Genomic DNA, 114,322 nt, shown 5'->3' with positions numbered 1-114,322 from the left:
TAATGTTAGCATTCTGTCACTGAAGCTACTCCTCTGTCTGGAGATGACACTGTTCAGTGGATGCAGTGGATTCTTCATGATTGACAAGAGTTTGCTTAATGCCTGTCTCTCTGCCACAGATGTTAAACTGTCCAATATTGTGTACTGCAGCAAAAATAAGAATTTAACTTGCACATCCAGGAATGTCAGTAAATATATAGGAAAGACAAGAATTTAACTTCGGTTAATTAAATAATTGCCAGTTTTCCTTTGGCAAAACAAGTAATTAATGAAATAATTTGGAAAGACTCTTACTTTATTTTTCCTGTACAAGGCAGTCTCCGGGCTGTTAGATGTATATCAAGATTACTGAAGCACACTCATACACACAAGGATTTTAGAAATTTAATAACTGCACATGCATATTAACATATAAGACAGAACACAAGACGTATATGAGACAGACAGACATGTCACACAGAAGAGGCTGGATGTTTACTGGCAATTTAGAGTTCTAATTTACCATGGCACAAAAAATAGTTCCACAATACCAAGTATTTAAGGGTGATGTCCGATGTTCTGTGGAGTTGTTTGTTATTGGTCTGATTTCAAGTAGGATTTTTCTTGCATATAGTAAAAGTTCAGTAATTAATTCTATAATGTAGGTTGGCGGAAGGTGAAGCTGGATTTCTGCCTACCTGTTTCATCTGCTGTCTTAACGGGCCTTGGTTGCCACTAAAAGCCTAGCAGAATGGTCAATGCCCACTTTGTCCTTCAGTATGCAAGATTTTAATATATTTTGTATTTGACAAGACTGAAGTACAGAATGTGGAAAAAGAAACAAAATGAATTTTCTACCAGACTATAACATGGTTTTGTTTTTCTCCTGGATTATGTTTTTGTTTTACATTTTTTTTGTAAATAAGTCCTCCTCTAATCAAATTCCAATGTTTAGCTGGCAGATGTTGAAAAGGTGGCAATCCATATATAAATTTGTACTAGTCACTTCAAAATTGTGTAGAGAATTTTTATCCTATTTAAATGTAAATGTGATGCCTTAGGAGTGATGTAGATCTGACCTGATTTGTTTGAAGATAACATTAGTATGCCTGTGAAGAACACTGCATGCACTGATATCTAGCAATGCAGATTGAATGGTAATAAGCAAAGGGATTTTTCAGATGAAAATAAAACTGAAAAATAAAAGTTCTTCAAGGCACCTGAGAAGGTGAATAAGGTTTCTAGCAGAAACTGGCTGTTATAGTATGGTAGGATGACATTGTGCACATACAGTAATTAGATGTATGACTCAGACATGGGACACGTCTCAGTTGACTCAAGTTGGCATGGTCACCTTTCTAAATCTTACTGCAACCTGACAAATTAAAAATGAACAGCCAGAATTTGTAAAATCAAGAAGACACATCCTGAACAGCTGTGGTTGCTATACTGGTGCAGGCTTCTTACTCGTTTTTTTGCAGCCTCAAAGATGACTGGCTTTACATATGAAAAGGAAAACAGTCTTGGAATTTTTAAGATATCAGATATAATTCAAGATAAATTAATAAAAACCTGGACTTTGATTTTAATGGTTCTCTATCAGCACCATTGTTGTTCAGGGCTCCTTAAATGTAGTTGAGGAGCAGCATTGGTAGATACTATTTTGAAATCTTGATAGATGCTGATGCTCTTCTGTATGTCAAGTTTATCTCATAATCTCATGACAAGGTGGACACTGCTGCTGCTTAACTATTTCAGGGACACAAATTAAATCTCAGTCCAGTTATTGTGTCTGTGGGATTTTTTCTACTTTCTTCCTTTTTATATTTTTTTGTACAATGTGTTATACTTTTGGGGAGCATGTTGGCACAGTGAGAGTGCTACTGCCTTGCAGTAAGAAAACCAGATATTCTGCCACAAGTGTGGAGTTTGAGTATTCTCCTGGTGTCTGCATGGGCTTCCTTCAGACGTTCTAGTTTCCTCCCACAGTCAAAAACATGCAGGTTAGGTGAACTGATATTGCTAAATTGTCCCTAATAAGGGCGTCCATGTGTGTGTTTTCCCTATGATCAACTGGTTTTGTTCCTGTCTTATGGTCTATGATTGCTGGAATAAGTTCCGGCTTACCAGCGACACCACCCTAGATAAGGTGAATAAAATAATAAATTAACGTTCTGCTTTTCCTGATCAATTCAGTTTATTTTTGTATAGCACTCTTCACTGAGTGCAGGCTTAGAGAAATCTAACACATTTTCAGATAAAATACAATTATAACTTTACTTATTACATAATGCATATACCTAAAGATACAGATCTGTGCAAACATACAGTCAAACAAAGCAGTTCCTTCCTGGTTAATATAAATCAATCCTACCGATATCTGTACATTAACATTATTATTGAACCATGGCCTGGTGACAATGGATGAGAGGAAAACAAAAACTCCAGTAAGCAGTATACCTGAAGAAAATAAACTCCTAGAGGATCTACAGATGGTTTTAGCCATTTTCTTTTTTTTTTTTGGTGGCTTCCTTTTACACCTCTAGCTTTAAACGTTATACTATCATGTGGATATATATATACCAGCCACAGCATTAAAACCCCTGACATGTGAAGTGAATACCATTGATTATCTCATTACAATGGCACCTGCCAAGGGGTGGGACATATTAGACAGCAAGTGAAGAGCTGGTTCTTGAAGGTGTTGTGTTGGAAACAAGAAAAAATGGACACGCGTAAGGATCTGAGTGACTTTGACTAGGGTCAAATTGTGATGGCTAGATAACTTGGTCAGAGCATCTCCAAAATGGTAGATCTTGGGGAGTGTTCCTTGTATATAGTGGTTAGCACCTACAAAAAGTAGCCCAAGGAAGGACAACCTGTAAACTGACAACAGTTTCATGGACGTCCAAGGCTCATTGATGAGTATGATAAATGAAGGTTACCATATTTGGTGGAATCCCACAGAATAGCTACTAATACAGAAATTGCTAAAAAGCTAATGCTGGCCCATGTGATAAAGGTGTCAAAACACACAATGTGTCGCAGCATGCTGCCAACTGGTCACAGTGCCCATGCTGGGCCCCTGTCCACCACTAAAAGCATCTATAATGGGCATGTGAGCTTCAAAACTGGACCATGGAGCAATGGAAGAAGATGGCCCTGGTCTGATGAATTACATTTTCTTTTAGATCATGAATTTTTTACCAGGGAAACAGATGGCAGCAGGATGCACTATGGGAGGAAGGCAAGCCAGAATAGATAATATGATGCTCTGAGCAATGTTATGCTGGTACACCTGGGGTCACCTTGGGTTAGGAATCATGTGGATATTAATTTGATATGTAACATCTACTAAAAATTGTCGCAGACTACATGCACCCCTTCATGATAAAGGTATTCCCATGATGTCAGTGGCCTCTTTCAGCAGGATGATGCACCCTGCCACAATGTAAATATATATATATTCATGATATATATATATATCATGAACGTGCTCAGCACTGTTCAGATCCTGTTCTTCTGACATTCTTCTGACAATAAATTCTGCAGACTATAACAATCTGTGAAGAAAACACAGGAACACAGTTTAAGGGTTGGGGAATCCATCCCTGTATACTGTAAGTTTCAGTCAGAACTTGGTAGTTCAGTACAACAGTCAGGTTTGCAATAAACAGTTGACAGAGAATGGCAAATACACAGAGCAATTTATGTGATGGGGGAATGGAAGTAAGGATGGAGGAAGGGTGACATGGATAATCTATCAGTGGAGGTGACGTCATCTGTGAGCGACTGAAGGTGAAGTCATCAGGGTGAGTGGGGAATAATGAGAAAGCTCCTCTGATGTCGGGAGGATGTTTTCAGAATGAATTCAAGGTGCCATAGTGTTTTGTTCCATAGCTTTCCTGGCAAAATAAAGAGAAAAGCTTTAATACGCTGCCTTAGTTCCCCGTCTTGTGGTTTCAAGTGTCTCGTCGGTTCCTTTAGCTGCCCCCTAATCGCTTGTGTGTGACAATATATATAGTATTTGTGTATCTTATTACTCCACATCACATGTGATGAAAGCTGAACAGATGAAGCATTGTATTTTAAGTTTCTTTTAATTAAATTGCATTAATTTATGTTCAACCTACTCTTTTGATTCAAAATGGTATGATATGAAGTTTTCCATTCTTGGTTAGTTCTAAAAGTCCATTCACATGGACTGTACAATTAGTTCCATGTTGTTGATTTTTGATCATATTCAGCTATTCACAAAAACTTCCGATTCAGCGATCATCATGGAGACAAAAAATTGTCACTGGAGATGAACCTTGGATCTTCAGAACAACAGAACATGGTTTGCTCTGAAAAGGGAGCACCACCACCATTTGACGATGGCCAGACCATGTCATCAGACATCCACACAAAGAAATGTTTGACTGTTTTCCAAAATTTCAGAAGAGGTCACTCCAAGTGCAAATTGAGCATCTGATTCCTTCACCATGATAACGCTCCTGCACATCAAGCCACTAAGACCATCCTCTTCATTGGTGCCTCTGGGATCAACCTTTTGGACGCCCCACCCTAATCACCTAATCGCTTGTGTTGAATATGCCACAAAACTAGCTGGGTCACCCTATGCTCCACAGGGAACGAGATGGACTCTAGAGAGAGAGGGAGATGCCACAAAGCTAGACTTGAGTGAAATGAAACTGACAATGGAAACGTATCAACGATAAATGATGTTACCAACAATGAAATGTTCTTTTGAGTTAACTATTCGGTTGGAAATAAATGAACTGTATATGTTAGAAAACTGCAGTATTCTTTTCCAATTCAATTGGCTGTGCTTTATTAACCTATCATGTCACATCTGGTCCATGTAAAAAAGAAGGAATTTGAAACAGCAGACATTTAAAAAATGAGAGACAAAGAGAGAAAGATGTATTTGAGAAAAAAAGCTTAGTTTAAAAAGTCAAATGAAAAAATCAACAATAGAAATAAAAAATACATACAGAACAAAGATAACCATAATTAAATAAAAATGGGAAAGGGAAAAATGGGAAAAATGTTTTAAAAAGGTAAAGTTATGAAACAGAAGAGGTAAAAAAAAGACAATGAAGGGAGGGGGAAAAGAGAAAGATAATTTAACAATGCAATGACAGAAAAGCTAGATGGAAAATGAAAAAAGTGCCTGAAACATGAGAAAGTAAAACGATGTAGACAATAAAAAAGAAACACACAGGTAATTGAAAATATAAAAATAGGTAAAGGGAAAAATTGAAAAATGGAAAGATTCATCTGGAGAGTTAAGTTAAAGTACAATAAAGATAGAGAACTACAGTACCAAGGAAAAGCAAAGATTGAAAGTCAGAGTTAGAGAAAGACAAAAGTAGATTAATAAAAATTGGGAGAAGAATTTAAAAATAGGGGAAAGAAAAATGAAGGAAAAGAAACAAAAATTTAAAACAAATTACAATTATTGTTATTACATAAAAGAAAAATCTAAAAAAAAAGCCTGTTGATTAAAAAATGTGAAATAGTATGGAAAAATATAGAATAAATATTTGGATCAAAGGTTTTTCTCTATGATTTGTTCTTTGCAGAATGTAAACGTATGATTTTGTTTTGCTTTCAGGCATGAACTTGCCAATTCCATATATCTCAACTTGCATGTGTAATCTTGCTTCAGTGTGTTGTCTTCTTCTTGTCCACTTCAGTGTATATGAACTTGGTGCATTGTGAGAGAGCAAAGTACTTCTGAGGTTTACATACTTTTTCAGCTTGGAAATCAATATTGAGAACAAACCTGCAAGCAAGAATAAATGAAGGGAGCAAGAGAACGTCATATCAAGGAGAACGTTCTTGTTGCCTTAAATCAGACTTAGGCCAGCTAGTCAAATGTGGTGAGTCCTTCTAGAGGTGATAATAGAACAAAAAATGTATGGTTTAAAGAAGCCATATATATTGATTATTATACAAGATAATATAGGAATGGTGTCATAGCTTTATTTACCCATTTGTTTTCGAAAATGAATTTGTTTAGGACAAGTTTGTAGGTATCTGTATATGGTTGGGCCATCAAGGGTACAAGCAGAGGACCAGACAAGGACAGTGAAGTTGTAGATGCTACTATTATTTCCCAAAAATGCATTCATACACCTGGCATTCCACATTGCATCTTTCAACTCTCAGCCTAGCTACATGTCTGCTACAGCTATTAAAAACTGCTTAGCTTGAATAACATCAGCCTTAACTACAAATTAAAACTCAAGAAACCACAGGGAGACTATCATTGTTTAATCATGCTTAAAAATATTTAAATAGAGCAAGACATATAAATTAAATTATCACTTTTGACCAGTGCCTCAGCAGTGTACCTTATGTGCATCATATTTTTATAGTGTAGCTCAGTCTGTTGCAGACATATTGCCGTGTTTACTACTTCTTCTATTGGTCATTAAAAATCCTGGAAGGTTGGTTAGTCTGTAATATATGGTCTTGTAAATCTATGGCTTGGATTTTTTTCATCATATATTTTAACTTCTTAGCAAACAAAACTTTAAAAAGATAGACTTTCTGTATTCGTATAATGACATGTAGTCCATTAGGTGCCTTACCAATATGATCCTTGTGTCCCCCTAGTGGTCTTTGTAAAATGTACAAATGAACACAATCATTCATTTGCCCCTTAATAGATGAACAGAGTGAGCTGATATGTAAGTCAAAGCAAAACAGACAATTACAGTATATAATCTATATATATAATATTAGAAGAAATTCATCATCTTACCATTACTTGGATTACTGTTATTCTGAATAACTATATATGAAATTTAGATATAATGTTCTTTTAATGCCATCCACAGCTTTCAGCAGTTAAAATTTCTCTGGTCTGTTTTACCGTATTATTAAATAGATTTTTAAAGAATACGTTTTTTTAGTTTCATAAAAAATTAAATTGCAACGTGTTAGTAATGCCCAGATAAAAGTGCCATTGCTAACAAAGTAATTTATTAAGTGTTCTTTACTGTGACATTGTTTTCAATGCATGATGACATAGCAGGTATTGAAAATGCTTAAAGTAACACCTTCACTCTTAAATATGGAAAGGACCAAACCTCCATGACCATGTCCTTCTTGCCTAGTAACTCAGTTTGGTGAAACAGACCACTCTAGGAAGAGCACAGGAGGTTTCCAAACGTCTTCCATTTTACAATAACTACTGTGCTCCTGGGAACACTCAAATCTTTCAATATTCTTTTATACCCTTTCCCTAATCTATATCTCACCACAATTTGATCGAGGAGGTCTACTAAGAGTACCTTGGACTTAGTGGCTTGAATTTTGATCTGATATTCAATATGAATTTTTGGAGCTTTTATACATTTATATTCACATGTGTGTGCCATTCTAAACAATGTCCCATCAATTCACCTTGCCACACGTGGACTCTAAACAAGTTCTCGACACATAAAGGAGAACTAAATCAAATAGGATGTACCTATGGCAAATTTATCCATTTAAAATAAGATCTAAGATATGATAAAGTGTGCAAAAAGTAAAAGGGACTGATAACTTTCTGAATTTATGCACATCAATCAAACAATATTAAAACCATCCATCCATTATGCAACCCGCTATATCCTAACTACAGGGTCTGCTGGAGCCAATCCCAGCCAACACAGGGAGCAAGGCAGAAAACAAACTCTGGGAAGGGCGCCAGCCCAATGCAGGTCGTGCGCACACACACACACACACACACACACACACCCAGACATCAAGCACACACTAGTGACAATTTAGAATCGTCAATGCACCTAACCTGCATGTCTTTAGATTGTAAGAGGAAACCGGAGTACCCGGAGAAAACACATGCAGACACGGGGAGAACTTGCAAGCTCCATGCAGGAAGGACCCGGAAAGCAAACCCTGGTCTCCTAACTGCGAGGGAGCAGCGCTACCCACTGCACCACCATAACGCCCCATATTAAAACCATCCACTTAATATTGTGTAGGTCCCCCTCATGCTGCCAAAACAGAACTGACTCATTGAGGCATGGATTCCACAAGACCTCTGAAAGTGTCCTGTGATATCTGGCAAAAAGATATTAGCTGCAGATGAAGTTGTGAGGTGGGTGCCCCAAGGATCAGACTTGATTGTACAGCACATCCAATAGATGTTTGATAAGATTGAGATCTGGGAAATTTGGAGGCTATGTCAACACCTTGAACTCTTTATCATGCCCCTTAAAAGATTCCTGAATAATCTTTGCATAGTAGTAGGGTGCATTATCCTGCTCAAAGAAGCTACTGCCATCAGGAATAATTCCATTGCCAGTTTTTGGGCTTTACCTGTACGTTGTCTGCAACAATCTTTAAGTAGGTGATACACGTCAAAGTAACTTTCACATGCATTTCTAGGAGCGAAGATTTCCCAGCAGAACATTGTCCAAACCATCACACCACCTCTGCTGACTTGATTTCTTCCCATAGTGCCATCACTTGCCCTGGTGAACAATGCACACTCATCCGGCCATCCACATGATCTAAAAGAAAACATGATTCATCAGACTAGGCCACCTTCTTGCATTGCTCTGTGATCCAATTCTGACTCTCATTTATGCTTTTGGCAGAGGAGAGGGGTCATCATGGGCACTCTGATTGGCCTGCAGCCACACAGCCCCATATGCAGCAAGCTGCAATGCACAGTGTGTTCTGACACCTTTCTCTCATACCAGGATTACGTTTTTCAGCAGTCTGTGATACAGTAGTTCTTCTGTGGGATCAGACCAGACATGCTAGCCTTCACTCCCCATTTACATCGGTTTGCCTTGAGCACACATGACCTTTTTGCTGGTACACCGGTTGTCTTTCCATGGACCATTTTGTGGTAGTAATAACTACTACATACAGTACTGGGAACACCCCACAAACCTGCTGTTTTGGAGATGCTATGACCCAGTCATCTAGCCATCACAATCTGGGTCTAGTCAAAGTCACTCAGATCCTTATGCTTACCCATTTTTCCTGCTTCCAACACATCACCTTCATGAACTGACTGTTCATTTGATGCCTAATATGTCCCAACCCTTGACAGGCGCCATCATAACGAGACAATCAATGTTATTCACTTCACCTGTCAGTGGTTTTAAATGTTGTGGCTGATCATTTTATAAATATGTTGTGGGTAAAGTCAGAAATTGGATAAACCCAGAATTACCTGGGTCAAGCTAACATTATCCAAGAGACCTGGATAAACCTAACATTACCCGGGTAAAGCATGCATTATCCAAAAGGTCTGGAAAAACCCTTAGCATTACCTAGGAAAAGCATGCCTTATCCAAGTAGATTACCCGGGTAAAGTTAGAAACTCATATGTTTTTCTGGCTTTACCCAGGTCTGCTGGATAATGCAAGATTTACCTGGGTAATGCTAAGTTTATCTAGGGCTGTTGGATAATGTGAGTTTTACCTAGGTAATGCTAGGTTATCCAGCTTTTGGGCTTTACCTGTTACATATCTTTATATATATTGGGGACACTAGAGGGTGCTCCAGCTCCCCAAGCCCAACACAACAGACACCAGGCCCAAGTTAAAAGCACAAAAGAACCCTTTTATTGCATGGGAACCTCTTCACATTAGCATTTCCCATCACCACAGCCACAAGTACAAGAATAGTACAGCACACAATGACTCTTCTTTTTTTCTCTGCCAGTCTTTGCCTCCTCCGCTCCTCCCAGCAAGCTTCATCCACCTTCCACTTGACTCTGGCTCATTGGCAAGTCCTCTTATATAGGCCAACCGAAGGGTTTCTGCTCTTCCACCCACATCGTCTGTAAGCACTTCCAGATAAGGTGGAAACCCCATGTCTTACGGCTCCTCAGACTTTGCAGCACCCACTTTACCCAACAAGGCTGAGGCAAAGAACTTCAAGTCCCATGATGCCCTGTGGGAATCCAGGGTGCCACTGCAATCGAGACAATGCTGTAAAGAAGGTGCCTTACTAGCTAGGTTGGGCTTTCCCTTACAGTCTCTCTCTCTCTCTCTATACATATATGTGTGTCTGTCTGTCTGTGTATTTATTGTCACGCATGTGTGTAAGAAGGTCACCCTCCAACTTCTTCCCAGGAATGTAGTTCCACCCTGGGCTTAGAGGGGGCACCACTGCTAACCATGTTGTCTTCCTTATTCCCCCAACCCCTCAGTACCAGTACCAATGAGGAGAACTGACACTGCCCCTTCTGGTGCCTGATCCATAAAAGTATGACCACCTGTAAGGGGGATCAGTTCATAACCAAGCAACCGAATAGACAGAGCTCCTCTATTACCCAGCAACAAAATTACTTTGCCCCCAAGCCGATAGGATGCTATAATCTGTTGTGATTTTGACACAATCATGCACTTGTTTTGTTTGATTTTGTAACATTTATTTTGCCACAACCTGTCAATCACTTGGATGACCAAAATACTGTATTTATATATATATATAGTAGTTGTCAGAGGGATTGACGGGATGCTAGAGGGCAGACAATCTAGCAGATTCCACAGAGCTAGGAGGTGAGGGAACAATCTTTTGGCAGTACTGTACTTTCATGGCAGATATGTGGGGAAGCCAATCTACTGGGTAGGCATGATTTCTATGTCCATTTTGACAGATCCAGAGTGAAATAAATGCACAGTTTTTAAAACATTAGCCTCTGATGCATATTTTCAAAATGTTTTTGGTGGAACAGTAAGCACACACACCTTCCTTCCCCTCTGTTATTATATTATATTATATTATATTATATTATATTATATTATATTATATTATATTATATTATATTAGATAGATAGATAGATAGATAGATAGATAGATAGATAGATAGATAGATAGATAGATAGATAGATAGATAGATAGTCCATTGCAGGGCACTCACACAAACTCTTCCAAACACACATTCACAGTGTCATCTTTGGGAAAATGAAAAAAAGTGCTCCAACAAACAGCCACAGGATTTGGACATAGTATGGTGTATATTAATTGTGGGTCATTAGGCAGAAGAACTGTAAATCATTAAGTTTTTCACTCTCATTTGTACATTTTACATGAGTTACATTTTCTTGAACAGGTATATGGGCATATCCTGTGGTATGTTTGTATTTGTTTATTTAACATAAATCAGTCTCTCTTTCGTGATATGTTTACCTCTGATTCTGCACTGCCTGCCTGTGGGTCTGAAGTTAGCCCTCTGGTATGTACTGAATATATTTATAACTAGGTCAAGCTGTCCATGTTAATGCTGATGGTATTCATGTCTGTTAGTGTTATTATCTCCTGTCTTAGTGAATCTCTGAAATTACAAATGGAATGAGATACAATTTCCTGCAGCTAGGTACTGTTAAGCTGAGTTGAAAAAAAACTAGTTCTCTCCAGTGTTCACTGAAATCTTAGCTGCTGTCTCGATGAATGTGTGCTCTTCTTAATTCTACCATCTTTTAAATTTGTGAAATATTGTTTCCACTCATCCACTTTTTCCATTATCAGTACAATCCACAAATGAATATAGTGACTAAGAACATAGATTCCACCAGTGACATAATTATAGTGCCCTGCTCTGTTCTGCTCTAAATAATCTTTGAAAAATCCAAAATCTGCTTTTTTATCTACTTTTTTGTTCTAACTTAAATCTTCATATTTTAAACTAGCCGGACCTATTACTTATAAAATTTCAGGCTGATTCTGAAGTTTCAGTGATGACTTTGCTTCACTGTGACTATTGACTCTAAATTGGCGTATAGTGAGTGGCCATGGGAATGTGAATGTGCATGACCTTTGATAGACTGATGGCAATCGCAGGGTTGAGTTGGACGTAGACATATTTATGTACAGCAGCTCCAGTGTAGTTCTTCTTTATAAGCTGTAATGAAATAAAAGACAAATAGCACAGATTAAGCCTTTTATGCATACATGGCAGGAAGTGAAAATTAGAACAGGAAATCGAATTGAGTTGTGATGGAAATGACGTAGATGGTGAGGGATGAAGATGACATCATAATCAGAAGCCAGAAATGAGGTAATTGGTAAGGGAGTGAAGTCATCATTCTGAAGTGGAAGTGACATCGATGGAGAGAGACCCAGAAGTGGAGTCATCTAATGGAGCTGGAACGGACGTTCTTTAATCCTCATTTTTTCAGGGAGCTGAGGAAGGGAGAAAGGCATTAGTACTTTGTTCTAATTCCACACCTTTTGTCCTTTCACGCTGAATCAATCCCTTTGGCTGCTCCCTAACTGTGTGTGTTAGACAAAGTTAAAACAGTAAAACATAAGTTATCACATATTATAAAGAAAGCATGTTTATCACTATAGTCATTTGTCCTAAAGTCCATTCTCTGTATTCAAGATGAAAATTTCTTAGTCCTGTTCCTCAAGTCCAATGCATGTAAAAGTTTCATTAGCAGATGACAACAGTTACACAACCATTTGCTTTACATTTTCTTTAAAAACAAAAACATGGCAATACTGTGCAATGCTGCCACAGTCATAATTCACGCAGGTCGCAGAGAGTGTCATTGGCATGGCATTATTTAAATTGACATACTCAATACTCAAACATTTTTGCTACATGTTCTCAGTTGCTTCTCTTTAGGATTTAAGTGTTTAGGATTTGGTTCTTAATGTTCTTCTGAATTGAAACGATTTTGTGATGCCTTTAAATAACAAATTTTGGTTAGTAATTAGATTCTGGAGCACTGTTTAGGTTCATGTATTAGACTCCCTGTTGAAAATATAATATTTCAAATTCTGGTGTTTTCCTAATTCTGTCCATTCACTACCTTTTTGTGCTCTGGAAGAACAGTAAAGCCATTTTAGGTTAGTAGTAATTGTTTGATGTTTAGTTTGATGCTTAGATTCCTGGCAGTAGGCTTTTTTAGGGACTGCACCTGCAAAAGGTTTCATCTAATGTAGTACCTCAAGAATGCTGTTGGTAAGCTGGAGAAGGAGCTAGCTCTCCTTTATTGCAATTGAGATCTAGGGGAATTTTTCCAGATATGACACAGTAGACACCCTAATATGTACATTTCTAGATCACAAATATAGAGGCAGTTTTATCTCTGAAAATACAATACAAGCAAACACAGAATGTGTACAATGATCAGGGACAGGAACCCAGTTAAGGGTCTGCAAGTGTTTTGGTCACCTTGTAGAGTTTTGTAATGGTTTGGATAGAAGACTGAGGAGCCCTTGAGAGTCATGTCAAAAACCTAATGAAAACAATTAAAAGCAATGAGGAAGGCAACAGTGTTTCACTCATTTTTTCTCATTTTAAGAAGAACCAACAAAAGCATAAAAGCATGGTGAAGCATATCTCAACTTTCAAATGATATAGTACAGTAACCTTAGAGAGATTAATGACTAAAAAACAAGACGTAAGAATTCACAAAACAGTACAGATGGGTGCAAGACAGACCTAAAAGCAGAAAACAATGTGTTACAAATGTTTTGAAACTGTTGAAATCAGAAGTGGGGTTAGTTTTGGGGCATTACTGATTTCATTTACGCAAAGTGTAGATTTTGGAACTGGAACCAATATATTTTGATAAAGATGTTATCAACATTACATGACCAACATTCAGACAGTGTAAAGAAACAATTTAAGAGCATCAGAGATTCTTTGTTATGTAAAGTTCTATTGAATGTATAAAGCCAAGAGAGGAAGTGGTTTAAGTTGTATGATTCATTTATGAGTTCATATCTGGGTTACAATATCTCTATGAAACAAAAAGGCTAGGAAAATCCAAGGGAAGAGATATTTCAAGATTGTGGGGTTTGTGCTTACTTATTGTCTCAGAACCGCACAGCTATAGTTCTAGGCAGTCTGTCTAGTAGGTAATTGTCTGTAATGTGTTTTACCTCTGAACACATCATTGTAAAACTGGGCATGATTTTATGCATCTTTCTCCTCTTACAGATGCAGCTGCTTACTAGACTTTCTCACCTCTCAAGAGGTGACCAAACCAATGTGTTCAAAATAATGAATGCAGTAAGTACAGCAGATGAAAGACATTAGTTTAAAATGTATTTTTTAAGATGAACACTCTGTGCAGGGGGATGATGGTTAAGAGTGAAACCTATACAAATTTTAAGAAGTATTTCTTCCCACAGAAGAACAGTAGATAATGTAGAACAAGTTATCAAGAGGGTACTGGAAGGTAGAACCTTGAGGACCTTCAGATCTCACCTCAAAGTTATGTAATTGTAATGGAAGAGGGATTACAATTCTAAGAATGGCTTTTAGTCATCCAAGTGTTTTGATGCTGTGTTCATAATTTTATACTGTACAGCATGATTGTGCTCTACAAAAGTAATCATTTTTCTCTACTTTGACCAAACAGAACCACTTAATCTCAATATTACTCATCACCTTTACTTTGTTTATAAAATAAAGAAGTAACCAATACTGTTATTTTCATTTTCATAAAGCTGTTGTAAATAATACACTTCCTCTCTGAAGCTTCCAAGATAAAGCTAATAAAAAATCACTTCATACTTTGTGATTCAGCAATGAATATCCATAACCACCGATACAGTATAACTGTTTGTGATAAAGAGGAACGCATGCAGATTCAGTTCTTTGTTTTCTTACTCCAGGTTAATAAAAACTGTTGTCTTAAGTTTATGAAACTTTCATTCCGTGTACATCATAAAGAGTGGTTACTTTAGCTTTGGCTTATTTCCTTTCAGTTTATCACTTTGCAATATGAGTTTAGCTATTTATCCATTACATGAGGAAATTACAACAATTTGTATGAGAACAGGCCATTCAGCCCAGCAAGTTTGTCAATCTTATTCATTTAATTTCTCCAGGATGACACCAAGTCGAGTTTTCAAGGTTCCACAAAGTACCAATATCAATCACTTAACTTGGTAACTTTTTCCATGTATCCACTGTTCTCTACATAAAAGGGTAAATAAATGTCAGAAATCTGTTCAGGCATATCAGGAAACGAAATAAGGGTCTATTGAACAACAGATACCAAAATGTAATACACAAAATTAACTGAAGGATGACCCAGAGATCAGCATATATCCTGAAAACAACCACAATGGACATTTGTTACATACACAGAATTTCCAAAGGTGGTGGCTCAACTCATAGAGCATAAGAAGAATAAGAACAGTCTTAAGTTATTTGGGTGTAAGCCAGTGAACCAAGTAGAGTAAATGTATGTGTTGATTGACACTGTTATGTAAATTCAGTTGCTTACAAAATAGACCTACAGCCTTAATATTTGACCATTCTGAAGAAAAGTGCTCCCTACTCAAGTATTAGCTGAAGAGTAATAAATGTTGCAGATGGAAAAGCTTTTTTCCCGCCTGATTACTGACTTTTTTTATCAGATTTGTCCAATTAGAGGATAAGTTTCTTTCCTTAATTAAGATGTTGAATTCTATCACAGTATTTAAATCTAACATCTTTACTTCCTATATTGGTGTAATGCTTTACATTTACTCATACTAAATATATTTGTCACAAATTTGCTCGAGTCTGAAATTCTGTCCAGGTACATGTAATGATTCAACTAATTTTACACTATCTTCCCTTTAACATCATCTGCAAACTTAACCAGGTAAGTTTAGCTATTTACATTTTTATGCTAAGTTAAGTTAAGCTTGTCAAGAACATGAATGCATATTACAGAGAGCAGTGGCCCTAGCAGTGACTCTGATTCCTTCTTATAACCGTTTACTAATTGTGATTAAACTGATTTTGTACCCATTTACACACTTTGTCTTGAATTTCCACCTCTTTGATCTTGTGGGATCTTATGTAAAGCTTTCTGAAAATTAAAAAATATAATATCAAATTCACCTCTCTTATAACATGCTTTTCCTGCTTCCTCATAAAACTTTAGCATATTGGTCAAACACAAACTTCCCCATCTAAAATTAAAGGTCTGTGTGGTCTCAGTGTACAGAAAAGGCATTCCAGTGATCCCAAGGACTTCAGACCAGTTCCTCTTATTTCATATATCATGAAGACCTTTGAGGGGCTGGTCCTAAAACAGCTACAACCCAGTGCTTCAGAACATCTGAATCTTGTGCAGGTTGTCAGACATATAGGTGTGGAGGGTGCTCTCATAATCATAAAACTGGACTGGTCTGACAACACAGTGGCATGGTACAAGAAGGGCCAGAGCAGACTATACTTTCTAGTAAGACTCAAGACTTTTGATGTATGCAGCAAGTTGCTGGAAATGTTCAACCAATACATAGTATCAAGTGTTTTGCTCTACACTGCAGTCTCCTGGGAAAGAAACCTAAGATGAAAAGTACAATCTCTGAATAAGTTTATTAGGAAAGCCTGTTCCATCACAGTCAAACCCTAGACACACTGGAAGCTGGTTGAAATAGGATGGTGGAAAAATCAGATGAAATCAGGGAAAATCTTCTCCATGCTGTCCTATCAGAGCACTTATGGCCACAGGCTCATTCCACCATGGTGTGCTTTAGAAGCTCCGCAGGGAGTCTTTTCTGCCCACTGCTATCAGGTAATTCAGTGCTTCCTCCCAATGTACTTGTTAAGTTCATTTTGAAATATTTGCTCAATATACATGTATTTATTTATTGGCTAATTGAATAATTAATTGATTGATTGATTAACTGGCTATATGATTTGTCCTGTGAGTCTCTATCCTTGTTTTTTTATGTTCCTGCTGTTCTATGCATCTGAGTTTCCCCAAGAGATTAATAAAGTTTATCTAATCTAATCTAAACCCCTGTTGACGGTTTACTAAGAACTGTTTTTGTCATGCATTGCTCAATATGTTCTGTAAAAATAGCTTCCATTCATTTATATGTGATTCTTGAAACTAAACTTACTGGCTTGTCAGTGCCTAAATTAGCTTGATCACCTTTTTATTTAATGAGTCAGTATTTGTAAACCTTCCAACCTAAAGGATTTGTCCTGTATATTGTGATTAATTTACTTTTATATTCACAAGTTTGGTAATACAACAAAACATTTTATAATTTTACTTCACTAGAATAGAAGACACAAATCCATTCATCCATTCTTATTCCAAATGCACAGTTGCATTACAAATTTCTAGAGGCAGGAGCCATCTCCAAGGTCATATCTTACTGCCATAAATACAACACTCAGAGAATCTCTGTGGTTTTCAACAAAAAACAATGACCAAACTACACGTCGTACAAAATCACACACCAAACACTTGTTGTTTAGATTACATTAAATGTCCATCTACTCATCTAAAAATGTCTCAAATCATCCGTTACCAAATGACTTTCTGCATTGATTATTCTGTATAATCCTGCTGACATCTCATAAAGCTGACATTTTCACCACCACCCAAGCTTTCTTTCAACCATATTAATTAACACTCCACCAACCTGGGAGTGCCTACTCCCTGGAACTCTCTGCCTGTGCTGGATTTTGAAGCTCTGTGACATTTAAATCCAAAGAGACGTCTCACCTTTTCTATTTTGAATTCAGAAATTATCATTCTCTTCTGTAATCTTTGACATTTACTCAACTTATTCTGCATAATGTGGTTAGTGTACATAGTACATGGGTGTAACTAAATTGTCTCTTCTGCATTTGTTGTTATCCATAAATTTCCATTTATTGCCTGATCTGCGGAAATATTATTTGTTATATAAACAGTGGCTTGATGCCACTGTCCCCAGCTGTGAAACATATTTGAGATATTTTAGATTGAATTGTAGATATCTGAAAATGATATTCATATATCTTGAGATTAGTGAATGTCTTTATAAAGATTTAATTAAAATGTGTTTGAGATATCTTAAAATAAAATTCAAGATATTTTGAATTTCACTTTTAAATATCTGAGATAGAGACCCATTCTAAGATATCATGAAATGAATCTGAGATATCTGAATTTGCATTTTAGATATATAAAACCATTACCATTTTCAGATATCTTGATTACATTTCTGGGTGTCTTAAAATGACATTTCCACAATCCAGACTATTCTGAGATATTTAAATTGCATTGTATGATATCTCAGATAACCAATATCTTAAAACAGCTTACTGTATGGAAAGCCAAATTAGCATTTAGAGATATCTCAAATATGCATAGCATGGGTTGGAATGCATGCTCGGAGATATCTCTAATTGTTAATTTGGCTAGCCATACTGATATGTAAAAATGTATTTAAGTTATCTTGAAATGCATGTGAGAATAAGATATTTCAAAATGTATTGCAGATATCTGAAAATGTAAAGGAAACAAGTTTCAGATATCTTAAAAAATAAATTGTATTTGTTAATTTGGCTTGCCACAGATATTTTAAAATGCATTTCAGATATCTTGTGTAATGGGTGGCACATGTGTACTGTACTGGCACCCCAACTGGGACTGAGTGAGGATCCTTACCTGGAAGGGAGGCCAATGCAATATAGGGACAGGGGGAGATCAGCACAGCTGAACATTATCTTCTCCAATACACCAGATGGCAGTATTGCTGGGTTGAGATTCCCACACTGTAGTCCTCTGGGGCAGCCCTGTTGGGTTCTGTAGGACCTCCGGGGATTCATAGTCCATACTTTCTGGGACTTCTAGTCTACTCTGAAGTGCTTCCAACAGGTTATGCCCTAGCACCGGGAGTACTCCCAGGTCACAGATATAAGAAGCCATGCAATCTCAGCCATAGGTGGAAGAGGACAAAATTTGCCTGGAGGAGTGGAAGGTGAAGGAAACAATTATTGTAAGAACTGAGAAACCCTTTGTAAGCTATTCAGATGCCAATAAAGTCTGTTATCATATTGGGACTTGCGTCTGTGCAATTATGTTGTGTCTGGGGTTTGGGGTGCTGCAAAGCTCCCTAGTGGTCACACTTGAAGAGAATGTGATTTCACACATCTGTAATTTGCTTTAAGATAATTTAAATGCATTTCCAGATATCTTAAAATGCATTTTGAGATATCTATAAATGTTACAGTAATTTGTCTTGCCACAGTGTCCTGCAATTGATTGCTCTTTCATCTTCAGCTGAATCCTGTTTTGTGCATGCTGTTGCCAGGATTACTGTTGGTTGTGTGTGGATTATAGATGGATAGTTAACCCTAAAAGTGACATGTTGACTGTTACAGTGAAGTTACTAACCCCATGGTAGGTTCACAGGAGACAGTCATTTTGTAGACCACCTTCAAGGACGAGCACCCTACATGGACACTGCCTAGTATTTTAACTGCCTTTTTGACACCTTGCCTTTTTACGTGCTAGCAAATAAACAAGGTTACTCATTTGGAAAACCAAATCTTTGACATTGCCTGCCTCCTAATATTTTAGAAGAGTGACAAGTCAAAAGAATGCTTGATTTTCTTGCCATGGGCAGAGGTTCTGAGAAGAAGAATCTTGAAGAGATGGTGTTCTCTCTGATAGTGTGCAGAAGTGATGAAAAATCTGTTTTGAGTACCTTGGACTGGCAAAGGCAAATGGCATTAAATCCAACAGTAAAGTTCCAATATTACTATGTTTGAAACAAATGATGTCTTTAAAATGCTTATGACACAAGCCCCAGGAAAGAAAAAGAGAAACATTCTGTTGAAAAACAGTGCAAAATGAAATTTCCATATGATATGGTATCCGATATTTAAATATTCCAGTGAGTTAGCAGCAGTGATAAATTCAAACTTCATTGTGGATGCACAGAGGGCTAAAGTAGACTTTAATTGCTGTGTCATTGATCATCTAAGGAAGGAGATTTCTGGTTTTGGGATTGCTGGTTCAACAGTTATTATGTAACACCCAAACACTGAGAAATAATCCATGCTAAGTATGAAGGAGATATCATGAGCTGCTAGCAGGGATACAGTGCCATTTAGGACATCTTCCTCCAACCTTACTTATACCCCAACAAAATACCATCTGTCCTACAGCAAAACTCCCTCTTTTCTCCTGCTTCCAATAAGTTTTATACCCCTTCCTATATATCCTGCTCCCATTTTCATATTTTATATTGGAAGGTGAGTGAAGTAGGGATTTTAGTTGTGCTTGGTGTGGGAAAGGAGAAAGATAAAGATTTTAGTGGAGGGAGGAGGGATGATCAAGTATTGCCTGAGCACAAAATGTCGTTGTCATTTTGTAAGAGGTTTCAAGGAGGAAGGCCAGTGTACAATAAGATGAATGAAGCAGTCCTGACAAAGTCTGAATAACAGAGAATTTTAAAAAGAGAATTGTCTCATATATAAATGTCTACACATGGAAGTGTGTCTGTCTGGCTGTCCAGGGGGGACTGGGCGGTATCATGGTCTGGAATCCCTACAGATTTTATTTTTTCTCCAGCCATCTGGAGTTTTTTTGTTTTTTCTGTCCCCCCTGGCCATTGAACCTTACTCTTATTCGATGTTAATGTTGATTTATTTTTTATAATTATGTCTTTCATTTTTCTATTCTTTAATATGTAAAGCACTTTGAGCTACTGTTTGTATGAAAATGTGCTATATAAATAAATGTTGTTGTTGTTGTTGTTGTCCGGCCCAGAAGTGCGAGGCTACAGCATGAAGCTCAAAAAAAGCGACTCAAAAAAAGCTAAAACACAACTGAGGCGAGCACATTGGCAAAACGAAACCTCAGAGGAGAGAGAAACTTGCTTGGCTGCTGATAGAAAACAGAGGCAAGCACAATCAATGCGATTGATTAATTGAAGTGCCTGAATCCATGGTTTCTTGGAGCCTGGGTTTTTTACACCTTGGGCTTACACAGCTAGTATCCTATAACTGATTAAAGTCAAAATTATAAAAATAATGAATGTCAAGCACCACAGCTCAAAATGCTAACCAGAAAGGTAGTTGAAGGATAGCACTGCTGAAAAGCTTCAAAAGACACTCCGAAACATGGTAAAAAGTATTTCTAATAATACAGAATATTGGGTGAAGCTAGCAAACTAGCCACCTCATCTGACTCCTCTCAATGTGGAGGAGCAGTGGCTCTAATCTGAGCCCCTCCTGGATGACTGAGCTTCTCATCCTATCTTTAAGGGAAAGCCCAGACACCTTGCGGAGGAAACTCATTTCAGCCGCTTGTTCTTTCGGTCACTACCCATTGCTCATGACCATGGGTGAGGGTAGGAACGTAGATCGACTGGTAAATTGAGAGCTTTGCCTTACGGCTCAGCTCCTTTTTCACCACGACAGACCGATGCAAAGCCCGCATCACTGCGGATGCCACACCGATCCGCCTGTCGATCTCACGCTCCATTCTTCCCTCACTCGTGAACAAGACCCCGAGATACTTGAACTCCTCCACTTGGGGCAGGATCTCTCCCCCAACCCTAGGAGGGCACTCCACCCTTTTCCGGCTGAGGACCATAGTCTCTGATTTGGAGGTGCTGATTCTCATCCCAGCCGCTTCACACTCAGCTGCGAACCGATCCAGAGAGAGCTGAAGATCACGGCCTGATGAAGCAAACAGGACAACATCATCTGCAAAAAGCAGTGACCCAATCCTGAGTCCACCAAACCGACCCCTTCAACACCCTGGCTGCGCCTAGAAATTCTGTCCATAAAAGTTATGAACAGAATCGGTGACAAAGGGCAGCCCTGGCGGAGTCCAACTCTCACTGGAAACGGGCTCGACTTACTGCCGGCAATGCGGACCAAGCTCTGACACCGGTTGTACAGGGACCGAACAGCTCTTATCAGGGGTCCGTACCCCATACTCCCGAGCACCCCACAGGATTCCCGAGGGACACGGTCGAATGCCTTTTCCAAGTCCACAAAACACATGTAGACTGGTTGGGCAAACTCCCATGCACCCTCCAGGACTCTGCTAAGGGTGTAGAGCTGGTCCACTGTTCCCGACCAGGACGAAAACCACACTGTTCCTCCTGAATCCGAGGTTCGACTATCCGACGGACCCTCCTCTCCAGAACCCCTGAATAGACTTTTCCAGGGAGGCTGAAGAGTATGATCCCTCTATAGTTGGAACACACCCTCCGTCCCCTTTTAAAGAGGGGACCACCACCCCGTCTGCCAATCCAGAGGCACTGTCCCGATGTCCATGCGATGTTGCAGAGACGTGTCAACCAAGACAGTCCTACAACATCCAGAGCCTTAAGGAACTCCGGTGTATCTCATCCACCCCGGGGCCCTGCCACCAAGGAGTTTTTGACCACCTCGGTGACTTCAGTCCCAGAGATGGGAGAGCCCACCTCAGAGTCCCCAGGCTCTGCTTCCTCATTGGAAGGCATGTTAGTGGGATTGAGGAGGTCTTCGAAGTACTCCCCCCACTGACCCACAACGTCCCGAGTCGAGGTCAGCAGCGCACCATCCCCACCATATACGGTGTTGACACTGCACTGCTTCCCTCCTGAGACGCCGGACAGTGGACCAGAATCTCCTCGAAGCCGTCCAACAGTCGCTCTCCATGGCCTCCAAACTCCTCCCATGCCCGAGTTTTGCCTCAGCAACAACCGAAGCCGCATTCCGCTTGGCCTGCCGGTACCTATCAGCTGCCTCCAGAGACCCACAGGACAAAAAAGTCCTATAGGACTCCTTCTTCAGCTTGACGGCATCCTCACCGCCGGTGTCCACCAACGGGTTGGGGATTGCCGCCACGACAGGCACCGACCACCTTGCGGCCACAGCTCCGTCAGCCGCCTCAACAATAGAGGCACGGAACATGGCCCATTCGACTCAATGTCCCCACCTCCCTCGGACGTGGTTGAAGTTCTGCCGAGGTGGGAGTTGAAGCTACTTCTGACAGGGGACTCTGCCAGCCGCTCCCAGCAGACCCTCACAACACGTTTGGGCCTACCAGGCCTGACCGGCATCTTCCCCCACCATCGAAGCCAACTCACCACCACCCTCTCTCCACCCGAGTGTCCAAGACATGTGGCTGCAAGTCCAATGACACGACCACAAAGTCGATCATCGAACTGAGGCCTAGGGTGTCCTGGTGCCAAGTGCACATATGAACACCCCTATGCTTGAACATGGTGTTCGTTATGGACAATCCGTGATGAGCACAGAAGTCCAATAACAAAACACCGCTCAGGTTCAGATCAGGGGTGCCGTTCCTCCCAATCACCAGGTCTCACTGTCATTGCCCACGTGAGCATTGAAGTCTCCCAGCAAAACGAGGGAATCCCCAGAAGGTATGCCCTCTAGCACCCCCTCCAGAGACTCCAAAAAGGGTGGATACTCCAAACTGCTGTTCGTGCATATGCACAAACAACAGTCAGGACCCTTCCCCACCCGAAGGCGGAGGGAGGCCACCCTCTCGTCCACCGGGGTAAACCCCAATGCATAGGCAATAAGTACGCCCACACCTGCTCGGCGCCTCTCACCGGGGGCAACTCCTGAGTGGTAGAGAGTCCAGCCCCTCTCAAGGAGACTGGTTCCAGAGTCCAAGCTGTGCGTCGAGGTGAGTCCGACTATATCTAGCTGGAACCTCTCAACCTCGCACACTAGCTCAGGCTCCTTCCCCTTCAGAGAGATGACATTCCACGTCTCAAGAGTCAGTTTCTGTAGCCGAGGATCAGACCGCCAAGGTCCCCGCCTTCGGCCACCACCCAATTCACACTGCACCCAACCTCCTTGGTCCCTACCATAGGTGGTGAGCCATCGAGCCCCACCTCCAGGCCTGGCTCCAGAGGGGGGCCCCGGTGACCCGCGTCCGGGCAAGGGAAAACGTTTTTCAAAGTTTTCTTTCGTCATTGGAGGTTTATTGAACCTCTCTTTGTCTCATGCCTCACCTAGGACCAGTTTGCCTTGGGTGGCCCTACCAGGGGCATAAAGCCCCGGACAACATAGCTCCTAGGATCATTGGGATACGCAAACCCCTCTACCATGATAAGGTGACGGTTTAAGGAGGGGAAAAACAACACACTAGGAAAAATCCTGTGTTAATAAAGCAATCTCTAAAACTCTCTAAAAAATAAATGTCTTATTGGACAAGTATTTAGGGAGTAGTAGAGATTTTAAATGGTTTTCCTTTTTCAGCTCAGCAGGAGAACAACCAACAATTAACACTAGAATTACCAGAGCCTACGAAAAAACTCGTAGATCCGTCCCACCTTAAATCGCTTCTCACCTCTCCGTCAGCGTGTTTTGTCCTTTAAATGTATTGATAAGCAGCAAGCAGTCTGCTATCATATCTCCCACCGGCGCACAGTTTTGAGTTGTATAGAGTGAGAAAATCACACATTTTATAAATACTATATCGTTATTTTGAAGACATGCATTTCATGTGTGTTCCATGTCTACAACGATCTAAACACATCGTTATAAAAGAAATAAAAGAATAAAAGCAGCTCACTTCTCAAAACAGACTCATCAGGGATCAAACCCGTGAAGTTCTGATTACCAGTCAACAGTTGATACCGTTGCACCTCCCAAGTAGTTGTAGTAAATGTGTGTCAATGTCACACCCTAAAACGTGTTCTTTTTCTGCAGTTATATTTGTGAATAAAATAGCACTTTTTCTGTAATATTTGTACCTTTTGTGAAAGTGTTTCTTTGATATTTGGACTTCAGGCTTCACACATTATAAACTTCATGTCTACATTTTGTCAATTATTACTAAAACATAAAAAAACGTTTCTTATTTAATGATGTGTTTGCATAGATCGTTGTAGGCATGGAACACACATGAAATGCATGTGTTCCAAATAATGATATAGTATTTATAAAAGGTGTGATTTTGCTTGACTTCTCACTCTATACAACTCTAAGCAACTGACACGCAGGTAAACAGACTTGAACTGAGAAAACTGTGCGCCGATGGGAGATGTGATAGCAGACTGCTTGCTGCTTGCTGCTTATCAACACATTTAAAAGGACAAAAGACGCTAACGGAGAGGTGAGAAGCTTAAGTGGGGACGAATCTGCAAGTTTTTTCGTAAGCTCTGGTAAGTCTAGTGTTAACAGGGACCATTGCACAAAAGTTGTTTTTAGCTGTACAAACATTATTAGGACAAAACCAAACTAAAAGTCAAAAAGAAACTAAATTTAAAGTCAGTATCTCTTTGCCTAATTAGTTTAGTTTTTTCTAATCTTCTGTTGACATAATTTTGCATAGAAAAAGACAATTAAAATCATTTTAAATAAGTACCATTCTTTTTACTTATTCAGTGTTGTAAGTTCATACAGTCTGTATCATCTGCAGCAAGTGCCGGTCATTGTAGCAATTATAGTCACATTGTCACTAGTATACAATACAGTGGATTCAGAAAGTATTCAGACTCCTTCATTTTTACAACAACAACAACATTTATTTATATAGCACATTTTCATACAAAACGTAGCTCAAAGTGCTTTAAATAACGAAGAACAGAAAAATAAAAGACACAGTAAGAAAATAAAATTAGTCGACATTAATTAACATAGAATAAGAGTAAGGTCCAATGGCCAGGTTGGACAGAAAAAACAAAAAAAAAACTCCAGACGGCTGGAGAAAAAAATAAAATCTGTAGGGATTCCAGACCATGAGACTGCCTAGTCCCCTCTGGGCATTCTACCTAACATAAATGAAACAATCCTCTTTGGATTTAGGGTTCTCACGTAAGTACTTGATGATGATGGTCACGTAGACTTCTGGCTTTTAATCCATCCATTATTGTTGGAGCATCATGATGCTTTGAGTAGGTGGTGGTGGCGCGGGCCACCACAACAAAGAAACCGGAAAAAGAAACAGAAGAGAGAGTAGGGGTCAGTATGGATTTTAGAGCCACCATGAATAGTTATTATGATGAATTGAATACAGAGTATCAGGATTAAGTTAAAGTGAAGTTATGAAAAGGCCATGTTAAAGTAATGTGTTTTCAGCAGTGTTTTAAAGTGCTCTACTGTATCAGTCTGGTGAATTCCTATTGGCAGGCTATTCCAGATTTTAGGTGCATAACAGCAGAAGGCCGCCTCACCACTTTTAAGTTTTGTTCTTGGAATTCTAAGGAGACACTCTTTTGAGGATATGAGGTTACGATTTGGAATATAAGGTGTCAGACATTCCGATATATAAGATGGGGCAAGATTATTTAAGGCTTTATAAACCATAAGCAGAATTTTAAAGTCAATCCTGAATGACACAGGTAACCAGTGTAGTGACATCAAAACTGGAGAAATGTGTTCGGATTTTCTTTTCTTAGTTAGGATTCTAGCAGCTGCATTCTGCACTAGCTGTAAACGATTTATGTTTTTTTGGGTAGGCCTGAGAGGAGTGCGTTATAGTAATCTAGTCAAACGCGTGAACTAATTTCTCAGCATCTTTTAGTGATATAAGAGGTCTAACTTTAGCTATGTTTCTTAAGTGAAAAAATGCTGTCCTAGTGATCTGATTAATATGCGATTTAAAATTCAGATTACAGTCAACAGTTACCCCTAAGCTTTTTACCTTCATCTTGATCTTTAATTCTAATGTATCCAGTTTATTTCTAATAGCCTCACTGTATCCATTTTCACTAATATTTCAGTTTTCTCTTTATTTAACTTGAGAAAGTTACTATTCATCCATTCTGAGATACAAGTCAGACATTTATCAGTGAATCAAGAGAATCGGAGTCATCTGGTGATATTAATAAGTACAGCTGTGTGTCATCAGCATAGCTGTGGTAGCTCACGTTGTGCCCTGAGATAATAAAAATTTTAAATATTTTTTATGTTACAGCCTTGCACTAAAATCATTTAAATATATTTTGTTCTCACATCAAACAATACTCAATACCCCAGAATAACAAACAGAAAACAGGATTTAAGATATTTTAGCAAATGTATTAAAAATCAAAAAATGAATTATCATATTAACCCAAGAATTCAGACACTCTACTGTGACATATGAAATATGGCTCAGGTACATCCCATTCTATTGATTATCACTGAGATGTTTCTACATCTTTTTTGGAGTCTTTCTATGACTGAACATAATTAGGAAAGGCATAAACCAATGTATAGAAGCTCCAACAGGAGGCAATGTGTATCAGAGAAAAAACCAAGCCATGCGATTAAAAGAATTGCCTGCAGAGCTTAGACACAGGAATATGTAAAGGGACAGATCTGGTGAAGGCTCCAAAAAATCCTGCAGCATTAAAGATTTCTAAGAACACAGTGACCTTCATAATTTTTAAATGGAAGAAGTCTGGAACAACTATCACTCATCCTAGAGCTGGCATCCTGGTCAAACTGAGCAAATGTTAGGAGGAAGGGCCATGGTAAGAGAGGTGACCAAGAATCCCATGGTCTTTCTAGCAGAGCTCCAGAGAACCTGTGCTGTGATGGGAGAAGCTTCCAGAAGGACTCCACTGATCTGGACTTTATAACAGTGCGGCTAGACAGAAGTCTCTCCTCTGTAAAATACACATGGGAGCTTGCTGCCATCTGCAAAAAGACACCTAAAGGACTCTCAGACTGTGAGAAACAAGATTCTCTGGTTTGATTAAACCATCATTTAATATCATACCTAGAGAAACCAAGTATTACTCATCACTTGTACTATGCCATTCCAAACAGTGAGGCATGATGGGTTAAGGTTAAATTTAGCTTCATGCTATAGGGCTGTTTTTCTGTAGACAGGATTGGAAGACTAGAAAGGGTTTTAGGGAAAGCTGAATGGAGCAAAGTACAGAGATATCCTTAATGAAAACTTGCTCCAGAGGGCTCTGAATCCTGGGTTAAAGGTTTACCTTTCAACAGGACAATGACCCTATGCACAAAGCAAAGGCCAAACAGCAGTGACTTTGTGACCACTCTGGCAATGTCCTTAAATTGCCCAGCTAAAGCCTGGACTTGAACCCATTTGAGCATCGATGAACACACCAGAAAATAGTTGTCCACTAATCATCACCATCCAACCTGACAGAGTTTAGGAGGACCCGCAGAGAAAATCAGCTGACAGTCTTCAAATCTGTGTTTGCAAAGCTTGTCATGTCAAGCCCAAGAAGATTCTAAGCTGGAACTGCTGCCAAAGATGCTTCAACTAAATGCTGAGTAAAGGTTTGAATTCTTGTGTCAATGTGACATTTGTTTGTTTAAAATTGTTAAAAACCTGTTTTCCCTTTGTCGTTCCTGGGAATTGAGTGTTGTTGGGTGTGCATTAAAATTAATTTAAATGATTTTAACACCAGTCTGCAACATGTGAAAAAAGTGAACGGGTCTGAATGTTTTCTGAGTCCACTGTATAATGTAATTCTTACTAGAATGTGCAACCAACACCTAACACCACTCTCTGACTGCATGGTAACAAGAATGTATTACAAATTTAACTCTGCTTCATTGATTAAAACAATGATACACATCAAAAGTCGCAGTAATTAATCAGACAAGTTGTCTGGAATACCCAGAGGAAACCCATGCTAAAATCAAAAACACTTGCATACATATTTGATTTAGTAACCTGAGTGACTGGTTTATTATGATAAACATTTATCATGGAAGGTTGTACCTGCATCAGACACATTCATGCATGATTAGTTATAGCTTGTGTAAACAGCTACTCTCCTGATATGGAGATAGTTAAGGGCTGAGTCAGTGTGCATCTGCAAGGGAAAAAAGCTAAAGGTCATTTCCACACTGAAAAGAAAAGACACAATGTTTGGACTGATAAGAATTTGTTAGGGTATAAAAACTACTGTCTGTTACCTATTCAGATCATATGACATTGCTTGTGGAAGGCACGAAGGTGCAGTGGCAGTGCTGCTGCCTTACAGAAAGGAGACGAGGGTTCATGTCCCAGGTGCTCCCCATGTGAAGGGTTCATGTTCTACCCATGTCTGGGAGAGTTAGCACTGATTTCTCCCCACTGTCCAACAACATGCAGGTTAGGTGAATTGGTGGTACTAACTTGGCCTGTGTGTGTGTATGTATGTGTGTGTGTGTTTGCCCTGAGAGAGGCCCCTGGTTCCTACATATTTACTTAACTTGATTCAGTATTTGCTAGAGACATGTTACATCCATGAGCCTTTTGGGACAAATTCTTTATCAGCTTTGTACATTTGAAAAATAGCAGTTCTTATAAATTATTTGTTGTAAAATTACTCCCGCTAAGTAGGTACTATTTATGAAACAACTCTTGTTTGCAAATGGACTGCGGTACAGACTTTTACTGGATTAGCTCAAAATATTGAATTTTGATGTAAAAGTAAAATAAAAATGATTAGAACAGGTCATACATGTTTACTTTAGAATTACATTTAAGAATTATTGTCAATTTCCGAAAAAAAAATTATAGAAAATTAGATTTTTTTTAATGTTGTGATAGTATAAAATGCTGCTTTCCCATTGCATTTTACATGGTGGATTAGATTTTTATTTAATTTAACCAAAATAAACAATACAAGTATAAGGAATTACTCCAGATATTACTGTTAAGGCATTTTGTCCAGTATTTTTTTAGGTACCCAACTTTTATTGACCCCTTTGTACTTCTTATTTGAATCTTTACTCAGTTTTGTATATATTTGTATTTTTTATTAACATAGTATGGGCAACTTGGTATTGCCTTAGATAGCACTGTTGCCTAATAGCATAGTCTTAGCAATAATGGATACAATGAGGCTATTAGAAATAAACTGGATGCTTTAGGATTAAAAGTCAAGACGGAGGTAAAAAGCTTAGGGGTGATTGTTGACTGTAATCTGAATTTTAAATCGCATATTAATCAGATCACTAGGACAGCATTTTTTCACTTAAGAAACATAAGTAAAGTTAGACCTCTTATATCACTGAAAGATGCAGAGAAATTAGTTCACGCATTTGTTATCAGTCGACTAGATTACTGTGAAGCACTCCTCTCAGGACTACCCAAAAAAGACATAAATCGTTTGCAACTAGTGCAGAATGCAGCTGCTAGAATCCTAACTAGGAAAAGAAAATCAGAACACATCACACCAGTCTTAGCGTCACTACACTGGTTACCTGTGTCATTCAGAATTGACTTTAAAATTCTGCTTATGGTTTATAAAGCCTTAAATAATCTCGCCCCATCTTATATATCGGAATGTCTGACACCTTATATTCCAAGTCGTAACCTTAGATCCTCAAATGAGTGTCTCCTTAGAATTCCAAGAACAAAACTTAAAAGAAGTGGTGAGGCGGCCTTCTGCTGCTATGCACCTAAAATCTGGAATAGCCTGCCAATAGGAATTCGCCAGGCTGATACGGTGGAGCAGTTTAAAACACTGCTGAAAACATATTACTTTAACATGGCCTTTCTGTAACTTCAATTTAATTTAATTTAACTTAATCCTGATACTCTGTACGTTCAATTTCCTTATAATAACTACTCATGTTGGCTCTAAAATCCGTACTGACCCCTACTCTCTTTTCTGTTTCTTTTTCCGGTTTCTTTGTGGTGGTGGCCTGCGCCACCTCCACCTACTCAAAGCTTCATGATGCTCCAACAATGATGGATAGATCAAAAGGCAGAACTCTACGTGACCATCATCATCATCAAGCCCTTCCGTGAGAATCCTAAATCCAAAGAGGACTGTTTCATTTATGTTAGGTAGAATGTCCAGAGGGGACTGGGCAGTCTAATGGTCTGGAATCCCTACAGATTTTATTTTTTCTCCTGCCGTCTGGAGTTTTTTTGTTTTTTCTGTCCCCCCTGGCCATTGGACCTTACTCTTATTCGATGTTAATTAATGTTGATTTATTTTGTTTTCTTATTGTGTCTTTTATTTTTCTATTCTTTATTATGTAAAGCACTTTGAGCTACTGTTTGTATGAAAATGTGCTATATAAATAAACGTTGTTGTTTGTTGTTGTTGTTGTGTTTGTAACCCAAGTGCAGTTTGCTATTTATACCCGTATCTGAGTTTACTTCTTGCATCCCAAAAACTTATATTGTAGATTAAATGACCAATGTAAATTGGTCTTCTTTGAGGGTTGTTTGGTGTATACTATACATAAGCGTGCCCTGTAATGGGCTGGTAACCCATGTCATGTTGAATAGACAGGCTCTGACCATCAGAATCTTGAACTGGATTAAGCTGGTTTGAAAATGAATAACATGCCTGGATGAGTTTTTTTAGGTACCCTGAATTATTTTGATTTCCCAAAGAGATGAACTTTACATTAATTGAAATCTCTGTATTGTCTAGATGTGGCGTTTGGGTGTGGGCAATAAAGCACAGCTTTGGCCATCTAAGTGGAGCTATTGTGATTGTAGGAGAGCAGCTATAGCTGAGTAGTTAATTTTAATTTCACTCCTCATCCTTCCATTATCTTCAATTTATAAGTTAAGGTTATCCTTGAGTACAATATATAATGCACTAATGAGAACAAATCTGGAGTATTGTTCAGTTCAAGTCAGCATACTACAAGAAAAACATAATAGCTCTTGAAGTTGTGCAGAGGCAAGCAGCAAAGAGCCTTTCGAAATTTAATGACATGCCCTTATCTGACAGACACAGAGAATTAAACCCGTTTAGTCTTGAATAAAGTAGAATGGATAGGGACATAATTCAGGTCTTCAAAATTCTCAAATGCACTGATACAGTAAATCCAATAGAATTCTTTCAACCTAATGGTGAATCACATACTTGAGGACATCAGTAGAAACTGAGGGTAAGTACATTCAGGATTGAAGTCAAGAAGCACTTCTTTACATAAAGAGTTGTTAAAATTTCTGCAACAAACTACCGAGCCATGTAGTTGAAGCCAAAACCTTGACAACCTTTAAGGCATGCTTGGATCAGATACTTGGTCAGCTTAGCCATTCGCTAAACAGATGAGTCTGATGGACTGAATGGTCTCCTCTCATTTGTCAAATTCCTTATGTTTTTATGTACTTACGGGGATCAAACTGTGGATGTCAGTGCCTGAAGTGAAGCCTCTGATGTTGCACCATGGTGTCTGGTTCACTTACTTGATAGGGTGAAGATCAGAGTACAGTATAACATTCTTAGTTCTGAATCGCAATCTGATTATTTGGGTTGTTACCTACTGTATATATATAATGGTGGACAACCAGAGCCCTTACCCAGCCAGGACACCTCAATAGTGGAAGTGGGTGGTAAGTGGCAGCCCCCCTGGGTTGCTACAGCACCCTGGATTCCCATAGGGTATGCTGGGACTTGGAGTTGCTGCCAGGGGGTGCTGCAGGAACTGGAAAGCCCTATTTTATCATTACTTCCAGATTATGCTATTGGGCCAACTGGAGTGCTCGCAGGTGGAGCATAAAAGAGATCACCTCACTTCATTCAGAGAGCCAGAGTTGGAAGGTGGAGGATGAAGCTTGCTGGAGGAAGAATGGAGGTGAACACAGAGACAAGGAGAAGAAACTGTGAATTGGTGGGATATGGTTGGAAAGTGTTTCCCACAGCTGAAAAAAAAGGTGTGTGTTGTGCCGAACTTGTGTCCACATTTGTCTGTGTTAGGTTTGGGGAGCTGGAGTGCCCCCTAGTGGCCACTAGATATATATGCAATTTTTTGATTCATCAAATAACTACTTTTTGCTGATATAACAGCCAAACAGTGGTAACCATTTAATTCAGAATACCAGTCACTCTGTGCAAGTCAACAACTCTGCCTCCAGCAAAAGTACCCCAGACCATTACAATTCGTCCTCCATGTTTGACAGTTGGTGTCACACACTGAGAATCCCTCCTTTCACCAACTTGATGGTGTACTCAATGGTAGACTGGTACTGATTTTTAAGAATAAGGGGGCTGTGCAGACCTGTAGTAACTACAGGGAGGAATGAAGGTTAGTAAGAACAAGACAGAATACATGTGTGTGAATGAGAGGGAGATCAGAGGAATGGTAAGGATGCAGGGAGTAGAGTTGGTGAAGGTGGATGAGTTTAAATACTTAGGATCAACAATTCAGAGTAATGGGGATTGTGGAAAAGAAGTGAAAAAGAGAGTGCACGCAGGGTGGAATGGGTGTCAGGAGTGATGTTTGACAGACGGTATCAGCAAGAGGGAAAGGGAAGATCCACAGGACAATAGTGAGACCAGCTATGTTATGGGTTATATGGGTTGGAGACGGTAGCACTGACCAGAAAGCAGGAGACAGAGCTGGAGGTGGCAGAGTTAAAGATATTAAGATTTGCATTGGGTGTGACGAGGATGGACAGGATTAGAAATGAAGACATCAGAGGGTGAGCTCAGGTTGGACGGTTGGGAGAAAAAGTCAGAGAGGCGAGATTGTGTTGGTTTGGACATGTGCAGAGGAGAGATGCTGGGTATATTGAGAACAGGATGTTAACGATAGAGCTGCCAGGCAAGAGGAAAGGAGGAAGACGTAAGAGAAGGTTTATGGATGTGGGGAGAAAAGGACATGCAGGTGATGGGTGTAACACAACAAGATGCAGAGGACAGAAAGATATGGAAGAAGATGATCCGCTGTGGAAACCCCTAACAGGAGCAGCCAAAAGAAGAAGATGGCGCACACCCTGTGTGATGACCTGAAGATTTCAAATTTTGGTTCATCGATCCATAAGATTTTTTTCCAGTCTGCAGTAGAACAAAGCTGGTATTTCAAGGCCCTATTTTGTCCTTTAAGGAGTGGCTTTCTTACTGCCACTAGGCCAGCAGCATAAAATCTCCTCTTCACAGTAGAAAGTGAGACTTGCTTTTGTCAACCAGTGTTAAGCTGTGCTTGTAACTGTTGTGCTGAGAGGTGCCTATCATGCAAGCTGGTGACATTCAGAAACTTTGTCTTCTGATTTGGTTGTGACTTTGGGTCTGACAGTTATTTTCCTATCAGAGTCTCTTCCGGTTTCTAATTGCTTTTGGATTGTGTAGGACACTAATTGAAGCTTTGATTTTTCTTTTGCAATTTCTCTAAATGTAAGGCCTACACTTCTAAGGGCAATACATTTTCTTGCTATTATCACTGGAATTTACAACTTTCTACAGTGTAATATTGTCCACGTAGTACCTCAGAGGGTGTACTGTAGATGCACAGTCTGTTACAACTCTGCTTTAAGACAGGCAGATGGTTTTTAAATAATCAACAGAAGTTGGGGTACCAGTGCAAATTGCTTGCTTTAACTTGCAATGCTTAATTTACTTTTATTGTGCAGAACAAGTGAAGGCGGTAACCTATTAGTTGTTTCCTGAAGAAAGCCCATTTGTAATATTCTGAAATTTCCTTTTTTAGGTTTTTGCCAACCTAGAGTTTACATTTAAATCACCGGCAGTTTACTGTTTACCTTTTCACCATTTCAGGTCATTCATTGTATTTCAACTCATTAAATGTGAAGAAAAACTGGATAAACTGAGGTTTACTAAAACTTTTGACCAGTACTGCATATGTATATACAAGATATGGTAATGACAGCTCAAGATTTGTAGCAATATTCCACAAGACCACTGTGAGCTGTCTTCTTTAGCAGAGTTCTGTTACTCTGGCCAAAATGCGACCCCTTCTTCCAGGATGCCCGGGATGTTATGGCAACAGGACCAGAAGGGGCTGGAAGTATAAAAACCGTTAGGAAACTTCCCGGGTGAATCATAATTCCTAAAAAAACAATTTTAGTAACATACATTAAATTGCACACTGTTGCAGCTAATGACTGACTGGATCTTAGTTTAAAGTCATTAAACTTTTTTTTAATCCTTCATCTATTTTCTTAACAAATCTTTCCATTTTAAAAACATTAGAACTATCTTGATGAAAACAGGCCATTCAGACACCACACTACTTCGTAATGAATTTATGTCCACATTTCTCAATGTGAGGAAGATCGAGATTGAATCCAATGATCTCGCGCCATCACTTTTAATTTATCAATTTTTAAAACCAAACAGCATACATGTGTGAAAAATAATTCAAGGTGAATAACGGTCTTCTCGATGCCGCCTTTCTGCAGCTTCTGGCCAGTATGGTGAAATAATCCATTAAGAGATGCAAGGATCCGAAAGCCGTGGTATCCTGACAGGCCAAAGAAACTGAGGCCTCTGCGCCTCCGTAGCTAAGAACGCCTCTTTTGGTTACCAGGGACTATATAAGCGGACGTGACGTCACGAGGAGCACGAGTGAGGAACATAAAAACATGCAGCCGAACTCCGGCGAGTAAACAAACTAGCGTTGTTAGAGTAGATCTTGGATTCGATGGGTAGTGTGATTACTTGAGGTACATGAGCAAATCAATATATTAATTAACCAGACATATGCTTTAGTTGGAGCGAATTACGATTAACAATTGTATGCCTCTGTTCGATTAATCTTATTTGTCTGTGTTCACGCTTATAGAGAGATGAAGCGGTTTTCCTTTCCCAGCTATTTGATGCTGCAGTTTCTTGCTTGCGGGGGCCTGTTTGTGCTACTTTTTCGGGCGACCTTGTGCTATAAACCTGTGGTCATCATTCACGGTTTGTTCGACAGCCCCAGTGATTTTCAAAACCTTCTCCACTACATCAACGAGGTACGTGACTGAGAAATTTTTGAAGCGATATGGAAATGGGGGGGTCTGCCGGTGGACGTTGGTATTGTCTTCAACAGCTGCTGCTACTGCATTTTTTTTACTACTGTGGCCGAGTGCACAGGAAGGGAGTAATTTTATGAAAGCGTATTGAGATGCTTTATGTGGAAGAATAAAGAAGTCCTCACAAACTTGGCATGTTTTACAAAGAATATAATAACAGTAAGGAGTTGTATGGCAGTCTCAATCTTTCGTTCGTAATTCTAAAGTTTGAATAGTTCTTCGAATTGACATGGGCGCCCCTCCCGCAGTTCAAATACACTGATCTTTGACGTCTGAACTATCTTCATGCATTTAAAAACAGACCGGTCTGTTAAGAGGAAAATTTTGGTCATAATTCTTATGGAGAGCATGTTGTTGTTTTTATGAATGCCACAAAATGTTTTAAGTTATTAATTTTTTTTATCAGTTACTACTTTTTATAAACCGACTAATTGGGCCCACCATATGGTGCTTAACTCTGCAATAGATATTTAATTTGAAATCTCCAGTAAATAATTATAACAAAAATATATTCATATGTCCTGTATGAACTGTTTTATTTTTCAAATTTCATAGAGAACATTGTGATGATGTTATGAAATAAAAGTAATTGGGTAAAGAAACTGATCAACTACATAAAATTGGTCGAAATAGAATAAACTGACATCACCTTTGTGATGGCAGTGAATGTATTAAAGGATAGATAGATACTTTATTAGTCCCAAGGGGAAATTCACAAATTGGATAGCACACTGCATCCATTAAAAAAAATAAAAATACAAATTGGACTTACTGGAACAATATATTTAAAGGAAGATGATATGCTGTCTCTAAATATTATGAGGCTAAATTTATTTCTTGCACCTGTAGTTTTTGGTTAGTATGAAATCATTTTATTAATAATTTTAAAAATCCTATGGATCTAAACTTATCCAAACTGTTTTAGATTTTAGGAAATATTAATCTGCCTTTGCAGGTTCATTTTATTGGTACAGCAAAGTGGAACTTGATAATACATTGACATCAGAATTATGTATGAGAAAGGCTCCTCCAATTTGTTGGGCAAGGAGTGGACCTGGACATTACAAACCAACATCCAAAGAATTTTTGCTGTAAACTAATAAAAGGAATGGTCTTTGCTACCACATCAACACACAGATGTTTTGGGGTTCATAGCTTGTGGCCAATACTTGTAGGAAAGTCCCTACCTTCCTGTGATCCTGTTATGATGAAAACACAATAAGTAGACTTTGCAACTTTTACTGTTTAAAGTTTGCTGTGTTAGTGGTTAGGCCAAGATGAATCCTCTGCTGTTAGTGAAACACTTTGTCTAAGGAAGTACGTTTATGCAGCTGCCTTTTTTGTGGTATTTGCACCCTCAACTAAAGAGTAAAATATGATATGTTGTGGTGGTGCATCAGTAAGGCAGTATATTTGTTCATTTTATTTATAGCCACATAACTTCCTTTAAGTTCTGTTTGTTTTAAGGTTATTGTTCCTGGTTGGTGGTTGGGCGGGCTGGCTTCTTATAGGCAGTTCTCAGGCTTTGGTCAAAGTGATGAGAAATCAGTAAATGTTTCATATTGTAGTTGAAAATGCATATGGTTATTACATACTCCTAATAATTTCTGCATGAAATGTCTGTATTTAATATCTACAAAACTATCCAAGTAATATGAAGGAAGGTTTTGATTTTCCTGACAGTATTTGTTGAAAAGGTTAGCATTACAATGTTATATTCATCCACCTATTTTTCTCAATCTGTTTCCAGCAGTTTAAGGTCATGAGGGCTAAAGTCTGTCCCACTAGAGCCATCCCTGAAGAAATATTTATTGTAGTGCTGTCTACTATATTCTTACTGTAACACTGAAGTCTCAGGCCCTTTGGCTTGTGTCTTAAACTGTCTGTGCTTGCTAATATGCTCTTTTATGCAGTTGCATAAGTAAGAGATGTCAACAGACTTATTTGAATCAAGGAGGCTGCTTTTGGCACCAGCTTGGCCTCAGGAGGCAGTAGCAGAGAGACAGATGTTGCTTAAGCTGCTTGGTATCAAAAACGCTAATCCTGGGAGGAAAAACCGAATATGTACAGTATTGCATTTTTTTTGACTAACTTTTTTTTTTTACAGTTTTTTTGGTATAAGAATGACTGCGGCAGTGCTAATATTTGTGGCACGCTGTGTTTTTGTGCACGTGGGCTTTATGAAGCATTATTGGAATTTCTTTATACCAAATGCCATTAGTCTGTTTTTTAATGTCATGATTCATGTTAATTTAAATGGATTAGTGTAGATTTTTGCATATATTTTACTGGTTAGATTTGACTCTCTTCTGTGTAGTTAATATGAAGTAATGACATTCTCATCTTGATGTTGGATACCTTACTGTAAGATGTAAGAAATATCAGTAGTGATCAGTTTGTCCGTGTAGATGATACAGCAAAGTGTTTTGGCACGGAGAGATTATGTGAGTTCAAAGGTGTATGTGTAGGGAGTTCAAGCTGTATGTAAACTGTGACTGCTGAATATTGGCACAATCACTATGTAAACTCAAGATGAACTCTGCTTTGACAATATCTTTCCGTTTAGCCCAGTTCACTTGCGCCAGATGTTGCAATTTGAAATTTACCCATGTCCGACTTCCACTGCTACCTTGTTTAAGCAGATTTTAAACAAGAATCTGGCTTGAATAGATGTTTTGTATTGTGCTGGCATAGAAGTTAGTATTGCAGTCCCATAACTCTAGGGAGATTGTGTCTGAGCCAGAATTTGAGCCCAGTCTGTAGTCAGGTTTGCATGTTCTTGCTAATCACACTTCTCAAAGGAGTTCTTGTACGTTGAATGGTGACTTTTGCTTCTGTCAGCAAACAGCCTCTTGTTTTAGGGTTGATTTCTGATTTATGTTCTTTTTCCCTTCTTGATCCCATGGTGGATTGACTGTGATGGAAAAAAATGGATGGCTGGATTGGTCATATGTGTTACTTCAGCATTTTAAAAAATTCTATTAATAACAAGTGCAACCATTTTTAAAATTTGTATACTGTGGAAATTTATACCTATAGTAGTTTACTAATATCTAAATGAGAAGCTTCTCCTGCATCCACTATGCCTGCATAACTGCTTCATGGAAATATCTGCCTTTGGCCTGGTTTTAGTAGGGCCAGACCCTAGTCCGTTTCAGGACGGGCTTATTCTTGAACTGAGTTGTGCTGAAAAGTAAGTTTGTTGTTACAAGAATGACTCGACTTGGCTTAATAGTGCACTGGGTGGGAGCCAGTGTACTTCCGACTTTTAACTAGTGTATTACTGTTATACAGCAGTGAAATAAGTTTTGCTTTGTCTGACATATTTGCATTGAATGGAACAATTTAATGGATTGCCTACAAGCAACCTTGAAGCTGTGTTGTGGTATATTGGCTTCTTTTCATTTTGTGTTGCCTGATATGTGGTTTTATGATAAGCAGCGCCCTTTGGACATTTTTTTCATTTTTCTTTAAGCTTTATTTGAATAAGTTTGTGCATACACAGACCTTTTTTGAAGAATATGCAATATGGTATTTGTTCTGTGCCGCCGTTTTTCATTGTTGGGCAACATTTAATTATTAATTTGTTTTCATTTTTTTTTTTTTAAAGAAATTATTTTTCCCTCCCTTATTTACTGTGTTGCCTTCAGCATTCATAGTTTTTCTTTTTTGTAGAAGACCTAGTGTATACACATTTAAATTTCAATAACCTTCAGGATCACGTTCCTCGTTTATACGTTTGCAACTGTTTGATTTTTGAGCTTAGATTCCCTTAAAGGCACAGGAAAGTCTTTTTCTTTTGATACTGGAGTACTGCCACATCGTGCAAAGTGCTCTGTGACTTCCACTTTTTTTTTGTCCACTTACATACATGCCTTAATGTTTTCACTTTTTGAGTGGGTTCTAAGGCAATTTTCGGCAAGGTTCCATGGCACTGAGCTGTAGTGTGTGAATTCCCCCATAATATGATAACATTTGGAAATGATATTCAGATACTAGGTGTACTCTTGTAATTGGACTTTCAAAATATTATGCTTATATGATCAGTAACTCTTGAGATGGACAAATGAATAGTTTTGTTCTACATTTTGATTGTCTTATTTGAAATTGTATTTATAAGGAATGTTAGTCTTGAGCATGTATACAGGAAGGCAAATCTTTTCTTGTTTCAGTGTGGAAGCTTCCAACATAAAATTTTGTTTAAAGATTTTTAAATACATTTGCCTAAAAAAGAATGGTCACTTGTAATCATTATATACTGTAGAATTGTATTTGTTTAAGAAAACATTAGACCATTCATGATGTTTTATTTTAAATGTATACTTTAAAACAAAGGTTGTTCTTGACTCAAACTTAATATGTGCCTCTGAATGAGTCACTGAAACTGCCATTACCCCTGTTTGCATTTTGAAAAGAAACTAGTAATATTTGCAAGGCAGGAAGCCATCCCTGGACTGTCACCAGATGATCACAAAGGCCCCTCGCATACTCTGCCAGACTCGCACAGGTGCCAGTTTAGAACTGACATGGAAGAAAACTGGAGTACTCCGACAAAGACACAGAGTGAATGTCAAGACTTCAAAGGCTAGATGTGGGGCAAGGATGGTTGTTGTGAGATGGCAACACCTCTACTGTTACAGAAATATGCTGTATTAAAATGTATGTAATTAATGGAATATGTAATTTTTTTTATTAGTCTTCTACTTTTTCTGTGTGTGTCCTGTGTGCATGTCCTTACAGTATGCTGTTATTCTTTTTTTTCTTTTAAACAGACTCATCCTGGTACCAATGTCACAGTCGTTGACTTGTTTGATCACACCTATAGTCTAGAACCTATGTGGAAGCAAGTGGAAGGCTTTAAGAATGCCATTTATCCCATCATGCAGAATGCTGCAGATGGTGTGCACCTCATTTGTTATTCTCAAGGTAAAAATTTAAAAAAGAGGGTGGGGAGTGGATAACCTTTTTTGCTCTGTGGTTTTACTAATAGAACATAATAGGTTTTGCCTTTTCTTAATTGTTATAACATTGTTTTTATGGAGTTTTAATTGTTTAAGATCATAAAAACATAAGGATAACCAGTAATTGCCATTCCACAACAGAGGGAAAACAATTACTCTTAACAAAAATCATTCTAGGCCTGTTAATCACATTTGTGTAGAAGTCTTCTAAGGTTTACGTGCTAAGTTTATGCATCTCGAAGCTTGCTGAGAACTATGTACATATATTCATGCATGCATTCTTAAACCTGTTTGACAGTTCAGGATTGTAATGGACCAGAATACTGGGCGTAAGGTGGTAAATAACTATGAATGAAGTGTCATTTCAGTGCACCACACAAACCTACTCACTCACTGCTCCCATGGAGCCAGTTATCCTAACTTGCACATTTTCAGAAGAAATCTGGGATAGTTGGAAGAAAACTAGTACAAACATGGGGGACCGTGCATAAACTCTGTACAAACAAAGACAGTGTAGGATATAAATCCAGGATACCTTGAGGCATTACACCAATCTGTGCCAACCTATAAATAAGAACTATTGTGAAACTTGGTAGTCCTGGTCTTGGTTGATCTAAGCAGTCATATATTAAAGCATTTTTGTTAAAGTTATTCTTGTACGTATGTTTACACTTTCATAATGGCTTTTTTTATTAATTTTTAAAAATTTTTTTTCACATTTTTATTGTGGTATTTAAAGGATGCACAAAGAAAATCCATTGAATTAGAGTTGTGTATAATATACGAGACGGGCATAGCCTGTCGCATGACTTTCAGTGTGGTGTGCACCTCCATTAGCCACTTTAGCCAGCATGAGTGATTATTTGCACGTCACCTGCTTAGAGCAGTTAGCCCAATGCTAGGATTGGCTGGGAGTGAAAGTACAACATGAGACATCAGGAGGTTGAAACCATTCAGTTTGTTTCTTTGCCTCTTCCCTATTCTGGGGCCGGGTAAAATGTGGTTTTGTTTTTTTTTTTTGTTGTTAAATGAAACTGTTGCTAAGTATTTGTTCCGGTACTATATCTTGGCAGCTGGAAGTGAAAGCAATCTTGACCTCTGAATAAGTTTTCTCTAAAGTGCAGGTATACACTACCAAGTGTTTATTTCAGCAGAAACTGCCATATCTTAAATGTACTCCATTCATTACAGGATAAGTGTTATGAGGAACCATTAGCCTGTTTTTTTTTACTTTTTTTCCAGTGTTTGTGCTAAAAGACATTCTTGCACACAAGGCTATTTTTATGCTTTCCAATATGATTGCTTGCTTCTCCAGGACTTATAGTTACTTGAACATTTTACTGTGTGCTCCTTGCATATAAGAACATATAACTTGTGGTAATCTATTAACAATAGTGTGCATTTGCTGATCTCTTTATTCAGACCTTAGAACATATCCATTGTCCATAATTCCCTGCTGGCATTTGGGGAACCTCTATGCTGCAGGGAGGGCTGGGGGTATTATATATATATATATATTTATATATATAGAGATATATATATATTGTGGAGCCGACCTGGACACAGACAGGCGGACATGTTGTTTTTCACTACCACACATATTTATTATATACACTATATACAATTATGAGTGTCACTTAGACACAATCACGAACCCCAACACACAGTTCTGGCCACACAAATGCCTTTTCTTCGGGCTGCCTCTACACTCCTCAGGTGTCCTCTTAAATCTCCCCCAGTACTTCCTGGTGTGGCGGAAGTGCTGAGGTCACAAGTCCCCAAGGCATTGGGGCGCCTCCTGGCGGTGACCACGGGCCCCTACAGGGTGGGGCTTCCATGCCCTGAACCCGTGGCCCCCAAAGCAACCAGGAAGGCGGCTCCCACGTGATCCCAGATGGGCGCATGCCCACTTCCGGTCCTTCAAGGCGTCCCGGCCGGGTCGTCGCCCCTGGCATCTTCGACACATATGTGTGTGGCAGAAAAGTAATGAGACTGGCAACACTGCAAGCGATCTGGCAACGCTGCGCTGTTGTCCTTGATAGAGCACGTGTATCAGTACCCTCCCATAGCTCAGTGTGAGTTTCAACTTCTTCCGTTAACTACGTGATTTTTGTGACTGCTATTAGCGAAGTTGTGTTTTTGGTTGTGCGTCACGCAAAATGGAACAGCGGAATTTGGAGCAACGTTGTGCCATTAAATTTTGCGTTAAGCTTGGAGAATCGGTAAGTGTGACGTTTGAAAAGTTAAAACAGGCCTATGGGGAACATTCTTTATCCCGAGCTCAAGTTTTTCGCTGGCACAAATCCTTTTTGGAAGGCAGAAAACACGTTGAAGATGAACACAGTTCAGGGAGGCCTTCAACTTCGAAAACCAATGAAAACATCGAACGTGTGAACACTCTTGTGAGATCAGACCGTCATTTAACATTAAGAATGTTGAGTGAACAATTAAATTTGAACAGATTTACCATTCATCAAATTTTGACTGAACATTTGCACATGCGAAAGGTCTGTGCCAAAATGGTGCCAAAAAACCTCACAATTGAGCAGAAGGACAATTGAAAAAACAAGTGTCTTGATCTTCTTGACAGAATCGTTAATGAGCAAGATTTCTTTAGTCGTGTGATCACAGGTGATGAATCATGGATTTTTGAATACGATCCTGAGACCAAGAGGCAAAGTCAGGAGTGGCACACTGCAAACTCTCCTCAACCAAAGAAAGCTCGAATGAGCAAATCGAAGATCAAATCAATGCTGATTTTGTTTTTTTTGACAAAAGGGGAATCGTCCGCAAAGAATTTGTTCCTCCAGGACAAACTGTCAACCAAGTTTTTTATAAAGACGTCCTTGAAAGGCTCATAAAAAGGGTCATTTGCGTGAGACCAGACATTGCAGACAAATGGATGCTCCATCACGACAACGCCCCATGTCACACTGCCCTCTCCATAACAGAATTTTTGACCTCAAAAGGTATTCCTGTGGTTCCCCAGCCCCCTTATTCACCTGACCTCAGTCCGTGTGACTTTTCCTAAACTGAAAATGTCCTCAAAGGACGTCATTTCGGGACTTTAGAAAACATCCAAAAGAGTGTAACGGACGTGCTGAAGACCATACCGTTTGAAGATTTCCAGCGCTGCTACCAACAGTGGGAACAATGTCTCCATCGGTGTGTAGCTGCCCAAGGGAACTACTTTGAAGGGGATAACATTGATGTTTGAAAAAAATAAAAACTTTGGTAAATAAAAAATCAGTCTTACTTTTCTGCCACATATACATACTAGCAAAATACCTGCTCTTCACAGCGGAGAAGTAGTGTGTTAAATTAGTTATGAAAAAGGAAACATTTTAAAAATAATGTAACATGATTGTCAATGTAATAGTTTTGTCACTGTTATGAGTGTTGCTGTCATCAAGGATTTGATTATCATTATTTCTTTCAATCAGGTTCGTATTTGGAGGATGTGTTGTGTTCAAGTTATATTCCGCATTTGTCAACCATTGTAATTGTATCAGGTTTCATTCATCGAAGTGTTTACTACCCAAATCGGTACTTGTGAATCTAAGATGTTTTACAGGCATTCCCGGTATTAAGTTGTGGATTTGCCTGTGAATATTTAGCGGTAGCGTGTCTATGAACATAATTTAACATTTCCCAGTCCTGCAAAGTCAGTTCAGGAGGCACTCGGAGTACATGCATCGAAGCTTCTCAGCTGTGCTTGTGCTATCTTGTGTTATCTCCATGGCTTTATTTAATGTTAGCTCAGACCTGGCATACCAGCAATTTTAACTCTGTTACAAAGTGATCAAAAGTCTTGTTTAAACCCTGCGTCTTCTCATTAAACTTATATCTTGCGAATATCGTATTCGTCGTGGGCATGACAAATGCCAGCGGCGGCCTGTCTATGAACTTAATTTAAACTTTAGGTTAACACCATGCTTTGTTTCTGAAGTAGCTGCACTCATAATTATGCTTGTATGCGTCACTCGCTTCATATTCTTTTGCTGCCTTCTCAATTGTGTAATGCGTTTTTTGAACAGGTTTCATTCATCAAAGTGATCACTCATACTGCATTCACAGTCAGTTCACGTGAGCCGCTCTCTTGTGTAATCTTGCGATGTCCACGGCTTTATTTAATGTTAGCTAAGACCCGGCACTTAAGTTTCTCGCTACAGCAATTTTAACTCCGTTACAAAGTGATCCAATGTCTCTTTTATACCTCGTGTCTTCTCATTAAACTTGTATCTCGCGAATATCGTATTCGTCGTTGGCATGATAAATGCCAGCGGCGGCCTGTCTATGAACTTAATTTAAACTTTAGGTTAACACCATGCTTTGTTTCTGAAGTAGCTGCACTCATAATTATGCTTGTATGTGTCACTCGCTTCATATTCTTTTGCTGCCTTCTCAATTGTGTAATGCGTTTTTTGTTCAGCGCTCTTTGGGGCTCTTTCTTGTTCTCTACGTACTTGCGTGGTAGGCGTGATGATGCGGAACGCAACTCCGCCTCACACGTCGACCGAGCTGCCGGCTATGGCCGTATATATGGTCGAAAGTAGGTTCCAGTTATGACCGTTACGCATAGAATTTGGAAATGAAACCTGCTTAACTTTTGTAAGTAAGCTGTAAGGAATGAGCCTGCCAAATGTCAGCCTTCCACCTACACAGGAAGTTGGAGAATTAGTGAGTCAGTTAGTCAGTGAGGGCTTTGCCTTTTAGTTAAAAAAATATATATATATATATGTATATATGTGTATATATATGTGTATGTATATGTATATATATATATATATACTAGCAAAATACCAGCGCTTCGCAGCGGAGAAGTAGTGTGTTAAAGAAGCAATGAAAAGAAAAGGAAACATTTTGAAAATAACGTAACATGATTGTCAATGTAATTGTTTTGTCACTGTTGTGAGTGATGAGTGTTGTTGTCATATATATATATATATATATATATATATATATATATATATATATATATATATATATATATATATATATATATATATATATATATATATTTACACACACACACATAAACATATATATATATACATATCTATACATATTCATACACACATAAATACATACACACAAATACATATATATATATATACATACACACATAAATACATACACACAAATACATATATATATATACATACACACAAATATAAACATATATATATACATATATACATACATATCTACATATATACACACACAGCTATTTCGTATCAGTGCAATACGCTGCTTGTTAAAACGGATGACTCCCGCTCTTACGCAAGTCTGCGTGGATATTATGAACTATCGATTTGTTCAAGTTCTATTTAAATTTTAAATAGAAGGAATTTTTATTTAGTCGACAGAAATATCCTTGGTAGGAATGGTAAAATCAGACAGGAATATTATTCGTGAATAAATCAACTCAAACCTTAAACAACTTATAATATTTTGCTCTCCATAAAAATATATCCTGTCTAAATTATACAAGTTAGAAATAAAGTAAACGTTAAAAGAACAAACATTCAAATTTCTTTACTCTTATGTAATTTTATATAAAAATAAACTTAGATTTTAAATATCCCAAAAGATTTTGCTCTCCATAAAAATATATCCTGTCAAAATTATACAAATTCAAATATGAACATGCTGCATAACAAAACCTGGAAATATAAATAAAATGTGTTCCTTTCAGCAATAACAAATCAAATCATTCAGTTGTCTTTGCTCATATGTCATTTTAGAGCTGGACGCCTGGCATCTTTTTTTGGCCACAAGTTCGTTTCTGTTTGGTGTGAGGTTCTGTGTTGTGGAGATTCTCAGGATGGATTGCAGGTGCTCATCAGTGAGGCGACTCCTGCGTGCTGTTTTGTTAGTCTTTATCACTGAGAAGAGCTTCTCACACAGATATGTGCTACCAAACATGCACAAGGTTCGAGCCGCATGTAGACGGACTTTTTTTGTTCTTCAAAGTCACCAAAGCGCCGTGCAAACTCAGTGCGCAGTGCGCTCAGTTTATCAGCAAAGTGCGATTTGGGAACACCGTAGTGACGACTTGGTTTAACATTACTTGGCAACAGGGAAAGTGGGGCAAGGTGCACTGTGCATTTGTGTCTCCCATAAAAGCAGCTTCACTTGAAATCACTTTGTGATTGTGCACGGTAAAACGTCCGCTGAAGTGTCAGATTCTTATTTAATTATGCTGCTTTCTGTATCTTCTGCATTGCATTCAGGTTACCCTGATGTTTTGTCTCATAGTGCCGTCTTAGATTAAATTCTGTAATTACAGCCACATTAGCTCCACAAATGAGACACACGGGTTCAGTAAACATATACTCAGCCTCCCATCGGTTTTTAAAGGCTCTATTTTCAGAATCAACTTTTCTCTTCAGCATCGTGTGAGCTAGCTTCACAATAACTTGTTCGGCAAGGCGGCTGAAGCGCTGCATTATGGGATCTGTAGTTTATTGTGTTACCAGCGCTTCATATACCCGGCTTTAATAACAATAATACAGTATATAAAATGATCTCGGGGCGGATATAATTACGCCGGGCGGATGTGGCCCTGCCCTTGAGTTTGACACATATGGACTAAATAGAACTTGAAAAGATATATTTTTCAAATGTGATCGCAATTCAGATAGAGTTGATGCGCACTACAGCCTGCATGCCTCAATAAGTCATCCTCCCTCGCTCTTACTTTTTACCGCTCATCTAATGAATACACTGAGTATGGCTTTACCAAAACAATCATTGATGGCGAATAAAGTATCCATTATTCGAGTATGTAGATCGGGATATATATATACATATATATATACCCGTATCGCAGCGAGAAGTAGTGTGTTAAAAAGCTAGAAAAGAAAAGGGAACATTTTAAAAATAACGTAACATGACTGTCAATATACAGTATTTGTTTTGAGTGTTACTGAGTGTTGCTGTCATCAAGGATTTGATTATCATTATTTCTTTCAATCAGGTTCGTATTTGTAGGATGTGTTGTGTTCAAGTTACATTCCGTGTTTGTCAATCGTTGTAAAGATGACAGGTTTCATTCATCGATTCGTTTCTTACTGCATCAATAAACAGCTCTTCTTCTTTATCTGAGACCTGACACACTGCATGCACGTGTTTTTTACACTGTCTTCCTTTAGCGGGACATTGACTTTTTCCACCGTGTGCTTTGTTTCCGCAGTAGCTGGATTTATGAATATGCTTGTATGTATTAGACGCTTCATATTTTTTGCTGCCTTTTCAATTGTGTAATTCGGTTTTGTTCAGCTCTTTGGAACTGTTGCTTTTATCTGTGCACGCGCCAGTTCACGTGAGCCGCTCGGTGTACATGCATCGAAGGTTCCCAGCTGTGCTGGTGCCATCTCGTGCTATGTCCATGGCTGTATTTAATGTTACCTTAGTCCTGGCACTTAAAACTTTCTCTCGCAGTTTCGCTGAGTTTGTGCCAAACACCACCCTGACCATCTCATCTTCCTCTCCATAAACACAGTCCTTCACCCGTGAATATTTAGTGGGAGTTTGCTATTGGATTGCCGCTGACGGACGGCCTTATATGGGCAGGCACTAAATTACAAACGCCAGCGGCAGCCTGTCTATGAACTTAATTTAAAGTGTAGGTTTACATCGTGCTTTGTTTCCGAAGTAGCAGAACTCATGAATATGGTTGTATATGTCACTCGCCGCTTCTTATTGTTTCGCTGCCTTCTCAATTATATAATGCATGTTTTTGAGGTCTTCCTGGTTTTCTATGTACTGCGTGATTACGTGGGAGGCGTGATGATGTCACACGAAACTCCGCCCCCACGGCGTTGAAGCTCATCTCCATTACAGTAAATGGAGAAAACTGCTTCCAGTTATGACCATTACGCGTAGAATTTCGATATAAAACCTGCCCAACTTTTGTAAGGAAGCTGTAAGGAATGAACCTGCCAAATTTCAGCCTTCCACCCACACGGGAAGTTGGAGAATTAGTGATGAGTCAGTGAGTGAGTGAGTGAGTGAGTGAGGGCTTTGCCTTTTATTAGTATAGATATATATATATGTGTATGTGTGTGTGTGTGTGTGTGTGTGTGTATATACAGTGTGTGTATATATATGTATATATATGTGTATATATATATATATATATGTGTATATATATGTGTATATATGTATATGTAGCAAGAGCTATGCAAATTTTGCAGGGCAGGTGATGCCACTTTTTGCAGACACGTTCATGTGATCAAAAGTCTCTGCGCTCTTTGTAGGTCATTCATATATACAGTACACTCACCTAAAGGATTATTAGGAACACCTGTTCAATTTCTCATTAATGCAATTATCTAATCAACCAATCACATGGAAGTTGCTTCAATGCATTTAGGGGTGTGGTCCTGGTCAAAACAATCTCCCATTCTGACATTCAGTTTGGAGTTCAGGAAAGAAAGGTAATTTAAGCAATTTTGAGCGAGGCATGGTTGTTGGTGCCAGACGGTCCGGTCTGAGTATTTCACAATCTGCTCAGTTACTGGGATTTTCACGCACAACCATTTCTAGGGTTTACAAAGAATGGTGTGAAAAGGGAAAAGCATCCAGCATGCGGCAGTCCTGTGGGCGAAAATGCCTTGTTGATGCTAGAGGTTAGAGGTGAATGGGCCGACTGATTCAAGTTGATAGAAGAGCAACTTTGACTGAAATAACCACTCGTTACAACCGAGGTATGCAGCAAAGCATTTGTGAAGCCACAACACGCACAACCTTGAGGCGGATGGGCTACAACAGCAGAAGACCCTACCGGGTACCACTCATCTCCACTACAAATAGGAAAAAGAGGCTACAATTTGCACAAGCTCACAAAAATTGGACAGTTGAAGACTGGAAAAATGTTGCCTGGTCTGATGAGTCTCGATTTCTGTTGAGACATTCAAATGGTAGAGTCAGAATTTGGCGTAAACAGAATGAGAACATGAATCCATCATGCCTTGTTACCACTGTGCAGGCTGGTGGTGGTGGTGTAATGGTGTGGGGGATGTTTTCTTGGCACACTTTAGGCCCCTTAGTGCCAATTGGGCATCGTTTAAATGCCACGGGCTACCTGAGCATTGTTTCTGACCATGTCCATCCCTTCATGACCACCATGTACCCATCCTCTGATGGCTACTTCCAGCAGGATAATGCACCATGTCACAAAGCTCGAATCATTTCAAATTGGTTTCTTGAACATGACAATGAGTTCACTGTCCCCACAGTCACCAGATCTCAACCCAATAGAGCATCTTTGGGATGTGGTGGAACAGGAGCTTCGTGCCCTGGATGTGCATCCCACAAATCTTCATCAACTGCAAGATGCTATCCTATCAATATGGGCCAACATTTCTAAAGAATGCTTTCAGCACCTTGTTGAATCAATGCCACGTAGAATTAAGGCAGTTCTGAAGGCGAAAGGGGGTCAAACACTGTATTAGTATGGTGTTCCTAATAATCCTTTAGGTGAGTGTATATATGTATTGTCAGAGGTCCCAGGGGCGACGACCCAGTCGGGACGCCATGAAGGACTGGAAGAGGGCGTGCGCCTGCCTTGGATCACGTGGGGACCGCCACCCTGGTTACTTTGGGGGCCACGGGTTGAGGGCATGGAAGCCCAACCCTGTAGGCGGCCATGGTCGCCGCCAGAAGGCGCCCCCATGCCTTTGGAGCCCTGGACGTGCTAAGGGGAAGAAGAGCAGGGACACCCAGAGTGCTTCCGGGGATGCAGCCGGCACTTCCTCCACACAGGGGCGTGTCTGCGGGTGATTGCCAGAACCCACCTGGAGCATATCCGGGTGATAATAAAAGGGGCCGCCTCCCTTCATTCGAGGCAAGAGTCGGGAGCGGAGTGGACTGAGCTGAAGGAGGCAAGGAGGTGGCCTGAAGAGGAAAGTGAAGGCATTGTTGTGAGGCCAGGACTTTGGGGGTTTTGTGGTGCACTTGATTGTTGTACATAGTGTAAATAAACGTATAAACTGATAAGAAGTAAAGATACATTGAGCACTACTGGAGTGGTTTCGGGTAAGCTACATTTTAAAGACAGTATAACACAACAGGTAAGTAGTACAAACAGCAGCTAAAATGTATATGGATCATCTCTCGGTAGTAGATCCCTTTTGAAAGGCGCTACACGACGGCTGTGGTATAGAAATTACATTTTGTATGTGAACGTCCAAATTTATGCCTGTGGTAATGTGCCTTACCGGCATTACCAGCAATTAAAGAAAATTAGTTTTGTGTCCTCTGCAGTGTTAAGAGAAAAAGGCTCTGGTTTGAGATAAAAGGAAAAAAGGTGTAAAAAAAGGAAACTTGCCTTTTTCTTTTATATGTTGTAGGGAGACGTCTTCGCTGACGATATGAGCGCCTTTTGGGAAGCGTCACGGCGGGTCGCGTGTAGACTGGAGAGACGGCCCTGCTATTAACTGACCGGGATGGCACTGTCGGTTTTCCACTCCTGTGTGTGTCTTCATAATCCGACCTGACAACCTCATAATCGTATACGTGCAAAAGAAAGTGCGAAGCGCCTTATTATTAGTTTGCTGCGGTCTAGAAATGGGATCCCATGTTTGCAGTTGTCTAGGCTATATCTCAGGGAAAGGAGTGAAAAATGAAGTGTTTACCTTGTATGGGCAGGCACTCAATTACGTGGGAGGCATGATGACGTGAGATGCAACTCTGCCTCCCACGGCCATCGAGCTGCAGTCTATTACAGTATATGGAGAAAAAAAATAGGTTCCAGTTATGACCTTTACGCGTAGAATTTCGAAATGAAACCTGCCCAACTTTTGTAAGTAAGGTGTAATGAATGAGCCTGCCAAATTTCAGCCTTCTACCTACATGGGAAGTTGGAGAATTAGTGATGAGTGAGTCAATAAGGGCTTTTATATATACACACACACACACACACACACACACACACACATACATACATACAGTACTTTTCTTGGTGTTGACTTGATTGTTATATTTATTTTAATTATTTAGGAGGCCTTGTATGCCGTGGAATTCTTTCAGTTCTGCCAGATCACAATGTGGATACCTTTATCTCTCTTTCTTCACCACAGGCTGGTCAGTATGGAGGTAAGACTACTTTCTCTTTCCTTGTGTAATATTCTTCTGTCCAAACTCTCGTCTAAGTGTGATGTTTGTGTGTTTTTAAATAGACATTTTCAGTTTTATACTGTAATTCTTCAACAGATACAAGCTACCTGAAGTATGTATTCCCAAAGTATATCAAGACAAATCTGTACCATCTCTGTTACACTAGTATTGGTCAGGATGTTTCCATCTGTAATTATTGGAATGGTGAGTAAACTTTTCTTATTTGTTTAGTAATTTAAACATTTGCACTATTGAATTCTGCTTGGCATTAAAAACTGATATTTTTTTTCCTGCCAACAGATCCACATCACCATGATATGTACCTGAACAGCAGCAAGTTTTTGGCAATACTTAACAATGAAAACACAAATCCAAATGCAACAGGTGATCTAGCTTTGCTTTGATTTTTAGATCTATCAATCAAGATCTAGCTGGCTTTGTTTGAGCATGTGCCTTTTGGTACTATAGGCTGTATAGACTATATACTAAATGGTGACTTTAGATATAATTAAGTTAGAGGTCAGTATTCAAAATGTGTATTTTAAGCCATAATGTTGAGAAATGCATGTGAAGTAGTCTTCATTAAATGTAGAAGCATGTCATATGTAAGGGATGCATATTTAGGCAGCTTGTTGAATGAAAAATAAAGTGAAATGTCTGTAGACAACCCCTTATGCAATCCTTAAAGTGCAACAAGCTTGGTTTTGCCCATTTAATATGTACACTATGTATCTACAGTACATCAGTAGTTTTAAATTCAAATGTATATTCGCATATTTTAAATTCAGCATTACTGTGTACCTTAATTTGTTAATTCTAGTACAATTGGAGTTGAAACAAAATGTTGTTTCACTAAAGTCCCAATCAGTCGTGTGAAATCCACACATAAAACATGCTGTCAGTAAGACTGAGTGTTAAGATGAAATGTTTCTTCTTTCACTCCACAGTGGGTGCGACAGAGCAATTTTATTTATTTATTTTTTCCTCCCCCTGAACAAAACACAATCTGCTCTAAGAAGAAAAAGCAAGTACTGGGGATGTTAAAACGCATGAAATGTAGCAAATATTTTGTGGAAAGAGTCAGAAAAAATTTAGACACTCAAACGGAATTCTGAACTTATTGTCATATTACAGCAGATCAATATTGGAAGATTTAATTGTTTTACATTGTTGTGTATTCTGCTGAGCACTGTAAGGTTACATGAACTGACCCCTCTGTGCCTCCATGTTTTATGCTTCTGTAGCTGGTTGCGAGGTCGGGGGTTCAAATGTGTAGAATGTTTTCTTCTAATTACTATTTGAATGTCTTTCCCTTTTTTTTTTGTTCTTGCCCTTTCACTGTGCACTCTCTCCCTCTTTTTCTGACTTGGTCCATGCTGGAAGCAGCAGCACAGCAGACACTAAGGGGGCTATAAAGCAACTTCTGATAAATGGCTGGTTTTGTCTGTTTATTTTTGCAAATACAGTATTTACCTTTCTATCACTAATACACAGGGGGAAAAAGAATATCCAGTGCCCAGTCACAAGATTTGCCTGTTTAATATGAGATCAGTAACTTACAGTCTTATAAAGTAAATACACAAGTTGGGGATCTATTCATCAAAACACCAGATTCTAAAATAAACTTGTTCAACAAAACCTCTCGCTCAGTATGCTTTTCTTAAATTGCTAAGACCCTGACCCCCACCTCCAAAGCAGCTAAACCTTTTTCTTTAGTAATTTCTTTTTAATCAGCATTTTTTTTTTTTAAGTGCCATTAGAAGAGGGATTCTACATGCTTTGAATTAGTGGGATGCACCTGTGTGCCAGTAAAATGCATTTAAAACATTAGTGATGTCAGGGACCAGAAAAGAATGCAGTGACTTTGACTATAGTGATATAACATTCACTAGAATGTGAGTCTAGATTGAGATTACCCTATGAAAAAAACATTAAAACAACACTCCTTTGCTCCTGGATACGTGTCATGACTCCACTAGGAACAGAGAGAGAGAGAGAGTAATATAAGAGCAAGAGTACTTCCATTTTTGATGCAGTTATTTAAAAATATAACTGATTTCCTTTTGCAAACAACTTAAAGAGCAAACCACATACTTCCATGCATGCCACCAACCTACCAAATCGATTGTATGCGTAAAAAGCAGCCCAGCTGCAAGCAACATCATTAGTACTTCTAACGGTTAAGGAAACGAGTACTCTCAGACATTGACAACTGTTATGATAAACAAGTTTATTGTACTCTCCGTATTGTGTACTGAATCTGAGAAAATTCTGACACTTCTTTTGTTGTTGTGTGGCCATACTATACATTCTTGTATCTCAGTCTAATTAAGGTGTGATTTCTCTGTACTTTGCTTGCTGATTGACTAAAACCTTGCTGTTTCTTCCATACCTGTGTTATAAAAGGCACCGGTGCAGGGTGACTTGTTGTATTTATAAATTCAGCACTTTTCTCTGGATTCCAGTTAAACAAAATAAGCTTTTGTGTGAGTGATGTGTTATTGGTCGTTGTTTCTCAACCCCTGCCATTTGGACATGAGTTGCTTTTGTTTATAGTGGTAGTGGGTCTCCACTGCGATCATGTTTAATTCACCAAGGGGGATGGGCAAGTGGCTAAGAGACTAGAAAGACTGAGCAATGCTGTTAATAGAATATCCCACAAGATTTTTCAAAGCACGATGATATCCCATAGTTGCATGTACCGGTACTTAAAGAAGGCTCAATGAAAATATGTTATGGAAGTATTTTAATATGCAAGTTCTGGGCTAGTATTTCTACAAGCAAATAAATGCAAATATTCAACAAGATATTTTTTTGTCATTTGTATTTCTTCTTTTTTCTGACGTTTAATTTATAGGCAAATAGCTACCTGGTTTCTGTGGTCATTTATTTTCTCACTTCATACAGACTAGCTGATTGAAGTAAGACATCTGTTGTGTTCTTTTAATTAAATATTTTTGACCTTTGCAAATTAGCATGATTTCAGAAACAAATCAAAGTAACATTCATGTTAAATCTTTTCTTAAAATGTTTTAAATTTAGCCACAAACATCCTAAAAATATCTGTGGTTTTATGGCTGCCTTGTATGTATTAAATTTATCAAATATGTCAAACTACAAAGAAACAGAAAGCTGAAGTTTAGGATAACCACACACACACACACACACACTTCTTTAGTGTGGCAGTAGACAGAGTGCTTGTCTGCCTGTTTTCCTTTTAAATGAGCAGTTAAACTAATGTTACCTTTCTCCGAACAGAACACATGTTGCTCCTTGCTATTTTGTTGATGCTGACATTCATGGTGTAGCATAGCCACACAGTTAATTTTTTTTTTGCTTAATAAACAAAATTGTGTTTAGGGAGCAGTTTTGCTTCTGTGGCTTTTTTGTATAGGCCTAATTTTGACACTCGACCTAATACCATATTTCTCATTTATCATACATCCCTGGAATTTATTATCCAGATTCTAATACTTTCTAGACTAGAATTTGATTCGTTTGACTAAGGGCTAATTTTTCTGTTTGCCTATGGCTTAATATAGCTGGAAACCTATGAAAGTAAAGTCTCAGTAATAAATGTATTTTTTTCTCTGTGCTGAATGGCGCTGCTGTTAAACTAATAAAGTATCTTTGGGTATTAGAGGCTGGGAAAAAAAACTTAGTGGGCTGTATGGCAACAGCAGTGTCCTCTGACTAATTCTATTAAATATTAATAAAAACAGTAGTTAATACAATTCCCAGGATTGAAGAGCAGCTGTGTATTATTTAACTTCACATTTACTTCATGCTGGTCACAGTCACAATGCTGTAAACTTTCAGAAAGTTTTGTATTCTGTTTCTTAAAGGTATTACCAATTCTTTGAACATCTGTTGTGCTGTTTAGTCATCTGTGTAGGTCTAATAGTTTTGTCACTTGTTGCTTTTAGAGACTTAATTTGTCTGTCTTCCAGAAGTTGAATGGACTTTTTCCATTTCCAAGTCAATTTTAATCTCTTTAAGCTGCACTTGGTTTAGTAATTAACTGATTTATTCTTTTACTGCCAAAATACTTAGGGCAGCACTTACTGTACGAAGTTACTTTTTGTTGTTTGTCTGAAGTCCACCGTCACTCAGTGAAGACAATCCTCATGTAGAATAGTGTGTGCCTACCCCATTCTTTCCCTAAGAAAAGTGTTTTTTTAACATCTTGAGCTGAATAGTTTCTGGGGATATTTAGATTCTGTGCCCCAAGCGCCACCAAAACCAAGGTACATTTCAGGTTATTCAAAGAGTCAAAGCTCTTCCAAATACATCAAAAATGTTTGCTCGGGTGTACACAGAATGAGGTAGAAAAAGAACACAAGCTCCTGGATCTCTATAGTAGCAGTGCTAAACAATCTGTCTCCCTTACAGAACCTTGACCTATATACTTAAAATAAAACTAGGAAGATTGCATTTTTTTTATCTGATGTAGGTAGTTTTTACAGGTTAGGTATAGCTTAACCTCCTGGGCAGCCCACATTCAGTTTCCCACCACTGTTCAAAACATGTAGATGAGACTTTGTAAGTTCAGCACTCGGACACTGACATTATCTCATGTTAGCTGTGTAGTATAAGCTTTAATGTCCAATAGTGTCTGGATTGAACACATGTCAAATATTAAAAAGCTACCTCTGTCCTCTACTTTGGTATTGAAAACTTCCTCATAGAAAGAACTCGAGAATAAATTAATAACTTGACATTTTGGGAACTGTGCTGTAATATTACAGAAAGTTTCAAATATAAAATGAATGAATATATTCTTCAGCCCTGTATCAATAGTACATATGCATAACATGTAACATTCTTTTCTGATCTTTTATCAATACATCATACACTCTGAAACCAGAAGAAAAAATGCAATATAATTTACGTGAAAGCTGTTATGGTACATCAGCATGGACATGTACTTGTATGCAAATACAGTGATTTAGGTGTGCATGTCTGTTCCACTCACAACTGCCACTAGAGGGCTGCACATCAGGCCCATCAATATAATGACCAGAACGGCTCATGTCACCTACACTGTCCATACAACTCCATGACTACTTCTTGTCGATTGAGATACACACATTGGTTGCCTATGGTAGACAATCTTGGAATGGCACTTTTTAAGTAATTTTGTATGAATGGACAGTGTTAAGATTCACAGTATGCAGAAGCTTCAAAGCAATGTCATTGCTTACCATGAGTTATCTTAGGGGTCTTTGATCTGAAATGTTTGACAGGTTGATTATAATGCAATAAATGATCACTGCTTAGCAGTGGTTTCGGTCAGTTGCAAATATATTGTAGGTAATATTGTTTACTTAAGCTATTTGAAGTATGATGTATTCATACTTTAGCATAGCAAGAAAAAGATTTTTTTTATTTATCTTTTTATTTATAAGAAAATGCATTCTGTATATTGATGTATTCTAACTTGTAGCCTTCCGTTTATACGTTTTTTAAAGTACTAAGTAAGTATAGTTGAACTATACATTGATAGTGGTTGTTCTGCAATCTATAGAGCTGAATTAACCAAGTTCGGTACACGAATGGATATAGTGCATTGGAGAGAAAAAAATTTATTTTAGAAATTCTGCTTTCTGTTCATTTCCCAGCTTGGAAAAATAACTTCTTAAGAATTAAGAAGTTTGTTTTAATTGGAGGACCTGATGATGGAGTCATTATGCCTTGGCAGTCAAGGTAAATATGCTGCTTTATTGACAATATTTTTTGTTTTGTATACTTCAGGTGTTTCCGTAAATTCAGATATGTTATAACCTATAAAACTTGGCTTATGTTTTTATGTTACCAAGTTTAATGGTAGCTCATAAACTACTTTATTGTGCTGTTGTCCTTGTCCTTCAATCTGCAGTGGAACAGAATGCTTTACTCAGTTTATATTGCTGGAGAAAAGCTATATACAATCTTATGAAATGGTTTTTTTTTTGGTTTTTGTATCTCTTCCCAATTTTGTAGTCACTTTGGATTCTATGATGAGAATGAAACCGTGATTGAAATGAAAGATCAGATGGTAAGTTTTTTTTTTATTTTATTATTTTATATGTATATAATAAAAATGGGGGGGGTTGGGGGTTGGCGGTTACTATAGTTGGAAAATAGTACACTCAAAAGCCCTGTAATAAATCTCGTCTCTTCCTGTTCAGTCTTTGCTTAGATTTTAGTGGTGTGCAAGAATTGTAATGTTGTCCCAGTTCACTTAAGGAATATTGGTTTAGATCTACCTGTAAAGTAATCACATTTAATAAATAGTATATTTGTGATTGGTTTATTTGTTTCATTAACTTTTTGTTCCTTATGTTAATGGTTAATCCCTATTAAGGACCAGTTGTCTATTTGCAGTTCTGCCAAGGGTTGGCATTTACAGGTGTGTGTGGAAAAAGCTCATCAGGCCTTGGCTTGTGTTTTTGTGTAGCATAATGAGACGTTTCACTTTAGTGTAAACAAAACAGATACAGCCATGTAAACATTTTATGATAAACATAAATATTTTCCTTCTAATTTTGAAGAATATGTAAGTATTAAATTCCAATGTAGCATTCTGTCTGTATGGATATTATTTTGGATTAGTGACAGAAATGATAAAGGTACGCGGCACAGATCCCACACCTTCTGCCTTGAATGCTTGTGTGGTTGAAGTTGACACTTCTGCAGCTTCCTGAAAGATGAACAATGTAATATTAAACCTCCTGTAAAGTGAGAGTTTGTTTGCTTCACTCATCAATGTTACATTCATTTTTCAAATATTGCACACCTTCAAAATAAAAAGTATGAGTCGGCTAATTTTTCAAAAACATCACATCAATTGACTGATTATGAAAATATGTACACTTTAATTAGTTAACAACTTAGTACTTTGCAGGTGAAAACAGATTATTCTGTTACAGTAAAACAGTACATTAAACTTAAGCATATAATTATTAGAAAAGGAACCAGTAGATATACTATAAATTAAGTGGAGGCCTGCTTACAAGTTTATAATACGTAATGCACTAATTAAGAAACCAATTTTATTTTAAACTTTCTTGAATGGGGGTTGGGAACTGTCTTGAGAAATATACAGCGATGTTGATGATGTGCAGTCCCACTCATTCTTAGAAATGATACTGCATTCAGAGACTGCCCTTGAGACAGAGTTGGGTCCACAGGTAACGGAGAGATGTACTTTTGCATTCACCTATTGTGGTTCATTCATCTTTTCATGTGTGTTGCTTACGTGTTTTCTTGTATTATCCTTGGCTATCATGAAATAATTGGGGAAAAGCCACAGAAAGATTGAAAGGCCATTCCTTTTAAAATGAAACTTGAAGTGGTAAAGTGCAAGTAAATGCTTTATTAAACAGTATTTAATGAAGAGAAAAGTTGTCAATTTAGATGTGTTGTGGTGGTATTTGAACAAAAATAGTGGCCGAAATATACTTAAAAAAATTTTCCGTTCATGTTAACAAAATTCACCTTTCAAGGGGGTTTTCAGGAATGGATTAGCTTCAAAACTTGGGAGAAGCATGCATATTGGAATGTACTAAAAGCAGCATTTTTCAGTAAAGTTCCCCTTTTGTTGCACCACAGGTTCAATGTAGAAAAAGACAAAATCAACCCTTTTCTTCCTAAAAGTAAACTGTAAATAATTCTCCCATAAAGTAGTAACAAAATGTGTGGTGTGGTTTCCATCAAATACCTCAAATTTCATTTGTGTTACAAAGTGCATTCACAATAGCACCTGTAAGGCCATAAATTATTCTTTGACCCACAGAGCTGATAAATGCACAACTGTACAGAATACAGGTAAATAAACGAAAGTTGCATAGCAATGGAGACTGACTACATGGCTCAATTGATAGGGTAACTGTTGAATGTTTACAAGTGCTTACTCAAGGAACCATAAAAAATATGATAAATTGAAATGTTGAAAATTTGGCAGTTCTAACACTACCTTCATCTTTCTCAGAAACATCTATTCATTTGTGATACATGAAGTCCCTAACTTCACTGTTCTGCATTATTATTTTAGTTCTTAGGATGGCAGCTAGCATAGGCTGAAATCCAATGTCAAAAAGATTAATGCTGGAGAGGGCTTTTATTGCAGGTAGTTTTGTATAACATTCATCCCATTGCTATGGATTCTTGTTCTTCAGTGAGTCTTTTCCAAAACCTTGAAATGTAGACACCAGAACAGCATAACATTAACAAGAAAAAGAAATAAGATCTAGTGTTAGCCTTGTCCTTGATTGTGAACTATGTGCAAAATACACTATAAGCTACTACTTACTTTTGTGACAAGAGTTCAATTTTAACATCATTTTATTAACCTCCCCCACACACAGCAAGGGATAGTTACAGATGTGTAAAGCACTTTTACTGCTCCAACAAAAGTGTTCAAAACAGAGTGCAGTTCAAGGTTTCCATAAATTAACAAGTAATACTCGATAATATTTTGCTTTGCGGAAATGAAACCACCAATAAATAAATTCTTTCATTTTGTTAAAATTGAAGTCTAAAACGGACACTGGGCTTCCTTTCCTGCCAGCCAGGACCCTCTCTCTCTCTCTCTCTCTCTCTCTCTCTCTCTTGCTCATCCTGCAGGTCTTTCAGCCAGACTCAGACCGTGGCAGCCCCTCTCTCCAGCTCTCATCTCCACCACAATCCTTTAGTATGCGCCAGGATGTTCTGAAATGGAGCTCATCTTCCTATATGCCCTCTTCACCATCCACAGGATCCCTAGGAGTCCTTGTGATCGTCTGCACTCCACCAAGCTATTCAATGGGAGATGGTACAACCACTGGAGTACTGTTCCCCTTGTTCCCTACTGGGGACACTGACCACCTGCTTCCCCACCACTGCACTGGCTCATATTCCCAATGCCTTTTTGTGATCTTAATTTACATTTTCTACTCTGGCTCTTTATACAAAACCTGGTGAAGGAGCCTTAACTACAAACCCCAGAGCACTAGCAAGGAACCCATCATGTCTGCATGTGAATGCATATCTAGCTCTATATCTTCTCATCAACACCTAGGAGCAGCTCGTCCACACTACTGCCTGCCCAGAGCCTGAGCTCCTTGTGTGTGTTTTTCTTTAAGAACCCCAAATGCATTTTAACACCCCCCAAAATATGCCTTAGCAACAGAAATAAGCAAATTTCATCAAGACAACAACTGTTTGTCAGCATGGCATCAGTAACATCTACAAAGCCTATTCACAAAACTACAATATTTGTATGGATATCTAAATGAATAAAATGTGGGTCATGTAAGGGAAAGCAGGAATATACTTTGGCTGTAGAGTGGCTACATCATCTGCCCGCTTACCATATTTCCACACAAATGCCATATAAAACAGAGTAGTCCCTAGACCTGTGTTGATCATCAGTTCACTTTTACCCTGACAAATACTTTTTATGTGGCAGATCATTTGTGGTTCAGGCCTAGCTGGTGGTGCTTGCTTGTGAAGCAGGAAATAGCTTTCTTTAGCTTGGAGGTTCTGTACTTCTTATTTCAGATCTCTACAGTATTAACACTGTAATTGGAATGTTACCTCAAATAGAGAAAGAACGAATGGCAAAATTAAGTTCAATTTAGTATATTCTTAAGCAAACTTCCTTTTTTTATGCCATTACATTGAACAATAATTACAGATACAGTATATTTAAAAATAAACGTACTGTATGACCCTGACATCTGAACAATGGTGTGAGGGGGGATTAAATAATATATTCTGATGAGTCACCTTTCGCCTTATTTCCTTCGTACAAATTGTTTTATGTTTTAAGAAAGCCCAAGAAAGCTTTCATCCTCATTCTGTCTCTTAACAGTTAAACATGATAAGGAATCCTTACTGGCAAGGCCACCAATCTCACTGGGAACTATTAGGTCCGAAGATTGATCTGCATGATTGTGTAACAGACAAAAATAAACAAATATTTTAAAGAACCAGGAGCACCCTATGCTGCAAACACCATTCCCTAATGATACTGTACCATACGCAAACACATTGAACCTTTTATGGGAAACTCTGGAGGGAAGAGTATGAAATCTACTTCAGTTCATTTCTTCCGCCAAACAACTTGAGCATTTTCTGCTTGAAGAATTTGTGTAGTAACTCACTACACACACTTTAGGGCACACATGATAGTATTTCAAGAAGGATTAAAGCCTGTCTAAGGGCAGTGAGAGGTAAAACTCCGTATTAGGTCTTTGACATTAATTTGTCGTTTGCTGCTTTTTTTTTTCCCCTCATCCTCTGTACTTAATATACAGGGTAGTTTAAATTTTATTGTCCTTGTTAATTCACATTCTGTAGGTAAACCGCAACAGTTTAACTTGAATAGAAGAGGTCTGAATACAACCTATAAGAATTCTATATATATTATATATTGCAACCTATAAGAATTAAAATATTTTGTTAAAATAATTAAGACATAAAAATAACTGGACTGGGCTTGGGGCTTTCCCAGAAAACCGTCTGATGGTCGGCCAGACGTGAATCATACTATCAAACTATATCCCCTCCTACATGCCCTCTGAAACTGCCGACTGGCTAGGTATATCCTGTGAATAGCCCAGTCAGTATTTGCACAACAATTACTACACAAGTTGCCGCTATAGTGTTGGGTGAGAAAATCAAATAGAAAATTTGCGAGAAATTTGATGTTGATTCGCTATTTTTCCGTAAAGCAATTTTTGACAGACAAAAACATTCCTGTTCTCCATCATCCTCCCTGTTTGCTTGATTTAGCTCCCTGTGGGTTTTTACTTGTTCCCGAAAATCAAAAGTGACCTGAAAGGAACAGATTTTTTTTCAGTGGATGAAGTGAAGACAAAAACGGCAAGCCTGTTGAAGAGCCTCAAGAAAGAAGACTTCCAGCAGTGTTTCAATCAATGCAAGATGCATATGGAATGGTGTAGAGATCGGGAGGGGAAGTATACAGGTGCCGGTCATAAAATTAGAATATCATGACAAAGTTGATTTATTTCAGTAATTCCATTCAAAAAGTGAAACTTGTATATTAGATTCATTCGTTACACACAGACTGATGTATTTCAAATGTTTATTTCTTTTAATTTTGATGATTATAACTGACAACTAATGAAAGTCCCAAATTCAGTATCTCGGAAAATTAGAATATCAATTAAGACCAATGCAAAAAAAGGATTTTTAGAAATGTTGGCCAACTGAAAGTTATGAACATGAAAAGTATGAGCATGTACAGCACTCAATATTTAGTTGGGGCTCCTTTGGCCTGGATTACTGCAGCAATGCAGCGTGTCATGGAGTCGATCAGTCTGTGGCACTGCTCAGGTGTTATGAGAGCCCATGTTGCTCTAATAGTGGCCTTCCGCTCTTCTGAATTGTTGGGCCTGGCATATTTCATCTTCCTCTTCACAATACCCCATAGATTTTCTATGGGGTTAAGGTCAGGCGAGTTTGCTGGCCAATCAAGAACAGGGATACCATGATCCTTAAACCAGGTACTGGTAGTTTTGGCACTGTGTGCAGGTGCCAGGTCCTGTTGGAAAATGAAATCTGCATCTCCATAAAGTTTGTCAGCAGCAGGAAGCATGAAGTGCTCTAAAACTTCCTGGTAGATGGCTGCGTTGACCTTGGACCTCAGAAAACACAATGGACCAACACCAGCAGATGACATAGCACCCCAAACCATCACTGATTGTGGAAACTTTACCCTGGACCTCAAGCAATGTGGATTCTGTGCCTCTCCTCTCTTCCTCCAGACTCTGGGACCTTGATTTCCAAAGGAAATGCAAAATTTACTTTCATCAGAGAATATACAGTGGTGTGAAAAACCTTTTGCCCCCTTCCTGATTTCTTCTTCTTTTGCATGTTTGTCACACAAAATGTTTCTGATCATCAAACACATTTAACCATTAGTCAAATATAACACAAGTAAACACAAAATGCAGTTTTTAAATGATGGTTTTTATTATTTAGGGAGAAAAAAAATCTAAACCTTCATGGCTTTGTGTGAAAAAGTAATTGCCCCCTTGTTAAAAAATAACCTAACTGTGGTGTATTACACCTGAGTTCAATTTCCGTAGCCACCCCCAGACCCGATTACTGCCACACCTGTTTCAATCAAGAAATCACTTAAATAGGAGCTGCCTGACACAGAGAAGTAGACCAAAAGCACCTCAAAAGCTAGACATCATGCCAAGATCCAAAGAAATTCAGGAACAAATGAGAACAGAAGTAATTGAGATCTATCAGTCTGGTAAAGGTTATAAAGCCATTTCTAAAGCTTTGGGACTCCAGCGAACCACAGTGAGAGCCATTATCCACAAATGGCAAAAACATGGAACAGTGGTGAACCTTCCCAGGAGTGGCCGGCCGACCAAAATTACCCCAAGAGCGCAGAGACGATTCATCCGAGAGGTCACAAAAGACCCCAGGACAACGCCTAAAGAACTGCAGGCCTCACTTGCCTCAATTAAGGTCAGTGTTCACGACTCCACCATAAGAAAGAGACTGGGCAAAACGGCCTGAATGGCAGATTTCCAAGACGCAAACCACTGTTAAGCAAAAGAACATTAGGGCTCGTCTCAATTTTGCTAAGAAACATCTCAATGATTGCCAAGACTTTTGGGAAAATACCTTGTGGACTGATGAGACAAAAGTTGAACTTTTGGAAGGCAAATGTCCGTTACATCTGGTGTAAAAGGAACACAGCATTTCAGAAAAAGAACATCATACCAACAGTAAAATATGGTGGTGGTAGTGTGATGGTCTGGGGTTGTTTTGCTGCTTCAGGACCTGGAAGGCTTGCTGTGATAGATGGAACCATGAATTCTACTGTCTACCAAAAAATCCTGAAGGAGAATGTCCGGCCATCTGTTCGTCAACTCAAGCTGAAGCGATCTTGGGTGCTGCAACAGGACAATGACCCAAAACACACCAGCAAATCCACCTCTGAATGGCTGAAGAAAAACAAAATGAAGACTTGGGAGTGGCCTAGTCAAAGTCCTGAACTGAATCCTATTGAGATGCTATGGCATGACCTTAAAAAGGCGGTTCATGCTAGAAAACCCTCAAATAAAGCTGAATTACAACAATTCTGCAAAGATGAGTGGGCCAAAATTCCTCCAGAGCGCTGTAAAAGACTCATTGCAAGTTATCGCAAACGCTTGATTGCAGATATTGCTGCTAAGGGTGGCCCAACCAGTTATTAGGTTCAGGGGGCAATTACGTTTTCACACAGGGCCATGTAGGTTTGGATTTTTTTTTCTGCCTAAATAATAAAAACCATCATTTAAAAATTGCATTTTGTGTTTACTTGTGTTATATTTGACTAATGTTTAAATGTGTTTGATGATCAGAAACATTTTGTGTGACAAACATGCAAAAGAATAAGAAATCAGGAAGGGGGCAAATAGTTTTTCACACCACTGTAGCTTTGGACCACTCAGCAGCATTTTGTCTTTAGCCCAGGCGAGACACTTCTGACGCTGTCTCTTGTTCAAGAGTGGCTTGACACAAGGAATGCGACAGCTGAAACCCATGTCTTGCATATGTCTGTGCGTGATGGTTCTTGAAGCACTGACTCCAGCTGCAGTCCACTCTTTGTGAATCTCCCTCACAGTTTTGAATGGGTTTTGTTTCACAATCCTCTCCAGGGTGCGGTTATCCATATTGCTTGTACACTTTTTTCTACAACATCTTGTCCTTCCTTCGCCTCTTTATTAATGTGCTTGGGCACAGAGCTCTGTGAACAGCCAGCCTCTTTAGCAATGACCTTTTGTGTCTTACCCTCCTTGTGCAAGGTGTCGATGGTCGTCTTTTGGACAACTGTCAAGTCAGCAGTCTTCCCCATGATTGTGTAGCCTACAGAACTAGACTGAGAGACCAACCATTTAAAGGCTTTTGCAGGTGTTTTGAGTTAATTAGCTGATTAGAGTGTGGCACCAGGTGTCTTCAATATTAAACCTTTTCACAATATTCTAATTTTCCGAGATACTGAATTTGGGACTTTCATTAGTTGTCAGTTATAATCATCAAAATTAAAAGAAATAAACATTTGAAATACATCAGGCTGTGTGTAATGAATGAATCTAATATACAAGTTTCACTTTTTGAATGGAATTACTGAAATAAATCAACTTTGTCATGATATTCTAATTTTATGACCGGCACCTGTCTAGAAGGTGACAATCTTTAGAATGCTGTAATTCATCAATAAATATATATATATATTTTTACCAATCCGGTTATTTTTGTATCCACCTCGTACTGTGGGCAGGTTGGTCAGTCAGAGTTAAGGTGCTCCGTAGCAAAGGGCTTTGTATCCTGCACTTGATTTTTTTTTTTGTGCCTTTTGAGGATGTCTGAATCTTGAGATAGAAATTTATGCCAGGGTTCAATTTAACCTAGGGCTGAAATATTCTTTGGCCCAGTACGTGTCAGGCACCTGTTCCCACAAGCACACAAATCCCTCAGACTTTAACTGATGCTTATTTGTTCTTTTCTGAAGATTCTCATTTAATCACCCACTTATTTATGTCACACACTAAGTCATTTCAAACCTGTCAAATTTTTATCTATTAAAGATAAGAATTCATCAAGCATTGGACTGAATTTATTCTGCTGTAATTACAAATGCACAATCACAATCATTTTACATTTTTTTTTTTTGTTCCACATGTAAATCCATGGTGGCTTTACTTAATCTTGTAAGTTTTTACTCATTAGCTGGGAAGTAATACCTAAATTCATATTGAAATTTAGCTGTCAAAATGAGTAACCTAACAAAATGTCTGTATTAAAATGTTTTAAAGGGAAAACTGATACAGAGAAACATCATTTCAAAGTATATCTTTGCAATGCCATTCTTCATAAATTCCCCCCTGACCTATATGATCTGCAATGAAACAGTCACTATTATGAAAGGGTACCATGCGAGGCACCACTATCTTCAAAGCATGGTACTTTAAGTGAATCTGTCACCGTCTGAGGCCAGGCACAAGGAAATTGAGGCCTTGAAAGCAAGCTATGATCACAGCAGGAAAATATCCTCCTTTTCAATAACTCAGCAGGAAAAAGCAATAAGTACTCCCCTCCAAGCTACATGGACACTGGTGAATCACAATAAAGCCTTCACTGATGCAGTGGAATTGAAGGAGTCTGTATTAAACATGTTATCCAAGCTTTCCTATTGATAAATCAATGGATAAATGTATTGAATGTAATAAACTGGTACTTCCACTTTGGGTGTCGCATGTCATGTTCATGTTTTGACTTAGAACACCTAAATTTGGGTGGTGTCTGGCAGATCATATATCCGTAGACACTGATGAATTGACAGACATCACCTTGGTAGCATAATTGTGTGTTCATGTTTGATGTTTTCATAAAGCTGAATTTAAAGAAGAACAACATATATGTAGGAGGGAGTGGGTGTGACTTATGGGGTTGTGAAGATGACCAAACACCTGTACCCCTTGCTTTTGAATGGGTACCTCCACACTGCCCCTTACAAAGTTGGACCAATATGAGTGAATGTGGTTGTGTTCATTAGGCAGTTCCTGTGATGACTGCACTCTGTCCAGGTCTTGTTCATATTTAAATCAGTTGCATACTGACAACGCTGAGAAATTCCTTGATGAATCCATTGAGTATTCTGCCCAAGTTATACTTAGTAAATCATAACCTAAACTTTCATTATGATGCTTTTTATGAGTGTTACTTTTATTACAACAATTATACAGTCATGGTCGAAATTATCGGCACCCCTGGAATTTTCCCAGAAAATGCACCATTTTTCCCAGAAAATTGTTGCAATTCCAAATGTTTTGGTATACACGTTTGGTATACACATTTATTTCCTTTATGTGCATTGGAACAACACAAAAAAACAGAAAAAAAGCCAAATCTGACATCATGTCACACAGAACTCCGAAAATGGGCCGGACAAAATTATTGGCACCTTTTCAAAATTGTGGGTAGATCGTTTTATTTCAAGCATATGATGCTCGTTTGAACTCAGTGACAAGAAACTCCAGTTAAAATGGAGAAAAGTTGACTCAACCTTTCTGTTTTGTGTCCGAATGTGCCACACTAAGCATGGAGAACAGAAAGAAGAGCAGAGAATTGTCAGAGGACTTGAGAACAAAAATTGTGGAAAAATATCAACAATCCAAAGGCTACAAGTCCATCTCCAGAGATCTTTATGTTCCTTTGTCCACTATGCGCAACATAATCAAGAAGTTCACAATACATGGCACTATAGCTAATCTCCCTTGACGTGGACGGAAGAGAAAAATTGATAAAAGACTGCAATGTAGGATAGTCTGAATGTTGGATAAACAGCCCCAATCAACTTCAAAACATATTCAAGCTGTTCTGCAGACTCAGGGTGCAACAGTGTCAGCTTGAACTATCTGTCGACATCAGAGCAAAATCAAACGCTATGGCAGGAGAGCCAGGAGGACCCCACTGCTGACACAGAAACATAAAAAAGCCACACTGGAGTTTGCCAAAATGTACTTGAGGAAGCCAAAATCCTTCTGGGTGAATGTCTTGTGGACAGATGAGAATAGGTAGAGCTTTTTGGTAAAGCTCATCATTCTACATTTTACTGTACAGAAAATGGAATGAGGCCTACGAAGAAAAGAACACAGTAGCTACAGTCAAACATGGTGGAGGTTCAAATGATGTTTTGGGGATGTTTTGCTGCCTCTGGCACTGGATGCCTTGACTGTGTGCAAGGCATCATGAAATCTGAATTCTACCAAAAGATATTGGGGTGCAATGTAGGGCCCAGTGTCAGAAAGCTGGGTCTGCGACAGAGGTCATGGGTGTTCCAGCAGGATGATGACCCCAAACATGCCTCTTAAAGCACCCAGAAATGTTTGAAGACAAAGCGCTGGAGAGTTCTGAAGTGGCCAGCAATGAGTCCAGATCTAAATCTGATTGAACACTTATGGAGACATCTCAAAAATTCTGTTGGGAGAAAGTGTCCTTCAAATCTGAGAGACCTTGAGCAGTTTGCAAAAGAAAAGTGGTCAGAAATTCCAGTTGAGAGGTGTAACAAGCTTGTTGATGGTTATAGGAAGCGCTTGATTTCAGTTATTTTTTCCAAAGGGCGTGCAACCAAATATTAGCTTGAGGGTGCCAGTAATTTTGTCCTGCCCGGTTTTTGAGTTTTGTGTGAAATGATGTCAGAAATGGTGCATTTTTTGGGAAAATTCCAGGGGTGCCGATAATTTTGGCCATGACTGTAAGTTCAGCTGTGTTTATGAAATTATTGAATGAAAAAATCAGCTGCTCCAGTGATTAATTCACTGTACTATTTATGAGATTTGACCTAAAGTCCATTTGGTGGAAAGAAACTTTATTAATGTGTCAGCCTTGAGCAAGTTATTCTACCCTGCTAGGAATGTTCTACTTCAAAAACATGAAATTTAGAAAGAGAGAAAATTTTGATTTTAAATAAAAAAAAAAAAAAGTACTCCTTTTTTGAAATGCTGTTGGATAAGTGATGGTCTGCACCCATAAATAAGAGGATTGTGGCTGAGAGAGAGAGGTTGGGAGCATGCACTGATATGGCGCGTTGACACACCCACCACACAAGAAACCACCTCAGGATCCCAAATTATGACCTGAGTGCACCACACTAGTCTGAATGAAGTGTGAGGTTTTTTAAAGTGACTTATGAATAAACTTCAAATTGTTAAATGCACACCTTTTTGTATTATCCATAACTACTACTGTTATCCCTAACTATTAACGTTACCACTAAAAACTTGCAATTACAGTATTGTATAGTTAGTAATAGTCATTTTTTCTGTTGAAGTTTATGTTCACGATATTTATGAGTATGTATTATTAAGACAGAAGTTTACTTGTGTTCTAATTTTCTTTTGTTTTGTCTATTAAATTGGGATTTTTTTTAACCATGACATTTGCAAACATTTGATAATATTTAATCCTTAATGTTAAGAGTGTGGATTATTTATTTTTATTAATTTTGTTTTTTTTTTTTTGTTTTGTTAGGTAGTTCCACCCTTTTTGTCCTAAACAAACTAACTCTGCAGGTTTTATGTAATGTAGCATTTTTCTACTGGGGGAGTACATTTGCATGGTGGGTAGTATCTCAATGTTATGGATTCATTATGCTTGGTTTCAATCCTATGGCTTCTCATTCTGTGTGGGGTTTGCACATTCTCTCCTTGTCTGTGTGGGTTTTCCACCTCTTAGTCTTGCAGAAGACAGACGTATAATATATATGTCTGGAGACAACCGTGAGTGTATTTTGCTTAAAACTGGGAGTGAACAATTAAATGGCTAACTGTGTTTCACAGTTCTAAACCAATTCAATGCCTCATGAGGCAGCGTTCCAAGTAGGGGTGGTGATTTTGAACTGCAGATACCAGAGATACTGTCATTAACCTGGTCCAACGGAGAGCAAGCTTCTGTTTATGTTGAAACATCTGCAATCGAAACGGCTGCTAAAAATTTTTTTAGACATATAGGGCACGTTTTATTAAAAAAAAAAAAGCATTTTAAAAAATTAACATAACCTGATGTAAGGGAAAAACCTTTCTGTAGCATCAGATTATACATTTGCATTTGACAATGTCAAGGGACGAATGGTAAATGTGAATGATATGTTGTCACGGGTGCTGTGTGTGCTCTCTGTTGTTCCTCATTATGCCGATAGCATAGGAGGTGAAGTAAGCTTGAAAGAATTGGCAGCTACAGTATATTCATTAAAATATGAACTGCAAAATATGCATTTGAAGTAAATGGTGTGTCATATTCTGTCAAAAGGACTGCTGTTAAGAGAGCGGATAACAAAGAGCCAGAGGAGATGTAGATTTCAGTACTCAAAACAGCTGAATCAAATAGTATGTCTAACAACTCCAGTAGATGCATGAATGAAGCTGTACAACATCCATCTTCTGAGTTCACATCTAAATGAATAACTGAAGAAATGTAACTTTACTGTCTAATTTGAAAAGCAAACAAATCATAACAAAATAGACACAGCTTTTTAACACTGTTTTATATCCACAGACTGCAACGTTAATCTAAACTCTGTTTGCTATTGTTATGCCATATACTGATGCAAATAGTTAGAATGACAGAAAGATATCGTAGCAGACAGAGGCACTTCTCAAATGTGTTAAGCTGAGTAGCTAAGGTGGTCTTTGTGCTTGTGTGTGTGTCTTTCTCCACTCTTACAGCACTCATTACAATAGGCAAATTAATCATTAAGCATTAGTTACCTTATACTGCTGAAAAGATAAAAGCAATTTTAGCTTTTTTTAATTTTCTCTCTGCATTAAGTCTTTAGTTCAGTATCTTTTGCTCTCTCTTTCTCTCTCTCTCATCAGCAGTTCAAAATGCACAGATTGAAGATACTGGGGTTGTTTGAAGTTTAGGAAGGAGCCTTGTGGGTGTAAACTTTAAAGCACAGGATTTCACCGCTATTCACTACAAACTTTTTATAAAACAGATTGTCCCCCAGATGTGTATTCTTGTCTGGCCCTGTGAGGCTGTTCTCCTGGTATTCCTCTTCCCCGGAATGTTCTCCTTTTGTTTGCCTAACTTCTTGTGTTCTTATGTTTGTGGATTAAGTCAGTTTGAGAATGGTCATATTATTTTATATTGCTTTCCAGGTAATGATGCACAATGGTACTGCTTTTATCTGTTTATTACAGTTGGAGCACAGGCAGGTTAAATGGGTTGCTCATGGTCACACAGTATGTAAGAGGCAGCAGTTGAACTGGCAGCTTAATATTTAAAGTTCTTTACTGAGGAACCTTAGTGCTCATGTAAAAAGACACCCCATTACTATTTCACCTTTGTCTTTTGTGGGCTAGAGGTTCAATTTCAGAAGTGCTTGTGGTTTTACATACTAAGCAAGGCAAACCATGAGGATGTTAATAGGATAGATTAAAAAAGTAAAATGTTAATATATTGTATTATGTTGGAATTGTATATTCTTTCTTTAAGCCATGATTGAAGTTTGTATATTTTTTTTTGTACTCCTAGACCTATTTGACGGATTCATTTGGTCTCAAGACTTTGGATGCCCGAGGAGACCTGGTGCAGTACTCAGTGAGTGGCATTCATCACACCATGTGGCACTCCAACCAGACTGTCTTCAGAGATTGTATTGCTAAGTGGCTGACGTAGGTGTCTGTACTAGCAAGTCACACAAAAAGGCAATCTCAATGCATATGGCTTTTTAAATTACCTAATAAGCTCTTTTAACTTTTTTTAATTCAAAAAAGTAGGTATGGACACATTATAGGGGACATTGTCAAAGTATGTTTTTACTGAGTAATTCAAAAAGCCTTGGGTTATCAGAAAATACTATTAATGAGAACTGATCTTGTAATGGGGATTTCTTCATTTTGCTCATTCTTCTTCAGATTTTGGTTTTATACCAGTCAGTATATTAAAAAACTGAACGTTGTCCATTCTCCAAGCATCTTGTAGATGTTTGTTAGTGGCAAGTGGGTTCTCCAGAAATATTTAAGACTGATTCAAAAGGTTTTGAGACCTAAATTTTGCTTTGAAATAATCGGTGCCCAGAAACGCACCAAATATGCCTCATACACTGTGCAATACACTGTCCACTTTGTTTGTGGTCAGTTTGAAACCAAAACAGGATGATAACTGAGAGTGTATGTTACCTATCATGCTTCATCGTCCTTCTTTTTTTTTTTTTTCTTTTCTTGATTAGCAGTGTTTATATGTTATATTCATGTGTTTCAAACAGCAAGTGCATATTTTTCCTATTTTTCTAGATTTATTTTTATATATTTTAAAATGAGATTACAGATTTTCCTGCATGTCAATGTTAAGTTGTAATGTTTAATCACCAATCAGTGACGTTATTGGTGTATTCTGAGATAATTTGTTAGATAGCCGATGAAGAATCTGTTTCCTAAAAAAAGCCCACTGAGTGGCATGTAATGCTTTTGTGTGATTGAGAATTCATACTTTTTTAGACAAGTGGAGGATTTCATGAAGCTCAAAAATCCACTGTAATCCATTTTAATGCTGACTCTTTTTCATATGTCTATCGGTATGTCTAACGGTATGCAGCAAGAATAATTTAGGCAGATTTACTGTTCATTTTTTTAACTCTGCATAAAAATCATTTAAGATTATCTTAAAACCAAAATGATCCCTTTATCATCTATATTGTTTTTCTTTCAGTTCTGTTTAAAATTACAGTTCATCTGCAAGTTTTCTAACTCTGAACTATATATGTAGTATTAGCCAGCCCGCTTACAAACTAAAGAGTGACACCTCTTCATCCTTTTGTATTCCATCTTAAAAGTTTAATTAAACGACAGACCAATATGAAATTGCTTTATAATGTGCTTTGAGGGCTGTATCATCCCTTGTGGGGAAATCCAGGACTTAAATTAGGTCAAAAACACAGTATTTTTATATAAATGTACCTAAAGCTACTCCTTAGTTTATTATACAGTATAATAGAAAATAAAAGTATCCATCCATTTATTGAACACAATTAATCAAACTTAAAGGGAACAGAGGACTTTATTGCAGTGACGTCTGATGCAAGGCCCACAAGAAGGCACTTGTCTATCACTGAACATGAAATAGAAAGGATTAAGCACAAGATCAAAGGATGACAAAGTGCCCTGTAATTGCTGCAGACAGCCTCAGAAAGGAATTTTTATTTTTTCTGGGATGGTAACCCTTGCTCTGTCATACTTCTTTTTATTTTCTCTTAGCATAGTTTTTTTTTTTAAATGAATATTAACATGACTTTATATTATTTTGGAAAATACAGAATCATAATTTGCCAAGTATGATAATTATAATTTGAATGTATGTCTCAAGTTAAATACATGAAAATCAGTCTGTCTTAAATCAGTTATTTCAATGCAATAAAAAGTAAGGGTGACACGGTGGTAGCGCTGCTGCCTTGCAGTAAGGAGACCTGTGTTCACATCCCGGGCCGTCCCAGCGCAGAGTTACTTGTCCTCATTGTGTCTGTGTGGGTTTTCTCATAGTGCTCCATTTTTCTCCCACAGTCAAAAGATATGAAAGTTAGGTGGATTGGCGATACTAATTTGGCCTTGGTGCATAGTTTGTGTGTGTGTGTGTGTGTGTGAGTGTGTGTTTGCCCTGTGATAGAAAGGTGCCCTGTCCAGGGTTTGTTCCTGTCTTATACCCTGTGCTAGCTGGGATAGGCTCCCGCACCCTCTGCAACCCTGTTCAGAACAAAGCAGTTTAGAAAATGACTGAAATAAAAGGTTAACAAGCGTTTTAGTTAACTAAAGGCTTTATTTACATTTAAAATATCTTAAGATTAGTTTTTCCACACTAATTGGGCATAGGTAATTGAATCCTTAACAATATTTATTTATCCCAATCAAGGAAAATGTTTCTGCATCTTAGATTTACACTAATATTTTTATGTATAATACCACATGCATCTTATATTTCAGTGAAAAGATTTAATTTGCGTGCAGTTTGACAGCCATCAACTTTTATTTATTTAAAGTCCTTCTACAGCAGCAACTCGCTGCTAGATAACAATAACAAGCAATAAATTGCACCTTTAATCTCCTAAAATCAGAGCAGTTGTATTTCTGACCCTTCTTCTATTTTCAAGTACAATGATTTTAATTCTTATCGATTCATGCTGAGAATGGCTGGTAACTGGTATGGACTGAAATTTTATATGGAATATAAAAACCAATGATATGACTGCCAACTATTTGTATCTTAATTTGTGTCCATTATGGAGTCTTGATGGTTAGAGCACCACACCTTGACAGTGAAAGTCATTCTGTTTTCTCTTTTTTTTTTGTTTTGCACGATCAGATGTTTGTTTTACTTAGTACATTCTGAATGCTAATCTAATCAAGTATTAATGTTTTATTGGCTATTTAAAACATTAGGAGAACAAGTTGTTTTGCACTGATCTCTGACATGTAATTTTGAAGAATGTCAAAGATACAGTTAAGTATAATGTGATATTTGTAACATTTTGCTTTTATTATCAAATCTTTACACACCTACTACTGTGCATAAGAAAGTGAAACGTTTATAGCAAGAAATAAAAAAAAATAAAGATTGTAATGTTAGTCTAGAGGAGGCCATTATGATTATTTTAACATAAATTCAAATTGCTTGAGGATTTCAGTATTCCATATTTAATATTTATATGCACAAGTTTAAGAATTTGTAATCAAAATGTTAGTAAACCGCTACCTACTACATTAAAACACTGAAGCTTAATGGGTTTTATGTCTGCAGTTGGTCATGACTGAGTTAAATTAAAAATGGTGTACCTAGGATTAAATGTACTGTGTTGCTTCTGTATGGAGTTTGCATGTTCTCCTCATGCTCAACTACCCTATATGATAACTGATTTCCTCCCACGTGTCCTAAGGTATATAGCTTGGCAGTCATGGTCATTCAGGTGCCCCTCCCACATTGCTTTGTGCCTTGCTCCCAGTGTTTGAAGGTGCACTTTGGATTTCTGTAACCCTGTACTGGATAAAACAGGTTCAAAAGATGGATGGATATATGAACATTTTTGTACATAATTAAAAATGACAAATTATTATTACCAAATATATATATACAGTATGTATGAAAACAGAAAGCACATTTATTTTTATTATGGATATACATAAGTACTGGAATACGCTGTTTCTAGACAAAGACTTCATAGCACACTAAAGATTAGTTTCTGCCTCACAACCACATAAGTGGAACAAGTTAATTCAGTGAATGGATTTTTGGATGTTTCGGCTGATGTCATTAGATCTGAACATCCTACTCTAAAACTGAAACAAAAGAAGAACTGACACCGACTTATCTTCCAATCTTTTAATTAACTGATTTTGCTTAATCTAAATTTAGAGTCCTGGGGTGATAGGCCCAACACACAACGTAACCTTAAAAGGGTGTCAACCTAATGTAATGGAGTGTTGAAAAAGTATTACTACTAACCAGTGCACCATGGTCAAGCTGGAGCAACAAATTTGTAAACAGTAAATCATAACATCATAAAAGAAGTTTTTAAACAGACTAGAGTAATCAAGGGTTGAAGGAGCTGTTAAAATATAAAGCGTGCTCCAAGTTTGACATTATAACGCTGTAAACTATCATTTAACGTCATAAACAGAGTTCATTTTTGTAAGCCCGTATTTTGAGACTTTTTTTTTTTTAATAAGGTGGATATAACCTACTTCTCTTAACCAGATTAGAAGTAGCAAAGTCAGTGTAAATGTTAGCCTATGTAACTGTAAGTGACTTCCCTGTGTGTTGTTTTGCATATAATACTTGCCTTTTAAGTTATTACTTTTTACAATAATCATAAATATCAAAGTTTGAAATTCATTTGAAAAAATGAATAGGCATAGTTTTTGTGAATTGTGGTCCTTAGTTTATTGGATTACATGAAGTAACAATTGAGACTCCACAGCTAGGAAGTTGTACGGAAGTGTTTTTGTTTCTTTTCATGGATATATTTGGTTAAATACCACAAATATTTTACCTTCTTTCCTTCCCAGCAGAAAACTATTTTATGTTGGGCATTAACTCAATTTTCTCTTCAGAGGCGCTGCAGTTAATATTGAGAGTCCAGTAATAGTCCCTGCCTTGTGCCTAATGAAGCCACAATAATTTATCTTTCTTTGATTAAGTGGGTGCAGTGAATGGACAGATTACTGTATTTAATGTTAAAAGTTCTGTGTGAATGGATGATACAAGTCAAATGCAAATATTTGGGTGATTTTTAAGAGTCAAATAACAAATTCAACAATGTTTAAACAAAAAGGGAATATTTTACATGAAATGCCCAGTTCTACTCTGAGCAGAATTAAGAAATCCCCAGGAAAATGTTATACAGTTTTTAAAATCTTTTTGTTGGTAATGATACATCATCAGAATATGAAAGTAGTCCTCTCTTCATAAAAAAGCTGTACAGCAATCCTGCACTGCTTAATCATCGGTTTTGTAGTGCAGCATATAGCTGGCAGAATTTTGTGTTAGCTTTTATTTTTACTGTCTCTTTTACTGTCGCTTCAGCTGTGAACAGTTTTAAGCAGTTTTTTTTTTGTTTTTTTTTAATGAGCGGCATCTCAGTATTGGAAGAGATGTCTTTAAGGAGATCACTCAGGGATTATATAATTGCTCATTTGCTCAAACACAATTTTTCCTAAATTACCCACAATTAAAAAGGGATTTTTATATTATAGTACAGTATTTTGCAAAAGGTAATATGGAAAGGCCGAAGGCTGTTAAGATTATAAAATGATTCTGTGTAAAAAGTTTTGTATTTCTATATTTTATGGCCAATCTTTGCTACCATGTGTATGGTAACTTGCTGAATTTGCTTTTGCAGTGGTTTCACATAATCCAGTCACCCACCCCTATCCTCTTATTTATTATTTTATAAACTAATAGCCACAGCTTTAAGTAAGCAAACTAAAAATTATTCTTATAATTTGGTAGTTTTGGTGGTGGCATAAGAAGAAAACATTTCTTTCTGGTTTTGAAGCATAAGCAATAAAATGCAGATATGTGGTTTTGTATCAAAGATAAAGGAAGTGTTGGGATTATTTTTAGTTTTAAAAATCAAATATTCATTATTTATATTAAAATTTGAACAAAGTCACTTTTGTGACACATTTTTAATGTAGCATATCTAAATAATATGGACATTTAATTGCATAAAATTCTTTGTCTCTGAGAGATTCCATAACTCAATAAGGAATATACATTTTATTAATTAACAATATACAGTATATGACTATAGTGATCAGAGAGCCAAGTTTTATTTAATTATTAAATCAGAAATGATTGACTTAAACTGTGATTATTCTAACAAAGAAGTAGGATATTCCTTTTGTTTTATTAAAGTGATAACTACATAGCTGCACAGGTAATATCTTTTAACATTAGAATCCCTGAAGCTTACGAAAAAAGTCGTAAGGCTGGGCCACCTTAAATTCCTTTGCACCTTGTCAGCAGCATCTTTGTTTTGCAAATGTGTTGATCAGCATGGCAACAAGAAGCCTGTTATCCTATGCCCAACCGAGAGGCAAAATTCTCAGAACTCAAATCTGTTTATCTGGGAGTGAGGTGTCTGTAATTGTATTGGGTAAATAATATATCTTTATTTGGAATACATACATTTCATGCGTGTTCCGTGTCTACGACGATCTGTGTAAATATAGGTTGACAGGAAATGTGAGGCAAGAAGTGTTGAACACATAACTAAAACAGAAACTCTTTTCATGTTTATAGTAATAATGACAAAATGTTGTTAAGTGTATAATATGTGAAGACTAAAGTCCAAATATCAAATAAAAGGTTTCACAAAAGGTATAATAAAATAGGTGCGCTTTTATTCAAGAATATAACCGAAGAAAAAGAAGCCGGGTTAGGGCACGTAGTGAATGTGTCAGCTTGGTTGGTGCAGAGGTAAGAAATGGAGTTTCATGGTCCATAGATTGCGGGTTCTATCCTGCGTCCCTGCATTTACCGTTTTAAGTAGTGAGCTGCTGTTTTTATTACTATTATAGAATAAAAACATACATTTGATTTGAGTCTGTAACATCCTGTGTAAATTTATGGTACTTGTGAAAGATGTTACTTTTTCTCACACACGAACATTCACATCAACATGTCATTTGAACGATTTTTTTATTCAGTTTTATTCTTGAATAAAAAATCATTCAAGTGACATGTTGTTAATGTTCGTATGCAAGGAAAAGTCACATCCACCATAGACAATGCAGTGTCAGTTTTCTCAACAAGACACCAAGGAGAAATGATTGAGCTGCAGTTGCGTGTCTGCCTTTATCCCTTCAGTGCTAACTTTTACAGACTCACATAAAATGTATGTTTTTATTATATAATAATAATAATAATAGCAACTCACTGTTCAAAGTGCTAAATGCAGAAGCAATGTGGGATTCGAACCTATTACCTGTAGATTATTAAGTGGTAGCTTATCTACAGCACAATCTGCGCAGACCCTGTAACAACTGGTTGAAAATGAAATGTGCAAACCTACACATTTGTGAACGTGTTTTGCTTTGTACCGATTGATAGTTGGGCTTCAGCAACATGTCAGTTGAGCAATTTCTTTTTCTTCAGTTTTAATCCTGAATAAAAGCATGCTTGTTTTGTTACCCTTTTTGTAAAAGTGTCTTCACACATCCTACACTTCATGTCAAAATTATGTTGTTATTACAGTATTATAACATATAAAAACATTTTCTGTTTTTTACCACGCCTTCAGCATTTCTTGCCTCGCATTTTCTCTGTCATTCTATATTTACGCTTACTGTAGACACAGAGCACACATGAAATGTATATATTTCAAATCACGATATTTCACTACTTATTTCTTACAAACGCATTGCCAGGTAAACACTTCAACACTGACTTCAGCTCTGAGGATTGCAGTAGGTCGATGCCTTCATCTAACTGAATGGGGGTGGGGGGTGTAGCAGGCTGCTTTCTACTAATCCACTGCAAACCCCTCATCATACTTCATTTCACCATCAATAATACCAATAGCATGCTTATTTAGTGAGCATTTCCAATTAATTGTAAGATATCATGTCATCAATTTTTATTATAACTTTGCACTTGAAGTAGAATTTTTTTTTTGGTGGTGCTCCTCATCTGTATTATGACCATGCAAAATTAAAGAAACCTATTCTAATTACCTGCCAACCACATATTGTATATGGACATGGGCATACTTACTGTGTGATATTGTTCATGTAGCATCTCATGCAGAATTCTCTTATTGTTGCTGAAGGTTTATAATGTTTCATAGCAGTAGGGCTAACCAAAAAAATAACGTAGTTCCGTTAATAAGACACTTGGGACAAGAATTAACAATTTGTTGAAAGAGCAAGTGTGAGGAAGAATATTCTTGAAATTAAGACTGTTGGCAAATTAACGAACCTGATAAGGGACTGTGAGCATACAGGGTGTAGTGTATAAACAAAACAAATCCATTTCTTGAATAAATCATTTAAAGTTTTTGTTTACAGCTTATTTTTTTTCTTGAATATATTGAGAAAAGCACAAAATAAGAGGCTAGAATGCACAGATATATTATGCTTTTAAATTAAGATTTGTCACAGGTTTTTTGCTTTTCTAAACCAACTATATATTATGCTTCAAGGCACTGTAGCGAAATAATTTTCACAGCCACTGCTTAACCATATGTACAAAAGTGAATTTATTTTAAACATTGTATAGTTTTCATGTGCTACAAAAAGAAACTTGATGAAACTTCAGACACTATGGTTGTGGCAGCTGCTTTGTATTTCATTTTTTTTTCTTCAATGTTTGGATTAATGATGTAGCACTTTATTAAAGCTTTAGGAAATTTGAAATGAACCCCTTACCCCATGAAAACTTCAGTTCCTCATAGGACCTCAAAGTGCATTGCCAACGATGAGCTACAAGGATAATGAGAGCTCAAACTGAGGTATTGAAGGAAGCAGTACAATTTGTAGTTGTTCAGGGAACAGAACAGGTTGGTGAGGGGGTCTGTTGCATTTTGTACGCTTGACCTTACCAAAGGGTGCCTTTTGAATTTCTGTTTTTGAGAATTGGCTAGATAGTTGTTAATTACACTTTTGTCATTTAGCTTCTCAAGATAGTTTTTTTTTCACTACATGGCCCCATATCAGCCATACATCATATTTTAAGATTTATGATATGCCAAGTATTTTTGTGTTTGTTATTTTTGGTAGCTTTGCAGCCAATAAAGTTGATATGTTTAAGTTAAATCGATGACACCAATCAAGTTGTGTGTGATTAAATGTCATTAAACAGTTAAACATTTGAAGATGGTATTCTATGAACAGCATAGCCCAGCAAGGATTGAGACTGATGGTTTTACGCAAACAACAGAAACATTTACACATTTAAAACTAGAGTTGGAGTTTTAGGAAGTTCTTTTTTTAATATTTACTTGTAGCAATCTGAAGATTTTTTTGTTACTTGTAAAACAAACTTTAACATTTGTTATTGGTTTATAGTTGTATAATATATCTGCTTTGTCAGATCATTAATGTTAAAATGAGTTTGGGCCTAAGAAATGTATATGATGACCAGGAATTATTGCGATAAAGCCTGGAGAAGGAGAAAGCAAAGGTGGTCTTTGTTATTTGGGACTGTGCAAACTGCTTTCTGTTTCATAAAAATATTTTATTCTTTTCACTTTCTTAATTAATTACCGTAAATATTGAATCTTATACTTTTTGGAACAGAAAGATTTTTTTTATTTTGATGCTAAAACGTTTAAAGTCAGTCGCACTCTCTGCTTATCATTTGCAGTAGGACCACTTAGATGGTCCACCTAAACCACACGGTGGTATAACCTGTGTGGTCAAATGATATGAAGGTCACTTTAGTCTGCATGTTATGTTAAAATGTAGTTTTTGTCTTTACTGAATGCCTGTTTTGTTACTTTGTTTTAAACCAACTAATTTATTAAGTATGTACTGTATCCCTTGAAGTGTTTATTTAACATCCATTATTAAATTACTCTTGTAGACACCCACAGTTTCTATTTATCTATTTATTTTGGTTTGAAGAAAAGATACCCTTTTAGAGTTGACTTGAAAAAGGCTGTTTACAACGTCTGTTATAAAGTGAATTAAATATACGTGCCTGATTTTTGAAGACTTTTAAAAAGGCATGTGCAGTACAAGTATGTTTTTGCTGTAGTAGGTTCTGTGAACTTTTTTGTGATGAAGATTTAAACCTAAACTTCTAGCATACCAGAGGTGGTGACATCTGCAAAAATATATGTTTTAACAGCCAAACATTTTGAAATTGAAATGAGGGAACTATCATTGAAACACTGCCTTCCACCAGCGCTTAGAACCTGGGAAAGATTTTATTTCTCTGGTGCTTCTTCTTTTAAGTCCTCTATTCCTGTTACTTTGTCTTTTGTGAGACCCTGGCAATAAATCTTACTGATGTGCATTATGTTTTTATGTTATTACTTGTGAACACATTTAAGTTCCAGTAAAATATGTTTTAAAATACATTAATAAATATTATTTAAATAGTAGACAACTGTTGTATTTGTTTAATAAATGTTTTTTGTCAACCTTGCATCCTTTTCGTCTTTTTTGTTTCAACATGTTTGCTCAAAAATCTGATAAATCAAGAAATTAGAACCACATGGATACAGGAAGACCCCAAATGCAAGAAGACCCAGCTATGAAAGTCATCTTTCAGACCGTACTCGGCCTTGTTTATTTTGAGTACCGTACAATCACTATTAAGTAAATAAAGACAATCGCATGCAGACTTGAGTGTCGACTTGTATCTTTCTATATTTTCATATTCTTTCCTCTCAGTTTAAATGTTCAAAAGTAAAACTCAATTGAGTTTCACCATCATTCATACTCTTCATTTTCTAAACTCTCAGTAGGTGAAACTGAGCTTTCCTGCTGCTCGAGTAAAGAAGATGGTGTGACTTAAGGAGTTTGATTAAAGAACTTTACTCTGTTGTGTTTGAGCAAAACCTGTAGCAAGGTGTCATTCTCCCTGGGGTTTATGAATTCATATATTCATGAATTGATCATGAAATCCAGTGCTTCAACATGCTCACTTCTTAAAAATCTTTGAGGGCTGAATATTTTTTCCAAAAAAACATTTTCTGACAAGCAATGCTTTCACACAGGAATCAACATAAAACGTCTTTTGTTGCATGCTGTGGCTGCCAGTTGGCCAAGAACGTGCGGCAGGCTAGCTGCCAGGCTGTCTATTGCATGGCTGGGACACGGTCACAGTGCATTGCAATCTGGTTTCTGCCTCTTATCATTGTTAAGTGGCAGTCCTCCCTGGTGAACATTGTCAGTACAACGATTAACTGGGGACCAATCAGCTGAAGCCCCACATTCGTTTTCAGTCACTTGTATCAAAATCTGAGTCTGACAATTCATAGTCCAGTTCAGAGATAATAGGCAAAACGTTGTCCATGGATTATTTTGCTTTACGCATTTGTTTTGATCCCTTGCCAGATGTCAGTGCCATTTTTGGTGTTGTTTGTGCATTTCTACTCATGCTAGTGCAGGAAATCTCAGTCAAACCAATGAATCTAACTTTCCTTCTAGCAACGAGAGTCCAACTAAAGCATAACAGTTGATTTTGTCATAGTTTACAGTCGATTACTATCGTCAACTCCTCCTTTTGCCAAAAGTCAACATTAGCCCTGAAAGAGTTAAAACCAGTTCTTTCACAACACATTGCATTTTACATTTTTTCGTAACTCCAAATCTTACAAAAAAAAAAAAAAAATCTAAAATTCTTCAGTTATTTGCAATTACAGGCCAATTACCAACCTTCAAAAGTCTTCAATCAGGTGGTTGCCTCCATGTTACTAGCCCATATACTCATTATGAACCTACCTGAGCCTTTCCAGTCAAGTTTCACTCTCATCGCAGTACAGACTGCTCTTCTTAGAGTAGTCAATGATCTTCTTTGTTCTGCAGATTCTGGTCCTGTTAATATTTTAGTTTTCATTGATCTTAGTGCTGCATTAGATATAGTCAGTCATAATGTTTTACTCTCTGGTGTCCTTCATTGGATCTACTGTATTTTACCAATAGATAGGCAGAAATTTCTTTCTGTTGGGAAACTATTCCACCTTCCCAAAGTGTCCCATAATACTGTGTTAAGTCCCCTCCTGTTAACCATTTTCCATTTTTGGGGACACCAAGTCTTTTCATTCTATCTCCAGTCAATTACAAATTGATGACAAGTTACTTAACTGTTTTGCTGGACCATAATGGCTGTTACTACCTCATCTTTTCCATCACCATTTAGGTGAACCTGCCATACCTTTTGAAAAAATGCTGAAAATGTTCAGTAATTACATGTTGGTTGTTGGTGCATCAGGAGATGAATGGCCAGAAGCACCACTCCTATCTGGAAAGAGAAGGTCAGAGGCTGTTTTACATGCTTCTGAATCAAGGTGTCTCATAGGAGGAAGCTGTTACAGTTTTGCAAGCTAACTTTCCTCTGTGGAGAAGTGTTGTTAATGTTGAGTGGCATGTTTTTAGAAAATGTGCTTAGGCTGCTAATAAAAGTATTTCACAGTATGTTTCCACTCTGAGACTTGGCAATGAAATTTGAGTTTGACACTAAACTGGGTGAAATGTTACGAGATCAACTAGTAGAAAATATGCTTAGTCGTTGCATACATGAGCGTTTGAGTCAGTTTTTGAGCTGCCCTGTGGGACATCCTGAGGGTTCGCGGGATCCCCTTTAGGTTGCTGGATATCATGGCCGGCCTGTACACTGGTACTGTGAGTGCTGTGCAGAGTGGAGGCAGAACCGCTGCGTTTTTCCCAGTTGATTCTGAGGTTCATCAGGGGTGTGTTTTTGCTCCTACTGTGTTCAGTGCTTGCATGGACTGGGTGTTGGGCAAGGTTATGGGATCTAGCAGCTGTGGAGCATCTGTTGGTGAAGAAAGATTCACGGATCTTGACTTTGCTAATGATGCTGTGATCTTCGTGGAGTCATGGAGGCTATGATCAGGACACTTGAGAAACTGAGTGAGGAGTCTGAGTGTCTGGGCTTGTGAGTGTCCTGGAATAAAACCAAGATCCAGGCCTTCAATGACCTCTTGGGCACAGCCATCAGCAGTGTGTCTGGCTGTAGAGAGAGTGTCGAACCTTGTCGAGAGGTTTACTTACCTTGGCAGTGACATTCATGTCTCTGGTGACTCTTCCTATGAAGTCAGTAGATGGACTGGGAGAGCATGGGGGGTCATGAGGTAACTGGAAAGGGGTGTGTGGTGCTCCTGATATCTATGCAAAAGGACAAAGGTCCAAGTCTCTAGAGTCCTGATGTTTCCTGTCTTGAAATATGGTTGCAAGACATGGATGCTATGCAGTGACCTGAGACGAAGACTAGACTCCTTTGGTACTGTGTCTCTCCAGAACATCCTTGGGTACCGTTGGTTTGACTTTGTGTCGAATGAGGCACATTACCTGAATTGTGAGGGAGCATCAGTTACGGCCATGTGACGCGTTTCCTCAAAGGTGATCCAGCTCGTAAGATCCTCATTGTTGGAGACCCGAGTGGCTGGACCACACCGAGGGGTCGCCCACATAACACCTGGCTGCGGCAGATAGAGGGTCACTTCCGGAGGGTGGGACTGGACTGCGTGTCTGCCTGGGGGGTTGCAAACCGGGATTCCAAGTTGTTTCATTGTGTGGTGGGTGCAGCAACGCACTGTACCAGTGAATGCTCCCCAGCTTGACTTGACTTGACATGACTTGATATCACATTATATGATTTGGATTTGTTTAGAGTCTTGGAGACCTCAGCCATCAAGCTGCATCCCCTATTACTCATTCCACAGCTGAGTCAGTGCAGTAAATACAACATACTAAACACAATACAAGTTTTCTTCTTCACACGGGGCCAATCTATCTTTGCTACTTCAAGAATACAATACAATAGTACAAACTACAGGGCAAAATGCAAGAAAAGATTATATCACTCACTAAGTACAAAACTATCACATGTGAGTATACAGATTTGTTTGGAGTTCTGGAGACCACAGCCAACAAGCTGTCCCCCCACCCCACTGGCCATTCTACAGTTCAGTCAGTGCTGGACCGGCCAATCTGATGAAAGGACCCCTCTACCCCGATGATTCCAATGCTCCTTTATCTAAGACGACTTCTCAATAGGCAGGCAAGCACTTCAAGCAGTTCTTCAATCAATAAAAGATGCGGTGTGGAGCCCTGTGCCTTTGTACCCTTGCAACACCTTTGGTAATGGGGGTCGTAGTAGGTGCATATCCAGGTTGAAACCAGAGGTATGTGAGATGAGTGCAATATCGACCCTTAAAAATACAAAAATAATGTTATTACAAAAGGAAATTTTCCAATGCAAAGCTTAAGTTGTTTTAAAAATTGGGTGTCGTAGAAAATCCACACACACAGCTACTGTCCACGCCCTCTCGGGTGAAAATAAATGAATAAATACTTGAAGTGGTAAAATTGTAACTATTTACAATATTTATACGTTTTGCACTTCAGAAGTCTGTAGGATTGAAAAAACAGCAAAAACAAAAAGATTTCTTCAATAGTCCACTCCAAGATCAGCCTTCTTTCAAAAGTGTAAACACAAAAATGATGATATTTATGAGGTTCTTTGCAGATTTGCCAGCGTAAACTCCCCAGCATCTTTCGCTCTCTCTGTCCTGGTCATCACCCACCACTCTGTAGGCAATCAGAGCTTCCCTTTATAAGTATTGCCGCTATCTAAACACTACAATAATGATTTGGCCTGAAGACTGACAATTCTGTAGTGTTTACTCCCCGATTTTATACGGCCATAGATTCTTTAGCGGCCAATCACAAGTGACACTCTACGGTATCCCCAGTCCTCTTTCACGTAGCATGCTAGCTGTGTCTACATCATGTTGGGATCCCCAAAACTCTTATAAAGGTTATTACTTTCACACAAGTGTGCGCTCTCCTGCACTCTTCCTCCAGCGGGACCTTACACTTTCCTGCACATAAGTCGGCTTCTCTCCTTAACACATGTCTTAGCTTCATGGTGACTATCTTGCCAAGATGACTGTTATAAAAACCTGGTACTTTGTGTTAAGGTTGGCCACCCTGAAATGCTGTCTTCCAGGACGGGCAGTCTGCAATACTTTTTACTGCCACCCTCAGATGCCAGTGACACTTCTAGTGTGTCTCGTGTGCTCATGTACGTACTGCAACAAAATTAAAAAAAAAAAAAAGTAAACAAAGGTAAGCACACCGTTTGACTATTTACAAAAGAATATCCTGACTAAAGATAGTTAAGTTTCTCTTGACCTTCTCTACTCTGGTGCCGCTGAGGTGCTATACCACATGAAGATTACAACTGAACAAATCAAAATGTCTGTTTTATCAGGCCTGTCCGTGTTTTCTGAGTGATACTGTACTGATATAGTACAAGGGAGGGATAACCCTGATCTGGAGCATCTTACAGCTCTTCTGCGTGCTCCACCTCCAACTTTGGCATTCATGTCCTGGGTTTGCTACCTGCTATCATTATTTTATTGAATTTATTAATCCACCAGGAGAAATTGTCTTTTTTTTGCATGATGTTTGGGGGTCAGAGTAAAGGGTTAGCCATTTTTCATCATCCTGGAGCAATTTTCAGAGTTAAGGGCCTAGCTTAAGGGCCTGATGGAGTAGGATCCCTTCAGGCAGTAACGGGATTTGAAAAAGCAACTTTTGAGATGCCAGTTCAGATCCTTAGCCACAGAACCACCACTCCAGATTTATTCCAAATATTGCCACCTTTGTGGAACCCCCTACGTGATATACAGTTCTTTTGGTCTGAAAAAACTCGGCACAGCTTTATGACAGTGAAACAGTTGCTGACTGACAGTCATCTCTGGTTTAATTTGATCCTGACTTACTTACTGCAGTTTTCTACTAGTCTGTCTGATGATTCATTGGCTTGGAACTGCCTTTGCTCAACTCCACTCTGACCAAGGTTATTATAGTTAACGAAAACTAAAATCAAAACTGAAACTATTATTAAAAAAACATTTTTGTAAATTGAAATAAAATAATTAACAAAACCGAAATGAAAAACTAAAACTAAATAAAACTATTAAGGTAGCTGGAAAGACTAACTGAAATAAAATAATAATTTACTAAAATATTTTTATTTTTCATTTGTGAATAAATATTCTTGCCATTAATCTTTAACCCTTGTAAGTTTTAACTCTAAAACAGAAAGTCATCCACCATGAGCCGCCCGCATATATTTATCCAGTGAACAGCTGCTGGTAATGGACGGCGGCTGTTCACACAGCATTTGCGGTGACAGAGCAAGCTGAGTGCGGGTGCGTAAAGCGTGTGAAATGGAAAGCGATTTACGTGCCGCCTTTCTTTGCACTTGTTGTATATCAACATGTAATTCAAACGGCTAAAATCAGAATGTGCTGGTCAACAAAACATTTACCGTATGGACAGAAAAATCACAAGCGAGTAACGTTTCAGTTTTTTTCTCAGGTGACTGCTTTTTGTTGACAGCAATTCACCTGCCACTTCGCACAGGAGAAATCGTTTTTACTTTCTCATATACAAAGTATTGAGAAAGTATAGTAATCATGAAAAAAATTCGACCTCGATATTTTGATGAATCTTGACGTTATAGACCCCGAGTCCAAAAGTACTGTTTTTTGGAATTGTGTGTGTGTGTCTGTGGGTGTGTAAACATGATAACTCAAAAACACAACTATAGGGTGGTCCAGATCTAATTATGCAGATCCAGATCATCTGGATGACTTTGATTTATGCGGGCACCGATGATTTCAGTTCGGCTCATAGACGATTCTTCATGTCGTCAGTTTGCACACTTCTCGATGGTCCGGGATTTTTCTGGTGATTTTCTGTGTAATATACTAAATAAGTTATAGCGTAATGAAAATTGCATAATTAGATCTGGACCACCCTATAGATAGATGGATGAAATTCAGCATGTGGTTGTTACACCACAATTGTAGATCTGTATTAACTTTCGGGCTAAATCCATCACCCGGAAGTGGTACTTTTACCTGAACACATACTCGATTTTTTTTTTTTATCCATGCAGCTGCAGAGTCCGATTTATTCAACTTTACTTTTATAATAATTGTTCAATATATTATTAATTTGATTTGATTTGTTGTTTATGGTTCTTTAACGTACATAATATAAAAATATAATCATTGACTTGCGGTTTACTCCTCAAATCTCCATCCCCATATCTGAGTATACAAGAAAGTCGAGGGGAGACCACTCCCGGTTTTTGAAAATAAAATGGCGCTGATCGAGAGATTACATCATCATACAAGATCAGCATATTGTTGCTAACCAGTCACTTTTGCTTTAAAAACATTATTTAACAATGAAGAGATACAAACAAAGGTAGAGAGTCTGCCAAGTGATGAAAAACTAAACATACTAATGGGTTATGACACTAACATGCTTTTTTTTTCTTTGTTTCCCTCAATACAGCTAAGTGGGGTCTGCACACTGATTCAAGTCTAAGAGCAGTGTTCATCCTAAGCCCCCTTGATTTTCATGAGAAAATATTTTAAAAATTATAAAATTGTGTGAAATTGTTCATATTCAGTATCTAGTTTTGATTATTGCTTGTTTTTATCAAACAAAAACAAAACTAGCTAGTAAACCATGTAGTGTAGTAAGCTTCCACTAACATTAAACTTGTATCTGTTAAGTGTACAGTTCTGTCTGACAGTGACACAAAACTAAACTCCGTAGGAGCTCCATGCCATAATTACTAAAATTCAAACTAATAGATATAAAAATAAAATAGAAGTGTCTTTGTGAATAAAACTAAAAATACACAATGAAGGAAAACTAAAACTAAATTGAATTTCCAAGTAAGGTCAGAAAAATATAGAAATAAAAACTAATATAAAAAGGCAAAACTATAATAATCTTCACCCTGACCATACTAAATGTGCTGTTGCTTTCTCATTTAGGACTTTTACTAAATATTCCACAGTTGGAAAAAAAAGAGACCCATGAATGTCTGTGGGCTGTTGAAAAATGGAGGACTTACTTGTAGGGTTGTAAATTTAGTCTCTACACTGATCATCAAGTGTTGACCACTGTGCTATTATCAAAAGCAGAGGACCCCCGTGCCTCTCCTAACTCTCCTATTCAAAACTTTCTAATTGTGCAGGAATGCAGAATGCATGCTGGGTAGTGTGACTGCTGTGTTGTAACTCTACTGTTGCTTATTATCCTAAGTTTCAGAATCATGTCACTGACTGCCACTCTTGCTTGATTTTGCCTGCTTCCAGAGACATCTCTGACACTGAGCCTGAGTTTGTGGAGATGTTGTCTTCTGCTTTAACTGCACTGTCACCAGGTGAGTTTGGCTCTGCCTCTGCATCTCGCAGTGTGAGTTGTCTGCTCTGCAAAGTCAGATTACCTGTGGTTGGCCTTCTTCTCTTAATGCAGTTGACACAGTTATATGTCAGCATTTCTTATTATGAGATGATCTTTGTATACAAGATGAGTTTATGTTCCATGAAAATCATCTCACTGCTCCTGTCTCTTTGCACCAAATCTTGGTTGCACTTGCTCATGAAGGTCAGCAAAGAATTATGAGAACCAGACAGTGCCGGTGTGAGCTCAATCTGCTATTTTACAAATGAGACCCTGGAAAATGCTGTTTCAGAATTGTTTCAAATAAACTGCTCAAAAAATAAAAGGAACACTTTAAAAACACATCAGATCTCAATGGGAAAAAAATCATGCTGGATATCTCTACTGATATGGACTGGGTAATGTGTTAGTAACAAAAGAAAGCCACATCGTTTGATGGAAATGAAAATTATCAACCTACAGAGGGCTGAATTCAAAGACACCCTGAAAATTAAAGTGAAAAAATGATGTGGCATGCTAGTCCATTTTGCCAAAATTTCATTGCAGCAACTCCAAATCATACTTAGTAGTTTGTATGACCCCCATGTGCTTGTATGCATGCCTGATAACGTCTTGGGGGGCATGCTCCTAATGAGATGATGGATGGTGTCCTGGAGGATCTCCTCCCAGATCTGGACCAGGGCATCACTGAGATCCTGGACAGACTGAGGTGCAACCTGGCGGTGTTGGATGGACCAAAACATAACGTCCCAGAGGTGTTCTATTGGATTTAGGTCAGGCGAGTGTGTGGTTTCAGTCAAAGGTGTCAATTCCTTCATCCTCCAGGAACTGCCTACATACTCTCGCCACATGAGGCCGGGCATTGTCGTGCACATGGAGGAACCCAAGACCCACTTCACCAGCACAGGGTCTGACAATGGGTCCAAGGATTTCATCCTGGTACCTAATGGCAGTCAAAGTGCCGTTGTCTAGCCTGTAGAGGTCTGTGCATCCCTCCACGGATATGCCTCCCCAGACCATCACTAACCCACCACCAAACCGGTCATGCTGAACGATGTTATTATGTAATTTTGATTACTGAGTTTATGATAAGCTGCTATATAAATACATCATATTATTATTGTTACATTTATTGATATTTTTGTGGAATAAATGATTGAAAAGGCAAATTTTGCTTGTGTTTTTATTCAAGTTTATCACCTTCATCTAACTGCACACAACAGCGAATGGTTCTCCGCTAATGTAATGGAGCCTGCTGACACTATACCCTTTCTTCACTGGCCCATCCTTTTGGCACTCTGCACTCCATTTGATGAACTCTTCCATAATTCTTAACCACTCCAGGAAATAAAAGTATTTGGAAATCAGTTGACCAGACAGTTGTATCGCTTCACCCTTGTCCTTGTGTGAGTCCCACAGGCTTTCCACCCTTTTCTATCCTTGGGACTTTTGGTATGCACCACTGCCTTCTCATTCCTGGCACAGAGATGCACCACGACCCATTGGGCCATTTGCCCTTTTCACTGCTTCCTGACCTCGGGTTGCTAATATAAGCACAAATAGTGGATTTTTACAAATATTTATTACATACAAATTTTTTGCCATTTATTTGTATTCAGAAAAAATAATGTAAAATCAAATAGGCACTGTCTGTGTCTGCCCGCTTGTGCTTAGGCTGCTCTCCCATTAACACAAGCATGCGGTGACACTCTGCTTTCACTTTTAGGAAAACATCGTACTTTGCGAGGCCACTTTATATTTTCCCTGTTGGACATACAATATGTGGCGCAAATTTTGACCAACAGCATAACAGGTTAGTTCACCTACACGCTGGTTCCACAGTCACCATTTGTGTTGCACAGTTGGAAATAGAGCAGTAATTTATATGTTTACTTGCATCTATTTGAATTCTATTTTGACCGGGAGGATATTAGCGCATACTGAACAGTATCATCTCCAGACAGAGGAGCAGCTTCAGCGACAGACTGCTGTCACCGTCCTGTTCCACTGACAGACTGAGGAGATCGTTCCTCCCTCACACTATGCTACTCTTCAATTCCACCTGGGGCGGTAAACGTTAACATTATACAAAATTATTATCTGTTATACCTGCATTTTTATCACTGCTTAATTTAATATTGTTTTTTATCATTATGCTCCTGCTGGAGTATGTGAATTTCCCCTTGGGATTAATAAAGTATCTATCTATCTATCTATCTATCTATAGATATATTTATAGTGTTTGTTGCTGGGTATAACACAATATGTGTTTTTAAATAAAAAAGTCTTCATAATTATTGTATTTTATTCAAGAACACTATAATAGTCTAATATAAGGTATGCAAAATTGAAAAAAGTAAACTCATGGGTTATTTATTCTTACTCCTTAAAAATTACAAAATGAACTGAATAGTTCAAAATTGCAGACCCCCGTGACCCTGTGTTCGGATTCAGCGGGTTGAAAAATGGATGGATGGATGGATGAAATGGTGAACTATGAGCTTGAATTTATTCATTTTAATCTGTGTGAACTGAACTTTGAGCTAGTTCTTGTGAGGTGTGAACTTGCACAACACTGACCCCCCATAGGTAGTTCACTCCTCTGTCCTTTTACCTCTAGGCTAACCCTGACCTGAGGATAGATGACCTACATCAACTTTATGCTCAGTACGAACACAACCATCCAAGAACAAAGGCAGTCCTTCTTCACTAAGACTAAAGACCTAACTGAAGGAGACTTTTTCTTAGGCAAACTGTAGCTGACACTCTTCCACACAAGTCCCGAGTCTGCTGTCAAACATCTGCAAAAGTTGTTCTAAAGTCAGTTCCCTGGTTTACAGTGTGCCTCTCTGGTTGTAACCTTTTTATACAAAGGTTATTCAACTGTGCCGAAAGTTCTCTGGGAGACTGTACTTTTTTCCCATCTTGTGCATCACAACCTGTGCCTGTAGGCTTCCATACTTACTTCAGGCTTTGCCTGAAGAACTACAGGTACAGTTGTGCATCATGAGCATAGCATTGACAAAAGAAAAAACTGGACTGGATGATAGGGCCTAGTGAGGAGGTGTATAGGGAATAGTGGAGAGGGCCAAGAACCAATCCTTGGGGTACCCCCATGTGCCAACATTCTTGCCTAGTGCACCCTTGACTTCTGTCAAGGCCAGGATACACAATAGAGGTAAGGTTCAAACAACCTTAGGGAAGTCCCAGTGATGTTAGAGAGGTTGGTATGTAAGATCTGGTGGTTGGCTATGTTGAAAGCAGAGAAGATCTAGCAAGATAATGACAGATGATATATTGGTAGCTCTACCCTGCTGTAAAGTGTTGACAACAGTAGGTTGCCCTCTCTGTAGAATGGTCTTCCTTGAAGTCTGTTTAAGATTGCTTAGGTTCAGTTAAAGAAAGAAAGAGACCTGGTTAGAGACCACCCATTCTAATGTTTTAGATAGAAATGAGAAAAGATAGACTGGTCTGTAATTACTTACTTGAGTGAAGAAGAGAAATCCTTGAGGAAATGTGAGGGGTTGGGGTCTAGTGGATAGGTCAACTAGAAAAGAGGCTGGAAATGTCAGTGGTGGAGAGATGAAAAAGGGGAAAGGTGTGATGTGTTCAGGGTGATCAGATGGGCCAGAGGGGATGATGACAGTTCTTGAAGAAAGGCTGCAAAGTCATCAACAGTCAAAGAGGTTGTGGGTGGAGATGGTGGAGGAAGAGGTGAAAGGAGAGATCAAGCTACAAGTATTAGATTTGTTGCTAATCCTGGAGAGGAAATAGAGGGATGGTGCAGGGAGAACTGAAAGAAAAAGTAGTCATATATATTTAGTGGACTGCAGTGGGCTGGCCCTGCCCGGGGTTTGTTTTCTGCTTTGTGCCCTGTGTTAGCTGGGATTGGCTCCAGCACACACCCGTAACCCTGTGGTTGGGATATAGCGGGTTGGATAATGGATGGATGGATGGATATATTTAGTGGAGTGACAGTAGTGTTTGTAGGTGTACAGTTCTGTGGCAGAGCGAGATCCAGAAGTTAACCGGCTTTGTGAGATGGTGGGGTGTGGAGATGTGTCAGGTTAAAAGAGGAAAGAAGAGAAAGGAAGTCTGTAGAAGGAGGACTGTCCAAGTGTATGTTCAGGTCCCCAAGGATTAGAGGTGGATTGCCATTATCAACTCATTGAGGAAGTTCTTTAGCAGACCTGGAGGATGATTGAGAACAACAATGTCAAGGGTAATTGGGTAGGAGGCGCTGATTGCATGGTACTTAAAAGTAGTGTAGATGCATACAATACCAAGCAGTAGGAATTTCCAACTCGTATACGAGGTGAGACACAAAAATAACGGATTTATAAAAAAATATATATTTATTGATGAATTACAGCATTCTAATATACTCCCCCTCCTGATCTCTACACCACTCTATACGTATATTCTATAGGTTGAAACAGTGCTGGAAGTCTTCTTGCTTGAGGCTCTTAAACAGGCTTGCCATTTTTGACTTTACTTCATCCATTGCAAGAAAAATGTGTTCCCTTCAGGTAACTTTTGTCTTTCGGGAATAGTAAAAAATCACAGGGAGTTAAATAGGGCGAATAGGGAGGATGATCGAGGACATCGAAGACACAGATCAATTGGTATACAAAGCACAGAAATGTTAAGTTTTTATTAGTAATATTGCTAATATGGTGGCTGTGAGGCTAGGAATCTGCACTGGTAATTAGAAGGTTGCTGGTTCGAATCCCATAAATGCCAAAGTGGACTCAGCTCTGTTGGGCTCTTGAGCAAGGGCCTTAACCTGCAATTGCTGAACGCTTTGAGTAGTGAGAAAAGTGCTATATAAATACAAAGAATTATTACTATTAGCATAACTATAACACAAACTACAATATGTTCTATACAATTTAATTATTAAAATGAATCACTTACCACTTTCAGTATAAATACCCAAAATCCAGAAGTTACTTGATTTTACTACACAGACCAGTAATTCTTTACAAAAAAAAAAAAAAACAATAGACTGGTGAAGTGTTTGCAGAGTAATGTCTTCAGTGTTAACCAGGAAAAGAAAATCCGAAAAAATTTCTCCAGTTTTGATGTCACTACACTGGTTGCCTGTGTCATTCAGAATTGACTTAAAAATACTGCTTATGGTTTATAAAGCCTTAAATAATCTCACCCCACCATATATATCGGAATGTCTGACACGTTATATTCCAAATCGTAACCGCAGATCCTCAAATGAGTGTCTCCTTAGAATTCCAAGAACAAAACTTAAAAGAAGTGGTGAGGCGGCCTTCTGCTGCTATGCTCCTAAAATCTGGAATAGCCTGCCAATAGGAATTCGCCAGGCTAATACAGTAGAGCACTTTAAAACACTGCTGAAAACATATTACTTTAACATGGCTTTTGTATAACTTCAATTTAATTTAATTTAACTTAATCCTGATACTCTATATGTTCAATTCATCAAAATAACTATTCATGGTGGCTCTAAAATCGGTACTGACCCCTACTCTCTTTTCTGTTTCTTTTTCCGGTTTCTTTGTGGTGGTGGCCTGCGCCACCTCCACCTACTCAAAGCTTCATGATGCTCCAACAATGATGGATGGATTATAAGGCAGAACTCTACGTGTCCATCATCATCAAGCCCTTCCGTGAGAACCCTAAATACAAAGAGGACTGTTTCATTTATGTTAGGTAGAATGCCCAGAGGGGACTGGGCGGTCTCATGGTCTGGAATCCCTACAGATTTTATTTTTTCTCCAGCCGTCTGGAGTTTTTTTGTTTTTTCTGTCCCCCCTGGCCATTGAACCTTACTCTTATTCGATGTTAATTAATGTTGATTTATTTTGTTTTCTTATTGTGTCTTTTATTTTTCTATTCTTTATTATGTAAAGCACTTTGAGCTACTGTTTGTATGAAAATGTGCTATATAAATAAATGTTGTTGTTGTTGTAGTGTAGCACTTTGAATACCCGCACTTAATTTGTTCAATCTGGGGTCTCAAAAGCTCTCCTGATAGAATTAGCCAGTCTCTCACATGGTACCCTCACCGACACATTCATTTCGAGCCAATTTACAAGCGACATTTAACCTAATATGTATGTCTTAGAGAAAAAATCTACACAGACAATGCCAGGCCACTGTGTAGAATATGCCGCACATTGTGCCCTTATCTTTCATTTTTACCATGCTGACACTTAAGGACATTTTTTTAATAATTGAATAAAAATAATTTTTTTAGATCATAAAGATACACAGTGTAAGACAAAGTGAGCATTGGCCATTGTGCTGGGCTTTTTACCAAAAAAAGGTGTGTTAAGACAGCAGGTTTAACAGGAATGCAGCTTCCCCAATCCCTCACTTACATTCCTGAATGGCTGAACTACAGTCCGTATCAATCTCAGCCCCAAACTCCATCTGATAAGAAAGATGTAAATTAGAGTTAAACTGACATCTTTGCCAAGACTCCTTTCAGACCAAAAGGCACCAACTGGACACCCAAGTCTGTACAAGGAGCTATAATTCAACAAGTGACAACTATGAGTTTTATATATACTATAATACACTATTGTGGCTGTTCGTTTGGCTGTCCAGGATTTTAAATCACCTGTAGCTCACAAACCATTTGACCTATTGACTTGAAATTTGGTTCACATATACTATGTGACGTCTACTATTCGCTTTCGGGGTGATGATTGACCTCCAAGGTTATTCCTCTTTTTATTTTACTGTAGAATCAACTCTCAGCAGCAGCCAGCTGGGCGGACGTGCGGCGCATGTGTACAGGCGCCATTTTCATTCCCTACCACCTTCGCTGTCACTTCCACTACCTCTCCATATCTTAAAATCACCCTTGAGGCAGACTGAACACTTCAGTGCCAGCTTAAGTGAAAAATTAAGGAAAACGTACTAAGTAATTACAACACAAACACTGACTTAATCAATTTGAATGTGAAAAGATGGCGACAAATGAAGAGAAGAACTGGGCCTCTAGAGTGGAAGTAGAGTAGAGTAGAGTAGAGTCAAGAAGCAGCAAGCGTATCAACCTCTGAGCTAACAAATGGTAAACGTTCAGAGAAAGAGGATGAAAACTAGAAATGCTCAAGTCAAGTGGATTCAGTGTACAAAATAATGCACCATTGAGCATGCACCAATTTTGTAACTGGAAGTGACGTTAATCCAATCATGTGAGGTTATACTTTGCTTCAGAAACTAACTGCATTCATCTCTCTGAAGGGGGAAAAGCTGTGGGCTCTCTCTCTGAAATAGCCTTTTGTACCCTGAAATCCACTCCTCTCCAAAATCTAAACGCTGATGAGCCCCTGACTCTTTGGGGGGCTTAAAGCTGACAATCACCTTTCTTTGTGAACTAAAAACTGAGATTCACTCTGCCAAGCTAAGGTCTGGGCCAGTCACTAAGCCCAGACTGAGAAGCAGCCGTTACTTCAAGAAGGGAAATTCTGTATCTAAACTCTTGTGCCAGAAAGAGTCATGTCAAAAAAAGAGTTTTTTCATATGAAGTTGCAGATAACACAGCAAAAAAGGCATGGAACTCCACAAAGAACGGACCATTTCACAATGAGAATGTAATCAAACACAAGAGAAATCCTCCATTAGAACTGGAGCAACAACAACAACAACATTGGTTACCTGTGTCATTCAGGAGTGACTTTAAAATTATGCTTATGGTTTATAAAGCCTTAAATAATCTCGCCCCATCTTATATATCGGAATGCCTGACACCCTATATTCCAAATCATAACCTTAGATCCTCAAATGAGTGTCTCCTTAGAATTCCAAAAGCTAAACTTAAAAGAAGTGATGAGGCTGCCTTCTGCTGCTATGCACCTAAAATTTGGAATAGCCTGCCAATAGGAATTCTCCAGGCTGATACAGTAGAGCACTTTAAAACACTGCTGAAAACACATTACTTTAACATGGCCTTTCTATAACTTCAATTTAACTTAATCTTGATACTCTGTATGTTCAATTCATCATAATAACTATTCATGGTGGCTCTAAAATCCATACTGACCCCTACTTTCTTTTCTGTTTCTTTTTCCGGTTTCTTTGTGGTGGTGGCCAACTCAATGCAATATTGGACACCATCCTTAAAGACTTGTTATTATAAAACTATTTATCTGTGCCACAATAAATTAGAACTAGTAAACAGCCAGCCTCTTCTGAGTTTATGTTTGTCTGTCTTGTCTGTTTTGCATCCTGCCTTATATGTCAATATATACAGTTTATACATTTATCATATTTGTATAATCCATGTGTATATCAATAAATTGTACTAGTCTGTTTCTTAAAACGAGTATGCCTCACTTACCTTGATATAAGTCTAAAAGCCGGAGACACACCTCCTACAACAGAGGAAGGTAAGGTAAATAAAGTAGGAGCCTTAACAAATTATTTAATGAATTTCAAGCATTTGCAGAGGCAAAACTCATAATTAATTGAGCAAGTTAAATTCTCACTTTTTCTACAACAGGTAGTCCTCTTCATGAGCCTGCAGCTTCTTGGAAACTAATAACCTAATGTAGCTCTCTTATTGGTAAATTTGGCTTACTTTTGTAAAAACTGCTGGCAGTTATCCAGGGCCCCAAATACCTTTAATTAGTGACAATGAGAAGCGTTAACAGCAGGTCCGGGATCTCCAGGTTTACCAGTGATACAATAGCGCCCTCTTGTGTCAGTTACCCAGAAGTACAAGCAATAGGGAAATAAGTAAAGAAAAAAGTTTTGTTTGCCATTCCAACTGTTTTATAAAAGAACAGGACCTCCTCCTGAAATTTGCCAGAATGTGCACAGCGAATATTTAATACATTTATATTATATATAATAGGGGTGGCCAACTCCAATCCTGGAGAGCCACTGTAACTACAGATATTCATTCTTACCATTTTCTTAATTAGTAACTAGTTTTTGCCACTAATTAACTTCATTTAATTTATTTGCTATTTAAGACTCAGAGCCTTTAAATCGGGGCTGACCAGGATCGATCCCGGAGGGCCGCCATGGCTTCATGTTGTTGTTCCAACCCAACTGCTTGATGACATATCATTCATAGCTGATGAAGCACTTATTGCTCAAGTGACCTTTTTCTGCTTCATTTTAGTTGTCTTGCTTATTAAGATTTTGAACTCTTAATTGCTTATTTTAGTCTTAAACAGCTGTACACATTGTTTTAACTGCTCCTTATTAGCAATGAGATGCCAGTGACAAAGGAACCAGCAGTTCTACATCAAGATTGTCTCCACCCGTGTGGAGTCATCATTCACTCTTTGGTTTTATTAACTACTCAGAAGAATATTGAAGAGAAAGTAAAGAACTAAAAATGACTTCTCTGTTTTAGGCTCCAAATCACTTGAATCAGTGCTTCTCAACCTTTACATATTTGCGACCTGAGTTTTTCATAACAGTTTTAATCGCACCCCCCTAACGTTTTTTTGAAAGGTGCCCACTAATACCAATTTGTTCTTTTTTAATTAACGATATATCATAGATGCATATTTTATTATACCTACTTAACTTTTATCGACATTTATCTAACTCTATATTTATTTTTCTAGTATCAGAATGTGGTTTAAGTTAATTTGTTTTGGTTTCAACAGATGTATTTTTCATATTTTCAATTCTTGTTTTCTTTTTTTCACATCTTTGCGCCCCCTTTTTGTTACTTCGCGCCAGCCTAGGGGGGGCGGCCCCACAGGTTGACAACCACTGACTTGAATGATTCATGTATCATAAGAAAGGAAAAAACAATCTATGATTTAAGAATGAACTGACATGGCAGAGTTAAAACAATAGCAAGCCATGAAATGAAATAAGATCTTTTATTGATAAGGATTGGCTTCTAATTGAGCAACTGGGTTGGTACATAAAGCTGCAGGCACCGCGGCTCTCCAGAGTCAGAGTTGGCTACGCCTGATACTGTATATAACAACAACAACACTTGTTTCTATAGCACATTTTCATACACAGTATGTAGCACATAGTGCTTTACAAGATGTCAAAGAAATAGTAGCAGAAAAAGAAAAAGAAATTTAAAATATACAGTATAAGAATAAGAATAAACAAATAACATGCAAAAAGTAATATATAAAAATATATCCATACATGCTACATAACGTAAATATATAATTAATACAAAATTAGAGTCCCTGCATACAGATTCACATTTCAAGTCTCAAATGCTGAGTCCAATGCTATGGCCAAGGCGCCAGGATGGACAGATAAGAAAAAAAAAATGTCCAATGCTAGAGAAGAAAACAAAATCTGCAAAGTTTCAAGGGCAAAGGAGCTCAAAGGCCTCCACTGGGCATTCTACCTAATGTAAATGTACTTATGTTGTTCCTTATTGGTTTTTAAATTTCTTCCTAGAGTCCTCGTCGACAGCTGAAGTATCCACTTTCATTCCAACATCACATGGCACCTCAGTAAAAACATAGAGAAAAATAGACATTAATGATTTCAAATCTATGAAGTATATCATAATTCTGTGTACATAGTCTATTAGGGGTAGAGCTAAAATGCACCTATGAAAAAGTCCAATCAAAAAATGGACTTTTAGGAGGTTTTTTTTAAAAAGGTCCCACGGTATCAGGTTAGCATGTGTCTCTGTTGGTAATGTATTCCATATTTTTGGTGCATAACAGCAAAAGGCCTCCTCACCACTTTTTGAAATAATTAGCACACCACAATTAGAAGATCTAAGGCTATGAAACACTCCAAAGTATAGGAAGGAGCAAGATTATTTAAAGCATTATAGACCAATAACTGTGCTGCCCATCTAAGAGAGGTTGAAATGTAAATAATCAGCATAGACCTCAGGATTAACGTTCACAGTGTACCATGTAATGCATATGTCTCTCTCTTATATGCCATTTGCTATGGGATTTGTAAAAGCAGTGTCAATGTTTGTGATCCGCCATCTAGTGGAATGACAGAGACATAGCAACCAGATGGACACAGACAAACACAGATGCTTTTCTTTTCAATTGGATGGACGGTGGATTCATTGTTTCTTAAAGTCAGTTATAAAAGACAAAGTTAACCAATGCAACGATACTAAAACTGGTGAGTTGTGCTCATATTTTCTTTTTCTGACTAACTTTCTTGCTGCTGTAGTCTGAACTAACTGCAACTGATTGTTGTCTTGCTTAGTTAGGTAGTCCAGTTAGGCACTGTTGCTCATACCAATCAATCGACATATGCCAGGGGTGTCGAACTACAGGCCTGGAGGACCACAGTTGCTACACGTTTTCATTCTAACCCTTTTCCTAATCAGTGAGTAGTTTTCACTGCTAATTAACTAATTTTCCCTTTATTTCAATAGCCCTGTTTTTAAGGATGCAGTCCTCTGAGTTGATTTATTTCTTCATTAAATGACAGCCAAACAGAAATGAGATGTGAAACGAGCCAACAGATGACAGGCTAAACTGGCATTTCAAACTCTAACCAATTTCACTCCAACCAGTCTCTTAATGAAAAGCTCATTCTTGCAGTTAATTAAGCCCGGTATTTAATTCAATGGCTTGTTGCTGCTCTCATTCTGCCACAGCAGACATTTCCAGATCTGCTGATTTTTCTGTCTTTTCTAAGAGCACCGTCAAAATGCTTTGGTGACCTGAGAGATCAACCTTACTGAGACCTTCACCTTTCTTTATTTTCAGATATTATGTGATGGGCACAGGTGAGCTGGTCATACGGTGGCTTGTTTTGTGTCTCATTATTGTTTGGCTACTAATTAAGGAAAAAGAAACAACTAAGGGGCCTGAGTCAAGTTAATTAAAATGAAGGCAAAAGAAGTTAATTAGCAGTAAAAATGGCTCACTAATGAAGAAGATCGTTAGAATGAAAACATGCAGCCACTGCGGCCCTCGAGGACCGGAGTTCAACACTCGTGACTTATGCAATGAGAGAGCAGGGAGCTTTTGACCAAGACTAGGCCAGCAGTCAAATTTGAGCCCCTGGCGCTGTAAGACTGGAACACTACCTCTGAGCTACATCACCAACGTTAAGGTGTCCGTACCAAATAACCTCATCAAAACTAAATATATGTATACCAATAACGGTGCACTGCATGATAACGTACAGTGAATACACTTGACTTGAGCATTCATAGTTTTCAGACTGTTTCTCTGTACATTTAGCATTTGTTTGCTCAGTGGTTGATGTGCTTGCTGCTTCCTGAGCTCATCTTCTTTTCTCCACGCTAGTGGCGGCCCACTTCCTCTCTTCTTTCACATTAAAACTGATAAAGTCAGTTTTCATGTTGCAATTAATTAATACGTTTTCCTTAATTTTTCACTTAGACTGGCACCTAAGTCTTCAATCTTCCTCAACAACGATTTAAGATATGAAGAGGTAGGGGAAGTGACGGCGAAGATGGTAGGGATGAGAACGGTGCCCGTATACATGCGCCACCCTGCTGCGCACTGCCAAGAGCGGATTCTACAATAAAATAAAATAAAAATAAAAAGGAATAACCTTGGGGTCAATCATCACCCCAAAAGCAGTTTGTAGACGTCATGCAGTATCTATCCATCCATTATTTAACCTGCTATATCCTAACTACAGGGTCACAGGGGGTCTGCTGGAGCCAATCCTAGCCAACACAGGCTGCAAGGCAGGAAACAAACCCTGGACAGGGTGCCAGCCCACCACAGGTCACGTAGTATATGTGTACCAAATTTCATGTTAATAGTTCGAACGGTTTGCGAGCTACGGGTGATTTAAAATCCTGGACAAACAAACGGACAGACACGGTGGCATATTATAGAAGAAGATATGCTATTAGTTCAGTTCCTGGTTACATGCTACTCACATGCTGAATCTCCCCCTGACTAGCTGTCACTACAACACAAAGGTACAGTGCCAGCAGGCAATATCTTTGTGAAGTATCACAATTATTCAATTCAGTCATTATTTCAAAATATTGTCACACAATTATGTTGTAAAAATGCTGCAATTCTAAATACATTTAATTGGGGCCTTAACTCTCCATGCACTCTTTGCCTTGTGCCATATTTTGTTTTCATTTACTTTCCTATTTACTGTACATTCTCTACAAATTGTTGCCCTGTAAATGACACTCTGAGCTATCACATTCAAATGATACCAACGTGCTATGTTTTTTTCTTTTTCACTGACAGTTTTTGATGACTCCACAGCCAGGGAGGAGCTGAAGAGTGACGCCACATTTCAATGCATAGTTTCGTCTTCAGTTAAGGCATTTTTTCTTAACACCATCTCTTTAACTGTACCCAGTCATCATCCGCTGCCCTTTTACCTTTTACTCATTTGTTGAATTTGCACGGTGGATTGCTGTAGTCTGTGAGGCCTGTTTTGCCACTTTTTATTTGCATGTATGCCCATTACAACTTCTAGTTTCCTGGATATATTTAAAGCTGCACTACCTTCCAGTTTAATTTTATTTCAAGTGCATCTGGCACACTTTAAAATGCATTCCCACATCGAGGAAAAGTGTGAAACAAGTGAATTTCTTATAACTGACTGATTGTAATTTATTACCCTGCTTTTTATATGCAGTTTTATTCAATGTCACTTTTCTGCTTCAGTAACAATATTATATGGTTATCCTAGTGTGATGCCAGCTTAGAGACACCCAATACAGTATCATAAGACTAATGGAGTAAAGGGACTCTAAAAAAAGACGTAACATAGAGAGAACACTCAGACTTTACATAAGAAAACATGCCAGCCTGTAATTCTAGCCCTAATCAAAGACTGTGTTTTTTTGGTGGCCACTATACCCCATTAGTTTATTTAACTTTGTAATGAACAACATGTATGGGCTGGCGTCCCTGACAGGATTGGCCCCCAGATCCTTAACCAGCCAGGGGGCCAACGGAGAGATTGGGGTAGGCTCTGTTACGAGGCTGTATACTCCCCCAACCCACTAGATGGCAGCACCTGGGCTTTGGTACACATTTGGACACCTGCAGGCAATGCTGGGAATTGTAGTCCAGTAGGGTAGCTCTTTTGTGGTCCATGGATGCCACCAGCGGGTGCTGCAAGCTCTCCCAACTTTATGGGACTGTGTGACCTGGAAGTATTTCCAATGGCATCTTCATCCTGGCATCTGAGTATTCCCGGGTCTTCAATAAAAAGAACTTTTTAAATCCATTGAATAGAATGTTCACTAAAGGGTAGCTATAAAATGTGCATAATTAAATGACAATGAAACAGTTAAAATTAGATTAAGGGGGGAGGGGTTGGGGTTACCATAGTACCCCCTATGGAGAAGAAAGGGGCTTAAGGATGTGACAATAGCCACAGTGGCAGTGAATGAGGTAGTTGAGGATAGTTTACTCATTACTAGTGTTGTGGTATCCTCCAAAAATGAAACACAAAAATGGGAGCAGGTTTGCCCTTAATTTTGGTCCAGGCCCAGCGGATAGGTCTCATCCCCAGGCTTCCTAGCACCAAACTGCAAATGTGGGCTTTTCGGCCTGCGCAGGGCCGAAAAGAAGCAAAGCCTCAAAAATGTAGAAGAGGAAAACCATAAAATCTCTGATCCAAAACAAAACAATGCAAGATTTATTGAGGATGATTCCACAGGATCACAAATACCAATGGCAAGGCAAAAAGGAGCAGAAATTAGTAATCAGATCCAAATCAGAAACCATTAGACAGTACCTTATACAGAATGCAGAGGTCAAAAGCCAGGCAATCTAAACATGTACAAAAATAGAATGAGAATCAAAACCAAACCATAATCACTAACTATGCCAAAACTAATGAACACTCAAATGCTTTGGGTTTAGTACTGCTGCACTTACGGCTGCATGAATAGGTGGCCCTGCCTCCTTAAGCTTCACATGCAGATGACAGGGCATATCATACACAACGCTACATAGAAATACAATAGCAAAGAAAATTAAAATTTCAAAAATTCAATTCAATTTAAACAACAACAATAAGATTACATAAGCAAAAAGCCTAGCTGTAACAGTGATCTGCTTAATTTGTCTTTGGGTTACTGCTGTTAAAGAGTGGTTGACCAAGGAGTACGGGAAGAATACAAGGGCTTGAATTTCATATCAAAAGGAGAAAACCTTTATATAATGGTTAATGTATTATCTCTGGTAACTTGCTAGAATAGTGGTGAAGGCCCTTACTCTCTTGGCCTGGTCGGTGTGATCCCTAGAGTGTGGTGTGATTACAGCTAATTAAATGTCATGGGAAACTCATGGGAGACTCTTCTGTAGATCCATATGCAATTACATACTGGAAAATATCGAGGCCCTGCTGCTTACTGACAAGAAAGGATTTACTGGACAGGATTTGTAATAAATGATTGCCCATTTTTTTACCCGTATACTTTATTTTAATAATATAACACACCTTAACGAGACAAAAGAACAAAAAATTCCCATTGTGGCCTGTAGGGGATAAAAGTGAACCCCAAACCTCAGACACAACCACACCAAAACAGCTCTGGGATTAAATAAAGTATATTTATTTTACAAAGTACCTTTTACAGGCTTGTTTTTTCAGCAATTCCCAATTCAAAGAATACAACTCTTTCTCTTACTCTCCTCCCAGGTGAGTTTCGCTTGGCTGTACTGCCTGATTCAGACACTCCCGAGAAGAGTGAGCAGCTTCTTTTCAACATGGACTTGAGAGTACTTCCAGTGTAACAAGACTGCCTCCTGAAACCATTTTTGGATCAGAAGAAACCTCTCCCTAACAGGGGAGCCCACTCCCAGCAGCTTTTCAGGTAATTCCTTTTGCCTTTTGTGCTCCACAGACCTTCTTGGTATTATAGAGCATTTTTATATTAGTAAATCTTTTATTTATAAAGATTCTACATGGCTCTCTGTGTTACTAGCCAGGGCCTTTGACGTCATTTCCCTCCCTAGTGGGTAATTTTGTTAATGTTCAGGACTTATGTGATTTGGGACTCTTCAGTGGCGCAATAATGATTAGGTGTGTTGCTCATGACAACCCAACATCCTGTGACACTGTGTTGCAATTTCAAATGTATGCTATAAGGGTGTCGCCTCAAGTTTCTACTGGGTTAAGCCTGTTTGAATTGGAAGGCAGCCACAGGGACTGTTGGATATTCTATGGGAGGAATGATTAGTGGGTCAGGATGATGATCAGAAATTCAAATTTGTGGATTTGGTCATTTCCCTGCAGGAGATTTCAAAATCGTCCTTGATTGTGAAAAATATTTGCAACTTGAACAAGAGGCGCATGAACAATCATATGATAGGATGTGTAAACTTCATGAATTCCACAAAGGGGATCATGCATTCTTGTTCAGGACTGAACGTCCCTCAGGAAGACACCTTCGAGTTCTTTCAATCTAAAGGAACCACAACTGCAGCGAGGCTATCAAGGAGTTGTTAGGTTTCCAGTATGTTTGAATAAAGCTCCAATATCGTTCCTTCCAGTGCCAGAATAAACATCTCTTTGCCCAGTACTCTCCAGCCTATCTTTTTGAAGAGCTCAAAAGCCCAAATGCAACAACCTGAACTCTGTAGAATGATTTCTCAACTAAAACCCTTCATCTTTGTTCTTGACAGAGTCCAAACTGGCTTTTTTAAAGAAGTCTCTGGTGTGCTAATTGATGGCGTAATTTACATAGTTAACTCGTCATTAGATACAGGGTCTTTCCAGATTCTCTAAAGACTGGAGTAGTTCAACCCCTTAATCTAGACTCCTCTGTGTCTGACAACTTTAGAGACCTATTTCTAACCTGACCTTTTAAAGTAATATTTTAGAAAAGCAGCTTATCAGCATTTAAATGTTTACTTACACAAACATTCTAATCCTGAAAAGCTTCAGTCAGGTTTTATAACAAATCATAGTACAGAAGCTTCACTGGTTGAACTCTGGGTTATTGAAGGCACAGACCAAATATCTGCTCTCATTCCTCTAGACCTGAGCACAGCATTCGGCATCACAGATCATACTATTCTTTTTGTGTATGTTTTCTTTGCATGTAGCTATTTCTTTAACATTTTATAAAACACTTTGAGCTACATCCTTTGCATGAAAATGTGATATAGAAATAAAAATTGTTGTTATTCTTATAAATCACCTTAGACAATGGGTGGGTCTCTATAGTAGTGTTTTAAATTGGTTTCAGTCTTATTTAACATGTAGAAAAATCTTTGTTAGTTGTAGTGTGCAAAAGCACAAACACAAGAGAAAGTTTTGGGAAGCCACCCCTTGTATTGAAGGTCGAGTTGTCTTAAATGACTGATGTTGGTCAATTCTGGACCGGGCTGAATGAGTGAACTGAATGACTTTATAGTGAGGAAACAGGAAGGGTGTGTTGTAGGGCAGGAAGTGTTATGAGATCATCAGAAAGTTACTTACTTATTATTTACTTTTTATTTAATTAGTAATAATAATTATTGTAATTATTTTGTTTTATTTTATTTTGTTTAATAATAAGCAGTAGCCTAGCCAGCTTTAACATGGCCTATTGCTTGTGACCATTGGCGTAGCTGTGGTGGCATTTTTTTACGGGGTGACACTTTTTTAATAAACTTTAATACTAGACTTTTTTGACAATGTTGTTTGATAGAGATATGTCTAACTGATGGGTGTTGTCTTTGACAAAACAGCACAATTTTAAATGTTTAAAAACTGTTTCAAATAAATATGTTGCAAAGTTATATTTTACAAATGCAAATCTTTACCAGTTTGCCAACTTAGAAGACTCTCTCAGTCAACTTATTCCCACGTAAAGGGACGAACATTTCAATCTCGTTATTAATTTTTCATTATTCTCTCAATCTCAACAACAACAACATTTATTCATATAGCACATTTTCATACAAATGATGTAGCTCAAAGTGCTTTCCATGATGAAGAAAGAGAAAAAAGACAAAATAAATAAGAAAATAAATTAGGGAATACTAATTAACATAGAATAAAGGTAAGGTCCGATGGGCAGGAATGACAGAAAAAAAAAATTCAGACGGCTGGAGGAAAAAAATAAAATCTTCAGGAGTTCAGAGGCCACGAGACCACCCAGCCCCCTCTAGGCATTCTACCTAACATAAATGACCTCAATCAGTCCTCGTTGTATTCAGGGTTCACATGGAAGATCTTGATGATGAAGTCATGTGGACTTCTGGCCTTTAATCCATCAACATACAGACATCATGGTGCTCAAGATGAAGAGAACAAAAGACAGCGAAAAAAGGAAAAGGCGAGGGAAGAAGTTTTAAATAAGGATGAAGGGACATTACTGAAATACCTCAATCGTAATTAATAATTAAAATGCTGCTAACATTTTAATTATTTTCATGTTTCGTATGATATGTATTATGTTTTATTTTGTTATTGGGGAGCAGCAAACTCAAAGACAAGAACTCTAGTTACGCCATTGTCTGTCAGTACTTTTTCTTTTTTCTTATATTATGCTTGGAAGAGATCAGTGAGGTCCTAGCAAGTGAAAAGGGCACATGGGCCAATGAGGGGAAAGAAGGAGGGACTTGGGCCACTGTAGCCACTCCTCTGTGTGCATCCCTGTATCTGAGTGGCTGTACCTTTAACAAGAATTCAAGGCTGAACAATTAAATAGTTTCAGAAGCCAGTAGAGGGAACTGTGGCTTAGTGGCCCTGAGACTTTATACATCCTCAATGAGATTGCTGGGAAATTTACAATGCCAGACCTTCTCATTTGTGTCAGCACATATAGGTCAGAAGCTCACTGTTGTGGAGGTCAGGTTTTCTGAAGATAAAGATATGGAACTTGAAACGAAATTATTCATTTTTTTATTTCAGGTGGGTGAACGAGTATTAGAGTCCCTAAGGGGTAAAGTCTGTACTCAGTGACCTGTGAGGTGGGGTTTGTTGATTTTTATTGATTATTATTTCCTTTTTTGTGCATTCTCTGTCTATTTGTTGTTGTGATTCTTAAATTAAAACATTGTGTATGATAATTTTTCACTTTCTTGCCATTTATTCCAGCTTTCACAGATACCTCGGAGGCACACTACTGTTATATTGGATTAATCATTACTGTCATTTTTGGTTAATGTGCAGCCTATTTATCATTTAACTGTTGGCCCCTGTTCTGTTTATGCCAGAGGGTTCTCTCCTACTTTTGGATATAATGAGTTGTTAACACTGATATCTGGACCCCAACAGCACCCGTCGGCATGCAGTTTCTTTTGTAAGCTCTGTAGCTGCAGAAAACACCATCAGAAATCTCAAAAGCAAAACTCAAACAAACCTTTAGTAGATTTTTTTTTTCACTGAGCAGAGGCTCAGAGCACTGTAACAAATTCAGAAGTTAATGAAATCACAAAATATGCAAATTATTAATTACATAATACATGCAAAATCAATTAATCTAAATATATAAAATCCAACAATACCAGCTCATTAACATTATCGTTGAGCTATGTCAAGTTGACAATAAAGAAGTGGAAAACAAAAACACCAGTCAACAGCAATCTCTTGGCAAAATAAACCTTTGGTTGTTGAGGTTGGTTAGGAGGCACAGTCAGTTTACAGCAAAACAACAGCTGCAGTCACAATCCTGGGGACCTCAGCCAACAGGCTGCCCACCCTCCATAGTGCAGTCTGTGCTGAACCAACTAACCAACTATTGTGACATAATTTTTCCAAACATTGTTTCCACCCTCTCAGGTCTTTTCCAAGGATAAGAAAACAGCTTGAAAGTAGAACAGTGGCACCAACTGCCACAGCAGGATGAGGAGAAGAGAAACAGAGGAGGGTTATTAACAGCTTGTGATTATTGTATTACTTATATTTCTATACAGATAACTAACAAACAGACATACAATATGCACAGCTAAACAGAAGCTCAAATTATAGTGTTCTAGACTAAGGTAGAGAGTCTTCAACCTGGATTTAAAACCAGGCAGACTATTTCACAGCTTTGGGGCCATGTAGCCAAAACCTCAACCTCCCACTATGAAATTGTAAATCCTTGCAGTCTCTAGTAGGCCAGCATCTTGAGGACTTAATGCACACTCTCATATGTAAATAATAATAAGTTCAGTTAGGTCAACAGGGCCTTGGTTATTTAAGGTTTTATATGTAAGGATTTTGAAATCAGCTCTAAATGTAAATAGGAGCCAGCGTAACGTCTTAAGACCTGGAGTTATGTGTTCATACTTTATAGTTCTTGTAATGATTCTGGAAGTAGCATTTTGAATTAACTGAAAGCTGAAAACAGAAATGGTTGAAGAGTTAGTGAAGCCTGTGAATTTGTAGGGACCACCAATTTAAACTTCAACAAGGGCTGACTGGGGGCAACGCGTGTTAACACGACGTGACTTAATATATTAATATATCCAAAACTAATGGTAAATTTTTTAAATGTTACAGTATATATACAGTAAATAGCTGAATACAAGCACACCACCATTGCTGATTTACTGCTGTTTTATTTAGCATGAAAGAGAATTCTGCTTAATTATTTACCTGTGACTGCAGAATGCTTTGGTCTTATCTTCAATTCTACATAAAATGTGTGGATCAACTCTGGATAGGATGAACATGTAAAACACGCTCATGCACAATTATTTTTGGGATGTGAGAGAAAAACTTGCAAAATCCACACAGAATGTGATAAGGTGTGGGATTGAACTCAAGACTCTGGACTTATTGTACCACTAGTTCATTCACTTCTCTTTCCATACAGAAGGCCACCACAGAGTTAGAATATAGGCCAAATAGGCAAATCTTTTAGGCTCATGTACCGTATAAATTCATATATAAGTCGGGTCTTGAAACCTAAAAAATCGATCATAAAATCAGACCCAAACACTTAATTTCTTTTTTTTTTTTAACATCGTCTTGCCTCCTCCAATCTCGCATCAGTTTCTCAGAAGCATCGAATTTTGTTGCAGCAGCGCAGCTACCAATTTCTTTCACTACTTCATCGACGTTTAATTTAAAACCAGCTTCATATTTTCTTCTGATTGAATGCTCCATCATAGATAAGGGATGCACTTACGATAAAGGTGTATGTATGTGTGAGATACAAACGACACAAATCAGTGTAAACGTTGTTATGCAGCGTTTCTCAACCTTTAAATATTTGCGACCTGAGTTTTCATAACAGTTTTAATCACACCCACCCTAACATTTTTTTGAAATGTAGATGCATATCTTATTATACCTACTTAACTTTTATTGACATTTATCTAACTCTATATTTATTGTTCTAGTATCAGAATGTAGTTTAAGTTAATTTGTTTTGGTTTCAACAGATTTTTTTTTCATATTTTTGGTTCTTGTTTTCTTTTTTTCACATCTTCGCGTCCCCCTTTTTGTTACTTTGCGCCCCCCTAGGGGGGCCCACCCCACAGGTTGAGAACCACTGTTGTTATGGAATAGTTTGGGTATTACCGTGTGGTCACATAGGCACAACAACAACAACATTTATTTATATAGCACATTTTCATACAAACAATGTAGCTCAAAGTGCTTTATATGATGAAGAAAGAGAAAAAAACACAAAATAAATAATTTAAAAGTCGGGAACACTAATTAACATAGAAAAAAATAAGGTCCGATGGCTAGGGATGACAGAAAAAACAGAAAAAACTCCAGACGGCTGGAGAAAAAAAATAAAATCTTCAGGGGTTTCAGAGAGAGAGCGGTCAGGAGCACGCACTGATACAGCGCATTGCCACACCCACATAGAAAAAAAAGGCAGTGTGCTCCATGGTTACTCTCTCAGATGGGCGTTAGCATATAATACTCCCTTGTACCAATAGCATTAGTTTTTCGCATTCAATTTATACGACCAACATTACAAAATACCAGAAATTATACTGTAAAATCAAGTCCCGACTTATCCACGGGAGAACTTATCAATAAGTTTATATGGTAGTTGTCTACTGCATCTTCCCCACATCAGGGTAAGAGGCAGATGTCAACCCCAGACAGAACATCAGTTTGAGAGATGATACACAAACTTGCATCAGACCATGTTACATTTGCCTGTAAACCTTACATGTGCATCCTTTAGATGTAAAAAGAAATAGCAGGTCACTCAGAAAACCCACATGGACAGGAATGGAACATGCATCTACTGGAACCAATGAATCTACGACTATTAACCACTGCCCAGTCCCACTGCTTTTACCTTATGAAGCATTGTTACTGTATGTTTGTGGTGATGAGTCACTCTTTATTTCATAAAATATGGAACCAACACAACACCCCATGTCTTCAGTTTCAGTCATTCCCATGGCAAGCATTCCTGACTGGAATACAATTGATTCATTCACAATGCAAGCTGTTAGAGACACTTTAGTGATAATCTACATTTAAAGGTGGGCTGATCAGCACTTTTGAATATTTTGTGTTATTCGATGCTAGCCTACTTTCACTCAGCATTCAAAACAGTCTTTTTGGCAGACTGATATTATATAAACACTCCGTCTGGCAATGTTTAAATAGCTAAATGCTCTCCACACAGTGCCGTGCTTGTTCAACACAAGAGCTGCTTTGGGTTTTTGCCCGCAGGTCCTTGGCGTGGTTATGAATATGCAGACGTCCACTGGGCTGAATGCAATTACACTAACACAGAAGCAAATATCCATGACATTATTTTTCCCTTGAATAACAGGTTTACAAAGTAGTGGTAGCAAGAAAATAGGAAACTCAAATTATTCTAAAATTGCTACATAAAGCAGGTTATAAGGACAAAAAATCCAGCATTCAGACCTAATATAGGAAATAGGAATAATATAGGAAGTAAGGATTCCTTACTTTCAATGAGTCCTGTATTGTTGTTTCATGAACTGCACACTTGATTTAGCAATGTGTTACAGTATATGAGGTGGGGGTATTTTCTGTTTATTTAACTTTGAAAATATTCTGTAGAGGTGTTTATTGGAAATACAGTAAATTTCTTGTCATCTGCAGATTAGCTTTTTGTAAGAGTAAAAAAAACAAAAAGACAGAATTATGGGTAAAGTAAACATTACTGCAAATACAAACATTGCCAGAGGAGTGAGGATTAATGATGTGCTGCATTTGCTCACGCAAGGCCTTTTTTTTTTTTGCTTTGACTCTGCCGCTTTGCCCCAGGGATGTGCCTATTCTGCCTTGTTCACTTCACAGCTACAGTCTGAAAAGTAGAATCAGTAGTAGTAGCTTACAGGAAAAACATTTTGGTCTGTATGTATTGTAATGAAGGTGTTACTTTTAATTGCAAAAAAAGAGCACCAAAGTCCTGAGTTTATGTAAAAATAGTGGCTTTAGTATACAAATCATAATAGGAGGGATGATTACTGAGAGAACATAAATAAACAGAAAACAAACCTTGACTGTCCTGTTTGGCTTGTCTAAGCAGGGTCTGGCCTCTAACAAGTAGGTGGGGTGCTTATCCTTACGCCTATTTCATAAAATGCAGTGCCCAATACTAAAACACTATCTTTTACAATCGTTCCAGTTCTCTCCCCGACCGCATTTCCTTCTTGATGTCTTATCCTTTATCTCACCTCCATGTTAGGTACAATGCCCATTGGGGAATGGGCAGTCTCCTGGCCTTGGAACCCCTGCAGATTTTTTTTTTTTCTACAGCACTCTGGAGTATTTTGCTTTTTTTTTTGTCTCCTGGCCATCAGACCTTACTTTAGTCTTTTTTATTTAGTATTGCCTAATCTTATTTTCATTTTTACATTTTTATTTTTTATAAAAATTTCTTTCTTCGTCTTGTAAAGCACTTTGAGCTACATCATTTGCATGAAAATGTGCTATATAAATAAATGTTGTTGTTTTTCTGACTGTAACGTTAAGGGAATACTGGTAAAGAGCAGCATATACACTTCGTTGCTTTGGGATCTGAGATCTGGAATAAAGCTCCACCTCCCCATATCATAATTGCTAAAAAAAATAATTGTAAACCTGTCAGTTGCTCCAGTGCTTTCTCTCTAAGTAGAAACACTCAGTTGCCCTCTAATTGAACTGGCATTTTACCAGTCCTTCATAACCACACTATCACTTTGGCATCCTTGGAGTAATCACTTCCAGAAGCAGCGGCAGACCTACATTTAGGGGCCCTGAAGCTTGATCTGTTAATGTAGGCCCTTTTGCAACCAGCAATGAGGTCTGGGTAACCACTGTTAATAAAATCTACAGGCTTAAGCTAATGTGATGCTATTTCATATTTATTTTTGAGTAAGGGTAATTAAAACTTTATACATTTATGAACACTTTATTGAAAAAAATTCTTGTATTGATCGCTGTCACAAGTGCTATTACATTGAAAAGGCAATCACAATGCTAGCATGATTCACATTAACACTGCCATTGCCTTTCAATGGCTCTCCTTTTTTATTATGACACGTCATTTGCTGTTTGCATCTGCCAAAGAAGATATTTTTATTACCTTTTAATTTTACTGTATTTTAATTATACATTGGTAAATCTGTCATTATTTATTGTAATATTATCATATTTTTATTATATTTTAAGATTATTTGCAGTGTGGTCTATGGCCGGCTTGTCATCCCGGCCAGTACCCCCAGGCCGCCAGATGGAGCCCAACCCTGCAGCATGGAGGTGCCCCGAAGACCAGCAGGGAGGGAATCCTGGACAATGGAGTTTTCATCCACAGCCCTGCTGGATACCCCAGGGGCCGCTAGATGGAGCTGCAGGGAGGAGCAAAGAATATTATTTGCCCTATGCCCCGGAAGTACGTCCGAGTCACATGGACAAGGGGAATGACGTGCTTCTGGGGTGAAGAAAAGGAAGAGTTTTGATCTGACCCGGAAGTGCTAAGAAATCACATGGACTGAGGGTTCAGAAGCAGTTCCGGGTCACGGACTATAAAAGGACTGTGGCAGCTCCTAGAAGGTGAGCTGAGCTGGGTGGTAGGAGGGCAACGCATCTGGGAGTGGTGGAGAGTTTATTAGTGTGATTATTGTGTATTTAA

The 114,322-nt window shown here is 38.2% G+C and overlaps 1 protein-coding gene across 8 annotated transcripts; it reads left to right on the top strand.

The window, feature by feature from the left end:
- Positions 1-34,920: 34,920 nt before the first annotated feature.
- On the top strand, positions 34,921-113,904 carry LOC120539052 (lysosomal thioesterase PPT2-A-like). Of its 8 annotated transcripts, XM_039768755.1 has the most exons (13): positions 34,921-35,015; positions 35,135-35,306; positions 40,139-40,292; positions 51,335-51,430; positions 51,548-51,655; positions 51,752-51,835; positions 57,073-57,157; positions 57,434-57,488; positions 71,480-71,619; positions 89,319-89,386; positions 102,561-102,631; positions 104,977-105,151; positions 113,863-113,904. In XM_039768755.1, the coding sequence occupies exons 2-12, from the start codon at positions 35,139-35,141 to the stop codon at positions 105,052-105,054; spliced, it is 1,107 nt and encodes a 368-aa protein (XP_039624689.1). In that variant the 5' UTR covers positions 34,921-35,015; positions 35,135-35,138; the 3' UTR covers positions 105,055-105,151; positions 113,863-113,904. The 8 variants fall into 8 exon arrangements, with proteins under 8 accessions (XP_039624689.1, XP_039624693.1, XP_039624687.1 ...); XM_039768759.1 differs by lacking the exons at positions 89,319-89,386; positions 113,863-113,904 and having other exon boundaries at positions 71,480-71,545; positions 104,977-105,011; XM_039768753.1 differs by lacking the exons at positions 104,977-105,151; positions 113,863-113,904 and having other exon boundaries at positions 102,561-103,865.
- Positions 113,905-114,322: the final 418 nt, after the last annotated feature.

Source organism: Polypterus senegalus, chromosome 11 (assembly GCF_016835505.1).
Source record: "Polypterus senegalus isolate Bchr_013 chromosome 11, ASM1683550v1, whole genome shotgun sequence".
Classification (NCBI taxonomy): Eukaryota; Metazoa; Chordata; class Cladistia; order Polypteriformes; family Polypteridae; genus Polypterus; species Polypterus senegalus.
This window is presented reverse-complemented; position numbering and strand designations above follow the sequence as displayed.

Coding starts and splice junctions, on each gene's coding strand:
- LOC120539052 (XM_039768753.1), top strand. CDS start 35,139: ATGAAGCGGTTTTCCTTTCCCAGCTATTTGATGCTGCAGTTTCTTGCT. Junction 57,158..57,433: donor ATTATGCCTTGGCAGTCAAG/GTAAATATGCTG, acceptor CCAATTTTGTAG/TCACTTTGGATTCTATGATG. Junction 71,620..89,318: donor TGTATTGCTAAGTGGCTGAC/GTAGGTGTCTGT, acceptor GCCTGCTTCCAG/AGACATCTCTGACACTGAGC.